Genomic DNA, 134175 nt, shown 5'->3' with positions numbered 1-134175 from the left:
GGAAGGGATGGAAATTTTCAGTTTTATTTATAACTTTTAAATATTAATATGTATGGTGTGTGGCTTCTATTTGGATTCTTACTTCAGGACTTGCTAGGGGTAGGCTTAGAACATTGCGTAGATGGGACAGGCATGGTGGCTCACACCTGTAATCCCAGCACTTTGGGAGGCCAAGGCAGGCAGATCATGAGGTCAAAAGTTCAAGACCAGCCTGGCCAACATAGTGAAACCATATCTTTACTAAAAATACAAAAATTTAGCTGGGTGTGGTGGTGGGTGCCTGTAGTCCTAGCTACTTGGGAGGCAGAGGCAGGAGAATCCCTTGAACCTGGGAAGCGGAGGTTGCAGTGAGCTGAGATTACCCCACTGCACTCTAGCCTGGGTGACACAGTGAGACTCTCTCTCAAAAAAAAAAAAACCATTGCATAGATGTTCTTCTTAAAGAAAAGCAAGTTTGGAAGACTTGTTCCACTAGATGTCAGAGCGTATATCACTTAGCGCAGTGTGGTAATGTTGCAGGGATTTATCTGCTTTATACAAGCAGATAAATGAAGCTGGATGGAAAGCACAGCAGCATGCCCAACATTGACCCTTGATCATAGACCAAGGTGTTATTACAGAGCAATGGGGAAGGGCAGACCTTTCAAAACAATGGTTCTGAGCTGGGTGAGGTGGCTGATGCCTGGCATTCCAGTGTTTTGGGAGGCTGGGGCAGGAGGATTGTTTGAGGCCAGGAGTTCAAGACCAGCCTTGGCAACATGGCGAAATCCTGTCTCTGTAAACAATAAGAAAAGTAGCTGGGTGTGGTGGCAGGTACCTGTAGTCCCAGCTACTCAGGATGCTGAGGTGGGAGGATCACTTGACACCAGTTGTTCAAGGTTATAGTGAGCTATGATTGCATCACTGTACTCCAGCCTGGGTGACAGGGTGAGACCCTGTCTCAAAAACAAAAACAAAAAAAGGTTCTCAGTCCAATTGCATATCTATATGGAAACAAAACAACCTAAAATTGGTTCCCTATTTCACACTATCCACTCACAGGATATTATAGATCTGAACATGAAAGGCAGAACCAGGCCCAGCACGGTGGCTCATGCCTGTAATCCAGCACTTAGGGAGGCTGAGGCAGGGGGATCACTTGAGCTCAGGAGTTCAAGACCAACCAGGGCAACATAGTAAGACCTCGTGTGTACTGAAAATTTAAAAAGTAGCTGGGCCTAGTGGCACGTACCTGTAGTCCCAGGTACTCGGGAGGCTGAGGCACCAGAATCGCTTGAATGTGGGAGGCAGAGGTTGCAGTGAACCATGACTTCACCACTGCACTCCAGCCTGGGTGACAGAATGAGACAGTGTCTCAAAAAAAAAAAAAAAAAAAAAAAAAAGAGAAAGAGAGAAAGAAAGAAAGAAAGGCAGAACTAACTATAAAGCTTTTAGGAAATAACGGAGTTTTTGTAAATCATTATAAAAAGAAGAAATCCAATGGAAAAGGATAAATATCAGCAACTCACAATAGAGAAAGTTCAGATGGCATCTAAACATGCGAAAAAGGGCTCTGTCTCACTAGAAACAAGGAAACTGCACATGAAAACCACAATAAGATTGTCAAACATGTAAAAGTCTGATGGAACTGTCAATGGGTGTATTGGCATTGGAAACAGCTTGGTGTTATTTATTAACTTTAAGGATACGCACTCTCCATCAGCCAGAGAGGCAGACACACGTCCAACCGACCCTAAGGAGGCATCTCTTTCCTATGTGAGTCATGCCAGTGCAGGATTTCTCTAAATGTTTTAGTTGGTGCCAGATCTTAAATCTCAGTTATTTGACCGGTGGGAGCCCATTTCTGAAATCCACAAGCTAATAACAAGCGCTAATGTTGCAAATGAAAAGACATTTAAAATGCTCATTTTACAAATTATCAGAGCCTCCAGTATTGCATGATAGATCAACAACCATTAGTAGCCTTCCACAGTGAGAGCTTCTTTTTCTTGAGACTGAGTCTCCCTCTGTTGCCCAGGCTGGAGTGCAGTGGCATGATCTCGGCTCACTGCAACCTCCGCCTCCCAGGTTCAAGCGATTCTCCTGCCTTGGCCTCCTGACTAGCTGGGATTACAGGCGTGGGCCACCACGCCCGGCTCATTTTTGTATTTTTAGTAGAGACAGGGTTTCACCATGCTGGCCAGGTTGCTCTCGAACTCCTGACCTCAGGTGATCCGCCAGCCTGGGCCTCCATTACAGAAGTGCTTGGATTACAGACGTGAGCCATGGTGCCCAGCCCACAGTGAGACCTTTCTGATCAAATGTTAGCTCACTGTCCTTGGTTAGGAATTCTCAATTAGAATGACTCGTTGTCCTCAGGTGTCAATTAAGACCAACCCACGTGAGGTAGACACTCTGATGTGCCTCCTGGATCCCACTTCAAGCAAAGGCTTGTTTTCCCAGCACTGACAGTGCTGTGAGCAGATAGCTCTCGGTTACCAGCCCCTTCAGGAATGGCCTCAGCTGCAGAAAGCCTCCTTGTGCAAGCCTCCTGGGCGTACGCTTCCCAGGGCAGCCCACATCCATAATTGATCAATGAGGGATACGAAGCCCTGGCCATCTTCAGCCACCTCAAGAAATCTCTGATGAACCAACCTAGCTACAGAGCTTTCCTGCAGGATCATCCAAGACTGTGCTACGGACTGTATCAGAGCTGGATGGTCCCTGTGTCCAATCTTCCCTCTCCCACTTTCCTTCACATGCATTGATAGCAAAAACACTTGCTAGTAAACAGTCTGTGCGCTCAACTCCATCGCAGAACTGGCTGGTTAGAGAAAGCAACCACCCAGCACTTTGGGAGGCCAAGGCGGGCTGATCACCTGAGATCAGGAATTCAAGACCAGCCTGGCCAACAGGGTGAAACCCCATCTCTACTAAAAATACAAAATTTAGCCATGTGTGGTGTCATGCGCCTGTAATCTCAGCTACTTGGGAGGCTGAGGCAGGAGAATCACTTGAACCTGGGAGACAGGTTGCGGTGAGCCGAGATCGCGCCATTGCACTCCAGCCTGGGTAACAAGAGTGAAACTCCATTTCAAAAAAAAAAAAAAAGAGAGAGAAACCAACCTGCAATATCGCCTTTTTATCTTGCTGCCTATGCTGCAAGGTTTTAAAGGAAATAACAAGCATTGTGACTACCTGATTAGATACATGAGTCTTCGGCTTCAAGGTACAAGGTTTCAGAGCTGGGCGTGGTGGCTCATACCTGAAATCCCAGCGCTTGGGGAAGCTGGGGTGGGAGGATCACTTGAGCCCAGGAATTTGAGATCACCCTGAGCAACATAGTGAGACCCCTGTCTATACAGAAAATTAAAAAATTAATTGGGCATGGTGGTGCATGCCTGTAGCCCCAGCTACTCCAGAGGCTGAGTTGGGAGGATCCCTTGAGCCCAGCAGTTTGAGGCTACAGTGAGCCATGATCACACCCCTGTACTCCAGCCTGGGTGACAGAGCAAGACCCTGTCTCAAAAAGAAGTACATGGTTTCAACAAACTTATGTATATAATATAAAGTTAATATTATATATCTAGATAACACCTCAAGTTGCAAAGCTTTGGCCTACTGTGAAATGTGTGCATTTTGAAAGAAGATACAAATGGAAAAAATTATTTAACTCAGCTTGGTTTTCTATTAGTTTGTACAAATACAAAGGCACTCAGACTGTTGGATAAAACATGAAAACCTGCCCATTAGTTGTAAAAAGTGTTAATATGTGGTGCTCTGGAAATTAAGGATTGTATCTGAATTAGAACCTCATATTAAGAGCCAGGCAAAGGCTGACACGGTGGCTCACGCCTGTAATCCCAGCACTTTGGGAGGCCAAGGTGGGTGGATCACCTGAGGTCAGGAGTTCGAGACCAGCGTGGCCAACATGGTAAAACCCCGTTTCTACTAAAAATACAAAAAAAATTAGCCAGGAGTGGTGGCGCACGCCTTTAGTCCCAGCTACTTGGGAGGCTGAGGCAGAGAATTGCTTGAGCCTGGGAGGTGGAGGTTGCAGTGAGCCAAGATCACGCCACTGCACTCCAGCCTGGGTGACAGAGCGAGACTCTGTCTCAAAAAAAAAAAAAAAAAAAAAGCCAGGCATGGTGGCGCGCTCCTGTAATCTCAGCTACATGGGAGACTGAAACAGGAGAATCCCTTGAGTTCTAGAGTTAGGTACCAGTCTGGGCAACATAATGAGACCCTTTTCTCGATTAAAAAAAAGAAAAGAAAAAAACCCAAACCTCATACTGAGGATAAAAATGGTTTTCATCATCTTAGCCTTTCTTGTTCCTTATAGTTTTGTATAACACAAAATTTTAAATTAATCTGAACAGAAACATTCTATATCAGAGTTAAATATTTGCATCTTTTGAAACAGAAAATTTTAGTGCAATATAAATGACTAAATCTCATGGCCGGGTGCGGTGGCTCACACCTGTAATCCCAGCACTTTGGGAGGCCGAGGTGGGTGGATCACTTGAGGTCACGAGTTTGAGACCAGCCTGGCCAACATGGTGAAACTCTGTCTCTACTAAAAATACAAAAATTAGCTGGGTGTGGTGGCAGGCACCTACAGTTCCAGCTACTTAGGAGGCTGAGGCAGGAGAATTGCTTTAACCCGGGAGGTGGAGGTTGCAGTGAGCTGCGATTGTGCTACTTCACTCCAGCCACGGGGAGACAGCGACACTCTATCTCAAAAAAAAAAAAGACTAAATCGCCATTGAGTTTTTTTTTTTTTTTGAGAAGGAGTTTTGTTCTTGTTGCGCAGGCTGGAGTGCAATGGCAAGATCTTGGCTCACTGCAACCTCCACCTCCTGGGTTCAAGTGATTCTCCTGCCTCAGCCTCCCAAATAGCTGGGACTACAGGTCCCTGCCACCACACCCGGCTAATTTATATATATACATATATATATACACACACACACATATATATACACACACACACACACACATATATATATACATGCACACACATATATTTATTTTTTTAGTAGAGACAGGGTTTTACCATGTTGGCCAGGCTGGTCTTGAACTCCTGACCTCAGGTGATCTACCCATCTTGGCCACCCAAAGTGCTGGGATTACAGGCGTGAGCCACTGTGCCAGGCTGAAATATTTTAATAGTGCCACTGGAGGTTGGCACTTTTGGTGGCACTTGGTACCTTCAAGCCTTCCAGGTTTAGCAATTACTGGTTTTCCGAGCCTTACAAATGTTAAGATAGAAAATAACTTGCATCAGGAAAATGAGAAAGTGAAAGAGAAACATAGGGAGGTAGATAATCACAATAAAGTATTAGGTGATGATGGGTTATGACAAGAAGAATCTTAAACGTCCAAGGGCCTAATAGTACCAATATTGCTCTTCAAAAAAAATTAGCAGGGCATGGTGGCACACACCTGTAGTCCCAGCTACTTGGGAGGCTGAGGCAGGAGAATTGCTTGAGCCTGGGAGGCAGAGGTTGCAGTGAGCCGAGATTGTGCCACTGCACTCCAGCCTGGGCGACAGAATGAGACTCTGTCTCATTAAAAAAAAAAAAAAAAAAAAAGAGCCAGGCACGGTGACCTGCTTATTGGCCGGGCATGGTGGCTCACACCTGTAATCTCAACACTTTGGGAAGCCGAGGTGGGTGGATCACCTGAGGTCAGGAGTTTGAGACCATCCTGGCCAACATGGCAAAACCCCGTCTCGACTAAAAATACAAAAATTAGCCGGGAGTGGTGGCAGGTGCCCATAGTCCTAGCTACTCAGGAGGCTGAGGCAGGAGAATCACTTGAACCCAGGAGGTGGAAAAGCACTCCAGCCTGGGCAACAAGAGTGAAACTCCATCTCAAAAAAAAAAATTAGACTTGAAAATTAGACATCATCTATAAAATGTTAAAGGTTATCAGGTGACTGTGCATTTGTGAATATCAAGAACTTGTTGTTTTTTAAGTGATTTCCCAAGGGAACATCAAAGACATTTGAATATTTTCCTTCCATGCCCCTGGCTGACATCATGTTTGATCATGGAGTTATTGAGAATGTGAATCTGAGACAAACATGTTGTGTAATCTAGAGAAAAGAAACATTCCCAGATTCCCCCACCCCCACCTGTTTTTTTGAGACAGGGTCTTGCTCTGTCACCCAGGCTGGGGTGCAATGTCCTGATCATAGTGCAGTGGCCTGATCATAGCTCACTGCAGCCTCAACCTCCCATGCTCAAGCAATCCTCAGGCCTCAGCCGCCCAAGTAGCTAGGACTACAGGTGTGTGCCACCATGCCCAGCTAATTTTTTTATTTCTTGTAGAGATGGGGTTTCATTTTGTTGACCAGGCTGGTCTCGAACTCCCAAGCTCAAGCAGTCCTCCTGCCTCGGCCTCCCACAGTGCTGGGTTTACAGGTGTGAGCCACCTTGAACAAGATCCCATCCTTGAACAAGAAATATGGTGTATTAGTTGCTCGGGCTGCCATGACACACACAGAGACTCAGGGGGCTTAAACAACAGACATTTGTTTTCTCACAGTTCTGGAGGCAGGTGCAGGCAAGGGAGATTTATTCTGAGGCCACTTTTCTGGGTTTGTAGGTGGCCGCCATCTCACTGTGTGCTCAGGTGACTTCTTTGTGCATGAGAGGGGACGAGCTTTTGGTGTCTTATGAGGACACCAGTCCCTCAGATTAGCATCCCACTCTTATGACCTCAATAGATCTTAATTGCTTCTTTAGAGGCTCCACCTCCAAATATAGCCACACTGGGGGTTAGAGTTTCCCACATGAGTTTTTGGAGGACACAAACATTGAAACCATAACATGGGTAAGGTGCTTTCATTCTCTACCATAAATAACAAGCTAAATGTACTAGATGCATCTGTTCCCCATAAATATGTTGGAAACGTTTCGTTAAATATTAAAGCTGAGGACAGTACTTTTTTTCTCCCCCAGAGGGCTCAGAGAATATTCTCTCTATGCCTAAAGATACTTGTTTCGTATAAAAGAGGTGACTGGGACTGGGCGTGGTGGCTCACGCCTATAATCCCAGCACTTTGGGAGGCTGAGGCGGGCGAATCATGAGGTCAGGAGTTCAAGACCAGCCTGACCACCATGATGAAACCCTGTCTCTACTAAAAATACAAAAATTCATTGGTCGGCTATCTCAGTTGGTTAGAGCGTGGTGCTAATGTAAAAATACAAAAATTAGCCAGGCGTGGTGGTGCATGCCTGTAATCCCAGCTACACTTGAACCCAGGAGGCAGAGGTTGCAGTAAGCCGAGACCACGCCACTGCACTCCAGCCTGGGCGACAGAGCGAGACTCTGTCTCAAAAGAAAAAAAAAAAAGGTGACCAACACAAGTATTGTGCAGAAGTATATCATGTATCTAGACTTTCTTATCAGGCAGTCTTCCAACCAGAATAGGTTCAGAGAACCTCCCTCTAGACTATTTCCATACCAAGCATTTAACTGCTAGCCTAGAATTAATTAAACCCAGGGTTGACAGACAGTCCTTCTCAAGAGAGAAGATGCTCTGTGTAGAAAAACTTCTCTTGCTGGTGTGGAAGAAACCAAAAGTTTTGGGGTAAACGGCAGTTTTTAAAGAGACTTTGGGGCCAGACGTGGTGGCTCACACCTGTAATCCCGGCACTTGGGGAGGCCGAGGCAGGCAGATCACGAGTTCATGAGTTCGAGACCAGCCTAGCCAACATAGTGAAACCCCATCTCTATTAAAAATACAAAAGAATTAGCTGGGCATGGTGGGAGCCTATAATCCCAGGTACTTGGGAGTCTGAGGCAAGGAGAACTGCTTGAACCTGGGAAGCAGAGGTTGCAGTGAGCTGAGATCGTGCCATTGCACTCCAGCCCGGGTGACAGTGCGACTCCGTCTCAAATAAATAAATAAACAAATAAAATAAAGAGACTTTGGGACCATGCATGGTGGCTTCTGCCTGTAATCCCAGCACTTTAGGAGGCTGAGGCGGGTGGATTATTTGAGGTCAGGAGTTTGAGAACAGCCTGGCCAACATGGTAAAACTCCGTCTCTACTAAAAATACAAAAATTAGCTGGGCATGGTAGTGTGCACCTGTAGTCCCAGCTACTCAGGAGGCAGAGGTTGCAGTGAACCAAGATCGCGCCACTGAACTCCAGCCTGGGTGACAGAGCGAGACTCCATCTCAAAAAAAAAAAAAGAGAGAGCGAGAGAGACTTTGGGGCCAGATGCAATGGCACATGCCTATAATCCCAACACTTTTGGGGAGGCTGAGGTAGGAGGATCACTTGAGCCCAGGAGTTTGAGATCAGCCTAGGAAACATAGGGAAACGCTGTCTCTACCAAAAAAAAAAAAAAAAAAAAAAAAAAAAAAAAAAAATCGGGTGGGGTGGCATGTGCCTTGTAATCCCAGCTACTCAGGAGGCTGAGGTGGGAGGATCCCTTGAACCCAGTAGTTTGAGTCTGCAGCGAGCCATGATCGCACCACTGCACTCCAGTCTGGGTGACCAGAGTGAGACCCTGTCTCAAGAAAGAAAGAAACTTTGGCCAGCGTTATATCATTACTTTGAGAAAGGCACCCAAGGTACTGGTTTTGGGGATTGTGTGGAGTCATTAAAAAGAGGAACAGGCACTTCTGCTTCTCGCCAAGATCAAGTAACAGGGACCAAATGTAACTTCCCGTCTGAAATAGCCAAAAATGAAACAAAAGTTTTAAAGACACTAGATATCAGGCAATGAAGGACAGTGGTCCCTGAGAAATGGGAAATAAACAAGGTGAGCCCTATGACTGTCCCAGCTTTACTGCCTTGATAAGGAATAGAGTTTCCAGGCCATAGCACAGGGAGGAGAAATTGAGGTGAAACCTGGTAGACTCCTTGAATCAAAGAAATCTCTTTGTCGTTAATATTGTGCTATAGTTTTGCAATATGTTATCATGGGGGGAATTTGGCAAAAGGGTACACTAATCTTTCTGTGTTCTTTTCTCTTTTTTTCCTCAATGGGAAGGTGGGGGTGGGGACAGGGTCTTGCTGTTGCCCAGGCTGGAGTGCAGTGGTGTGATCACACTCACTCCAACCTTGACCTCCTGGGCTCAATCGATCCTCCCACCTCAGGCTCCTGAGTAGCTGGGACTACAGGTGTGTGCCACTGAGAAAAATACACTGTATTAACACTAGTGAAAAGAAAGCTGGGGTGGCTACATAAATATCTAAATTTAGTTTTCAGAGCAAAAAAATATGTCATGGAAAAGAAGGCCATTCCATAATGATAAAGCAGTCTATTAATCAAGAGAACATAACAATGCTAAACACTTGTGTACTTGGCCGGGCACCATGGCTCACGCCTGTAATCTCAGCACTTTGGGAGGCCAAGGTGGGCAGATCACTGATGTCAGGAGTTTGAGACCAGCTTGGCCAACATGGTGAAACCCTATCTCTACTAAAAATACAAAAATGAGCTCAGTGTGGTGGCACATACCTGTAGTCCCAGCTACTCGGGAGACTGAGGCAGGAGAATTGCTTGAATCCAGGAGGCAGAGGTTGCAGTGAGCCAAGACTGCACCACTGGGCAACACAGCAAGACTCCATCTCAAAAAATAAAAATAAAAAAACAAAAACATGTACCTAGTAACAGAGATTCAAATTACATGAAGCAAAGCCAACAGAATTGCAGGGAGAAATAGATTTTATTTCCTCTCTTTTAAAAGCTGATAGAGCAAGTAATCGTTAAAAAAATCAACAAGGATTTAGTTGATGTGAACAACATTGTATTAGTTTGCTAGGGCTACCATAACTAAATACCACAGACTGAATTGCTTAAACAACACAAATTTATTTTCTTCTAATTCTGGAAGCTGGAAGTTCAAGATCAAGGTGTCAGCATCTTTTGTTCCTCTTGAGGCCTTGCTCCTTGGCTTACAGACAGCCTGTGTCCTCTCGTGGCATTTGTTTCTGTGCACTCATGCCCCTGCTGTCTCTTTCTTTTCTTCTTTTTTTTTTTTTTGGTGGAGGGGGGACAAGTTCTCACTCTCTCACCCAGGCTGGAGTGCAGTAGTGCGATCATAGCTCACTGTAACCTTAAAGTCCTAGGCTCAAGTGATCCTCCCACCTCAGCCTCCTGGGAAGCAGGGACTAGAGGTGCATATCGCAATGTCTAGCTAATTCAAAAAATTTTTTGTAGAGATGGGACCTCACTGTGTTGCCCAGGTTGGTCTTCAACTCCTGGCCTCAAGTGATTCTCCCACCTCGCTGCCCAAAGTGCTGGGATTATAGGTGTGAGTCACTCCACCCCACCTCTTCCTCTTCTTTTGTTTTTTTGAAATGGACTTTTGCTCTTGTTGCCCAGGCTGGAGTGCAATCGTGTGGTCTCACTGCAACCTCTGCCTCCTGGATTCAAGTGATTCTCCTGCCTCAGCCTCCCAAGTAGCTGAGATTACAGGCATGTACCACCACACCCATCTAATTTTTGTATTTTCAGTAGAGACAGGGTTTCATCATGTTAGACAGGCTGGTCTTGATTGAACTCCTGACCTCAGATGATCCACCTGCCTCAGCCTCCCCAAAGTGCTGGGATTACAGGTGTGAGTCGCCACGCCCAGCCTTCCTCTTCTTATAAGAACATCAATCCTATTAGACTAGGACCCCACAATTATGAATTCATTTAACCTTAATTTCCTCTTTTAAAGGCCCTATCTCCAAATATAGTCACATCGGGGGTTAAGGCTTCAACATATACTTTTTGAGGAAACACAATCTAGTCCATAACAAACACTACTGACCAGCACTGGCTGACCTGGGTACCTGCAGGCCACCAGGATTGCTAAAACATCTGTCAATGCTGGAACTGAACCTTCTGAAATGAAATTAGCCTTCATTTTGGATTCTTGGGGTGTTTATTCTTGTGTAATCTTATCAGTGCCCCTGAACTTGGATCATTCAACGAGTACTGCCCAGGGACCTAGATATTTGCTTTGATACTTTACTAATTTCCTAGGTCAGGTGTGGTGGCTCACGCCTGTAATCCCAGCACTTTGGGAGGCCAAGGTGCGTAGATCACTGGAGGTCAGGAGTTCGAGACCAGTCTGACCAACATGGTGAAACCCTGTCTCTACTAAAAATACAAAAATTAGCCAGGCGTGGTGATGGGTGCCTGTAATCCCAGCTACTTGGGAGGCTGAGGCAGGAGAATCACTTGAACCTGGGAGGCAGAGGTTGCAGTGAGCTGAGATCGCACCACTGCACTCCAGCCTGGGTGACAGAGCGAGACTCCATCTCAAAAAATAATAATAATTTCAATGGTGATGACAGTGATAACAGGAATAGCTAATAAATACTACACAGTCACTATGCATCAGGCGGATTAGTTTGATCCAAATTAGTTCACAGAATTTTACAAGAACCCCATGGTGAAAATACTTTTAGAAAATATCAAAGATGTTAATGCCTATAATCAGTTGACTCAAAGTAAAAAAAAATGTTAAAGATGAAACTGAGACACCAAGAAGAGAAACAGCTTTTCCAGGGTCGCACAGTTATTAATACGTAGCAGGAGCTGAGGATATTAATCCACTCTTAACTAGATGTGTGGTCAAGTATTAAGGCATTCTGGGTAACTTCAGAATTGATTTTCTCATACCACATGATGGTAGGCAACATTTACATGAGTGACAAAACTATTACAAGTTATTTTATACTATATACAGAGAGGACTACATATGCATATCACATTAATAATGATGTAGCAAAGACAACATGTGGTTCACTTATCCAGAAAAATGAAAATTATTTGGAGTATATCTGAAATTTCATTTACAATCATTTTATAAATTGAATAGAAATGTATTAAATATGGATGATGTAAACCAACAGATATTAAACATTTTTTTCACCTATGGTAGGTGGTGAGACCCACTGTGGGTCAGCAATGTATGTGTTTGGAATAAATGTGTAACCTTGAGAAAATTTTTACAAAGTGTATTTCTGATTGAAACCAAAAGTAGACATTTCAGAATTATTTGCTTGGTGGAAATTGCTTTTTGTTTCTTTGTTTAATTAATTACACTTTAAAAATCATTGCTGACCATACTGAATTGCAATCCCTACCAAGGGAGCTACCAAGGAGAGACAGAGGTGTCTGTTACTGTCCATGGCATCTTAAAGGTGGCCTCTGCTCAGTTGTTTGTTTCTGGGTCCATATTGATCCCTTTGCTTAACTATTAAATATTTTCCTATTTGAGAAATAACCATACTTAACACAGGATGTCCTCATTAGACTAAGTCTTTAATAATAAAATTATAGGACTGTTATTTGGTTTAATCATGTTTTTCCTGTCATCTGATCCTTTGGTTTGGAAATGGAAACTATATCAGCCTGCACTTTTGTTTAATTTTATCAAAATATGGAGGTACCCTATATAACATATAATGAACTTTAAAAAATAATTAAAAGAACTCTATCGTTTAAATGGTGTGTTTTTCATCAGTTTGGAACATTGGGACAGCAAATTTGAATTACTGCTCAATGATTGCTAAGAAGGACTTTTAAATAAGAACAGTTAAAGTTAAAAGTCACGGTTAAATTCACTTACTTGTAAATTTCCTACACCTCTCACCCCAGGGTTGTATGTTAAAAATCCCTTCCAGGAACATCCATAAGTGGAAACTTCCACATTCTACTTTTACTAAGGATTTAGATAGAACAATTATTGTTGCCTCATCACTAATTTAAAAGTAACATTAACTTGCTAGGCCCACACACCTCTCATTGGTTGGGATGGCCAAAAGCCCACCTCCTATGCATTGGTATTGGCTTGTCAGTGGTTCCAGGATGAAGTAGAGCCTATCAATGCCTGGGGAATCCCAAGGCCCGCCTTCCACTACACTGCCGTTGGCAGATCTCACTGCTTGTTGGGGAGCCTGAAGTGGAGAGACGCTCCCAGGGTTGGCAGAGAGGAGCTGGTGGTTGAGGGCCCTGAGTCAAACCAGCGTTTAAGAAATGTGAAATGTTTGGAAATGTAAAATATATCAGCCTGCACCTGGCCTCAGAAAAATATGCACGCGCGCTCATCTCCCCCGAAATGAGCAGTTGAGAGGGCGGCGGTGGGATAGGGTCCCAGAGATGGCGCTCTCCAGGCAGCAGCAGGGGCCAGAGAGGTCGGTGGCTTCGGGAAATGAGACTGGCATGTTTTAGAGGAGGTCCCCAGGAACGCAGAACTGCTGGGTGGATCTAGGATTCCTTAAGGAGGTGCCCGTGGCCCGCACCCTTGTTAAACACTTTTTATCAAACGAAGTCCTGCAGCACTCTATCCTTTGTCCCTCCTCTTAGGGCGGCCTGAACCTTAATGTCCTCAGCTATAAAATGGGTAGTATTACAATGGTAGTCGGTGAACACTTTAGATTTTAAAAAATGTTCAGACATGTTTCTGAGAATTTAAAATGAACAACAATAAAAACCAACGAGGACTCTGATATCTTTAAATTTTTTCCAGATGAATAATTACAAAGGGGTTGTCAGAAAACTATTATCAGCTAGTTTGGGTTTTAATTTTTGTTTTGATACATGGTGCTTCTAATGGTTTAAATATGGTAGTGATGATAATGATAAAAATTCAAGAAGGCCAGGTGCTGTGATGTGTCTGTGATCCTAGCTTTCTGGGAGGATCGCTTGAGTCCCAGAGTTCAAGGCTGCAGTGAGCTGTGATTGCAACACTGCACTCCAGCCTGGGTGACAGAGCGGGACCCTGTAGCAAAACAAAACAAAACCTAAATCACTTTAAAGGACATCATGCCTTTTCAGGTACCTGTAAGGCACTTGGCTGAAGTTGTGCCAGTTGAGATGGGTGTGAAGTGAGTCTATGAGTCCTTGGAGGAGAAAGGATTGCTTTTGAGTGGGCTGTGTCCCCTACCCTTTCCCTCATTCCCCCATCGTGCAAAAGCAATGAACTTTTGCTGGCATTTTTTTCTCATCTTTTTGTAAATGTTGAACAACAGAGCCAGAAGTCTGTCTTCAAATACTGCCTAGAAATTAAAGTTTTTAAACAAATTAAATATTTAAGTGAATTGAAATGTAAAATGCACTTCCCTATTCCCCTCCCTGAAGCATTCTGGAGCTCACTGAGTTCCAAATAGGAGTTGTTCTTGACTCCACTGGCACTAAGGTAGTTGCCAGGGCTCCTGCAGTGGGAGATGGGGATTCAGGGTCTAGGGATTTAATTTCAGAAAAAAGAGTTTTTTTCAAAATAATTTCTCTAACCAATAAGAATTTGTAAGAACATAAATGTTTAGAATTATGTTTGAGGCCTTTTTTTTCTTTGCCATGCAGTTCTTATTCTGGTATATTTCACATAAAGCAAAATATATCCATTTTCAGTATAGAGTTCAATGAGGCTGGGCAATTACAGGCTCACGACTGTAATCCCAGCACTTTGGGAGGCCAAGGTGGGAGGATCATTTGAGCCCAGGAGTTCAAGACCAGCCTGGGCGACAAAGTGAGACTCTATCTCTACAATAAATTTAAAGAAATAGTTGAGCATGGTGGTGCATGTCTGTAATCCCAGCTACTTGGGAGGCTGAGGTGAGAGGATTACTTAAGCCCAGGAGGTCAAAACTGCAGTGAGCCATGATCGTGCCACTGCACTCCAGTCTGGAGTCTATTTTATAAAATAAAATTTTATAAAATAAAAATAGAGTTCAATGAGTTCAGACAAATGCATACAGAACTCCAATCACTTGCAAAAGTTCTTTAATGCACTTCCCAGTCATTCTCGCCCAAAATAACATCTAATGTGATTTCTTTTTTTTTTTTTTTTTTTTTTTTTGAGACAGGGTTTTGCTCTTGTTGCTCAGGCTGGAGTGCAATGGCGCGATCTCGGCTCACCGCAACCTCCACCTCCTGGGTTCAGGCAATTCTCTTGCCTCAGCCTCCTGAGTAGCTGGGATTACAGGCACGCGTCAACATGCCCAGCTAATTTTTTGTATTTTTAGTAGAGACGGGGTTTCACCATGTTGACCAGGATGGTCTTGATCTCTTGACCTCGTGATCCACCCGCCTTGGCCTCCCAAAGTGCTGGGATTACAGGCGTGAGCCACCGCGACCGGCATGTGATTTCTTTCACTGTAGATGAGTTTTGCTTGGTTTAGATTTCATACAGGTGGAACACAGTATTTCTCTTTTGTGTCTGGCTTTTTTCATTTGGCCCGATGTCTACGAGATTCATCTGTGTTCTTCCCGTGTTAGTAATTTGTTCCCTTTCATTGCTGAGTAGTATTCCATAACCCCGTTGTTGTATTTCTTATTTTACTTATTTGTTTATTTATTTTTTGAGATGGAGTCTCACTCTGTGGCCCAGGCTGGAGTGCACTGGCGTGATCTCGGCTCACTGCAACCTCTGCCTCCTAGGTTCAAGAAATTCCCCTGCCTCAGATTCCTGAGTAGCTGTGATTACAGGCACATACCACCATGCCCGACTAATTTTTTTGTATTTTTAGTAGAGATGGGGTTTCACCATGTTGGCCAGGATGGTCTCGATCTCCTGACCTCATGATCCGTCCACCGTGGCCTCCCAAAGTATTGGGATTACAGGCGTGAGCCACCGCGCCTGGCCTTGTTGTTGTATTTCTTTGTCAGTTCTGTTTCTGGACACCTGGGCTGTTCCAGTTTTTTGTTATGAAAATAATCTGAATATTTGCATTCAAGTTTTTGTGCAGACAAATTGTAGTAGTAGCATGCCGCGGCTGGCTCACCAGAGCGGATATTGTGCATCTCTTTTAAATGTGGTTCAGCGACTGTCATATCGGTAGCTTGAAATAAGCCATGGGGACAGTACAAATTAGAGCTATTTTCTTCCTGGAGAGTTGGTTGTTAAACATTTACCAGCACACCATTGGACATGTGTTTTCATTTCTCTGGAGTAAATACCTAGGAGTGAGATTGCTGGATTGCATGGCAGGTCTATGTTTAATTTTATATGAAACTGCCAAACTGTTTCTAAAGTGTTTGTGCCACTTTACATTCCTAATAGACATGTATGAAAGTTCCAACTGCTCTGCATTCTCATCAACATGTATTATTATCAGTCTTTTTAATTTTAGCCATTGGAGTTGGGCATGGTGGCTCACACCTGTAATCCCAGAGTGTTGGGAGAATGAGGCCAGGAGCTGGACACTAGCCTGGGCAAAATAGTGAGACCCTGTCTCTAAAAAAATTTTTTTTCAGCCATTAAATGGTGAAGATCTGAATAGAAAAGGGGAGTTGGGGCTGGGTGCGGTGGCTCAAGCCTGTAATCCCAGTACTTTGGGAGCCTGAGGTGGGTGGATCACTTGAGGTCAGGAGTTTGACACCAGCCTGGCCAACATGGTAAAACTCCATCTCTACTAAAAATACAAAAATTAGCCAGGCGTGGTGGCAGGCACCTGTAGTCCTAGCTACTCAGGAGGCTGAGACAGGAGATCGCCTGAACCCAGGCAGCAGAGGTTGCCACTGCACTCCAGCCTGGGTGACAGAGCAAGACTCCATCTCAAAAAAAAAAAAGAAAAGAAAAGAAAAGAAAAGAGGAGTTGGGAAATGGACGTTATATGGGAGGCCAGTAGGCAGAACTTCTATCTTCCATCTTATAGGCAGAGAAAGCATGTGATAAATACAGATTGAAATATGTTGAGGTCCCTTCACCTATGACCCTCCTCTGATCTTTCCCATTTCATCGCCGAGGGATGCTAAATCTCCAAACAGGAGAATGCAGTCACTTCAAACATAACAGGCCATTCATAGTGTTGGGGAAATGATTAAAAAGAGGGTCTTGTGCCAACCCAATGAATCCTCTCCACAAAGTAGACAAGAACGAAAAGGTTTTGTTTGTTTTGAGACAGGGTCTCACTCTGTCACCCAGGCGCAGTGGCAGGACCTCAGCTCATTGCAACCTCCTCCTCCTGGGTTCAAGCAATTCTCATGCCTCAGTATTCTAAGTAGCTGGGATTACAGGTCTTTTTTTTTTTTTTTTTTTTTTTTGTATTTTTAGTAGAGATGGGGTTTCCCCATGTTGGCCAGGCTAGTCTCGAACTCCTGGACTCAAGTGATCCACCTGCCTCGGCCTCCCAAAGTGCTGGGATTATAGGTGTGAGTCACCGCGCCCAGCAAAAATGAAAAGTTTTATTACTGAATAAGCTTTACACCAGACTGTGATGCACATCACAAGCAATCTACTAAAGAGGTTTCAAAGACAGAAAGAAATCTCATTCGTTTACGTAGCAGGCAGACACAGCCCATTACAAACATGTTCTCAAAATGAACAATAACTTGTGCTCAGGTTAGAAACTTGACAGCACCATTTGGTACACATAGTTCATCCCAAATTCACCTGGTAATTGGGGTGGCTATCTGTGTCAGGAAAACTAAAACTCGTATCTCTATGACAAGCAGGTAATAACTTGAAGCCAGGTGGGCAGATCAAATTCCCATGAAGACAGGGAAAGGCAGCGATGCTATTTTCATTGATGTTTACATTTCGAAGAGATGGCGCCAAGGCTCTTAAGATAAACATTCTGGGGTTGTAAAATTGGCAAGAGACCTGGCTTTTTAAAAGATTTACATACATCTAAAAGGGACAGAGAAAATTTTACAGTTAAAAGTTTTCTAAAGGAAATGCTCTAAGAAAAGAGAAGAGAGACGTCTCTCTCTCCTTTGAAACCAGGGGAAATTCGATTTTTAAAAATTCGTGTTTACCCTACAATACCTCCACATATTGACTGGCGTCCTGCTCCGTTTCAGGTCCGCACTTCTCTCTTCACCTGGCCACTTGTGACTAGTCTTTCAAAATCCTAATCAACCCCATTCCTAAAGGAAGTCTCCCAGACAGCAGGCCGCCTCTCCTAGGGCCAGTTCCCCAGCCCCCACCACATCAGAGACCCGCTGTCCTCAAAGGCTATGAACTAGTCTCCCAGAGCTGGTGAACATCGCAGATCATTTGGTCTGATTCCAACCCATTTCAAAGATGGTAAAACTGAGACACAGGAAAATCATAAAAGGGTGCTTAGGGCACTGGCCCAAAAAGGGTACTTAAGATTTCTCTGCCCAGATGCCAAAGCCCTAAGGTTAGCCCCAAATGACCTTAAAAAGTCCTGCTTTATTCGTCTATGACACACATTGGGGTTAAAACCCTAGGCACGCAGGTCTTACCACAACTGCGCCTGCGCGAGTCAGGACGTGCGCTTGCCCCAGATCTTGACGTTTCAGGCAGCCCCTCCTAATCCGGAACAGGACTCACATTCCGTTGGTCTTACCTTGACAGACGTGACCTTGATCCAATAAAGATGAAGGACTGAGTCCCGCAGAGCCAATAGCGAGAGTCCTAGGGGTGGAGGAGGCGGACTCTGTGAGGAAACAAGAAGACAGGCCCAAGATGGAGGCGGCGGCGGCTGTAGCGGCGTGACAGGTGAGGGCGGGCCCGGGAGGGCTCGGTTTCAGGAGCGGCTGCCGGGCACGGGCAGGGAGCCTGGACCGAAAGCTCAGCTCCAGGATGGCTGCGCCTGGGCCCCGGCGTCCCCTGCCCGGAACCGGAGGAGTGGTTTGACCCGGGGCGAGACCATCGTCGACAGCGGGGGTGGGGTGGATAACAGGAATCGGCGGGCAGCGGGTGATGGTTTCGCCCGCTGTTTGTGGTGGTGCGCCTGCGCAGAGCCGGAAGCCCTTTGGTAGGAGGGACCCGGTAGATTGGTGCCGGAATACCCTCTTAATTCCCCTAAGGCGTCCGATGACCTTTCCTTTCCAACTACGGGTAGTGCGTCTCGTAGATGCGGTTCACTTCCCGGTTTCCTTATTCTGGAACAGTGTCTGACCCCCCTGGGAGAAAGTCAGTATTCTCGCCTTGGTCCAACCTTCCGTAACCGCCTTCCATGAGCCCCCATTCAGTTTACGCCCATAATGTGCCTGTGACCCCTCACTGGTTGTCAAGGAAGATTTTGGAGCTCCCTCTTTACCTCCTTTTTTCTCCCCTCAACACCATACCTTCCATTTCCTTTTCCTATGACAATGTCTGGTGATCCACCAGTCCCAGTTCGGCTCCTTGTCTGCCATGTCTGGTCATCTCCATTTCCGCCCTTCTCATTACAGTCCCTAGTGACCCCTGTTACATTTCCCTTCCGCCTAGTGTATGGTGACCTCTCCCGCCCCCATGAACTCCTCATCATAGAGTCTTAGGACTTCCATCAGCCACCTAACACGGTGTCTGTGGTCCTAACATCAACATTACACTGCAGGGCGTAGGGATGCCCACAGTGCCCTTTAAGGACATGTTTGGTGCAACCTCCATCTTCCCCAAACTAAGAGTAATCAATATCTGATGATCCTCTCTTTCCCATCACACTGCCTGTGACTCCTCCCTCACCACAGTATCTGGTACTTCCCCCGTTCTCTGTTAAAAAGCCAGGACACTTTGGGAGGCCGAGGCGGGTGGATCACCTGAGCTCAGGAGTTCGAGACCAGCCTGGCCAACATGGTGAAACCCCTTCTCTACTAAAAATGCAAAAATTAGCCAGGTGTGGTGGTGGGCGCCTGTAATCCCAGCTACTCGGTAGGCTAAGACAGGAGAATCGCTTGAACCTGGGAGGCAGAGGTTGCAGTGAGCCAAGACTGCACCACTGAACTCCAGCCTGGGCAACAAAGAGGGAAACTCCGTCTCAAAAAAAAAAACACCACCACACAGGACATTCTGTTCTTGCTGCTTATGTACCTGACAGCTCTGTGCAGTGTGTACTGACTTCCCCATTGGTCCCAAGCACAGAGTCTTATGTGCTTCTGTACCCTCCAGGACAGTATGCGCTGCCCCTCCATCCCTATCCTCCCCCTCCCCACCCTGTGCAGTGAACCTGAGACCTTGTCACTCAAGAGTGAGATGAGCAACAGGAGGGTCTGAGCAGAGGAACTGGAAGGACTTCAGATGTGAGCAGGATCTCTTGGGCTGTCGTGTGAAAATTAGGCTGCAGGGGGCGACAGGAGCCTGGACTTAGAATTTTCTTTTGTCCCCTGCCACTTTGCTTCCAGAGGATCATTATTGGACATCTGAATTCTTCTGTCTGCCTTCTCGTAGGAGCCCCATGGCACCTGCCCAGCCCCACCTCAGCCCATCTTGACAAAGTCTAAGGCTCCATGGAGCCACCACGGGGCCCCCCTGCCAATGGGGCCGAGCCGTCCCGGGCAGTGGGCACCGTCAAAGTGTACCTGCCCAACAAGCAACGCACGGTGGTGAGTCATGGAAGCAAAATGGCAGGGGCTGTGGATGGACCCCGTTGTAACTCTGGGATCAAAAGGGTGACAGTGGTTGGGGGAGGCCTTTGCAGAAGGATGGGAACATCAGCTGCAGCCTCTATTGGGCACTGAGGACCCCTACATCTGCACATACACACAGGTAACTGTCCGGGATGGCATGAGTGTCTACGACTCTCTAGACAAGGCCCTGAAGGTGCGGGGTCTAAATCAGGACTGCTGTGTAGTCTACCGACTCATCAAGGGGTGAGTGTGGCAGCCCCATGCCCACCCACTGGGTGTCCCACCTCCTCTCCCTTCCTCAGTCATCTGATTCCTTTTGTACTTTATCACAGAGTCTTCCATTAGTCTTCCCTTAATCTTTAGTCCCCCCTTATCTGCTGGGTATATGTTCCAAGACCCCCAGTGGATGAAACCACACATAGTACTGAACCCAATTGCTATCAGTAAGAACTTTTTCCATTCTTGTCTTCTACCCATAAATGTAATAATGCCTTTTCCATCTTAACTAAGCATGTGTCACACTCTGGCCATCACTTTTGCAATCTGAGCTATGACATCAAAACTGGCATAAATTTATTTTTCCTTCTTCAGAATTCCAAAGATAAAAGACTTTTTCTTACAGTAGATCTCAACAACCTCAGCATATGATTTTCTTTTAAGTCAAGAACTTTTACCTTTTTGCTTAAAGGAAGCACTTTACAGCTTCTCTTTGGCATTCCCGAATTGCCGCCAACACTACTCTTGTGGCTTGGGGCCATTGTTAAGTAAAATGGCGGTCACTTGAAGACAAGCACTATGATATTGAGTCAGTTGTTTGATAACTGAGCAGGCTTTTAAGAGATGGGTGGTAACGCAGACAGTGTGGATCTATCTGCTAGATAAAGGGATGATTCACATCCCGGGTGAGATGATGCAGGATTTCATCACGCTACTCAGAATGCACGCAATTTAAAACTTATGAATTGTTTATTTCTGCAATTTTCAATTTAACACTTTCCTACCCGGTTGACCACAGGTAACTGAAACCGTGGAGAGTGAAACCACAGATAAGGGAGGACTGTGGTAGTTCAACAAATCTATGAGTTCATCCAACTTTTGTTTTGTTACTTCATTGGTTCATTGGCCTGTAAGGTCAGCAACTCATTGTCCCCTGGCCCCTAAGTCCTCACCCTGCTCCATCACTTCCTCCCAGATTTCATCTATTTTGTCTTTTGACAATTTCATGAATTCATCAGCTCTCTTCTTCCTCATTTTCCCCATTCTCTGTCTGCTGAGTTGGGTCTTGCTGACCTTATTTATTCCTCTCTCGTGAGGTTCCTTAATTCTGTATGCAGTTCACACACTGCACTTTGTTGTTTCAGTGCCTCCTCAGCCCCCTTTTCAGGGGCTGGCTTGGCGCTCTTGAGATGTAGTTGTTTAGTTTCATTTGCTTCTCCGCTTCCGTTTAAGAGCATGGACTCTTCACACCGTCCTGCCTCTCATGACACTTGTGGCCTTGGGCCAGTCACTTTATCCCTCTGAGCCTGTTTCCCCATCTGTAAAGTGGGGGCAAGGATAGTGAATAATTCCTAGAGTTGCTATGATGAGAATTAAACATGCCAGACATGACACCGTGGGTAGCAGGCTTGGAGGGACTTTTGGGGGTTCCCTGCCCCCCCATAGCCCCTGCCCACCCTCCCACTCATTCCCTTCCATGCCCCTTGCAGACGAAAGACGGTTACTGCCTGGGACACAGCCATCGCTCCCCTGGATGGCGAGGAGCTCATTGTCGAGGTCCTTGAAGATGTTCCACTGACCATGCACAATTTTGTGAGTGCAGGGTGGACATTGCGGGCAGACTATGGTTGGAGGGTGTCCTTGATCAGGTCTTAAACTTCCCTGCTCTGTGGCATCAGGTACGGAAGACCTTCTTCAGCCTGGCGTTCTGCGACTTCTGCCTTAAGTTTCTGTTCCATGGCTTCCGTTGCCAAACCTGTGGCTACAAGTTCCACCAGCATTGTTCCTCCAAGGTCCCCACAGTCTGTGTTGACATGAGTACCACCTGCCAACAGTGAGCCCAACCTGGGGTGGGTGGGGGGATGGGGAGCACAGAGGCCCAGCCACAAGGCCCTTACAGACAGCTGATCCGTGTCCCCTTGCTTTATACCCTTCATGCCGTCAAGGTTCTACCACAGTGTCCAGGATTTGTCCAGAGGCTCCAAACAGCATGAGGCTCCCTCAAACCGCCCCCTGAATGAGTCGCTAACCCCCCAGGGTCCCAGGTAGGGATGCCTTAGCTGAAGGGGGAGAAAAAGATCTGGGGCTCTTGTCGACCACAAGCCATACTTTATTCATTTGTTTACTTGACAAACATTTATTGAGCACCTACAAGTGTGAATAAGGGCATGAAACTGGGACCTTGGACAAGTCACCTGATTTCTCTGGGCCTCAGTTTTCTCATCTGTAAAGTGGATAATGATACTTTCTACCATATAAGGTTCTGGTGAGGATTAAATGAGTTAAGACATGTTCATTGCCTAGAACAGGATCTGGTACAGTGTAAATAATCAATTCTTTTTATTATTAATTATACATATATTTATAAGCATCTAACTACTTTGCTAATTCTTCTAGAACCATGTTCAAGCCTTTCCATTTTGAAATGTTTTATAAATTACTTCCCTTTTATTGCTTTTTATGTTAAATATTATAATAATACAATACTATAGCTATATTAAAATATATTACTGCTCTAATATATATTTTATAATGTGTATATTTTATGGTATATTTATATTATTGTTTCATGTTGTATTACATAATTTTACGTCACGTAGAACATCATACATGTTTATATAATACATAAAATAAGGTTAGGGTATTATTATTTTAATGTGTGTATGTGGATTAATTACCATTGAGTTTCATTTCAGGAGAGTGAAGGGAACATTAACATATTTTTGTAACTTTATGTTTAGCATATATCATATGTATAACATGCATGTATAACATAGAACATGGTAATATGTATACTTTAAAACATTGGCATTTTAATATAGATAATGCATATTATATAACATTTGAAGAATACATGTAATTATAATATATAATTATAAAATATTATACATTCCCCTTTCCCCACTATCTGTGTGGCTTGCTATCCTGCCTTTAGGCGTTTACTCCAATGTCACCTCCTCAGAGAAGTCTTTTCTAACACTTTCTAGGAACACCGTGTTTCCTTATTTTGCTTTACTATTTTTCTTTATTGCACCTGTCACCATCAGGCGTATTATATATTTGTTTTTTTATTTCAGCCCCATGAGGGCAAGAACTGTTATTTTGTTTTACAGTTTTATCTCCACCACCTAGAATGGTATCTGGCACACAGCAGGCACTCAATAAATGTTTCTTGAAGCAATGAATAATAGTACTGCCAGTGGACATTCGCTCTGTGTGAGCTAAATGCATGTTTATGGCCGGGGGTGGGGTGGGGGGCTTTCTTGGTTCTCTGATTCCTGACAGTGATTTCACAGCCTTTCCCCTGGCAGCCCCTGCACCCAGCACTGTGACCCGGAGCACTTCCCCTTCCCCGCCCCAACCAATGCTCCCCTGCAGCGCATCCGCTCCACGTCCACTCCCAACGTCCATATGGTCAGCTCCACGGCCCCCGTGGACTCCAACCTCATCCAGGTTGGTGCTGTGGGGGACAATGGCGGGGACCGCTGGACAGAGGGGAGAGTCATTTCTGTTGGCCTCCGTGCCCTCTTTTTGACTCCTGTCCCTCTTCTTCTAGCTCACTGGCCAGAGTTTCAGCACTGATGGTGAGTCCCCCGTGCCTGCACTCTGACCCTTGCCGCCCCACTTGCCTCCACTCACATCCTCTCTGTAACTGCAGCTGCTGGTAGTAGAGGAGGTGGAGATGGAGCCCCCCGGGGGAGCCCCAGCCCAGTCAGCGTGTCCTCGGGGAGGAAGTCCCCACATTCCAAGTCACCAGCAGAGCAACGTGAGCGGAAGTCCTTGGCTGATGACAAGAAAAAAGTGGTATGCTCGAGGGGGGACCTTTTGGGGGAACCAAGGCTGAGTGACGTGGGATGAGGGATGTGGGCAGGCCTCTTAGATGCCACCCATCTGGCCCACAGAAGAACCTGGGATACCGGGACTCAGGCTATTACTGGGAGGTACCACCCAGTGAGGTGCAGCTGCTGAAGAGGATCGGGACAGGCTCGTTTGGCACCGTGTTTCGAGGGCGGTGGCATGGCGATGTGGCTGTGAAGGTGCTGAAGGTGTCCCAGCCCACAGCTGAGCAGGCCCAAGCCTTCAAGAACGAGATGCAGGTGCTCAGGTGAGGTTGAACGTGTGCGTGGATGGGGGTGGCAGGCCTGGCCTTGGCCCCTCCGTGGGAAAAGGCCATGTTTGGAGTGCTTCCTGGACATCACTTGCATTTGTGTTGTTAAACCATCATCAGAAGTTGTTTCTCTCTGAAGAACATCCCTTTCCCCTTTGGGAAATGGGTATGTTTACAGGACCTCTGATCATGCAGTTGTTTGTGTTTGGGTTATTATTAATTAATGGCTCTGCCTCCAAAGTGTGGATCTTCTCAGTTGCCTGCTGTGAACTGGGTCTGGGTGTGGGCCATCACTGCAGTAACCCCATTGCCTGGAAAGCTTGCATCTTTCCTTCCCCTCTGCTTGAACTACATCAGTAATGTTCTGTTTATAGTGTTGGTTCTCATTATTCACTAATTCTAATGCCTTGATTTAAACAATATTATCATCACAAGAATCTAATCATTGCTTTATTATTATAATTGCTATTAGTATGTAATCAATACAGTATTCATCTAGCCATGCTAAGAAAGCCAGGTGTCCCTTTTTTGCTGCTATAGTTACTATGTAGCACATAGTAACTATAATAGTACTGCCAGTGGACATTTGCTCTGTGTGAGCTAAATGCATGTTTATGGCTGGGGGCCTGTATACCTATATACTACAGGTAGTACTGGATAGCTTCTACCAGTTCTGGGGATGTCAGCATGGGCTTTTCCTTTCTGTCAAATGGGCACAATTATGTTACAGAGAATAAGGTAGCTAATATAATGATCAGTTTTACAGTTGAGGAGCCTGAGACCCAGAGAGGTTAAATGACCTCCCCAAGGTTGCACAGTGAGTAACTGGTGAAGCCTAGATTTGAACGTGAGTCCAGACTCCAAGCTCTTTACCTCTAAGCTTCTCATGCTGCTGAACAGGCTCTAATCACACATCACCAATGTTTTTACCCTACATTTATCCATATTATGTTGATACATCAGTGAGGAAGGTTGGCATTCCACCTTCTCATCTGTGAGATGGTCACAGACCCAGGTAATGGTCAGAGTCAGAGGGGTGGGGGATGTTCTTGATTAGAAATGCTACTGTAGGCAGGAGGGGGCAGCAATTACTCCCTCCTGCTTTTGTTGGGAGGCTCAGATGGGGAGGCTCCGCATATAAGCCCACAGCAGAGAGTCATAGCCCAGTAAATATATCTCACAAATTCATGGAATCTGGCAATGCTCTGGTCCTGAGTGCCCCAAAAGACAGGGTGAAAATGAATGACCGAAGAAGGTGAAGAAGAGTGCCACTCCTGATGCTCAGTAAGTGACAGTCGCTATGTTTCCTCCCCACCTCTGACAATGCCCTCCCTGCCTGCAGGAAGACGCGACATGTCAACATCTTGCTGTTTATGGGCTTCATGACCCGGCCGGGATTTGCCATCATCACACAGTGGTGTGAGGGCTCCAGCCTCTACCACCACCTGCATGTGGCCGACACACGCTTCGACATGGTCCAGCTCATCGATGTGGCCCGGCAGACTGCCCAGGGCATGGAGTGAGCCTCCTGGCCTGGGGAGGGGTGGGGGAAAGGGTGGGGGAGATGAGGTAACCCCCAGCCAATCCGCCACCTGCCTCCACCCCCACAGCTACCTCCATGCCAAGAACATCATCCACCGAGATCTCAAGTCTAACAGTATCTATCTGTCCCTGGGCTGGGATTGGGGTGGGAGCGTCAAGGGCTTAGAGGGTGCCTCTTGTGGGGGTTCTGGGGATTACAAGGGAGGGCCATGTGTATGTGTCCCATAGCTCCTTGCCAGGTAGCAGAGCTGTGTCTGATGAGGGGGCTTTAATGGCAGTCTCTTGGTCAGAAGTCAGAGGTGTGGCTGGTTCAGGTGCTGTTCTTGGGGACTCTGGTGAAGGTCTGATGTGTGACAGTTGTGGAGGGCTTTATGGTCGGCATCAGAGGCATGGTGGGTTCAGGTGCCCTCCGAGGGGCTTCCTGGTCAGGAGTCACAGCAGCACTGAGTATGGGAGGCATTAGTAGGCGTTCCCTGCCCACGTCAAGGTTGTGGGTAGTTTGTGTGATATTAGGGGGCTCCTGGTCAGGATCAGAGGGATGAGTGGTATGGGGGCACCAATGGGAACCTCACAGGCAGGGTGAGAGGCATGGCTATTAGGAGGCCCTGTAGTGGTCCTTGACTCTGGCGGACATCTTCCTACACGAGGGGCTCACGGTGAAGATTGGTGACTTTGGCTTGGCCACGGTGAAGACTCGATGGAGCGGGGCCCAGCCCTTGGAGCAACCCTCAGGCTCTGTGCTGTGGATGGTGAGTTGGGCCAGGCTTGATGGGGGCCACGTGGGGACGCAGGCTCCTGGATTGGGGTGTGTGGGGCTGAGTAGGAATGGGGATGCCTGTGCCAGGTGTGGGTGTCTGGACTCCTCATGTCCTACCTCGTGTGGGTGGCTCTGGATTGTACCCTGTGTGGCCAGTGGGATCTGGGACTGCGGGCTAGCCATTTGCTGACCTGGTCTGGTGTTGTAGGCAGCTGAGGTGATCCGTATGCAGGACCCGAACCCCTACAGCTTCCAGTCAGATGTCTATGCCTACGGGGTTGTGCTCTACGAGCTCATGACTGGCTCACTGCCTTACAGCCACATTGGCTGCCGTGACCAGGTGAGCCCCACACCGTACCCACAGTTCCCTGAGCTGAGGGATCCCCTCAGGCATCCATACCCCATATCCCCTCCTTTGCACAGATGAATGCCGCACTTTCCCCAGAAACCTAAAATTTTACTGGATAAGGACTCCCAGAATCCCCTGGGCTCCAGACACCTATAATCAATTCTCTGGGTCTTCCCTACTCCAACTTCCCTCTTCTCACATCCACAGTCCTCTGGGACAAAAATCCTCGAAGTCCAGAATGCCCCAGATCTCTATACCTAGAATCCCCCGAGGTCCCCAAATACCCCAAAGCCGTCTGTACCCCTAGATGCCTATAGTCCTCTGCTCTGGGTACTCAAAATGCCGCAGGTCCTCAAAGCCCAGATCTAATTTCTCCCAAGATCCCATTTCTCCCCAAAAACAGAACCCCTTTGTGCTTCTGGAATAGTCACAGGTACCCACAGTCACCTAGGCCTTGAGTATCTAGCAGGCCCCAGGGCCAGGATACCTGGAATCCTCTAGACCCCAGACCCCCACAGAAGTACAAACTCCCCAGACCCAGAACTCCATGTTTCCCTGAGACTCAGTACTTTTCAGGTCCCTAGGGCCCCTAGAAACCTGTGGACCCATAATCCTCTGGGCCCCAGATACCTACAATCCTTGACAACCTCAAATTTAAATTCCTCTGTTCTACAAGCAGAGAGTCCTCCCAAGTCCTCAGGGACAGAGAATCCTCTGGACCCTAATACTGACAGTACCCCAGTTTGCCAAAAATGAACCTCCCAAGTCCCTCAATACAGAGTTCCTTGGGCCTTCCAGCCCCTGACCCCAGATCACCCTTTTCCTGGTCTCCTCTCCCCACAGATTATCTTTATGGTGGGCCGAGGCTATCTGTCCCCAGACCTCAGCAAAATCTCCAGCAACTGCCCCAAGGCCATGCGGCGCCTGCTGTCTGACTGCCTCAAGTTCCAGCGGGAGGAGCGGCCCCTCTTCCCCCAGGTGGGCTGGGTAGGAGGGCTAGACATCTTGGGTGGGGGACTCTGGGATGGAGGAAGACTGAGATGGAGGCAGATGTGAATGTGAACTGTGTTGAAAGCTCAGAGGTACAGAGAGAGAGAGAGACAGAGAGAGAGAGAGTGTGTGTGTGTGTGTGTGTGTGTTTCCCCATGAGACTGGGGTCTGGGGCTGTTGGGATGCCCATAGGGCCCTGGACACCCCTGCTCACCCCCACCTGCCCTCAGATTTTGGCCACAATTGAGCTGCTGCAACGGTCACTCCCCAAGATTGAGCGGAGTGCCTCGGAACCCTCCTTGCACCGCACCCAGGCTGATGAGTTGCCTGCCTGCCTACTCAGCGCAGCCCGCCTTGTGCCTTAGGCCCCACCCAAGCCACCGGGGAGCCAGTCTCAGCCCGCCACACCAAGGAGCCTTGCCCACCAGCCACTTAATGTTCGTCTCTGCCCTCATGCTGCCTCAGGATCCCCCATCCCCTACCCTGGGAGATGAGGGAGTCCCCATGTGCCTTTCTGGTTCTTCTGGAATTAGGGGACCCCCCAAAATCTGAGCCCCCTGCCTCCTCCATCATTTGGTTTCCTCTAGGCTTTGGGGATACTTGTAAATTTGGGGAGCTCTTCCATCTCCAAAGGCTGGGATTTGTGGCAGGGATTCCATTCAGAACCTCTCTGGAATTTATGCCTGATGTGCCTTCCACTGGATTTTGGGGTTCCCAGCACCCCATGTGGATTTTGGGGGGTCCCCTTTGTGTCTCCCCTGCTATTCAAGGACTCCCCTCTTCACCAAGAAGCACAGAATTCTGCTGGGCCTTTGTTTGTTTATTTTGTTTCCCGACTCTTCTCTTGGGGTTCAGAGCCGCTGAGGGGTGGGATGAGTCCAGGCAAGGAGTGGAGGTCAGGCGGAGGTGCGGACCACATAAACAGCGTCACTGCACGCATCACCACAGGCGGCACGATGAACGAGGACCACATATGCCAAGCACGGCACAAGAGGAGGCCACGTCAGTCACAGACACAGACATCACGGCAAAAGTGGGGAAGCGGGAGACCACTGGCCTTCCGTGTGCAAAGGATTCTGGGAAGATGGGTGGAGTTTGCATATTTAAAGACAGCTGTCAGAGGCAGGAAACGGGAGGGGGGTCCCTGGGGGAACCGAGGGGTCCTGGAAGTGAGAGGAGCTCCCAAGGTATTGAATGGGGTTTGAGGGGAGCTGGTGAGGGGAAATCCTTGTGGGGCTAGGTGTTGGGTGGCGTTTGAGGATGCGGATCTTCAGAGAGATGGAAGATCCATGGGAAGGGGCTCAACAGTAGGGGTTTCTTGAGGATTTGGAAAATTGTGATGGGAAATAGGTGTGCTGGAGAGATCTGGGACCAAAAATGGGGTTTTCCAGGAACTTCAGGGCTCCAGGAAGGGATTCTGCAATGGATTGCCTGGTATTTGGGCATTTCCAGGAAGGAGTATGCCCTCTGGGGAAACCAGGGGCGGAGGTCTTCAGGAATCTGGAGGTCCTAAAACAGAAGTGGATCTTGAAGTGACCAGGAGTGGGGTTTCTAAAAGGACTTGGGGATTCCACATGTGAGAACTAGATTTAGGGCCAGGAGTCAGGTTTCTCAAGGTACTGGGGGATCTTGAGGAATGAGAGGTGGAATCTTGGAGAACCGGGAGATGGGTTCTCAAGGGATTTGGAGACTCCAAAAGTGAGAAATGGATTCAGGGCCCAGAGAAGGGTTGCCCAGGGATTTTGGGGTTCTCAGTGGGGTATCAGTCGGAGAAGAGGCTGGCGAAAGACTTCCTCAGGCTGCGGATGGTCTCAGCTTTCACCTCGTCCTGGCTAAGGCTGGGCCTGGGCGGGGCTGGCTCTGGAAGGTTGAAGGCATTGGTCAGAGACTGGGATTTGCTAGAGAGAGACAAGGTGGAGGCGTGGGAGGAAGGGGGGAAGAGGAAGGGGAGGAAGGGGAGAGAAACACAATGTTACCCCAGGCCCGGCCCCAGCCCTGCCCCTCTGATCCTGGGGCTGTGCCTGTGACCTCCCCACCCGCCACCATGGGCCTGGACCCTAACAGGTTCTCAAGGCTGGGAGGACTCAGGTGGAGTGGGTGGAGTCCTGGGCCAGGGAGGTGGGATCTGGGACAGGCTGGGAGGACTTGGATCCAGGGTAAAGTGTGGAATTCATGGGAATAGTCCTGGGCAGAACCTTCTCTGTGAATTCTTGGCTAGTTTGATACAAAGGGGAAGATGAGCCAGGGAGGTTTCCAGTCTAAGGGTGGGGTGTCTAGGAGGGCATCGGAAAGGCTTGGACCAAGGACAGGCTGTTGGGCAAGTCAGCCTAAGACAGAGCAGCTGGGTAGGGCAGGGAGGACGTCTGAGCTGGGGTGGGGGTTGGAATAGACTGGAAGAGGCAGATGGGTGATGATTCAGGGGGAGACTGTGATGGGCCAGAAGGATGTGAAGGAAGAGAAAAAGTATGAGGATGGAGTGGGAAGAGCGGGATGATGGAGGACTAGGACTCAGGCCAGGAGTTTTGGGGATGGGTTGGGAGGGAGAGGGCCAGTTTGGCAGGGAAAGCTCTGGGCTGGGCAGGGAGGTGCCGACGGTAGGTCACCAAGGTGCCTGGGAGGCCCTGGAGGAGGAGACTTTCCAAGGGCCTATGAGGAGGAATTCGAACTGAGTGCAGTTTCTCTGGCATTCTGGCACCAAATTCCTGGGGTGAGGGGGCGGAGCCTCTGGTGGGCCCGGAGGCTCGAAAGCTTCGGGGAAGGGCTTGGCCCAGGCTAGAGAGAGTTCTTGGGGATCCCTGCATAGGACCTGGGTCTGAGGAGCATGGGAGCTAGGACTGCTCTACTGGGGTACGGGCCCGCTTTGTGAACAGCAAGGCAAGGTCTGCTGTAGGGGTCCCCTTACTTGAGCTGGGGGTGCGGCGGTCCCCCGGCAGTGGCGGTGGCGGGTGGCGGCACGTCCTGGCTGGGTTTCTGGGCCAGCTGTGGCTTGGTGGGACGTCCAGCGGGCCCCGGGCCGCTGGGCCGAGGCTGCTGCGTGGTGGGTGGCCCAGTGCGGGGCACAGGACCCGCCTGGCTGGCCTGGCGTGTGGGGCCAGCTGGGCCTGGGGGTTTCTGGGGCGGGCCCTGGCGCTGCTGCCCGCCCGGTGGGGCCCCAGGGGCCTTTGGCGGAGCCGGGCCGGAGACGGATGTCTGACGGGTAGCCTGTGGGGGGCCAGCCTGGCGCTGGGGAGACGGAGAGGCGGGCGGGCGGGCTGCTGGAGGCGCCCCGGGGCCTCCCGCCACTGGCCGGGACTGGCGGCCTTGACCCTGGGTCAGCGGCGCGGCCTGGGACGCGGGCTGCTGGGGCGCTGAGGTCGGACTTGGAAGACGCTGGGGCAGGGGACTGCCAGCTGGGGGTCCAAGGCCTGAAAGGTGCTGCTGGCCTTGCGGGGGCGGGCGCTGCTGCAATGGGGGTCCCTGGCGCTGGGGGCCTGGGACCGGCTGTGGAGGGCCGCCTGGCGGACAGAGAGAGAGAGAGCACGTGAGAGTGAGCGGGTGAGACACGGCGGGCTGCGGTAGGGGACTGAGGCCGCCTGCGTCTCGCTTACCCTGTGGTGGGGGTCGCTGCTGAGCCGGGGGCCCTGCAGGCTGCTGGGAGGTCTGGCGGCCCAAGGGCAGGGCCCCTGGGGACGGAGTCTGCGGCAGAGGAATGGAGCAGGAGAGGTTAAAAATAGTTACCAGCCCCTGGAGCATCAGCCAATGATGACAGGTTCCCTGTGCGCTGGGTGTTGCCCCATTTGTGGCCAGCTGAGTGTACGCTAGGTGGTGGGGTGGGGGACCGTTTCCCAGGGGTGGGGTAGGGAGGTGCTAAGGGAAGTCAGGGCAGCAGCTGCTTGTCAATGTTTTAAACAATTGGCAATTGCAGCCAGATGTATGCAGAGGTGCTGCTGTAAGCCTACACATCATCCACTCCATGGCACAGCCATGGCTTACCTCCCCACACTAGCTCAAGCCACTAGCTCAGCACCAGGGGCCTGACCTGGCTGTGGGAGCCCCTGCCAGGGGAGGCATCCCGTTGTCGCTGCCGGGGCAGGGCCTGAGCCATCTTGTTGACCACGAGCTCTACGATGAGCTGCTTGTCTTCATCCTGGTGGTCACCAATGAGCGGCATGGAGGAGCCCACCACCTGGGGGAGGAAAGAATCCATGAGGGGAGAGGCAGGCCACGTGCCTGAGGCAGCAGTAACACCACGCTTTCAGTGAGCCAAGGGCATGGCCACTGCCAAGCCCCAGTGTCTGAGGCACTGATTGTGCACAGTGAGGAAGGCTTGTCTGTTTCAAGGTACCTTACAGCTTAGAAGGTGCTTCAGAGCAAGGCTCAGCAAATTAGGGCCTGTGGGCCCAACCTGGGCAGGGAGGTGCCCATGGTGGGTCAGGGAGGTGCTCATGGTGGGTCAGCAAGCTGCCTGGGAGGCCCTGGAGGAGGAGACTTTCCCAGGGCCTATGAGAAGGAATTCGAACTGAGTGCAGTTTCTATATGACCCATGAGCTAAGGATGGGTTTTTAAATTTTCTAACAGTTGAAAACAATCAAAAGATTTTATAACATATGAAAATGGCATGAAATTTACATTTCTATGTCCATAAACAAAGTTTTATTGGAACACAGCCACACTTAATTTTTTTTTTAACATATCATCTATGGCTGCTTTTGCAGAGTTGAGTAGTTACAGCAGAGGCTGTATGGCCCATATGTACCATCTGCTCCTTTACAGAAAATGTTTGCCAATCCCTGCTTTAGGGTTTTCTAGATGCCTTGTCCTTTCCAAAATGCTTTGCTGTTCCCAGAATACTTTAAGGATACTAAGTGCCTTGCCATTTGCCAGGATGTCTCGATTCACAGAGCACTTAACAGTCTAATAAGGGTTTTGCTATTCACCAAGGATATGCAAGTTCAGTCTAGAGTCTACTAGGTGTTCTGCCATTGCAAGGGATGGTCCCTTCAAAAGCTCGCCCAGCACCTTACAGTGTACTAAGCGCATTGCTGTTGGCTGAGGACCTCGGCGCCACGGAGCGCTTCAGTCTGCACTGCTGCTGCCCAACACCTGTTCCTCACTCTACCCCACTGACCCCTGGGTGCTCCCACCTCAATGATGTGATCCCTTCCGTCCTTGCCATGTAGTGCTTCCACTGCGCAGATGTCCAGTCCCCCAAAAATCTCTGAGCACGTGTCCACCCACAGCTTGTATCTGTCAAGACAAGGGGCAGGGAAGCCTGTCAGTCTCTCACCTGAGCTGCTGCACTCCCACCCACCCTTCCCCTCACACCCTGAGTTCCGGCTGCACACCTGTCAGACATGGCGATCTGCTCCAGCATTGCAGAGCCAGTGTTGGTCTTCCAGTTCCCTGACACTGACGTCCTCCTGGGGGACAAGGGGACAGAGGCTCAGCGGCGCCGGGGCTGCATGGGGCAAGGCAGGGGACCCCTCCCAGACCCTCGGTCTCTCCACTCACATGTAGGCCTTGTAGTTCTGCCCAATTTTCTGGACACGCACATCATATTTGGCATCGATGAAGGGCTCGGCAGTGGCATATGTCTTGGTCAGTGCCACGACACTTGCGATGTCCTGGAAGTCATGCTGGTTGTCAACCTTGACCTGTGGGTGTTAGGGCAAGGATCAGGGCCTGGTCAGGAGGGGGCAGCTGTGGGGAGTGGGGGTTCCTGGGGGAGCATGTACACATGACACACAGGTGAAGCGAGTACACAAAAATTAGGTGGATGTGCCAAGGCGCTCAAGCAGGCACAGTTGTGGGTCTCCTGTTTTGTACATGTACACACAGACACAAAGCTGGGTGTGTAGAACGCTGAGCATATCAACAAGTATTGAATTGTCCACTTTAAATGGGTGAGTTTAGGGTATGTAAATTCTTTCTCACTAAAGCTGTGAAAAACCTGTGTATATACAATATATGAATATAGGCATCCAGACACAAAATCAGTTATACACACAACACGCAAAGATACAGAAACTCGGACACAAGTTACAAGTCTGCTTTCTACGTACACACAGACAAAATCAGATGGATGTAAAGCATACAGGACCTCAAGACTTTGGAACGTGAACGATCACACCACATCGTGTGTGTTTGGCACAGGCATGCATGTACACACAGACACAGTGCTGGAGACAGAAGCAAAATAACAGGACACACAAAATTGGCTGAATGTGGGAGGAAAAGTGGGTTTATGAGATCAGCTGAATGTGAGAAAATAAAAATCTGTTTGGTGCAAAAGTAATTATAGTTTTTACCATAAGAACTGGCAAAAACCAGTCGGGCGCGGTGGCTCATGCCTGTAATCCCAGCACTTTGGGAGGCTGAGGCGGGTGGATCACAAGGTCAGGAGTTCGAGATCAGCCTGGCCAATATGGTGAAAGCCTGTCTCTACTAAAAATACAAAAATTAGCCAGGCGTGGTACTGGGCACCTGTAATCCCAGCTACTCGGGAGGCTGAGGCAGAAGAATCACTTGAATCTGGGAGGCAGAGGTTGCGGTGAGCCAAGATTGCAGCACTGCACTCCAGCCTGAGCGACAGAGCAAGACTCAGTCTCAAAAAAAAAAAAAAAAAAAAAAAACTGGAAAAAACCCACCATTACTTTTGCACCAACTTGATAGACAATGATACCCCAGGACACATGATCACATAGAATGACTGGTGTGCACTGCATACATCTACCTATGCACAGTCCAGCCAGAGACTCACCTTGCCCATCCCAGAGTGGGCATGCCCCATCTTCACAACCACAGGGTATGTCGTGCTGCTGAGCTGGTGGGGAAAGGCAGAGGAGGCATGGTCAGGGCAGAAAGGGCGACCTCCAGGGGTGGCGTGGTACTGAGGGGACCCTAGCCAGTGGGAACCGCATTATGAGCCACTTCCCAGGACACATGGGTCAGAGACAGGCAGGCAGCAGCTGGGGGTCACACAGTCCCTCCGCCTCCAAGCCCAGAATTGAACCCAGAGCCCTGTCTGTCTGTCCCTCCCTCCACCCCACCACCAAGTTCCAGACTTCCCGCCCCTGCTTTCCCGGGCAGAGGCAGGGGATGAGCGTGGGGTACTTTTCCAGTAAAAAGAAAGTTTGTTTTTACAGTGGATGGATGATAGTGAGGTGAGTGTGTGCTAGTGCGTGTGTGTGTGGGGGTGTGGTGGTGAGCATGTAGCGACTGGACCCCTCAGCCAAACCTTGTACGTAAGCCTCACCCCGCACACATAAACTCAGACGTATATCGCCAGACCCAGAGATGCCAGTGCACATTGAGACTGACGGCCAAAACAGGCTCAAAGCAGCAGGCTCCCGGCAGCACAGACACTCACACAGTCAGGTGCCCAGAGCATGGGTCAGCAGCCAGCACTCCTGGGTAGTACACACTTGACACCCTTAGGCACAAGATCAATAGTTTTGGGCACACACCCACCCAGGCTCCCTCCCCTCCCCCAAACCCACATAACCATCAGTGGAACACACACAACACAAAAGATTAGACATGCAATCAAGAAGCACACAAACTCCAGAGGTACACTCCACAGAACCGGGCACATACTCAACACACAAACACACACACAGCACCCCTAGGCAAATGCACAACAAACAAGGCCCTACACAACATACAGAGGTGTATGTACTTCTGGGCATTCACATCACTAGTGAGAACCATAACAGACCCACGCCACAATCCTCGGCACAGAAAAAGTATATCTAGACACACACACACAACATGCCTTGCCACATATACAATACAGAGAGGCTACATACGACCAGAGACACCCACAACTCAGTTTGCAGAAAACATTCCTGGGCACCCCCACCCGAACACACACACACACTCACACATTCAGGCGAGAGGGATACCTCAAGTCTCCCCCAATCCCAGATGGGGTAAAGGAAACCAGGTTCCTGGTCCCAGGTGGAGTAGAGGAAACAGGTTGAAAGGCCCTAGGCTGCCCCTCCCCCGCACCCCACAGCACAGCTGCACAGCGCCCCTCTGGTGGCCCTCCCTCTTGCTGACAAGGTAGAGAGATGGCATTCCCGGAGGGGCTGCTGGGGCGGTGGTGGTTCCCAGTTCCCGACAGGCACAGGAAGCCCGCAGACTCAGGGTGACCGATTGACCTTCAGGCCTCCCTCTGCACCCCTCCTTCCTCATTTCCCAAATGACTGGCGTCATGATGAGGTGGGCTGAGAGGCATGATGTCGGGGCGGGGGTTTGGGGCATCTCTGGGCAGCAGGCCAGGGAAATGATGCCAAGGCGGGTGCATACAGTACCACCCAGGCACAGCACACAGAAGTGCACAAGGCACTCACGGTTACATGTGCAACCCAGACCAGACCTGCTTTATCGAGGCAGGTAGACAACTCCCAGAAGCAACACACAAAACACACAGGCACACGCCTGACTCTCAGGAATGGAAACACAACACACCAGAGGGCTGTGCGTACACACCCATACCTCCCCCGACAACCCCGAGGTTTCCAGGTGCCTCTTTTCGTTAACTGTCCTTGTATTCTCTGGACTTGAGCCTGAACGTAATGCTCTGTGTATGTGTGTGTGCCTGTACGTGTGTGCATGCAGGGCACTTTGAACTCTGACTCTGAGAAGTCCTGGAAAGCCCTAGGTCTGAAGCTTGGCCTTTCCTCTTCCTAAGGCCATGAAGGACCCCAGGCAGGTCACAACCCCTCTCTCAGCCCCAGTTTCCCCATCTGTACAAAGGGCACAATGAGGCCCAAGCACCTGGTGTGACACCCCTCCCACTCTCCATTTCAAAACTGCACAATAACCGAGATCCACAGGACTCCAAATGTAAACAGTCGGCAAAACTCTGTGCTGACTCAACGTTTCAGAGTCAAAGAGCTGGCGTCAGAACCAGAGTCAGCGAGGAACCAGGCAGGACTTTCCCTGCCCTCACTTTTCCCTCGGAGGCACCAGGTTACTCAGCCCCGGTCTCATTCACTCTCACTGTCCCACTTTCACAATCACCTCCTACAGATTTTTTTTTGGTTTACTTCCCTTCCTCCCTGTTTTTGTCCCCCACCACCCCCCCAACAGAACCATTTCTTCATTCTCATTCCTGGGCAGGTCACTCAGTCCTTTTGTGTCTAAGTTTCCTCATCTGTATAATGAGAACATGAGCTATATCTAACAGGAATATTGTGAGAAATAAGTTAGTTATTTCAGGAAAAATGCTCAACATGCTATCGAGCATACAGTAAGCCTCGATCCTCAAGAAGTGTTGAGCACTGTTGTTATTATTGGCTTAACATCTCTTCCTTAACTAACATTAATGAACAAAGAGGCAATCGGGATTGACTAAATGAGATAATGTCTGTAAAAAGACTTTACAACAGTGCTTTGGGCTGGAGTGCAGAGGCATGATCTTGGCTCACTATAACCTGTGTCTCCTGGGTTCAAGTGATTCTCCTGCCTCAGCCTCCTGAGTAGCTGGAATTACAGGTGCATGCCACCATGGCCAGCTAATTTTTGTATTTTTAGTAGAGATGGGGTTTCACCATGTTGGCCAGGATGGCCTCCATCTCTTGAACTCGTGATCCACCTACCCTGGCCTCCCAAAGTGCTGTGATTACAGGCGTGAGCCACCACACCTGGCCTTTTTAAAATAGGGACAGGGTTTCACCATGTTGCCCAGACTGGTCTCAAACTCCTGAGCTCAAGCAATCTGCCTGCCTCAGCCTCCCAAAGTGCTGGGATTATAGGCATGAGCCACTGTGGCCGGCCAAGTGCTTTCTTAATAGATTTAGAAGGCTGGGCGCAGTGGCTCACGCCTGTAATCTCAGCACCTTGGGAGGCCAAGGAGGGCGAATCACCTGAGGTCAGGAGTTCGAGATCAGCCTGACCAATAAGGTAAAACCCTGTCTCTACTAAAAATAGAAAAATTAGTCAGGCGTGGTGGCATGTGCCTGTAATGCCAGCTACTTGGGAGGCTGAGACAGGAGAATCTCTTGAACCCCGGAGGTGGAGGTTGCAGTGAGCTGAGATTGCACCACTGCACTCCAGCCTGGGCGAAAGAGCAAGACTCCATCTCAAAAAAGAAAAAGGGAAAAAAAAAAGAAAAGAAAAAAGATTTAGGGGATACAGCTGCAGTTTTGTGACATGGATATATTGCATAGTGGTGGAGTCTGGGCTTTTAGTGTCACCATCACCCAAATAGTGTACATTGTACCCATTAGGTAATTTCTCATCCCTCACCCCCCTCCTACTCAGAACAGCGCTGGATACTCAGTAAGCACTCCGTGAGGGCCGCTGGTAGTTTTGGTTGTGTTCTTATTGGGATAACATACCTGAGTTAATCAAACTTAATTAGCAAGGGAGTATGGTGAGTGAATGAGATAATTTATACAAACACTTCAGCACATAGTACACAGAAAGTGCTCAATAAGCGGCTGCCATCATCAATACCATTATTATTATGGATCTATCCTCCTCGAATTAAGGATGGTCATCAGAACCCCAGGGAAGATTCCTGCATTGTCAAAAAGCTGGTGGGCAAGGATTGCCCCACCCCACCCCCAACTTAGGGCATAGGTCCATGGGGAAGGCGCAGGGCAGCATGGGGTGGGGATTGGTTTTCTACTGACGCACTCACTTGCTTCTTCCACTATCATTCACAGCCACCCCCTTCCCAATGCTTATTCATTCACTCGCACCATTCCCTGCCTGCTAGGACGGTGCCACTCCTGAGTTACAACCCTGGCGCCAGGTAGCCTCAGTTAGAATCCTGGCCATACCCTGTGATCTTGGGAAAGGTCTTCAGTCCCTCTATGTCCCATATTTCCTCATCTGTAAAATGGGAATAGTAACTGGTACCCACCTCGGAGATTTGTTATGATCTTTGAGTGAGATAAACTATACTGAGTGCCTAGTATACAGTCGGTGCTATATAAATGCCGGCTATTTGTCAGTGTTTTTTGAGACCCTGGCTTTGGCTCCAGGCCACCTGAGTTCCAGTCTCAGTTCTGCCACGTATTGACTCTGTGATCCTGGATAAGTCACTTAACCGCTCCGTGCCTTAGTTTCCCCACTTTATATTCCTCCCCATTCACCTGCTTTATCTCCCTCCACTGCTGCTACTTAATTTGTTTCCTCTCTGCCACCCCTCACCAGCATATCAGACATACCAAACAAGGGATTTTTGTGTGCTTGGCACACAGTAGATGCACAGTAAATGTTGAAGGGCTGAACTAATTTGGGTTTGAGCCACAGGGAGCTTGGGGGATGTGGGTGATTGGATAGATTCTGGAGACTCTAGGGGACTGGGCTGGGGTGAATGCTGCTTCCAAGCTCTCCGCTGAGGCGGCTTGGAAGGAATAGTGATTGACGTGGAGGTGGGGGAGGGGGCTGGCACGGGCAAGGCCCAGGGGGAGGGAGAGAAGGAGGGTGGGAGAGGAGGAGGGTGTATCTCCTTTCTTCGGCCCGCCCCTTGGCTTCTGCACTGATGGTGGGTGGATGAGTAATGCATCCAGGAAGCCTGGAGGCCTGTGGTTTCCGCACCCGCTGCCACCCCCGCCCCTAGCGTGGACATTTATCCTCTAGCGCTCAGGCCCTGCCGCCATCGCTGCAGATCCAGCGCCCAGAGAGACACCAGAGGTAAGCAGGGCCCCGGGGAGGCCCAGCAGGGACTGGGGCTGGGTTGCAGCTTGGGTGCTGGCCACCAGGCCTGTGCACTCCAGTGCCAAATGCCTGTCTGCTCAGCTTGGCCTGCCGGTACCAGGACCCTGGGCTAGTTAAGGGGGAAGAGGGTCGGAGGCTGAAGCCGCTTTCCCAACCCCTAGGCTCCGAACTCCCTAGAACACCTGACATCCATCCCCAACTCCCACAAACCGTGAGTCCCCCAAATATCACAAATGCTTTCCAAATCCCCCCACAAACTCCTTCATCCCGCAACGTCCTTCGTCGTCCCGTAAATCCCCATCGCAAATCCCTGCAGCTCCCTAAACTCCCCCAGCTCCCAAACTCCCAACCTTTTTTTTTTTTTTTTTTTTTTTTTTTAACACGGAGTGTCGCTCTGTCACTAGGCTGGAGTGCAGCGGCGCAATCTCGGCTCACTGCAACCTCCTCCACCTCTTGGGTTCAAGCGATTCTCCTGCCTCAGTCTCCTGAGTAGCTGGGACTACAGGCGCCTGCCACCATGCCCGGCTAATTTGTTGTATTTTTAGTAGCGACCGGGTTTCACCGTTTTAGCCAGGATGGTCTCGATCTCCTAACCTCATAATTTGCCCACCTCGGCCTCCCAAAGTGCTGGGATTACAGGCTTGAGCCACCGCGCCCGGCCCCAAACTTTTCTTTTGCCCTCAAATTCCTCAAGTATCCCCATTGCTTTAAGCCCCCAAATTCCCCCAACCCCTTCAACCTCCAAACTCCCCCAGCTCCCTAAACCCTTAACCTCCTCCAAATTCTTAACCTCCCTAAATCCCCAACCCCCATATCTCTTAATATACACAACCCCTAAGCTCTCCACCTCCTCCAAACTCCTTCAGCCCCCCAATCCCAAATTCCTCACTCCCAAACTCCTCAACCTCCACACTTCCTCAATCTCCTCATTCCTCAAACTTCCTGAGCCCCCTCCTCCCCCAAGTGCCACAACTCCATAATGCCGCAACTCACTCAGTCCCTCAATAATTTAAACTCTCCCAACTCTCTAAATCCTAAATTCCTCTGGGCTCCCCAATCCCCTTAAAATCCCCAAATTCCCCAACCCTTCAAGACCAAATCCAGTCCCCTAATCCCCTCCATAGGCTGCCCCAGAGCAGGATGGGGTGGATGACCTGCCCAGGTCCGCAGATCAGCTGGCCTGGGGCCCGCCTGACATCCCCCTTTCCCGCAGAACCCACCATGGCCCCCTTTGCGCCCCTGGCTTCCGGCATCTTGTTGTTGCTGTGGCTGATAGCCCCCAGCAGGGCCTGCACCTGTGTCCAACCCCACCCACAGACGGCCTTCTGCAATTCTGACCTCGGTGAGTTCTCACCCCATTCAGCCCACACACTCTGCCTTGGTTTCCCCTCTCAGTCCCATGGGGCTCACAATGGCACTTACCTCTGGATCGATTCCACTCGCCTCTGCACTTCCTCTGCTTTAGCCACACTGGCATCCTCACACTTCCTTATGTACTCCGGGCCCAAGCCTACCACAGGACCTTCTTGCTGGCTGCTCCCTCTGCCTGGTACACTTTCCCCCCAGGTATCCACATGGGCGGCTGCCTCAAACGTCACCTTCTCAGGATAGCCTTCCCTGGCCATTCTGTTTAAAATTTTAACCCCTGCCCCTTAGTACTCCTGATCTCCTGTTAAAGAGAAAAATATTCAGTGATACTTGTTATAGCACACAGTAAGGAAGACCATATTCAGGACCATGGTGATGGATATAGGAACCACCGCCATGGGATCTTGCAGTCAGCGGGGAGAGATTGGGCTCAACACTGAATATAGCATGGGCCAGTGGGAATGTACAGCCAAGGACCAGTGTGAGGGTCTGTGGGTGGAAATCACTAAGAGGAAACATCAGGGGTAACGGATTCTGGCAAAACCGACCTAACAGGATTCTTGCTGAAGGCAGGCCAGGAGAATCACACATCACCTGGGGGATGGTGGAAGATGAAGAACCTGATCGGATAGCAAGGATGATCAGACGTTGAGGATGATCAGATAGAAGGATGACCAGAGACTGATGATGATCAGATACTGAGGAGGGATATCGAGGACAGGGGTTCTTGCTAAACTAACTTAGCAGGGCTGTTTGCTAAAATTGGATTTTACAAGGAAGTGCACAGATGGGTCTAGGAGAAGGTTCAGGAGCCTGAGAAAAGTTTGGTCAAGCAAAGAATCTTTGTCATCCCCTTACCCAGGTCTGTAATTCCCCATTATACTTACTATCTTCTGACATTCCCATATACTTCTTTTGTTTGTTCTTAGCCTGTCTCCTCCTGGCTAGAATGTGAACTCCACAAAGGAAGGGATCTCTGTGTTTTGTTCACTGCTGTGTCCCTAACACCCAGAACAATATCTGGGACACAGTGGGCACTCCGAAATATTTGTGGAGTAAATGAACAAATGAATATATGAAAACGGCTTAAGCAGTTCCTGGCAAAGAGAGACATTCAACATACAGACGAAACAATCAACAAATGTGTAAATCACTTAGTGTGCTGTCTGGCATCCAATAACCCCTATTTATGTACGCACTTTGCTGGTATTATGAGACGATGATCTTATTTTTATTGGCTCATGCAGTCCATTTGACTCATATTTCCCTCCTCTCCTGCAGTCATCAAGGCCAAGTTCGTGGGGGCACCAGAAGTCAACCAGACCACCTTATACCAGCGTTATGAGATCAAGATGACCAAGGTACTCCCCCTGCCCCTTTCCCAGCATTTTCTAACATCTTCCTCCTGGTCAAAACAGAAGCTTCTGGCCACTGGTTGGTGCGAGAAAGTTGGCTGTGATCTCGGGATGCTATATGACTTCAGGGAAGAACCTGGAATGGGAGGATTATGTCAGTAAAAGAGACACTTCCCCTCATCCCTCAACAGATGTATAAAGGGTTCCAGGCCTTAGGGGATACCGCTGACATCCGGTTCGTCTACACCCCCGCCATGGAGAGTGTCTGCGGATACTTCCACAGGTCCCACAACCGCAGCGAGGAGTTTCTCATCGCTGGTGAGGCACCGTTCCCGCGCCCTGTGCCACGCCAACCAGTCCCTGGGGGCGCGGCCTAGCAACCGCGAGGGGGCGAGGCTCTGATGGGAATGGCCTCACTGGAAATGGGGACCACCCCAATTTCAGCCTATCAGAAGGCCGGGCCTTTGCCCGCCCGGCGGCTCACCCAATCACAAGCTGCTTGTCGGTTTCCCCCCTTTTCCTCCTAGGAAAACTGCAGGACGGACTCTTGCACATCACCACCTGCAGTTTCGTGGCTCCCTGGAACAGTCTGAGCTTAGCTCAGCGCCGGGGCTTCACCAAGACCTACACTGTTGGCTGTGAGGAATGCACAGTGAGTGCCTGGACCCTGACCTCCAGCGGGAGATCCTTCCTGGGGCCCTTCTCTAAACCGTGGCCTTGTTTCTTGCTCCCTCTGACTATTCCGTGTCCCTGTGGCTGCTCCCCAACCCTAGGGGCTGTCCCTGATCTCTCTTGCTGTTTCCCTAAGCCCAAGACTGCTCCCTTACAAATTCTGGCTGCTCCCTTGCCCTGTGTCCAATACCGTGTGATCGCCTGTCCCTGGTCCCTCTAACTCTCCCTTGTGACTATTCTGTAATCCCACTGTCTGTTCCTGAGCCCCTGGGATTGTTTCTTGGTTCCCCAGAATGTTCTCCAAGAACCCAAATTGCTGTTCCTTAATCCCACTGACCCTTCCTCAGCACATCTGCATCTCTGCAGCTCTGACTGTTCCAGACACCAGAGGGTGTTACATTGACCTCCTGGCTAGTCCAAGCCTGTTCTCTGAAGGCCCCTGATGTCCTCTGAGCCCAGTGACTATCTTGGAGTCCCACTGGTTATTCCTGTGCTTAAACTCCTCAGCTGCCAACCGGGTGGGGCTCCTTACTACTGCCAGTTTTCCCCTGGCCTTTGGGACAATTCCCCAGGCAACCTGCCTGACTGACCCCCAGGGCCTATTCCTCAGCCACCATTTCAGGACACTGATTTACTGGCTTACTGTTACCTTGCAGAACCCAGTGACAGTTCCCCCAGTGGGAGGGGCTATCCTGGGGTATGTAATCTGGTGGGGTGAGCAAGTCTCCCCAGGAGCTCAGTGTTGAAAGTTGAGGAGAGGAAGTTCTGCTCTACGGGGGAGGCAGGGAGAAGCCCTCAGAGACGTCTCCCTCTTCCCTTCCAGGTGTTTCCCTGTTTATCCATCCCCTGCAAACTGCAGAGTGGTACTCATTGCTTGTGGACGGACCAGCTCCTCCAAGGCTCTGAAAGGGGCTTCCAGTCCCGTCACCTTGCCTGCCTGCCTCGGGAGCCAGGGATGTGCACCTGGCAGTCCCTGCGGTCCCGGATAGCCTGAATCCTGCCTGGAGTGGAAGCTGAAGCCTGCGCAGTGTCCACCCCATTCCCACTCCCATCTTTCTTCCAAACAATGAAATAAAGAGTTACCACCCAGCAGACACTGTTTCTGTGTAGTGCCTGGGAACAAACCCATGTTGCTGATGACCTGGTGTGAGCACCCTGGACCAGTGGGGATGAGGGATGCCGAATGTCAGGTTTTCATATTTACTTAAATTCTGACGTCCTGGTAGTAATTCTCAACATTGGCATTAGCACTGAAGATTGGCAACAGCAGTAATGGTCACTGACCCTGCATTATCAACCGTAACCTTTGACTAATCTCTCCAGTCAATACTTTAAAATATTTTCCTATACTGATTTCTGATTGCTATTTGCCCAGGGCTTTCTAGTTATAAACGATCCCACAGCTGACAAATCACTGCCTTATTGGAAATTCCCTATTCACACATCTTGCCAGACAAAGTCACTGACAAATGCCCTACCAATTGGCAAGTGGCTCTCGTTGCCTCAAGCACAGTCCTGATATTGTCCAGTGAGGATGCCCCATCCAAACGTGTGTTACTGTCCCTGCTCTCAGGTTTTGTACCATGAGTTTGACTTAAGTGAAAGGGGACCCAGGGCACCCAGAGTCCCACAGTAACCAGCTGGGTACTTGGGAAGAAGGGGTGGCCCTGGCTTCCCAGCCACCGCTGCAGGGCATTCCTTGGAAGGGGCTGTTTGGGGCAGAGGAGAGGTGGGATGGATAGAAGGTATGAGCTCAAAATCCCCAAGCTCTGCCCTCCTCTTGCCTCCCCTACTTCTCCCCTCACCCCTCTGACCAACTTGGAAGGAAATACTGACAGCAATGAAATGCAGGTAGGGTTCAAAATCAAGGCCAGTCAGAAATGCTAGCCCATACCCTCCACACACCTCCCTCAACCCAGCTGTCCCCTCGCCCAAACTAAGGTCTCTAGACTCGACCCTCACTTTCTGGATCATCCTTCCCCTAGAAAATCTGAATGACAGACCCTCCAAATACTCCACTCTGAGGCGTTCCTGCTCCCACAGCTGGGTCCAGTCCCTGGCTCCTGCCCCTCATACTCCAAAGGTCTTGACTCAAGTGAGGCCCTTGGAAATTAGAAATTCAGACTGCTGCAAACATTCAATGGAGCACCTGTGTCCTGCTGACCTGAACCTGCTTGAAAAGGGCCGCAATATATCTCCTTTGGTAAAGAAAATGACCCCTAAATTCCCTCTCATCAGAGTACCCACTGCTCTTACCAATAAGAACCCAGGTAAGAGCAGTGGGTACTCTGATGAGAGGGAATTTGGGGGTCCTCCAGGGCATCTAGGTCACCAAGCACAGTCCTCTGAATCCTCTGTGGTCCTGTCCCAGAGCCTTTTACACTCCTGGTAGATTACCCCATGGCCCAAATTATGTCCCAATGGGAATGGGCAGATTTCGAACACACAGTACTTGAGCAGGGAATGTGCACGCAGCTACAATTTCTACATCAACATCTACACGTTGGTTATGCCCCTGGAGGGTCTGAATCTTGTCCGCTGAAGGGGACCAACCGCAGCGTTTGCTGATGGGCACAACTGTAACGGAAGGGCCTGGGCCCTGGTTTGGCCTGGTGACCTTATCAATGTTCTCTCAGCTGCCTGCAAGAGCTTGACCGCTCCTGGCAATTCACCAAACCTTAGCATCCACTATCTGCACTCTTAAGGTGCTCCTAGCCTCAGGGCCCATTTCCTAAGTCCTCAGCTCTTCCAACCCCTGGGGGGAACAGTGAAGTAGCAGGGGAAGGATGGAAGCCAGTGTGCAGGTCAGCCCTTTGCCAAGTGCAAGCATGGACAGGGAGGACCGGTGCCTCAGGGGACACAGAGTCCAGAACAGCAGATGAGGCTACCTCCCACTGAGACCTGTCATGAGCTCCTGGCAGGATCCATAGCCCTGGGCTCATCACATTCCCCACTGCTCTTGTAGAACATCCATTAAAATGAGTCAAATGAGCACCCTCCATCCCCAGCATTCAGGGTGTCTATGGGTGAATCTCTGTTTGGGAGAGACTCTGTGACAGCTGAGAGGAAGCTTGTAGGGGTCACAGTCAAGTGCGGTATGCAGCATGGGACCCACCTCAGTGGGAAGCCTGGGGGCCAGTTCTTCTCTTACCCGAGGCTCAGTCCTTCTTCCTAAAACATGGGTGTCACAGTCCCAGCCCAGAATCTTTCAGTGGTCTGTGCTGGGGTTGGAGGATGTTTATGGGGTGTCTTTGCCCCTTGGATATTTTTGAGGGGGTCAAAACACAGGAAATGGGCCAGGTGCAGTGGCTCACGCCTGTAATCCCAGCACTTTGGGAAGCTGAGGCAGGTGGATCACTTGAGGTCAGGAGGTCGAGATCAGCCTGGCCAACATGGTGAAACCCCCGTCTCTACTAAAAATACAAAAATTAGCCAGACATGATGGCACATGCGTGTGGTCCCGGTTACTTGGGAGGCTGAGGCACAAGAATCGCTTGAACCGGGGAGGTGGAGGTTGCAGAGATCATGCCACTGCACTCCAGACTAGGGTATAGAGCAAGACTCTGTCTCAGAAAAAAATAAAAAAAGGCAGGAACTCTGGAGCCAGATTGTCTGCCTTCAAATCCTGCCTCTGCCATGTCTTAGCTCTGTGTCCTTGAAGAAATCATATTACCTCTCTGAGCCTCACTTCCTGTATCTGTAAAATAGGGATAAAAAGAAGGCCTAACTCACAGGGACAATGTCCATATTAAATGAGGTTGTATATGTCAAGTACTTGGAACAGTGCTACACATATAGCACTTATAAGCGTTAGTTATTAAGAGTAGTTATGAAAACTATAATTGAACTTATAACTTTAGTAGTGATTTATAATATTGCAAACAATGTTTGATATTAGGCATGATAATATACAATACTGGAAATAATGTGTATGATTAGTAGCAATAATTTAATGTCCATCTCTCCCCCACACCAGTCTCCTCACCAAAATACAAGCCCCTGACCCTGCTTTGCCTGAAGGAATGGGGTAGGTCTCTGAGACCCAAAAGCTACTGATGTGATACTAAGATTCCAGCTCTTCACCCCATAAATGTTCCTCAGTCCCAGTGTCCCTCTCTCTTCCTCCCCCACAGATAATCCAGGTTCCTAGTGGAGTCCTGAACCTGTAACTCATAGAAGCACCTGAAAAAAAAGAGCAATGTGGTTAGATCCATCTACACGCCCACCCACAACTGTGGCAACACCATGAGGAAAGGTTCCCCTTTAGAGATTCCAGATGGCAGGTCAGCCAACCTGTCCCCACCATGTGTGGACTCCTCACCCTCAGGTCTCCCTCTGCACCACCCTAGAACCAAAAGTCCCCATCCCTGGAGCATTCTCCCCACGAAGAACCCCTGGCCCCACAATACTATGTTCCCAACTTCAGCCTGCCACAGCAAATTCTGTCCCCAGTCCAGAGTGCTCTGAGTCTTTGAGACCTGCGGATCATAGTATGTCCTATCTAAGGGACATATGATCGTGCTACACTGGTCCTCAGGGCATGGCCACTGTCCCTCCAGGCCCTTTGAGGGATAGAAGTCTGTGCTCTGTGAGATGGAGGGGTGCATTGTTGGAAGGGGCTCAGGGAGGAACCCAGAAAGGGCTTCTTGACTTATAAGAAAGGATGCGACAGGGCCTTGAGTGGGTCCCTCAGGGACTCCCGCAGCCACAGGTGTCCCCTGTGTGTTCCGGCTCGCCCATGTTCTTCCTGCTTTTTGCTCTCCCACTTCTTCCTATCCCTGCTCCTTGTTCCTGTTGCCTACTTCCTATTCCTTGCTCCTTCTACATATTCCCTACTCTTTTGTAAAACAGTTTTATTTATTTATTTTTATCTATTTATTTGGAGACAGTCTCACTTTGTTGCCCAGGCTGGAGTGCAGTGGTGCAATCATGGCTCACTGCAACCTCAACCTCCTGGGCTCAAGCGATCCTCCCACCTCAGCCTCCCAAGTAGCTGGGACTACAGGCACATGGCACTATGCCCAGCTAATTTTTTGTAGAGGCAAGGTTTCATCATGTTGCCCAGGCTGGTCTGGAACTCCTAGGCTCAAGCGATCCTCCCACCTCAGCCTCCCAAAGTGCTGGATTACAGGTGTGGGCCACCAGGCTCCACCTGCATCTTCCCTACTATCAAGCCCTAGGAGTGGAAGCTATGAGAAGCATGTGAAGCAGTGCAGTGACTAAGCCACCTCCAGGGGCTTCCCTGTCTCCCGCTCTCTGGCAAAGCTGCATACCTGAACACCAACCTTGCACAATCTCTGTGGGAACATGTGCTTCTCTGAGCACTGGCAAGAAGAACATGAAGCACAAACTTGACTGCTTTCTCCGGTGTGACCCGAGCTCTGCTATTGAATCTTTATATGTGACAGATTCCTGCACTGGACTCACACTTCTACTCAGCCACAGTGAGCTGGTGACTCTCTACCTTCCTCAAACGTATAAACCTCCCTAAGCCCATCAACCTCCCCCATCTACTGCCCCAACCCTCTTGAAGACCACCAACTTTTTTTTTTGAGACAGATTCTCCCTCTGTTGCCCAGGCTGAGTGCAATAGTGTGATCATGGCTCACTGCAGCCTCAACCTCCCTGGCTCAAGTGATCCTCCCAGCCAAGCCTCCCAAGTAGCTGGAACTGCTGGTACGTACCACCATACCTGGCTAATTTTTCAATTTTTAGTAAAGATGGGGTTTTGCCATGTTGCCCAGGCTGGTCTTGAACTCCTGGGCTCAAGCGATCTTCCTGCCTTGGCCTCCCAAAGAGCTGGGATTACAGGCATGAGCCACTGTGCCCCATCAACAACCACCAACTTCTAACTGTGCCGGAGTTCTGGTCATGTTCTGTTTCTTGATCTGGGTGCAGGTGACAAGAGTATGCTCACTTTGTGAACATCAAAGGGCTGTACACTTAGGATATGTCCCCATTTGCTGAACTTGATATATCTCAATAAAATTGGCCCTCAAGGCCAGGTGCGGGGGCTCATGCCTATAATCCCAACACTTTGGGAGGCCGAGGCGGGCGGATCACAAGATCAAGAGATTGAGACCATCCTGGACAACATAGTGAAACCCGGTCTCTACTAAAATACAAAAAATCAGCTGGGCGTTGCGGTGCATGCCTGTAGTCCTGGCTACTCGGGAGGCTGAGGCAGGAGAATTGCTTGAACCCGGGAGGTGGAGGTTGCAGTGAATTCAGATCGCGCCACTGTACTCCAGCCTGGTGCCTGGAGACAGAGCGAGACTCTGTCTCAAAAAAAAAATTGGCCCCCAAAAGACACCCCCCACCCTAGTGACATATCCCTGCTGCACCCTCCTTCAGTTCCTTGCTCACTCCTGCCCTCTCTCCTTCACACAACTCCCAAATCCCTGACCCTGGTGATTCATACCTCAGAGCCCCCTTTTCTTTCTTTACCCCACAGGGACTGTGAATCCTGGGCCCAGAGAAGGCCTTGGGGTTGGACTCCACCTGTCACATCATGAGCCTTCCATAAATACTGCTGCACCTGAGTGGCAGCGGCAAGGGAGGGCCATTCCCCATTGGGACAGCAGCTCTTCCCCAAGTCTGCATTACCAGGTAGCCATGACCAGGAGAGGGAAGGTGGGGTGAAGAGAAGTTAAACTGCTTAACAGGTCTTCTCATGTCTCCCCTGCCCCAGTGGTGACTATTTAGACAGAGTGGAGCTGAGCAGCCTTCAGAGTGTTCCTGGCAGCCTGTGACCTGGATGGGAAGACGGGGTATCGGTCCCAGAGTCCCCAGCACATGTCTCCCACCACATGATGGAGGCTGGGCAACTTTCCCACCAAGCCTTCTAAGTACCATTCCTACAAATTCCCTCCATGCTACACAGCGAGCTGGGAAACAAAGGGGAAAACCCGGTGGCAAGCTGGCCTGCGGGGACTCTAATGCCTCTGCTGCCCGCCCTCTGTTACCCATCCTTGACTCTGTCTTCTTCCTGGCTTCTCAAGTCCTGTTCTCTCTGTCCCTGACAACAGTACCTCTACATAGTTACAAAACAGCCAGGAGGTGCTGCTGCCCTACCAGGCACCAGGAATTAATGAGAAAAAGGTAGCTTATTAAGGTAGTGTGGCTTTGGTACAGGCATACAGAAAGTAGCCAATGGAATAGAAGAGAGTTCTGAAACTGCAGGACAAATATATAAAATGTTAGTATAGGCCGGGGGCGGTGGCTCATGCCTGTAATCCCAGCAATTTGGGAGGCCAAGGCGGGTGATCATCTGAGGTCAGGAGTTTGAGAACAGCTTAGCCAACATGGTAAAACCCTGTCTCTACTAAAAATGCAAAAGTTAACTGGGTGTGGTGGTACACCCCTGTAATCCCAGCTACTTGGGAGGTTGAGGTGAGAGAATCGCTTGAACCTGGGAGGCGGAGGCTGCAGTGAGCTGAGATCGTGCTACTGCACTCCAGCCTGGGCAACAGAGCAAGAACCCATCTCAAAAAAAAAAAAAAAGTTAGTATATATACGACAGAGGTGGCATACAAGCTCAGTGGGTGACAAAGGCTTACCTATAAGGAAAAAGATGAACTCAATCCCTACCTCTTTCACACTGTATATGAAAATCAATTTCAGATGAATGAAGAATTTAGATGGCAAAAATGAAACTTCACTAAAAAGTCCCTCTTTGCTCTAGTGACTTGAGTCACTACTTTGATCATACACTAAACTTCCATATGTACATGGATCTATACCTGGACTTTTGCTTTTCTTCCTTCAATCTGTCAGCCTGTCTATTCACAGGTCAGCATCACAGTATTTAAATTATAAAAGCTTCAGGCTGGGCATGGTGGCTCACGCCTGTAATCCCAGAGTTTTGGGAGGCCAAGTCAGGAGGACTGCTTGAGGCCAGGAGTTTGAGATCAACCTAGGCAACATAGCAAGACTCTGCCTCTGCAAAATAAACAATAAAAAAATTAGCTATACATGCACCTGTAATCATAGCTACTCAGGAGGCTGAGGTGAAAGGAATCTAGGAGGTCGAGGCTGCAGTGAGCTATGATGGTGCCACTGCACTCTGGCCTGGGCAACAGAGCAAGATTTTGTTTCAAATAAATAAATAAGATAAAATCTTTGTAATATGTCTGGTGGCAGAGGCATCAGACTCCCTGTGGGCTGGGAGTATGAGTCCCTATTGTCACTTTTCTTTTTCAGGGTTTTCCTAGTTTTTCTTGCATGTTTGCTTTTTCATACGAACTTTCCTATCAACTCATCTAGCTCTAGATATAAGTTTGTAGGTCTATTTTTGGGAATCATATTAAATGTATAAATTAAATAAGGACCTGAGAAGGTGAACTGCCATCTTCACGATGTTAATTCATTTTATCTAAGAACAAGGAATGTCTTTCCATCTGCCTAAGACTACCTCTGTGTCTTTCAGGAGTGTTTCAAACTTTTCCTCATATCACTTTGTACATCCCTTGTTGATCTTATCCCAAAATATTTTATGGTTTTTTTGGTTGTTATTGTAAATGTTTTCTCTTCTATTTTATCTTCTATCTGGTTACTTGTGTATATAAAAACTACTGATTTCTGCATGTTGATTTCATGTTCTGCTGTTACTGCATTCTTTTTTATTTTTATTTTTTGAGACAAGGTCTCTGTCACCCAGGCTGGAGTGCAGTGGCGGGATCATGGCTCACTGCAGCCTCAAACTCCTGGACTTAAGTGATCCTCCCGCCTCAGCTTCCCTGAGTAGCTGGTGCTACAAAGGCACGCTAGCTACCATGTCTGGCTAATTTTTTGTGGGTTTTTTTTTTTTTTTTTTTGTAGCGATGGGGTTTCACCATGTTGACCAGGTTGTTCTTGAACTCCTGGGCTCAAGTGATCCTCCTGCCTTGGCCTTCCAAAGTGTTGAAATTACGACGTGAGCCACCATGCTCACCCTTAATGTGGTTTTGAATTTGTTTGCTAATATTTTATTTGGGGTTTTTGCATTGATATTTATAGTAAAAATGATCTATGCTTTTTTTTTTGAGACTAAGTCTCACTCTATCACCCAGGCTGGAGTGCAGTGGTGCAATCTCCCGTCACTCAACCTCTGCCTCCTGCGTTCAAGTTATTCTCCTGCCTCAGCCTCCAGAGTAGCTGGGACTACAGGCGTGCACCACCACACCCAGCTAATTTTTATATTTTTAGTAGAGATGAGGTTTGACCATGTTGGTCAGGCTGGTCTCAAACTCCTGATCTCAAGTGATCCAATCACCTTGGCCTCGCAAAATGCTGGGATTATAGGTGTGAGCCACTGGACCCAGTCTCTGCTTTTCTTTGTGCTATTAATGTTATAATTGCTTTAGAAAGATAATATGGAAGTTTGTCTTCATTGTCCATTCTGTGGAACAATTCATGTGGCCATTGGCATTAACTGGTCTCTAGCACTTCAGTGGAATTCCCCTGTGAAATCATCTTGGCCTGATACTTTTTTATGGGGCAGTTCCTTAATAACTTTCTCTACTTCTTTGATGGAAATTGGTTTGTTAACCTCTAATGGGGTCAATTTTGGTAAACTGTGTTTCCCCAGAAAATTATTTATTTTCATCTAGGTTTCTCTATTTTATATGTGGATGCCTTTTTTATATTTTGGCTTTTAGAACCATGCTAATGTCTTACATTTAAAAATATAAAATTAAATCAACATTACCAGGCATAGTGGCTCATGCCTGTAACCCTAGCACTTTGGGAGGCCAAGGCAGGTAGATCGCTTGAGCTCAGGAGTTTGAGAGCAGCCTGGGCAACATGGTGAAACTCCATCTCTATCAAAAATACAAAAAATTAGCTAGGTGTGGTGGCACACACCTGTAGTCCCAGCTACTCAGGAGGCTGAGGTGGGAGGGTTGCTTGAGCCCAGGAGGCAGAGGTTGCAGTGAGCCGAGATCACGCCACTTCACTTCAGCCTGGGCAACAGAGTCAGATTCCATCTCAAAAAAAAAAAAAAAAGGAAGAAAAAAGAAAAAAGGCTGGGTGCAGTGGCTCACGCCTGTAATCCCAGCACTTTGGGAGGCCGAGGTGGGTGGATCACCTGAGGCCAGGAGTTTGAAGCAGCCTGGCCAACATGGTGAAACCCCTTCTTTAACAAGAATACAAAAAATTTAGCCAGGTGTGGTGACGGACACCTGTAGTCCCAGCTACTTGGGAGGCTGAGGCAAGAGAATCTCTTGAACTCGGGAAGTGGAGGTTGCAGTGAGCCGAGATCACACCACTACACTCCAGCCTGGGCAACAGAGTAACAGAGTAAGACTCTGTCTCGGGAAAAAGAAATAGACCTCCCTTTCAGAAAGGGTCCTGCCCAATACCCAGGAGGAAGGGATGTTGCAGAGAGAGTCTAAGACTCTGAACAGACAGGCCTGGCTGGGTTTCCCCATTCAATCTGTTAGTACAAGATCAGACTCTGTTTTTCCCATCACATTTCTACACAGTTACAAATCGTGCCTATGCAATGAAGTCTCCATGGAGGGCTGAAGAGGATGAAGAGCTTCTGGATAGCCAAACATGTGGGGTTCCTGGAGGGTGGCTACCTGGGGGTGGTGCATGGAAGCTCTGTGCTCTTTCCCACATGCTTCATCCTCTGCATCTCTTTATCTGTATCCTTTGTAATGTAATACTCTTTATAATAAACCAATCATGTTCATATAAACCAATCATGGCTGGACTGGTCTTGAACTCCTGGACTCAAACATGTAAATAATTTCCTGAGTTCTGTGAGCCACACTAGCAAACTAATTGAATCTGAGGAGAGGGTCGTGGACCCCGATTTATAGCTAGTTGGTCAGAACCACAGGTAAAATAACCAGGGGCTTGCCATCAGCATTGGAAGTAGAGCTTAGTCTTATGGGACTGCATCCTTGACCTGTGTGATCTGATGCTATCCTCCAGGTAGATCATGTCAGAAGTGAATTGCAGGACATGCAGCTGGTATATTAATTTGCTGCAGAATTAATTGCTTGCTTGGTGTGTGTGTGTGTGTGTGTAGAAACCTCCACACATTGTGTTGTGAGAGCAGAAGAAAAAAGTTTGATTCTTCTACTCACACACATATATAAAATTTTATATATACACATATATATGAAATTATATATACATAAATGAAATGTCTTAGCTCTGTACAATAAGAGGGCAAAACAAATCCTGAGGAGGGGAGAGAATCTGATTTCCAGAGTTGAAGCAAGAACATTCTAGTAGCAATGAGTAAATCTAGCTCCCAGATCTTGGCTTTGAAATTCTATTACCTTAGTGCTACGGCTGGGAAAGAACAAGATATGCCTGGAGGTGATGTCAGCAGAAATGTAAAAGCCTATGAAAATCCTCTCCTACTTAAAAGCAGTGAGAAACACTGGCAAAAATTGTCAAAACAAACTTATCAGAACTTTGGAAATTGACCAAGGTTTACAATTCAGAAAGCGTTTTTTTTTTGTTTTGTTTTTGTTTTCAAGAAAATGGCTGAATCTTGGTAACAACAGGAAACTTTGTGGCGTTTGAACTTCTCCTGTACACATCCTCTTCTCCCTACTTCCACAAGAGCCTTGAAAACCAACAGTCCTGCAATCCCAGTGAAAACTAGCAGACTAGCAACCATTGGAGGAGGCCGAACAGGGTTGGACTTCCTCCAAAGCCTCATTTTCGGAGAACTCTCTTTATTTGATCTGTCTGGGACTTTCCTGGAATACTCCACTCATGGGGCTCATCTGGTATAAACAGCTTTCTCTGAGGGTGCTTTTCAGAAGCAATTAGCAGCAACTGTTTAACACAGCAGTGATAACATTTAGGACAAACAACAAGCTTATCAAGAAAACTTAAAAGGAAAGTCTGTAATAATCATTATCAGTCCATTATCAGGCTTTAAAAAACTCTGACATATGCCTGGGAATCTAGAAAACCACAAATATACATAAGGCTGTACGTATGCCTAGGATCTCCTGACTTCAAAACTCTGCACAAGCAGGAAATGAATGATAAGGCAAAGTTGTAAACAGACTGCCTTTGGATTAAAGGCACACTCCGACATGCCATGCACACAGAGTCCACCAGCAAAGTCTGGGAGACTTACTGGTTTCAGGTGATTTAAATAAATATCTGTCCAATCATTAGCTGACCACTAAGCTAATGGAGCAGAGACTTAGGTGGCCACACATGACAAAGAACACAGGCTTTACAGAATTAGTTCAGGAAAGTCACTAAAAACAAAACAAAACAAAGCAACAAAAACAAACCCTGAAGAGGAGGGAGAATCTGATTTCCAGAATTGCCACATTATATTATTTAAATGTCCAGTTTTGGACAAAAATTACGAGAGATGCAGAGACAAAAAAGTGTGGCCCAAACACAGGGAAAAAAAGCAAACACTGTTCCTGAGGAAACCCAGATGTTAGACTTAATAGGCAAAAACTGTAAGTCAGTGATTTTTAACATTTTCAAAGAACTAAAGGAAACTATGTTTAAAGAACTTTAAAAAAGGATAAAATGGTATCCTAATAAGTAGAGAGTATATAAAGAGAAATTATATGAAAAGAAATTCTGGGCCGGGTGCGGTGGCTCACTCCTGTAATCCCAACACTTTGGGAGGCCAAGGTGGGATCACTTGAGGTCAGGAGTTCGAGACCAGCCTGGCCAAGATGGTGAAACCTCCTCCCTACTAAAAATACAAAAATTAGCCAGGTGTGGTGGTGTGTGCCTGTAATCCCAGCTATTCTGGAGGCTGAAGCGGGAGAATCACTTGAACCTGGGAGGTGGAGGTTGCAGTGAGCCGAAATTGCACCAGTGCACTCTAGCCTGGGTGACAAGAGTGAAACTCCATCTTAAAAAAAGAGAGAGAGAGAGAGAGAAATTCTGGAGATAAAAAGCATAATAAATGAAATGAAAAATTCACTAGAGGGGATCAACAGTAGCTTTGAGCTGGCAGAGTAAAGAATAAGTGAATTTGAGGACAGGTCAGGTGAGATAATCCAATCTGAGGAAGAGAAAGAAGAAAAGCAAACAAAATAAACACAGTCCTAGAGGTCTGTGGAACACCATCAAGCATATAAACACCCATATAATGCAAGTCCCAAAGGGAGAGGGGAAAGAGAGAAAAAAAGGTGCAAGAATGACTATTTGAAGGAATAATGGCTAAAAATCCCCCAAATTTGATTTAAAGCATTAATCTATGCATTCAAGAAGTGCACTAAACTCCAACTAAGATAAATTCAAAGAGATATGCACCCAGACACATTATAAACAAATTTATAAAAGCTAAAGTTAGAGAGAATCTTGAAAGTAGTAAGAGAAAAGTAACTGTAACTCATCATATGCAAGGAATCCTCAGTAGGATTAGCAGCTAATTTCTCATTAGAAATCTTGAAGTCAGAAGGTAGTAGGGCAACATATTCAAAGTACTGAAAGAAAAACACTGCCAAACAAGAATACTACATCCAGCAAAATTATCTTTCAAAAATGAAGGCAAAATTAAGACATTCACAGATAAACAAAAGCTGAGATAATTCAACACTAGCACATTTCTACAAGAAATGCTAAAGGGAGTCCTTCAGGGTGAAATAAAATGATACTAGATAATAATGCAAATCTACATAAAGAAATAAATAGCACCTGTAAAGTTAACTACATAGGTAAATATAAAAGACAGTATAAATGCATTTTTTTTGCTTGTAACACTTTTTTCCTCCTATTTGATTTAAAAGACAAGGCATAAAGCAATAACTATAACTCTATGTTCATGGGCACACAATGTGTAAAGATGTAATTTGTTTGATAATAATAGCACAAAGGAGGGATGAGGGAATAAAGTTATATCGAGGCAATTTCTTTGTATTACTGAGCTTAATTTGGTATTAATTCTAACAGGAGTAATATATAAAGATGTTAATTGTAATACTCAGGGAAATGACTAAAAAATAAGAAAAAAAAATAAGCTAAGTGTAGTGGCTCATGCCTATAGTCACAACACTTGGGGAGGCCAAGGCGGGTGGATAACTTGAGCTCAGGAGTCTGAGACCAGCATGGACAAAATGGCAAGATCCTGTCTCTATAAAAAAAATAAAAAACTGGCCAGGTGTGGTGGCTCAAATCTATAATCCCAGCACTTTGGGAGGCCGGAGCGGGTGGATCACAAGGTCAGGAGTTCGAGACCAGCCTGGCCAACATGGTGAAACCCTGCCTCTACTAAAAATACAAAAAAATTAGCTGGGTGTGGTGGTGGGCACCTGTAATCCCAGCTACTTGGGAGGCTGAGGCAGGAGAATTGCTTGAAACCAGGAGGCAGAGGTTGCAGTGTGCTGAGAGCACGCCACTGTACTCCAGCCTGGGTGACAGAGCAAGACTCTGTCTCAAAAAAAAAAAAATTTAAATTAGCTGGGCATAGTGGCTTATGCCTGTGGTCCCAGCTATTCAGGAGGCTGAGGCAAGAGGGTAGCTTGAGCCCAGGAGGTTGAGGCTACAGTGAGCCATGTTCCTACCACAGCACTCTGGCCTGGGTGACAGAGCAAGACCCTGTCTCAAAAAATATATATAAAAATTTTAAAAATTAAAAAAATAAATAAAAGACATAGGAAACAAACAACAGAAAAATAAAAAGTGATACACTAGAAAATACCTGTTTAACATAAAAGAAGGCATTAATAGAGGAATGCGGAAACAAAAAATAAGATATAGAAAACAAATAGCAAAATTGCAAACATAAAGTCTACCTATCAGTAATTACAATAATGTAAGTTAATTAAACACTGCAATTAACCTTTTTCCTGCTTAGAAAAAAAAGTGCAGCTCACTGCCAGTGCTTACTTGATTTTTCATAAACATGCTCTTTGAGGCTGAAGCAAAGCTGACTGATTTTCAATGTCAAAATAAAATATAAAAATTCTTCTTGGAGTTATTTCTAAGCAGAAATAACATCAGAATCATCTGAATCATCAGAATTGTCTATTTTGGAAAAGTCAGATTCATCAAATGAATCTTCAGCCAACAACTGTTCAAGAACAATGTTAACATCATTTGTAGGAATACTACATTTTCTAGGATTTGACGTTTTCAGCAATTGAGAATTGCTATATTTTGTAAATGGAAATGCCACTCCTAAAAACAGAATGCTATAAATAGAATGTTGTATTTTGTTTCCAAAGTCGATATACTTGAGTGATGTGAAAATAATAATAAAAATGAGATAGTTTGTGGCAAAATTATCTTGGGGTAAACACTGCAGCTGCAAGTGCCACCAGAGAGTATTCTCATGGCAAATGGTAAAGGGTTAAAAGGCACAGAGGATGAAAAACACTATATAATCATAAAATGGTCAGTCCATCAAGAAGATTTAACAATGATAAACATATATGCACCTAACAGCACAGCACAAAATATGTGAAATAAAAACAGGCAGAATTGGAGACAGAAATAGACAATTCAACAATTATAGATTGAGACTTCAATATCCCACTTAAAGAAATGGATAAAACAACTAGACAGGGAATTAACAAGGAAGTTATTTTTTTGGAGATGTGGTCTCACTCTGTCACCCAGGCTGGAGTGCAGTAGCACAATCTCAGCTCACTGCAACCTCTGCTTTCTGGGCTCAAGTGATCCTCCCACCTCAGCCTCTTGAATAGCCAGGACTATAGGCATGTGCCACCATGTGGCTATTTTTTTTAAATTATTTATTTATTTTTATTTTTTGTAGAGATGGGGTTTCGCCATGTAGCCCAGGCTGGTCTCGAACTTCTACACTTAAGAGATCCATCTGCCTGAGACTTCCAAGGTGCTGGAATTACAGGCATGAGCTACTGTGCCTGGCCAATAAGGAAGATTTGAATAATGCTATAAACCAATTAGACCTAATAGACATCTATAGAACACTTCCCCCTACAATGGCAGAACACACATTCTTCTTCGGCGCACATGGAACATTCTCCAGGACAGACTCTATGTTAAGCCAGAAAATAAATCTCAGTAAATTGAAATGGACTGAAATCATACAAAATATGTTCTCTGACCACAATGGAATGAAATTAGATATCAAAAACAGAAGAAAACTTGAAAAATTTACAAATATGTGGAAAGCGATACACCATAAATAACCAATAGGTCAAAGAAGAAATCACAAGGGAAATTAGAAGATACTCTGAGATGAATGAAAAGGAACACACAACATATCAAAATGTAAGGGATGCAGCTAAAGTGGTGCTTAAAGGAAAAATCATAGTTGTAACTGCCTATATCTAAAAACAAGAAAGATATCAAAATCAATAACCTGGCCAGGCATGGTGGCTCATGCTTGTAATTCCAGTACTTTGGGAGGCCAAAGTGGGCAGATCATGAGGTCAGGAATTCAATAGTGGCCTGGCCAACATGGTGAAACCCCATCTCTACTAAAAATACAAGAATTAGCCATCTGTAATCCCAGCTACTTGGGAGGCCGAGGTAGGTGAATTGCTCAAACCAGGGAGGTGCAGGTTGCAGTGAGCCAAGATCACGCCACTGTACTCCAGCCTGGGCAACAGAGTGAGACTCCAATTAAAAAAAAAAAAAAATCAGTAACCTAATCCTCTATTTTTTCTAGGAAATTAGAAAAAGAAAAGCAAACTAAGTCTAAAGCAAGCAGAAGGAAAAAAGCAATAAAGATAAGAGTGGAAATAAATGACATAAAGAATTTTAAAAATAGGCCAGGCACGGTGGCTCACACCTATAATCCCAGAACTTTGGGAGGCCAAGGTGGGCAGATCACAAGGTCAAGGGATCAAGACAATTCTGGCCAACATGGTGAAACCCCGTCTCTACTAAAAACACAAAAATTAGCTGGGTGTGGTGGCACGCGCCTGTAATCTCAGCTACTTGAGAGGCTGAGGCAGGAGAATTGCTTGAACCCAGAAGGCAGAGGTTGCAGTGAGCCAAGATCCAGCCTGGCAAGACAGTGAGACTCTGCAAAAAAAGAAAAAAGAAAAAAAAACCACACACACAGAGAAAACAAAAAAAGAATTTTAAAAATAGAAAAACTAATGCAACAAAAATTTGGTTCTTTGAAAAGATCAATAAAATTGACAAACCTTTAGACTAAGAAACAAAAAGGCAGAAAACTCTAATTACTAAAATCAGGAATGAAAGAGTGGACATAGTACTGACCTTACAGAAACAAAAAGTATTATAAGAGAATACTGTGAACAATTATGTGCCAACAAGTTAGAAAACCTAGACGAAATGGACAAATCCCTAGAAAGACACAAACTACCAAAACTGACTCAAGAAGAAATAGAAAATCTGAATAGACCTATAACAAGTGAAGAGATTGAATTAGGAATAAGAAAAACTTCCTATGAAGAAATACTCAGGAACAGACGTCTTCACTGTTGAATTCTACCAAACATTTAAAAAGAATTAATGCCAGCCAGGCATGGTGGCTCATGCCTGTAATTCTAGCCGTTTGGAAGGCCAAAGCAGGAGGATCGCTTGAGCCCAGGAGTTCAAGACCAGCCTGAGTAACATGGCAAGACCCTGTCTCAAAAAAAGAAAAAAAAAATTAATGCCAATCTTCAGAAGACCTTTCCAAAAATAGAAGAAAAGGGAACACTGTCCAACTCATTCTATGGGGACTTTATTATCCTGATACCAAAACCAGACAAAGACATCATAAGAAAACCACAGAGCAATGTCTCTTATGACTATAGATACAATAATCCTTAACAAAATAATCACAAACTGAATCTCACAACGTACAAAAAGGATTTATACCAAGGCCAAGTGAGGTTTAGCCTAGGAATGCAAATGTCTACACCTAGACACATCACAAACAAACTTATGAATGCATCAACTTGCATGAAAATCAATCTACTACACTGTATTCACAGAATAAAGGACAAAATCCACACAATCATGTCAATAAACAAAGAAGCATTTGACAATATCCAACATCCTTTCACAACAAAAGTACTCAACCAACTAAGAACAGAAGGAGAAATTTGTCAACACTTAAGTAGCAGTTAATATACGCCAGATGCATTGTTATAGACACTTTACATTTACTAAGTAATTTAATTCTCACACCAACTATACAAGGCAGGAACTATTATTATCTACATTTTGCAGATGAATAAGTTGGAGTACAGAGCGTTTAAGTAACTTTTCCTGTGTTAAGCAGTTAATAAGTTGTGGAGGTAAGATTCTCATACAGAAATTCTGTTTACAGAGTTCATGCTCTTAAGCACATTCTGCTCTACTGTCTCTCAAAGAATGTAGAATAATAATAATAATAAACAAATTGGGTTTCTTTAATGATTCAGGCCAGGCATGGTGGCTCATGCCTGTAATCCCAGCACTTTGGGAGGACGAGGCAGGCGGATCACGAGGTCAAGAGATCGAGACCATCCTGACCAATATGTTAAAACCCTGTCTCTACTAAAAATAGAAAAATTAGCTGGGCATGGTGGTGTGTGCCTGTAGTCCCAGCTACTTGGGAGGTTGAGGCAGAAGAATCGCTTGAACCCAGGAGGTGGAGGTTTGCAGTGAGCTGACATTGTGCCATTGTACTCCAGCCCGGCGACAGAGAGAGACTCCATCTCAAAAACAAACAAAAAAACACCCCAAAAAACCTAAAGATTCAATCTTTATCTGTAAATAAACTAAATTTATAACACTGTTGACGTTTATCAGTGACCATGATTTGTAATACTGATAAGAACTGCTAATATTAGTAGCAATGTTTATTTAATCAAGTTGATAATGTTGGGTTAATATTGATATTTAATTGTAATTTTAGTCGTAAATTTGGTGATGATCATTTACATGAGTAAACATAATTTTGTAATATTTGTAAAAATTGACAAAATTACTTACACAATTTGATGGCATTGGTAACAATTATTTAATTTCTCTTTGTAACTAAAATTTGATTCATAACTATGGTACTCATAATTTATATCAGTAATCAAAATTTTAATATTAGTGATTTTTTTATAATAGCAGTTAGAATGTTAACCATATTAGTAATTTTTTCTATTAGGAACTATAAGATAATTCAAAACACAGGTACTCATCGTCTATATTAGTGATCTTAACACTGGCAATAATTATATCTGTAACAATTTTTACACTGTTTGTAGTAATGGTTTAATTTTATTTACTTATTTATTTAATGTTTCGAGACAGGGTCTCACTCTGTTGCCCAGAATGGGGTGCAGTGGTGCAATCATGGCTCACTGCAGCCTCAACCTCCAGGGCTCAGGCAATCCTCCCACCTCAGCCTCCCAAGTAGCTGGGACTACAGGTACATGTCACCATGCTAATTTTTGAATTTTTTGTAGAGATGGGGTCTCACTATGCCCAGGCTGCTCTCAAACTCCTGGGCTCGAGAGATCCTCCTATTTTGGGTTTAAATTTTTTAAAAAATAATTATAACAATTTACAACATAGGTACTAATCATTTATACTAATGAACTTAATTTGTAACACTATAATACATTGTAATATTAGTTGTTATATTTGATGAAATTAGCAATGATAATTCAATTTCTATTATTTAAATATTCGGCATATTTTATTATGGCATATTGTAGCCCAATGACCAAACTGTGGTAGTCTCCATTGCATGCCATGCTAATATAATTCAAAACAGGTACTTATAATTTACATCAGAGCATAATTTGTAATATCAATAATCATTGGTAATAACAGCAATAATCTTTGATGATATTAGTAATGATTATTCAATTTTTACTAGGAACTATGATTTAATTCATAACATAGGTACTCATAATTTACAATAGTAACAATAACATAGCATTAGTGATAATTTGTAATATTAGTGATTATATTGTATAATAGTAACCAACAGTTCAATTTCTATTTGTAAACAATTTAATTTATTTATTATTTATTATTTATTATTTTTTGAGATGGAATCTCACTCTATCACCCAGGCTGGAGTGCAGTGGCACGATCTCAGCTTACTGCAACCTTCGCCTCCCGGGTTCAAGTGATTCTTCTGCCCCAGCCTCCTGAGTAGCTGGGATTACAAGTGTATGCCACCACACCCAGCTAATTTTTGTATTTTTTGTAGAGGCGGGGTTTCACCATCTTGGCCAGGCTGGTCTTGAACTCCTGACCTCGTGATCCACCAGCCTTGGCCTCCCAAAGTGCTGGGATTATAGGCATAAGCCACCGCGCCCGGCCGAATTTATAACATTACTATTGATAAATGTTATTGGCAATCCTAATTTGAATATAAGTAAAATTTCAGGAGGAATATTTGACAATGTTAGTCATAATGACTTGATTTCTATATGTAATATATTCTGATTCATTACATTAATTCTATCAATTCACATTAGAAATAGGTTTTTAATAATGGCAAAAATAGATAACATGAACAACAGGATCTGATAGATATTGGAATGGATCATGATTTAGTTTTCCTTGTAAACGTTAGAAAATTTATGGTAGACCCTATCACAAAGCAACTTCTGCCTCCACCTGCACACAGCAGCCACGCTCTTGATATCACACTGCTGATAACATACCAATATTTAATATTATTGCAGTAGTTATGACTCTTCCCTCCTACCCACTATATTTTCCCCAAACTCACCATTTCTTTGTGATTGGGGTAGAAGGTCTGATCAATTAGAGGGAATTCTTCTGTCCCCAGTTTCTTGTGCAGTCGAACCATCTGGGCAAACTATGAGAACCAACAGAGCTGATGTCAGTGAGTCCTTCACCGGGAACCTCTAAGCTTCTGAACATCCTCACTTCCCCCAAATCGCAGAGTGGTTTCAAGCTCCCACATGCATGCATGAGCTATTCACTCTGCCAGTGGCATCCTTCCTGTTACTTACCACCCAGGGCTTGTCACAGAAGTTGTAGACAGAATGCAAGGAATTAACACTGGGGATTCCAGCATATTGCAGCCCAATGACCAAACTGCGGTAGTCTCCGTTGCGTGCCATGCTGAAGGCGTGCTGGCGGATCAGCACAAAATCTGGCTTCAGAGACCTAGTGAGGCAGGGGTAGGAGTGTTGAGAGTTCCCCCAGAAGCTCCATATCACTCTCAAAACAAAGACCAAGTTTCTAAATCTCCATAGCTCCCAGAAATTGCAAAGTGGTTTTTCACCTCTGCACACATGTGCAAAGCTGTTCCCTCTGCCTAGTGCACCCTTTCTACCCTCTGCCCACCTGGTGACCCCCTTTAAGCCTTTCCTACCTGTTCCCTTCGCAGCAAGGTCAGCTTGCACCTTACCCACACAGCTCTGACAACTCCCTGGTCACAATCTCTCAGACTGCCAGCTGTCTTCAGTGTTCTGCCCAGAATGAATTCTAACCTCAGGACCTTTATAAAGGCTGTTCTGTCTGTCTAAAGCACTTTCCCGCTAGATCTCTGCATGGATCACTCCTTCATGAAGGAGGCTTCAGGTCTTTCCTGAAATGTCTCTCCTGCAACCAGGCCATCCTATCCCAACTACAGACCCCACCATCATCCAACGATTGCTACATCATTTGCTTTAGTGCTATATATATATATATATTTTTTTTTTCCTTTTCTTTTCTTTTTTGAGACAGAGTGTTGCTCTGTCATCTAGGCTGGAGCGATTATAGCTCACTGCAACCTCCATCTCTTGGGTTCAAGTGATTTCCCTGCCTCAGCATCCCGAGTAGCTGGGACTACAGCGCGTGCTACTATGCCTCGCTAATTTTCGTATTTTTAGTAGAGACAGGGTTTCACCATGTTGGCCAGGCTGGTCTTGAACTCCTGGGCTCAAGCGATCCACCCACCTTGGCTTCCCAAAGTGCTGGGATTACAGGTGTGAGTCACCATGTCTGGCCACTGCTATATTTTTTCTTAGCACTTTTACGTTTTCTTATTTATTTATTTGTGTATTGTGTGTATCTCACAGTAGAATGTAAGGTTCATAAGGCCAGGGTTATTGTTTTTTTTTTTGAGACCAAGTTTCGCTCTTGTTGCCCAGGCTGGAGTGCAATGGCATGATCTCGGCTCACTGCAACCTCTGCCTCCTAGGTTCAAGTGATTCTCCTGCCTCAGCCTCCCGAGTAGCTGGGATTAAAGGCATGTGCCACCATACTCAGCTAATTTTGAATTTTGTATTTTTAGTAGAGACGGGGTTCCTCCATGTTGGTCAGGCTGGTCTCGAACTCCCAACCTCAGGTGATCCACCAGCCTTGGCCTCCCAAAGTGCTGGGATTACAACCATGAGCTACCGTACCTGGCCGCTTTTTTTTTTTTTTTTTTTTTTTGTCTTTCTGCATGTAGAATAGCTCCTGGCACACAGTAGGTGCACAATAAATATTTGTTAAATATAAAGTGCTGAGAGCAGCACCTGGCATGCAGCAGATGTCTAACAAATGTTTATTTAATTAGTAATTGAAGGTTAGGTGTGGTGGCTCACACCTGTAATCCCAGTACTTTGAGAGGCCAAGGCAGGTGGATTGTTTGAGCCCAGAAGTTTGAGACAAACCTGGGCAACATAGTGAGACCCCATCTCTACAAAAAAACCACAAAAATTAGCCAGGCATGGTGGTGCACACCTGTAGTCTCAGCTACTTGGGAGGCTGAGGTGGGAGGATCACTTGAGCCTGGGAGGCTGTGGCTACGTAAGCCATGATTGCGCCAGTGCACTCCAGCTTAGGAAACAGAGCTAGACCCTGTTTCAAAAAAAAAAATTGAAAAGTCTGGCTTGCGGCATGCTGGGGTCCCTGGCTCTTTTTCAGAAGAAAAGTTGTCTTCCCACATTCCATGCCTAAATTCTTGCCCACAGAAGGATGGGTGGGAAGGTTGGAACTCTCCCCCAGCTGTAAGGGGGAGAGTTCTTATCCCTCGCTCGTAACACCAAGGTACCCTTTTTATACTCACCGCACGACCTTCACCCCGTTTCGAAGAACTTCCATGTCCACAGAGAATCCACCATTGGCATGGGCCACAAGGTTGAGATCAGAGAATTCGGCCTGGGAAGGAGACAAAAATTGGTGATTCACCTACATCACACAAAAATGATCACTCAAGTTTGCAGTATGGACAACTGACTCCCGGGTCCAACTGCCCCAACTTACCTGTTCTACTTTAATGTCAATTTCTCCATGGATCTTTTTCCCTTTGAAGTATTTTGCCCTGGAGAGGAAAAGCAGAACACATCTGTCAATGATCAAGTCTCAGAAGGGAAGACAAAACACAGGCCCCTGACCCTTTTGCCCCTTCAATGCTATTAAAGAAACCATGGGGAGAAATGCCAGATATAGGTGACAGGGGGATAGAGGCAGCAAACCACCTTGCCACATATGTACCTATGCAACAATCCTGCATGATCTGCACATGCACCCCAGAACCTAAAGTACAATTAAAAAAAAACATAAAGTGCCTTATAATTATTGAAATATTTTGAAAAAATCAAGGGTGCTTTGTGAACAATAAAGTCTGTTGTCATCCTCACGGAGATGCAAAAATGTTAAAGGACACTGCAAGCTATAAAATGTGGCCTTAAACTGCAGAGAGCAGGCATTTGCCAAAATATAGTCTGCTCATCACATTGCCATTGTAAATGTTTTTTAAGAGCTTCACAAAATTAGCAGTACTATGTAAATTAGAACATACTTTGAAACTGCATGGAGGTCGGTAAACGACAAAGAACCTTAGAAAAGACATATCTGGCCAGGTACAGTGGCTCACGCCTGTAATCCTAGCACTTTGGGAGGCTGGAGGTGGGAGGATTGCTTCAGGCCAAGAGTTAGAGACCACCCTTGACAACACAGAGAGACCCCCATCTCTATAGAAAAAAAATTGGAAAACAAAAACAAAAAATGGCTGGGGCCAGTGGCTCAGGCCTGTAATCCCAGCACTTTGGGAGGCCGAGACGGGTGGATCACCTGAGGTCAGGAGTTCGAGACCAGCCTGACTGACATGGTGAAACCCTATCTCTGTTAAAAATACAAAATTGGCCAGGCGTAGTGATGCACACCTGTAATCCCAGCTACTTGGGAGGCTGAGGCAGAAGAATCACTTGAACCCAGGAGGCAGAGGTTGCAGTGAGCTGAAATCGCACCATTGCACTCCAGCCTGGGCAACAAGAGTGAGACTCCATTTCAAAACAAAAAACAAAAAACTAGCTAGGCATAGTGGTGCACACCTGTAGTCCCAGCTACTGGGGAGGCTAAGGCAGGAGAGTGGCTTGAGCCAAGGAGGTTGAGGCTGCAGTGAGCCGTGATTGCACCACTGCACTCCAGCTTGGGCAACAGAGCAAGATCTAGGGCAAAAAAAAGAGAGAGAGAGAAAGAAAGAAAGAAACTACATATCTCTGAGGCGTGCCTGTGTTTGTGTATTTTTAGTGCCTGTGTATAGCTCAGTGCCTGTGTCTGGCTGTGTGGCCTGCAGCATCTCTCCACTCTCAGCCCTTTCGCAAGGAGGAGCACATTCACCGTGTGTGCTTGTGTGCTGTGAGAAACACAATGGCCATGGGTGGGCAGCTGCATCCGACAAGGAGGAGTGGATTGAGTGGTGCGGGCTGGGTAGCTCTAGAGAAGCCAGTGTAACTGGCAATGATGGAGGTAGGGAGGAATGCAGCTGAGGAGGAGAGGGAGCAACAGGAGGGAGGGGGAGTGGGAGCAGCAGGCACATCACGAACTGCTATGTCATTGTCCCTGGGCCCATCCCCAGCTGGGCTTGGTTTCCGGTGGCCTCCTCCCCCAGTCTCAGGATTTCTAGCCAACAGGCTGCTCCAGGGATGGAAGCTCATCCCCAGTCAGATTTCTCATGGAAGGCAGATGAAGGGGAGAGACACTTTCAGGGCTACTGGTCACTGACAGGCACACAATCAGGGTTCAAGACCTGATGACTTGTCACCCTGGTGACTTGACTGACATATGCAACAGACCCCAAGTACAGCTATTTCTTTTTCCTTGCTCTCTCTGACACACACACACACACACACATCCCATCACTGACACCATCCCCTCTGAAAAGCAGGGAAAGAATCTCTCTCAACCCTGCACATTTTTCATCTATAAAGTGATGAGTGGGGATGATGAGGTACATCACTGTTTCTAAAACTTTTCTGACCATAAGTGTAGTTGGATACTGTGGTGGTCTGCTCAGGCCTCCTTTACAGAGACAATGTACCTTGAATGGGAGCTTCTGACAGCTCAGGGCTGTGTCCCCACTGGAAATTGTCTTGCCACAGGGAACTTCCTTGGCCTAGGTTATGCCTATTTCGTGAGGGCATCCCCATGGTCTGGTCCATCCCCATGGTCTGGTCTATGAGGGGAAAGAAAGGCCAGCCTCCTTGCCTCAATCCTGGTTGACTCTGAAGGACCATCCCAGCCCCAGGGCTCCCCATAAGATCAACAGAGGCCCCTGAGGCAACCACATCTTGACCCAGCCTCTCCTTCTGCTCAACCCACCCCTCCTCACAGGTGTTGATCCCAATGGCACACCCCAATAAGCCTCCCGCATGCAAATCTCCACCTCAAAACCTAAAACAGTGGGCTATGGAAGTCAAACTACAAGGATGGTCTAATGCAGTTCTGGAGCTGGGTTACCCAGCAGCCAGATGGCAGTGAGGACCCATCGGTGGTGGGAAGTGGGGCACAGATAGCCTCCGACATGCTGTAGCAATGCAAAGCGCTTTGCAGCAGGTCTGGGCTGTGGTGCAAGCTGGATGTGACTTGGGCCATATGACCCAGCAGCTCCTATGACACTGGAAGTGTCAGTAGTAGGAAAAGATTCTGTGTGGCGTTTATTCTCTCAGGTGGGAGAATACAGTGCAGGCCCCCAGAGTTTTGGAGCAGTGGTGACTTTTCCTGATGGTGGGCTGTAACAGGATTCTGGTGGAAGGGAATATACGGGCTGGTGAAATATCCCTGGAACTTGAGTGATGTCAGGGAAATGGTAACCAGACTTGGGTGACTATTCTCTAAGTGCCATTGAGTAGGTGAAGAAAGATCTGACATGCTCAGGGTGAATTCAAGGCAAAATGTGAAAGCCAGAGGACCTCTGTGACTGCATTTAAGCAAATCCTCATTTCCTGCGTCAGAGGGCAGACAGAGGGGAGGGCCAGGCTCAGAATTTAATTCTCCGTGGTGGTGGAGCTTCAGAAAAAGTCGACTTCTCAGGCCCAGCACATCTCCTAGGCCATGCTCAGGGCCCTAACAGGACGGGAATAGGACTCTAAGATGGGGATATCTGGGTGGATGCAGTTAAACACCTTGAGCTTACATACTCACCTGCATCCACTGAGCCTGCGGAAGTAGACCACTCCCCCAAGTTAGAATATATGCCTTCTGCCTGAAGATAATGCAGAGGCTTCAGATGAAGCAGGCGCCTTGTAAGACAATACCTGCCCCTCTCAGAATCTATCCCCACCTCCCCTCCTGGAAACCAGACCAAAAATTAGAGTCAAATCCTAGTGAAACCTGGCTGGACAGGTTCTAGGCTTGCAAAGGGAGAGAAATGATCTGTAGAAGAAGCTAGAATCTGGCTAGTATGTACTGGCAGGAGCTGGGAAGGGATGCATGGGAATGGATCTTGAGGACAATGGGTGAAGGAGGTAGAACGGGAAGTTGGCGCACACTCCCAGGATACGGAACTTCAAACCCTGGCGAGGACTCTAGGAAGTGTTACTAACACACTGGTATTTGGAAACCTGGAGTAAACAATGGCTCACACTAAGTGAAGCAGAGCTTCCATGGCGGATTGCACAGGGAAGGATCAAAGGGCTCAAAGAAGCAGACATGTTGGAGTAGATACACTACTGAAATCTGGAAAACCCACCTGCTGATTATGTTCTACGAGAAGGTCTAGAGGATACACAACTTAAGAAATCAATAAGAAATATGCTGGTGAGGGTGGTACCAGTCACGCTGAGAAGCACAGTAGTGGTAAGGTGATAAATGAGCCCTGGCCCAGGTCCTGCTTACAGTGGGTCTGGTGGCTCCAGAGACCCACCCAATGGTCACTTCCTCAGTTCACAAATGTTTAACTGCAATGGCATACTTCGCAGTTGTCAGCATGGGCTCCTTGGCCTGTGGGGTAAGAGCTATTTCAGTAGGGAAGTCCAAATTAGAAGCTTCTGAAATGGCACACACCCCCATGGCCTGAACAGTAAATCACAAACAATATTGTGTGCATTCTATGGGTGATGATGGAAATCAATGCCACACTGAAACATCTAAAGGAGCAGAGGTGTTAGTTCCATCTTAGCTCCATCAAATTGAGCAGTCTGGCCTCTGGAGAGGTCGGATGGGTCCTAAAGAATGCTTGCAGGCTACTGCAAACACAACCGAGTAGTGCTCTTGGTTGTACCTGCTGTACTGGACATGCTGTCATTGCCAGAGCAGATTAATAAGACCTCAGGTACAGCAGGTGGCCACTGACTTGGCTAATGTATTCTTTTCTATTCTGATTAGAAAAGAGGATCAGAAATGGTTCACACTCACATGAGACTGATGATAATATTCATGGGTGGTCTTGCCATAGGGCTATGCTCTCTCTCTCACCTGGTGTCATAATATAGTCCAAAGAAACCTAGACCAGCTGGATAACCCAGGAAATAGCACACTGGACCACCACATTGATTGCATCATATTGATTGTGCAAGATGAGCAAGAGAGGGTTAGCATATCACTCTGATAAGACACATCCATTCCAGAGGGTGGGGAATAAACCCTACAGAGACTCAAGGGTCTGCTGCATTAGTAAAATTTTTAGGAATCCAGTGGTCCAGGGCAGTAAACCAGAACAGCCCTTCCAAAGAATAGGGTAAAACATTGAATCATGCACTTTCCACCATGAAGAGGAAAGCACAATACCTCGAGGCCTCTTCCCCTTCTGGAGGCAGCATATCCCCCCTGCAAAAATACTGCTCTGACACGTATTCCAGGTGACATGCAAAGCTACCAGCTTTGCATGAGAGCCAGAGCAGAAAAGCGCTCTGCAGCAGGTCCAGGCTGTGGTACAAGTAGTCCTGCCATTCAGGCCAGATGATCCGGCAGATCGTATGATACTGGAGGTGTCAACAGTGCAGAAACATGCAGTGAGGAGCTTATGGGAAGCCTGAATGGGAGGCCATTGGGGTTCTGGAGCAAGGCCATGCCATCTGCAGCAAAGAATTTTATGCCTTTTGAGGAAGACATCCCACAGAGGTGCTGGGCCCTGACAGAGACAGAATGCTTGACCATGGAGCACCAAATGATAGTGCATCCAGAAGCTTCCATTATGAGCTGGGTACTGCTAGATCCACCAAGTAAAAAAGTCAAGTGGGCCCAGCAGCCAGGATTAAGCCCAAGCAGGACCCTAAGCAAGGTGCAAGAGCAGGTAAGTAACCCTGATCCCGTGTCTTCCACCACTGTTGTGCCAGTGCCTGTCTGTCACTAAGAGGGCTCCTTACAACCAGCTGATGAAAGAGGAAAAGGTCTAAGCTTGGTTCACAAATGGGTTGTCTTGGTATGTGGGTGGAAGCCAAAAATGGGTAGTGGCTGCACTATAACCCAACTGGAATGGCCTTGAAAGACAGTGGCAGAGCTCCCAGTGGGCAGAACTTCAGGCTGTGCACCTGGTCATCTCCTTTGTGCAGAAAGAGAAGTGCCTCCAGATTAGGATACATATATCCACTTATGGGCAGTGGTGAATGGTTTGGCTGGTTGGTCAGGGGCCTGGAAGGAAAAAGATTGGAAGATCCAGACAAAGAGGTCTGGGATACAGAAATGTGGGTGGACACCTAGGAGTGGGCAAGAAGTGAGGAGTGAGACCAGGCACGGTGGCTCACACCTGTAATCCCAGCACTTTGGGAGGCCAAGGCGGGAGGATCACCTGAGGTCAGGAGTTTGAGACCAGCCTGGACAACATGGTGAAACCCTGTCTGTACTCAAATTACAAAAATTAGCCAGGTGTGGTGGCACACACCTGTAATCTCAGCTATTTGGGAAGCTGAGGCAGGAGAATTGCTTCAATCCGGGAGGTGGAGGCTGCAGTGAGCCAAGATCGTGCCACTGCACCAGCCTGGGCAACAGAGTGAGACTCCATCTCAAAAAAAAAAAAGTGAGGAGTGAGGATTTTTGGATCATGTGTTAACACCCACCAGACAGCATCTGCCATGGCACCATGGAAGTGGTACTAGGCAACCAGGTAGACAGCATGAGTCAGCCCAATGATGTCAGCCAGGCTGTAGTCAGCCACCCCAGTGCTAGCAGATGGGCACATGAATAAGTGGCAATAGCAGCAGAGAGAGAAGCTATGTGTGGGGGCAGCAGTGTTACTGCTGAATGTCCAACCTTCCAGCAACAGAGACTAACATTGAATTCCTGACATGCCACCACCCCTCCAGAAGGCCAACCAACCACTCTGTGGCAAGCTGATTACATTGGGCCCCTTCCATCCTGCAAAGAACAGTAATCGATTTTGACTGGAATATTCCATATTTGAGTTTGCCTTTTCTTACAGCAGGACCTCAGCCAGCTCACTGTCTGAGGGCTTACGTAACGTTTGATCCACCAGCACGAGACCCCACATAACACAGCGTCAATCCAAAGGACGTACTTTATAGCAAAGTAAAGGAATGCAAAGCAAAGGAGGTGCAAAAGTGGGCCCAAGACCATGGAAGTAACTGATGGCATTACACGCCACGCCACCCAGGAGCTGCTCCTGATGGAATGGTGGACAATTTGGTGCAGCCACAGCTAAGACCCCAGCCTGGAGGTGAGACCATGGGCACTATCCTCCAAAACACAGTGTCAACCCTAAATCAATGGCCATTGTAGATGCTGTGTTCCTAACAGGTAGAATACATGGGTGTGGGGACACAGAAATTAGGGAGGAGTGGCCCAGCTTACCAGCAATCCCAGTGATCCACTTTTGAAATTGTGCTTCCTGTTCCCTCAGGGCTCTGCAAGGTTAGAGATCCTGGTTCTCCAAGGGGGAACACTGCTACCAGGTGACACAGCAAGAATCCCATTAAACTGTAAGCTATGATGGCCCTCGGGGCACTTTGGGTTTCTCATGACAAGGGACATAAAGAGGAGTCATTGTCTTGGCAGGGGACATGGCCGACCTTGCTTCTCAGGAGGAGGTAGAGCTGCTGGTATGCAGTGGAGGCAGAGAGGAGTATGTTTGGTACCCAGGGGTCCGCTTGAACATCTGCTGGTACCCTTGCTCAACTATGATAGTAAATGGGTAATGTGGCTGTTCGTACTGCAGCTACAGCCTGAGAAGGGCAAGGAGACTAAAGGCTCAGGGATCTCTGCAGGAAGGGGTGAGCCACCCAGACCAACAGAGATGCTAGCTGAGAGTAGGGGGAATCTAAAATGTGTAATAGAAGGAGAAGATGAATATCATTTATGGCGTTGAAATCAACTGCAGCAGCAGAGACTATGGTTCATCTCGCTACTGTGCTCTTTCAAGTGTCCCTGAGAAAACAAGACCAATTAGAATTCTGGAAATGCCGTTCTCCAATGGGGTGAACTTAATATAAGAAGGAAGTAGATCGGAGCAGTGCAATGGGTGGACTATATGCTTCCCCCAGATCCTTACCTCCTTGCTTCAGGCCTTTGCATCTATCCCCCAGCTTCTGGAATATCTGCTGCTGACGGCTCACAGGTGTCCCTCACTGGGCATTGGCCTCTGTAGCAGGTATTTGCCTCACCCAAGATTATGCTTCCTCCCAGCGGGCAGCCTACAGCCAATGACTGACGTAGGAATACAAAGCCTGGCCACCCTGTTTCAACTGGGACAACTCTGAAGGGCCATTCCAGTGCCAGAGGTCCCCAGAGGGGCTGAGGCCTCTGTTGTGGTTGTATCACAGCTCAACTTTTCCCTCTGCACAATCCTGCTTCCCTTACAACCTCCCCCACAGGTGTTATTCCCAAGAGCTCTCCCCAGTAAATCTGCACGCAAATCTCAGAGTCTCAGGGTCTGCTTCCAGGGAAGTCTATATGAGAAAAGAAGCCACAGTAAGAAATAAAGCTTATATAACCTACTACATATGTATTTACATAATAACCCATCCTATATATGTAATATATATTATATAAGACACATATATTGTACAGCAAATATGAGAATATAGAATGTCTTATATATTATGTAACATATAAAATGTTATACATTACATATTATGTGTATATGTATTTAGAATATATATAAATATACATATGTAATTGGAATTAAAGTTTCATTAAATAATTACCTTTACTATGTGTAATGAAGTCTGATTTTCCTATGCTATTTTACTTCATTTCATGAAGAAGAATATATACATATAGATGTATTATGTGCTGTAAAGCCATTATATAACACAGGTATTATATAGCGTATGTCATATATAATATAATATACATTATAGACTGTAGATCTTAATGGAACAACAGTTTTGCTAAACAACTCCACTTACTGTATGCAATATGCTCTTTTATTCTCTATTTTTATCCTACTGCATGAAGAAAGTGAAATGCTGGTCATAAGCCAGTAGGTGACCCATAGTTTGAAAAACACAGGACGAAATTATTCACAAAATGGGGAGATGAATCTCAACTTAGAGTTTTCAACTTTAAACCACAGAGGAATTGAGACCCAGGAAAGAATGAGAGTGGTGAGGTTTGGTGGGAAAGGCATCAGACTGTATTTGGGTGTACATTCCATCACAGAGTTTGCACAATGCCTCCTTTATTCAGGACTGAAATCCCTGAAGCTTGTGTGGTTCCAAGCGTCTGCAAGTTGGTGAAACAGGTCTCTGTTCCCCACACTGAGCCTGGCGTACATACATAGGCTCTCTCCCTTCATCCACCCCATCCCACGTAAAGTAAACACTAAATAAATATTTTGCTAGATTGCCTGGAAGAAAAGACTGGAGGGGATGCTGGGATAAAAGGAGGCTTCTGAGATGCAGAAGGGGAAGGGATGGATTTTTCACTGAATTCAGTAGGTGCTCAGTAAATGATTTCTGGACAAAGAAAAAATGGAAAGCACTGGAGTTGTGATTATGGAAAGGAGAAGGGACTTGTCAGTATTCCATAGATGATAAATGCTGGATGGAATGAAGGAAGCAGCAGCAAAGGACCTGCATGGAGGGCTGGAGTGGAGACAGGAAGTCTAAAGGAGGGTGGTTACCTATATCCAGCAGGGGCCTAATTGATGTTTGCTGACTTCAATGGAGCAAACTTAGCCACGAAGATAACACGTTGGTGAGTGGACGTTGGTGAAGGAATTACAGCACGTGCTCCATAAATGCTTTACAGATTGATAGAGAAAAAAGCAGAGAAGCCTGCTGCAGGGATGAGAATATGGTTGTTTGAAAATAATACAGTAAGAGATTAATAAGTGTTTTCTGGACTAATTCGGGGAGAAAAAGGTAGCCGGGGAGATGGCCACTAAGTGGAGGAAGAGGCCTAGCCAGAATAAATGGAAAACAGTGCACACCGTGAGCTTTCAGGATTGTGTTGTGTAAAAGGCAGGATGGAGATTGTTGAAGGGGGAATTAGGACTACCAGAAGGGGAGAAGAGCTGTTGAACGCCGGGTTCTTAGTAGCATACGATAAGTGCTCATTAAATGATTGTGGGGTTGCATGGAGGAAAAGGTATAGCAAAGCCAGCTGGCAGTTGAGGACTTCAAGCACACCTGCATTTAGAAAAAAAAAAAAAAAAAAGGAGGAAGGGGAGCTGAAGAAGGGTTATTCCTAGTACATAATGGTGCATAATAAATAATAAATGCCTCCCACACTTTCATGGAAAGGATGCAGTAAATATCTGTAGAATGAATAAATTGCTCTGAATAAAGAGAAAAGCTACTGGGTAAAGGCTCCTGTGGGGAGAGATAATCTAACCAGTAAACAGCTGGTACTCAGTACATTTAGGCTGAAGTAGACCCCTGGAGAGAGAACTCTTGAGGCAGGGGCAGTGATTTCCCGAGACTTGGAAGGAGGAAGTTGAAAGTGACTCATACAGTAAGTGCTCAATAAGTGTTTACTGGCTTAAATAGACTAAACGCCCTTTGGGGGTATGGAATTAAAGTTGGTAGAGGGAATCCTGGGAGTACTGAAGGGAGTGGGAAAGGGGTCATCATTATAAACTTAGCTCTGGATTTATCACAGGAAAGGACCTTGGGAGACGCCTTGTGATTGGAGCAGGCTTTCCTAGGGGTAAGGAAGAGGAATGTTCCCCCTACAAACAACAGGTCCTGCATGTGTGCTCACTGGATCTACCATAAGAAAACAATTCTGGGGAGGAGGTGTGAATATACAGAACACACAGAGGGCACTCCATAAATGCTCAGGGGAGCCATTGGAGGAAAAGGTCTTTGGGGGAGGATGATTAGAATGGAGCACATGGCAGACAAGGAATAAATGCTCAGTGGATCCATTAAAAGAAAAGGCCTTTGGGGAGGGGGGCTGGGGATGGACATATAATCACCTGATAAATGTTCACTGCATCCTTGAAGGAAAAGCCCTCTGGGGAGGGGAAATGGGAATGCAGAAACTTGATCTATGGGAGCTTGATTCTTCATCCATAGGAGAAAAGGCTTTTGTGGAGAAGACACAGAATTAGGTACACAGTAGGTGCTCCATTAAATACTCCAAGGAGTGATGAAAAGAAAAGATCTTTGGAAAGAGTGACTGGAATGGTACAGTAAGTGCCAGATATCTGAGCACTGTATTAACTAGAGGCACAGGCCTTTATGGAGAGGTCTAAGGTTGGGTCATGCAGAAAGTGCTCAATACATGCAGACTGAAGCCACTGGAGGAAAGGGTATTGGGGAAAGGGTTTGGGGATGGGGTATACAGCAGGCACCACTCAATACATGCTTGCTGAATACATTGGAGGAAAGAATTTTTAGAGAAGGCTCATGCTGCAGGCAGTTGATAAATGCTAGATGGATCCACCAAAGGAAAGGTCATTGAAGAAGTAGCTTGAGAACGGGGAATACAAGAGGTACTCAATAAATGTTTTCTAGATCTATTGTAGGAGAAGGTATTTGAGAAGACAGTCTGAAGATGAGTCACACACAGAAGGCTCAAAAATGCTCATGGAACTCACTGGAGGAAAATTATTTGTTTGAGAAGGGGTTTGGGGATGGGCACGTATCAGGCACTTAATAAATGCTTCCTAGATCCTTTGGAGAAAAAGGCTCTCAGAGAGAGGGCTTGGAGTTTGGGCATACAGAAGGCATCCAATCAAAGCTCACAGGATCCACGGAAGGCAACGCTTTTGGAGAGAAGCTGGGGTGGGATACCCAGCAGGCACTCAATGTTTACTAAATATTTTAAAAGGGCTTTAAGGACGGGGCTGGGGTGTAATACATGGCATAGCATAGCATAGGCTGAACACATGCTCACAAGACCCATTAGAGAAGGTCTTAGGGCAAGGGTTGAGGAGAACAGGACAGTATTAGGCTCTCAAAAAATGCTCACAAAACTCACTGAAATCAAAGGCCTTGGGGAAGGGCTCCTGGTTGAGGCATAGAGCAGGTACTAGATAAGTGCTCACAAGATCCATTAGAGGACAAGGCCTATGGGGCAAGGGTTGGGGAGGGTAGCCAGGACACCTTAGTTTTTTGAAGGCTCATAGGATATACTGAAGCCAAAGACTTTTGGGGGAGGGGGAGTAAGGAACAGGTACACAGCAGGTGCCCGATAACTGCTCCCTGGATCCATCAAGAAGGTTTAGGGGATGGAGAACGGGGGGCAACAAGGGTGGGATACAGAGGAAGCGTCCAGCTTAATAATTTAAAAGAAAAAGGTTTAGGTGAGATGGCCAGGTGCCAGGCACACAAGTGGCGCTCAATAATTGCTCCTTCGCAGAGGAACGATCTGGGGACCCAGGCCCGCGGGAGACGTCCGCGACAGTGGCTTACCAGTCGGTGTGCGGCTCGTCGATGACCAGCAGCACCCTGGAGGCGGCGCCCCCGCGGCCTGCGCCCCCAGAGCCGCCGCCCACCTGCTCGCTGAAGGTGGCAGCCGCTGCCGCCGTGGTCTGCTTGACCGCGTTGGACAGTGATGAGAAGAAGCCACCGCCCCCCGAGGACCCGGGGCTAGGGGCAGCCGGGGAGGCCGCGGGGGCGACCCCGGAGGACCTCTCGGCAGCGGCGGTCCCGGAACCGGGAGTGGCTCCGGGGCTGTGGGCACCGGGCGGCGGCGGGGGCGGCTGCGGACGCTGCAGGTCTGTCATGTACCCATTCGGCAGATTGGCCATAAAGTTGCTGTCCGACAGGCGGCGCCGCAGGTAGTTCATGGCTGCGGCTTGGGGCAGGGGGTCCTAGGGGTGGTCTGGCCAGGAGCCGCGGGGACGGACTGCGCGGTGCCCAGGAGCACAGCTGCGCTCTCAGGCACGACACGACTCCTCCGCTGCCCACCGCAGACTGAGGCAGCGCTGAGTCGCCGGCTCCGCAGCGCGGATGGTCGCGCCCGTGCCCCCCTATCTCGCGCTTCGCGTGGTGCGGTCCGGCTGGGCCGGCGGCGGCGCGGACGCGACCAAGGTGACCGGGAAGGGGAGTTTGCGGGGGATCGGCGAGTGACGTCAGCGCGCCTTCAGTGCTGAGGCGGTGGTGGCGCGCGCCGCCAGGCGGGGGCGAAGGCGCTGTCCGCGGTGCTGAAGCTGACAGTGCGCACGCGCCTCGCCGCATCCTGTTCCCCTCCCCCTCTCTGATAGGGGATGCGCAATTTGGGGAATGGGGGTTGGGTGCTTGTCCAGAGGGTCGGGATAGTCAGGTAGGCACCCCTACCCCGCCTCATCCTGGTCCTAACACCCATTCGCACTCATACACAGGGCTTTCCGCAGATACTCGGTTTGTACTGTTGATATTCACTGCAGAAGTCACTTTTTTGGGGGAGGGGGACAGTGGAAGCACACTCAAGAGACACGAAAGTAGAGAAATAACCCCCTCACAGAGGGGGGTGAGGTTACACGCAGTGCCCGCGGGGAAATCAGTCTCCCACGTCCACACAGGCTCAGCTAGGCAGAGAGTGGGGGCGTCGTAGACAGTATCAGACAAGCGGAGGCAGACACTTGGGCGGTGTACACACCCTTGCCCAAGGTGGCAAGGGGGGCCTGGAGGCACACAAGAAATGACACACATATAAACACACACAAAAGTGAGGAAAAATACAGGGGCATGTACAGTAAGAGAACACACGCCAATCTAGGTATACATACAGACATACAAGTCCAGGGTAACACACATGGACATGCTGCATACATGCATGCCTACACCCATACACACACACACACACAGAGACAACACACTGACACACAGAGACCCAGGGAAACTCATATGAGCTTGCACTCACAGACAAAACATATTCCCACCAATGATCATGGAGAAACCTAGATCTGCAACACAGACATTCCCTGCAGCCCTAGCCCTGGTGCGTGTCCACCCCCACACCAGAACGCACTTGGTATATACGCCACCATCCCTTTGCTCTGGACACAGCCAAAACTCATGATAACCACCTGATGTCATCAGTGCCCATGGCTGTCTCCCCTAGCACCCAAGAACTTTCCACAGAGGCAGGGCCATCCCATGCTGCACACATAGTAGGTACCAAATAATATTTGCATATGAGCAAATGAGGTAGTCCAAGCAGAGGTGGGATGTGGAAACCTGTCAAATCTTTATGATTCTGACTACAATAAAAGCACTAATTCATAATCATTTGTTCACTGATTACACCCAACTCTTAACTAAGCTGTTTATATGCATCATTTCATCCAACCCTCACAACAATCCTATGGGGTGGATAATATAATTTCTATTTTACAGAAGAGGGAATACAAGAACTCCAATTAATTTTCAAAGAGTCATCTTCTATTTATGATTTATACATTTTTTCCTTTTAAGAATGTGCCAGGAAGAGGAAACATCCAGTGCCAATGTGGCTGGAACAAGCTGAAGGGGGTTGTGGTAGCAGGGGCCAGATTGGGTAGGACCTTGACCATAGTGAGCAGTGATGGTGGACTAGGAGAGGTGGCAGAAGATAGGCAAGAAGTAAGTAGATATGGAATCTCTTTTGTCTGCAGAATTTTCAGGTGAATCATCCACTTATTCATTTGTTCGTCCTTTATTCATTAAATCATTGGCTGGTTTAAACAAGGCAGTAATAGTGTGGGGTCTGGAGACACAGTGCCTGAGTTCAAGTCGGGCCTCCACTATACACTTGGAAAAGTGACATAATCCTTCTGAGATTTTGTTTCCTTATCTGTAAAAAGGGTACATCTCAGCCGAGTGTGGTGGTTCACGCCTGTAATCCCAGCACTTTGGGAGGCTGAGGCAGGCGAATCATGAGGTCAGGAGATCAAGACCATTCTGGCTAACATGGTGAAACTCCATCTCTCCTAAAAATACAAAAAAATGAACCGGGTGTGGTAGCACGCGACTGTAGTCCCAGCTACTCAGGAGGCTGAGGCAGGAGAATCGCTTGAACCCGGGAGGCAGGGGTTGCAGTGAGCTGAGATCACGCCAGTGCACGCCAGTCTGGGTGACAGAGTGAGACTCCGTCACACACACACAAAAAGGGTACATCTCTAACCCACCTCTAAGGAGAGGGTAGGAAAGGGGCAACCTCTGTACCTTTGCATGTGCTGTAACTTCTGCCAGGAATGCTCTCTCCTTACCTCTTTTGAGGGCTGCCTTTGGCCACTGTCTCCAGGAACCCCTCACCCTCAGGTCTCAGATTCCATCCCCTCCTCCCCTAGGCTTCCACAGTACCCAAGTCAAACATTTCTCAAACCATCCTCTACTCCCTCCTCCAACCCAGTCAGCTTCAGTCCCACCTCCAGGCCTTTGATTTGGCCACTCTTTCCTCCTCCCTCCAGGATGCCTTCTCTGGCATTCCAAATCCCAGTGTTCCCCAGATGGGGATCTGTCCGCAAATCAGATATTTTCCAACGTCTTCAAGTATGCGGTCCCTGGTTTTTTGCCCAGTAATGGAAGCAAACAAACTGTGAAGGGCATGGCGCCCTCTTTGGGGACAGGAACAGCTGCAGGTCTACAGATCTTTCTGGCTCCTTTAGGTCTGAATTCGGGTTCCTCAGGAAATCTGTCTACAGGCTGCACCTCTTCCTGGGGTCCCCATTCCTAGGTTCCTAGTACGTGTGGCCCCAGCACCATTTTCTTTTCGAAGGTGGCTAAATTTCCAGAAATTACTTTTTTGTAGATTGTTTTGTAGAGGAATGAGGATTCCCCCCAGGAGTGCCTCAATTTCCTAAGGCAAAGATAAGGCTCCCCTAAACTGTCTCCGTCTTCTTCAGCAGGAATGGGTATACAAAAGGGGCCCCAAGAATGATTTTGCTGTACATTGGTGAGCAACAACTCTCAAACACACACCCCTGACATATGTTCACATTCAGTATTGTACTCATGTTTATAACTCACACATACATATCCATGGCACCTTAATGTGTATGTGCACACATGCATGATTCCTGTATTGTTGTGGCATATACACAGTTGTAACCTCACACACATGCCACATATATTCAATACATCCTTAATTCTTGCACAGCCCCAAAGGTCTGCATCTCTTTCTCTCTCTCTCACACACACACATGAACTCCCACTTTCCTGTAAACGTATACCTCTCTCATACCCCGTAGTATCAACCACAACCTCTCACTTTGGCTCAGTCTTCCCAAGATGTCCAAGTAAGTACTCATCAACTTCATCTTCACTTCAACTCATCGACTGGTCCATTTGAATAAGGGGAAAATGACCCAGAGAAGTCAAGTAAGTGTACTGATACACTCTGGGTGTGCATGTCACAAACCTCCCGCCCAAACCTTCCCACACAGAGGGGTCCCCTTCAACCACAGCACAAAGTCCTGAACTCCACTCTTGACCTTTAAGACCTCACCACAATCCATGATGCTTCAAAAATGTCCAGTCTACTACCTTTCTGTGCGTAGTAGAAAGGTATTATCCCCATTTCTTTGTAAAATGGGGACAATACTGACCCGAATCGGTTTGCTGTGGACGAAATGAGTTCATGCTATGGAAAACCTTAAGACACTAATGGGAACACAGTAAGTACTTTCTAAGTAGTAGCTATTACCATGATTCTTATGATTCTTATGGTGTGTCTCCTCACAAGGGGCCCGGCATTCAATAAGTAGTAAATGAATGAGCAAATGCTAAGGGCACTGGTGTCTGGCTTTGTTCCCTTTACTGCGGAGACATGTAACGCTCTGATTCCTCTTCTCCTCTATATCCCGTCATGTCCAGCACTGTTGTTAATATACAGCAAGCGTTTAGTGTTTAATAGATGTTCACACGAAAGGAATACTTCCTGAGTCCGTTCTCTCGCTTAGATGTCCTCTTTCTACCATCCCTCTTCCACCCTAGATGCCCAGACTTAGCTTTAGTATACAGCAGGCGCTAATAAGTGTTGAATGAATGAACAAATACCAGAGGAAAGTGTCTGGATTTGTCTTGGGGGCTCCTCCGGGCAGATACTGACTCTAGCTTCTTTGCCCCCGCCTCAGCTCAGAGCGCAATAAGGGCACTTCCTCGGCCCGCCTCCCACCTCGCGGAGCTATTTGTCGCTGGTAATTGTGGCATTGGAGCTGTCGGGAGTGGGTGGGTGCAGGTGCTCAGGCGGCAGGGTGCCAGCTTCGGCCACGCCTCTGCCGTTCTCATTCCTCCACTGACGAGGAGTCGGAGTTGGCCGGCAGAGGCTCCTCCGAGGCTCTGGCTGGCGGGAACCTAGGGAGGTCCAGGAGGCAGGGAGACAACGAACAAGCACGCCGGCCAATCAAGAAGTGCCTGCCAGAGCAAGTAGCCAATCAGGAAATCCGTAACGCGGAGCTCTGCAGAGAAACGTGCCAGGCGACCCGGGGGGAATAAGGGGCAAGCTGCGCAGGGCCCAGACTTTGGGGTTACGGCAGCGGTGGGGAGAGGCTGGGGTTGCACACTTGCGTTCACTCCTGCCAACCTGCGACCACAGTGGAAAATGCTGTTTTCCACAACAGGCTATTATGTCTTGGCCGGTGCTGTGCCCTTTGCCCTGTGAGATGCTATCACCCTACTTTTGGGGAAGGGGATAGGTTGTTTTCCTCCTTTAAGGAATCGTAGACAAGCTCGAAGAGGCTGGTTTATTGAGGTATGGAAGGTCGAGGGGTCAGAGTGGAGGAGAGAAGTGTTATTTCTCTTCCTCTGGGTCTTTGCAAGCAGGCACGTGTAGACATGGCCGTTTCTCCTCCACCATCAGCTTCTTCCCCTGTAGCTCCTCACACTGTGGCAGCGGTCTCCCCCAGAAGGTCACGTTCTTCTCACCCTGACCTTCGACTGGGGAAACGGTGGGCCTGAGGCATTAGGGGAGGGGAGGAACGGAAGAGAGAAGCTCAGGGAAGGCAAGAATGCATTCAACTCTTAATGAGTGCCTGCTATATGCCCAACACTACATTTTTTTTTTTTTTTTGAGACAGGGTCTCACTCTGTTGCCTAGGCTGGAGTGCAGTGGCACAATCATAGCTCACTGCAGCCTCGATCTCCTGGGCTCAAGTGATGCTCCTGCCTCAGCCTCCCAGAATGTTGCTGGGATTACAGGCATGAGCCACCGTACCTGGCCTCCCAACACTACTTTTTAGCTATGGGAGATTGGGCAATTTCTTTAGCTTCCCCGTGCCTCAGTTTCCCTCATCTGCAAAATGAGAATGGTATGAATAGTAATATTAATACCCACCTCATGGGGCTGAGTGAGAACAAATGAGTTAATTCAGGTAAAGTGCTCAGAGCAGTGCCCGACATGCAGCAAGTGCTCAATAAATGCCGGAGAATGTTGGCACGAGCTACTTCCTCTTACCTCCATATACCCTTTATGTCTCTTTCCACTGCCTCCAGGAAAAAAACCCAATGCCTTGTCCTGACATTCAAGGCCTTATTGTTGGGCCCAAATCCCTGCCCCAAGCCAATCTCTCTCTCTCCTTTTCTCTTTATCCAAGCTCAGTCCATGTCCAGAAAGGTCTTTGCCTGGGTTATTTCTCCCACTAGACAAGCCCTCCGTTCACTCCCATCCCAGTTCTCTCAATTGCTTCTTCCTCCGCTCAGTCTCTCACTCACTGAAGTCCTTTGTGCCTCCATTCAACACCTCTAATTCATCTTCAGGCTCTACTCTAAACCCTCCAGCCAGGAGATCCCTTCCCAGATGGCAGCCCTTCCACGAGCTGGGGACGGTCCACTTAATCTAGTAGCTTGATGTATGTGGAAGGAAGAAAACAATGAGCATTTTAACCCTCTCTAACACCTGGGCCCCTCTGGCACCTGGGAACACTTACAGTGGCTGATCACCTAGCTCCAGGACTCTGTTCACAGTCTTGATGCCAGGAATGCCTTTCCTAACCTCTACCTGCCCTGGGAGGCCCAATCCACTTCCTGGACCTAGGGTGAGGTGGCAGCCCCTGTTGCATGCACCAGCTGCTCTTCATATGCCTCCTGTCAGGGCCCTGCTTAGCTGGTCCCTTGGAGGATCCACAGGATCTGGGCTGTGTGTGTCTGCAACTGTTGCTGAAAAGACCTTGGAGTGCCTTGAGGCAGTGAGACACCGACAAAGTGGATGGAGGTGTGAGTGACTGTGGGAGCCAGGCAGTGAATGGAGGCCTGAGTGATGGCAGCTCAAAGCATGGGTAACTGAAGGTCGGAGTGAATGATACATGAAGGACTAAGTGAATGGGAGAGTGGCTGAGTGACTGAATGAATGACTGAGGGGCACAGAGGCTATGAATTCTCCCCCAAGAGCTTCTTTCTCATCTTTAGTTTCTCCCCACTTCCTGCAGCTGGGAGGTGGCACTCGGCAAGGCAGATACCTTAGATCCAGCAGTGGAAGCCCTGGTTTCCTGGGGAAGCCGACTCACCCGCCTTTAATCTCATGACCCCCTCCCAGGCATACTTTGCCCTCTCACTCACGAGTACTTGGGGAGCAAAGCTGTGCAGAGGCGCTGGCGGGTGCGAGTGGGATTAGGTCCACAGGGGGGCATGCACAACCCCCAGGTACTCCACTCCGACCATGATCCTTTCACTGCAATGAGGGGTAGAAGTCACAGAGTCAGAAATGGAGGTCTCGGTGGGAAGGTGAGAGGGAGGCTGCAGGGACGTAAGGTCCACAGCGGAGAGTTGGAAACCCCTTGTCCTGCATGGGCTGACCTACCCTCAGAGCACGGTCTGTGGGGCACTCACAGCGGCAGTACTGGATGTTGTAACAGTGACGGATATCCTGCGGTTGCCCGGCACATCGTTGTCCGTCAAACTTGCGGCCCTTGCAGGTCCTCCAGCGTGACTGCTGGCCCGGGATTTCTTCACAGTTGGACTTCAGGTTCCGGCGCATGCAGGTGCTCCACTCCCCCCATGAGTCCCACTCTCCATCCACTTCAAAGACAGGGCAACAGGGAATTGGACCAAAGCAGGGAATCAGCAAGGGGGCTCAGAGGAAGGAATGAGGGCAGCAGAAGGGAGTAGAGGTAATCAGATGTGCGAATGGGGGATCGGGGTGGACCCAAGACATCAGGGCCAGGAAAGGAGGCATCAGAGAGGGGAGCAAGGCCTAAGCAGCAGGAACTGGGCAGCAGAGAAGGGCGGGGGGGCTTAGGCATGCAAATGGTGCATCCTGAGATGCTGACCAGGGCAGGGCACGGCCGTGTTGCAGATGTGGGTCCGGGTGGCATCACCAGCACAGAAGGGGCCCCCATGCTGGGGCACAGGGTGATTGCACGTCCGTTGTTCCATGGTCTGGCCCAGGCCACAGGTCACAGGGCAGGGGCTCACAGCGCCCCACGGCCCCCAGCCCCCAGCCACTGTTGGAGGAGGAAAGGGAATAAGAAGAAAGGCCTCCTCAATCTTACCTCTCAGCCCCTAGATCCTTGAAGCAGGCTGTCCACAAATGAAGGGCTGCATGGGCACATGGTCTAGGAAATCTAGAAATGGCAGAGCATCTATGCTCTCAATCAAGAGCCCTGCCAGCAACATCAGCAGCCTCATCCTGGCTTACCTGGGCAGGGTGGCAGGCCAGTGCACCTCTGCTGCTCGTAGGCCAGCCCCGGGCAGGGCTTCCCAGGAGGCTTCTGGGAGGGCTCAGGTGCAGAACACGTGCGGCTTCGTGTCTCCACAGCTTTGTTGGGTCCACCGTGGCAGGAGCCAGAGCAGGGGCCCCAGGGGCCCCAGGCGGCCCAGGCCCCATGTGCTGTGGTGGGGTGGGAGGAGGGGGGATGCAGGTGTAGTCATGCATGCTAAGGTCCTCTCACCCTGGCAGTTCCCTGCTGTAACCCCGCAGACCCATGCTGGGTGCACCCATCAGCCTCCTGTGGCTTCCCTCACTCACTGGGGCAGATCTGCTTGGTGTCACAGGCCTCTGACTCTAGTGCCTCTCCTGGGCAGTGGCCCCCACACTTGGGGGCAGGGTGATCACAGGCTCGCCTGCGGGTCCGGGTCCCTTTGGAGCAGGTGACAGAGCAAGGCCCCCAGGGCTCCCAGTCAGACCAGCCGCCCATCTCTGTGGGAGAGAAGAGAGGGTGATGGGATGGAGGTGGGGTATCATCCAGGGCTCTTTGCTTCCTCTAGTGCCCCACATCAGCTAATCCTGTTCTTATATCCTCTGCCACCGCACTGGGCCCACTATCCCTACTCACCAGACCTGCAGCAGCAGCCTTCACATGGGTCCCTCCGCTTCCCCTCTCACCCTCACCGTGCATGTGTCTGTTCTCCTAATCCAAGTCAGATCACGTTTCTCCCCTGCCCACAGTCCAAATTACTCAGACAAAAAGCCAATGTCCTCTCCGTGGACCCCAGGCAACAGGCCCTCCTCACCTCTCTGACCTCACCTCCTGCCACTCTCCTCCTTAGGTCCTCACAAACACTGAGGACAGGCCCACTCTAAGGGCCTCTGTACCGATCATTCCCACCAGTGCTGTGTGACAGGGAGTGCTTGCTCATCTCCTCACCAGGACAGCACTGCTGGTCCTCACAGGCCTGGAGCTGCCACTCCAGGGTCCCAGGTGCCACCTTCTCAGAGCACTGCCCGTTCCAGCCCACACAGCGCCGGTGCCGCAGCTGGGAGCCCTCAGAGCACGTCACTGAGCAGGGGGCCCATGTGGACCACAGGGACCATCGTGGGGACCTGTGGAGAAGAGCACACACATCCCATCCTGGCAGGAGCTGACAAGGATGGCATGTGGGACTCCAGACTGTGGGCAGGCTTGAGGAGTTTCTGGGGAAGTGCGTGTGGGATGGATCAATACGTCTCTACCTCTTAGGGATACTGGCATACTAAATGGGAAGCAGTGGACATACCATAAGCCCTTGATAATGTCATTTACCTTCACAGTCAGGCATCTGGAGTTACCGTTGGAAGGCTGGCAAGGCCAACACCAGGCCCACAGTAAACAAAGGTAAGGACTAGGAACCAAGGGCTGCTCTCAGAAACCCACCAGGTCACCACACTACACGGTAGCAGGTAAATAGAAAGTGCTTAATAAAACTGAGTCATCTTCCCTATGACATGAGAGGCCGCCTCAGAAACATTCCAGATCTATTCCCAACCCACTGCGTAGCCCTGGGTATGCTGTTCATGCCAAATAGATGTGAACTGTTGACATGGCTTGGGGCCCAGAGCTGCCCTCAAAAATCCCCAAGCTCCCCATCCCCACAGTATATCTGGGATATATAGTAAGCAAGTAGAAAACAGGTCTGGCATACAGCTGGAAATCATGATCAGGAAACTAGCGCTACCCTCAGAAATCCTCAGGCTCATCCCCCAACCCCGTCATGCAGCTGGTATACAGAAACTGCTCAATGAATGTGAAGTGTCATCATAATGAGGGGCCTAGAGCTGCCCTCAGAATTCCTCAAATTCTGTCACCCCCCCAGTGTGTCAGTATACAGTAAGCACTCAATAAACACAAGCTGTCATCAAAATTAGGAGCCTGGAGTTACCTTTAGAAATATCCCAGCTTCACCCTACCTGCAATGCTTCCAGTGTGCAGGAGGCGCTCAATATGTGTGGACTATGTCAGCGTTCTCAATCAGGGGTGATTTTGACCCCTAGGGGACATTTGGCAACGTCCGCTGACATGTTTGGTTGTCGCAGCTGGTGGAGGGAATTGCTACTGGCATCTAGTGGAAGGCTAGGGATATTACAAAACATCCCACAATACGCAGGTAAGCAATCCCCTCCCCGAACCAAGAATTTCCAGCCCCAAATGTCAGTAGTAACAAGGTTGAGAAACCCTGAGCTAGGGTCACAATTAGGGCCTCAGGGCCACCCTTGGAAGTCTCAGAGAAAGAAAGTGCCCAGTTTTGGGTGATCCCCGCAGACAGTCCTTCTTCCTGCTCTCCCACTCCCCACCCCAGGCTCCCCCTAACCTGCAAGGCTGACAGAGCCCGCCGCTACGTTCCTGGTAGGCATAGGCACTGTTGAGACAGCAGTCTTTTAAGCTGACACCACCCCCCAGGAGGCCCTTGCATTTGCCGGAGGATTCTTCATACTGGCTGAAGCAGAACACGGGGTCTGAGCCTGTAAGAGGGCCAGGGGATGAGTGGGTGGGGCTTGGTCAGGGATGTGGTGGGCCTGGACACCCCTGGTGCCAGCTGGGCCCTCACCCCCTCACCTGTGGCCTGCAGGGCGAGCAGGAGCAGCAGTGGCGGCAGCAGCAAGCGAGGGGCCTGCGGTCCCCCTGCGATCATGTTGAGTATGGCTCCCTGTACCCCTACCAGAGAGGAGGTCCCGCTTTATCTGGGTTGACCTGCTCCTGGAGTCAGCACAGAAAGAGGAACCTAGAGGCAGGAGGAACTGGGAAGGCACCCTGTTTTGACCCCACCCTGTCCCCTCTGCCTCCTCCTCTACTCTCCCCTCCCCATTTCCTGTATTACTCTCAGTCCTGTTTTGTTTGTCACTGTATCCCCAGCACCTCACGCTCCACCCAGCCACCTCTCAGTGTTCAATCGAAGCTCCTAGGACAAATTGTCACCGATGGGAAACGGAGCATAAGAGCTTGCAGCAACTTTCTAGTCGTGTGACCTTGGACGAGTCACTTAACACCCCTGAGCCTCAGTTTCCCTATGTGAAAAATGTATCATCTACCATAATAATGGGGTCAACCTTGTGGTTGAACCAGGATGAAGTGAGTATGCCATGCTCAGTGTGTCCCTGCTTGTGGGGTGGAGGGGGCATCGAGGCAGTTGCTCCATCTTCCACCCTGCCTTAACCTTGGCCCTCCTTTCCTGAAAGGTTCCCTGCGGTCAGCTTGTGGTGGGGGAGGTCAGCACAAGGGAAGTGAGAAAGGGAAGTGGCAGGAGCCTGGGGAGGGATTCAGTAGGGAATGAGGGCTGTCCATTGCTCCATGGGCCCATCTGGGGACAACACCATGGCCTGGGGTGGTTAGGAGGGAACAAGGTGGGCCATGTTCCATCAAAGAACCCTTGGGCAGATAAAACCCCACTCCTGGAGCCTGTTTCCCCTCTGTAAAATGTGCCCACAGACAGCATCTGCAACATAGGTAGGGTGTGTTGCAGAGATTGGTACTTAAGCTTTTGTTTGTTTTTTCGAGATGGAGTCTCGCTCTGTGGCCCAGAGTGGAGTGCAATGGTGCGATCTCGGCTCACTACAACCTCGACCTCCTGGGGTTCAAGCGATTCTCCTGCCTTAGCTTCCCGAGTAGCTGGGATTACAGGTGTGCACCACCATGCCAGCTAATTTTTGTAGTTTTAGTGGAGACAGGGTTTCCCCATGTTGGGCAGGCTGATCTCGAACTCCTGACCTCAGGTTATCCACCTGCTTTGGCCTCCCAAAGTGCTAGGACTACAGTTACGAGCCACTGTACCTGGCCAGGAGTTAGGCTTTTGGAAAATCCTTAGAACAGTACCTGGCATATACTAGGTGCTCTGTGCTTGATAAATTTATTCAACATTTATTGAGTACTTACTGGATGCCAGATGCGGTTCTCAGCATTAAAGCAGAGAATAGGACAGACAAAAATCCCGGCCCTCAAGGAGACGGACAATAAATGTTGCCCCTCCTCACACAGGCCTTCCCCATACCCTTGTCTGGTATCCCTGTTTCTCTGGTATCCCTGTTTGAAAGCCCAGTAGCTTTCAAACCTTTTTTTTTTAAAGACAGAGTCTTGCTGTCACCTGGGCTGGAGTGCAGTGCTGATCATAGCTCATTGCAGTTTCAAACTCCTGGGCTCAAGTGATCTTCCCATCTTACCCTTCCCATGTAGCTGGGACTACAGGCACACATCACCACACAACTAATTTCTTTTATTTTCTGGAGAGATCGGGTCTCATTGTGTTGCCCAGGCTGGTCTCAAACTCCTGGCTTCAAGATTTTCTCCCACCTCAGCCTCCCAAAGTGCTGGGAATACAGGTATGAGCCATAGCACCGGCCCTTCTTTTTAATTTCTTTTTTTTAAATAAACCCTAATGAAACTCCAGGGCCCGCTTTAAATTTTTTGCTTTTAATTAACAAAAAGAAGGCTAAGAAAGATAGGAAGGCAATGCCTAATTTCTTCTGCTCTTACGGAGGGAGGCAGAGAGATATCATTCTGCAAATTCAAACGTAATAATTTGGTCAGCAGTTAAAACAGAAGTTCTTCAGGAACACTTGTTTTATGGGCAGTAAGGTCTCTGTTAATAATCTGTTTCCATTACAGATGTACTCTGTTCTCTGATAACATAAGCCTATCCTTGAAAGTGTGCCTTGAACAAAGGAGTCTTGTTAAGATTCTAAGACTTCAGACAATCAGTGCTGTGTTATCCTGTGAAAACAAACTCTTCAAGAAACCTGAAATTGGCTGGGTGCAGTGGCTCATGCCTGTGATCCCACCACTTTGGGAGGCTGAGACAGGTGGATCACCTGACGTCAGGATTTAGAGACCAGCCTGGCCAACATGGTGAAACCCCGTCTCTACTAAAAATACAAAAATTAGCCAGGTGTGGTCGCACACGTCTGTAATCCCAGCTTCTTGGGAGGCTGAGGCAGGAGAATTGCATGAACCCAGGAGGCAGAGGCTGCAGTGAGCCGAGATCGCACCACTGCACTCCAGCCTGGGTGACAGAGTGGGACTCCGTCTCAAAAAAAAAAAAAAAAAAAAAAGAAAGAAACCTGAAATTCTGGCTGGCTGCTTTATTTAACCACCTGTTGCCCTGGTAATATTATAATCAATATTTCCTTTGTTCTTAAACTGTATAAATACTCACAGGATTCCCTGTGGAAGAGGACTGTTGGCACGCTATCCTCCCACACGTTTAGGCAATAAAATGACTGCAGATTCCTTAAACAAAGAGTGAGAGTCTGTCTTATTTAATTATTACATCTCTACCTGCCACTATGTATTTGCCTGCTTCTTGTCATTCTCACTCCCTAAGTATCAGTTCCACAAGCGCAGGGATTTTTGTCTGGCTTGTTAACTGTGGGTCTGCAGGGCATTAGATAGGCACCAGCAAACAGCAGATGCTCAATAAACATGTGCTAAAAGAATCAATCAATGAAATAAACAAAACTTTAGAGCTTGATAAGTGCCAGAAGGAACAGTCTGAGTTGGAGGTAAAAACGTGGGCATCCCATGGAGGAGAAGTAGTATTTCAAGTGTGAAGGCCTGGATATGATGACCTAGAGAGGATGCAGGAGAGAGAAGAGAATCTGGGGGCTTTGTCCTGGGGAACCCCAGCATTTTAAGTTTTAGAGAAGTAGGAGAAGCCAGCCCAGAGGACTGAGCGGAAGGGGCCTGTGGAGAAACAAGAAAAACAGAAGAGGGTTTTTCTCCAGGGCCTTGCACATTCGACCTGTGGCTTCTCCTCAGCCTCCCAAGTAGCTGGGACTACAGGCACACACCACACCTGGCTAATTTTTTAAATTATTTGGAGAGACAGGGGTTTTGCCACATTGCCCAGGCTGGTCTCAAACTCAAATTCCTGGGCTCAAGCGATCCTCCCACCTCAGTGTCCCGAGTAGCTAGGACTACAGGCATGCAGCACTATACCTGGGTAATTTGTGTTTTTTGTTTTGGTAATTTTTTTTGTTAGTGTTGTCCAGGTTCTCAAACTCAAACTCCTGGCCTCAAGTGATCCTCCCACGTCAGCCTCCTATGTAGCTGGGATTACAGGTGCATAACATGTTACGCTAATTTTTAAAATCTTTAGTAGAGGCCGGGCTTGGTGGCTCACGCCTGTAATCCCAGCACTTTGGGAGGCCGAGGCGGGCAGATCACGAGGTCAAGAGATAGAGACCATCCTGGCCAACATGGTGAAACCTCGTCTCTACTAATAATACAAAAAATAGCAGGGCATGGTGGCACGTGCCTGTGGTCCCAGCTACTCGGGAGGCTGAGGCGGAATAATCGCTTGAACCCAGGAGGCAGAGGTTGCAGTGAGCCGAGATTGTGCCACTGCACTCCAGCCTGGTGACAGAGCAAGACTCTGTCTCAAAAAAAAAAAATCTTTAGTAGAGATGGGGTCTCACTATGTGGCCCAGGCTGGTCTCAAGTTCCTGGTCTCAAGTGAGCCTCCCACCTCGGCCTCCCAAAGTGCTGGGATTACAAACATGAGCCACCACACCCAGCCTGAATTTACAGCCTTTACTATATTCTCTTAACCACATAGCCTCTCAGACATTCTGATATTACACAGCCTCTCATTCTGATAAAACATGATTGTATGTGTGAAACCGTTAGCAGGAGACTGTAAGGCTGGAATCATGGATTCCCACATACAATCATGTTTTACAGTCTGCTCATTCAGTCAATATCGCCAATATTTTCTCTCACCAGTCAGTTTCTTACATATGCATGCACAATCACACAATCTCATGAAACGTTTAGCTACTCATTAGGCCTGTTTCTTTCTCACATACACAAATAGTCACTGATTTAGTCACCACTAACTAGTCTCTCATGAAGTTTCTCGCACATGCACAAAAATCACCACCTCTCCTACCCCTTTCTCACTCAAGCCACTTTTTCACACACCCACGATCCCCGACTACAGCCTCTCCTACGAAGACATTCACACGCATACACTATCACACAGTATCTCAGACACCGTCTTCACCTAGTCTCACATTTCTTCTTAATCAGCTTCTAGCACCCCCAGTCCTTGATTTACAGCCTTTCATAAAGTCTCTTGCAAAGGGTTTTACCCATGGACACGCAATCACTTTCTCAGCCACTGTCTCAGCTATCACTGTTTCAGCCTCATCATCACGTCCCTCAGTCAGCTTCTGATATACTCAGTCACCATTCACCATCACCACTAGGTCCTCGATAAGTCATACACGGTCACCCATGCCGTCTCGGTCGTGCACACCGTCATTTTCTTCATATGGTCAGCTCATCATGGACACATGTGCCCAGCCTTGCAAGTTTCTCACACACCCTGGCACGTGGTCACTCGGCATGTCTCATTTGCTCACCTCCCACAGTTGCTGACTTCCAGTTACTGCTACTGCAAGTCTCTCGGAAACAGTTCCTTGTCCCTCTCCCTCGCATGCCCAGTGACGTGGTATCTTACACCATATCAGTCACTCTGGCTCACCGGCATTTTCTCTCCCACTTTCTTGAATAGACTGTGGTAGTAACGGTAAATTGACTTGCCACTAGTCTCAGGTTCTCTCTCACGCACACAGATACAGCCTGTCACACTCTCCCAGTCACAGCCATTTATTTTCTCAGTCTTTGCTAGTCTCTTGCGCGCTGCAGTTCATACACACGGTTGCACCTTCTCGTATCCGTGGTCTCAGTCACTGGTTTGCTCTCACAGCCATTCTCTCCCATACGATCAAGTTCTCACTCATACAGTCTCATGGCTTTAGCTGACAAAACAGCCTCAAGTCAGCAGTTTTGCACATCATCTATTTCTCAAATGGTGAGTCGCCTACAGTGAGGTTTGTCACCTACACAATCTTTGCCACAATCCCTAACAACCTCTACTGCAGTTTCATGCCCACATAGTCTCTCAAATGTGGTTTTGGCCACTCAGTCTGTCTCGCTCACCATCAAACAGGGACAGGGCGTGAGTCCCCATTCCTTCTCGTAAACATCATTTTGTGTATACCATCGCAGGTTCTTACGTGGTACCTTGACTGCTCGTCCAGGCTCAGTGATTTTCTGAAACACAGCCACAATTTCTCACACAGACACACTATCAAAAGTCCGTGGTCACAATTTCTGTACTCTCTCACACACAATCACAGCTTTCCCCATCTCTGACACACACATGGTTACAATATGCAGTCCCTACTCTCTCACACACACCATCACACCATCTCTCACAGTCAACCTCTGCCTCACACCCTCCACACGCTGTCACACTTGTCACACTCAGCTAGTCCTGACAACATCCGACAAAAAGTGCCAGCAGCCTCCAGCATCACCTTGAAAAATATATATTTACAGGAACAATTCCCCATTCTCTGGGACTCTTAGAAAAAAAAAGGTCCATTTAGGGGAAGTAAAACAAACAGTGGAGACGAGTGTAGCACCGTCCCCCAAATCACCAACCCCCAGGTCCCGAGGCCTGGGCTGGGCCAGCACTGACAGGAGGTGAGCCCAGGAGTCTTCTGAACCCACTCTCTCCTGCTAGAATAGAGACAGGACAGGCTTTATGTCCCCCATTCCTCCCTCCCAACTCCAGGGACATTTAAAGGGTCCTTTGTACCCGCCCGCAGGAAATTGGGGGGCTGGGAGGGAGGGAACTGAAAATACACGTTTGGTATCAAAAATAAACACTTGCGGGGGGGAGGTGGCAGGAAGATTCCCCCCTAAATCCCTTCCTTCCCACCCACCCCACCAAATCCATAGGAAGAGATGATCCCCTCTCCCCTATTGAAAAGTCCCATTTAAAAATAGATTATACTATCAAAATGGCAGGGAGGGGAGAGACAGGGAGACCTGGAGTACTGGCTGGAGGGGCCCCCCAGACGGGGACCACCCCCCAAAAAAACCCTCCATTGGGAGGAAACAGGCAGGACCCCAGGGAGTTTGGCAGACAAAGGAATGGCTTCTCAGGGAGGAGAAGAACAAAGAGACATTCCTCCCTGGCCAAAAAGTTGGTTGAAAAAGGATAAGCTGTCTGAGAGAAAGGTTGGGGAGGTGGAAATTTCTATTCCAAGGGTGTGATTCTTCCTTGGCCAAGACTCCCAAACCATTAAATGGTACAAATTCTTCCTGGACCCCTGAGTATGGCCAGGAATAATAAAAACAAAACAAACTAACTCTTCTACCCACATCCCAAAATGGAGACAGGGCTCCCTCATCTCCCCAAGGGCAGGCTGAGAAATAAAGAAAGAAAGGTCCTTCTCAAGCCAGACCCCGATTGTCTTGTCTTAGGGAAAAAAAGTGGGGAGGTGGGGAAGATGTCCTAACCACCCTAAAAGATTAGGTCAGGCTCCTCCCAGTGGCCTTCAAAAAATAAATAAATAAACCGCCCCTACCATTGAAGTAGGAGACGTGTAAGGGCGGCCACTGGGGGACTGACAGAAAAGAGAGAAGTTGTGGAAGCTGTGTGTTTTCTGTGGAAGAGTTAACGACAGTTATTCTTGGGAGTAATTCTTCCCAAGGATCCCCACCCCACCACAGTCAGAGCATGAGTCTTTCAGGTGAACTATGTTTGTCCTTGAGATGGCTGGCTGGAAAGATGTTCAGGGGCATGGATGGAGTGACCCCAGAAGGGGTGGTGATGGTGGTGGTAGTCATGGCTTCTGGGGCCCTGGGGAGAGCACCACGGGGGTCGAGAGGCCATCCACGCTGATGGAAGGGATGTGCACCTGGGCGCTGCCACTGGACGGAAACTGAAGGCAGAAAGAGGGAGAGGTCACAGATGGGGGCCATTCTTGGGTCTCTCACCCTGTCCAAAACAGGGAAAGAGGATCCTACCTGGAAGGAGAGCTTGGCTGGGCTCCGAGGCGCAATGGGACTCAGGGTGCTCCAGAAGTGAATGCTGGGAGGCAGCGAGCTGGGTGTCAGCAGCACCGGGGTCTGTGGAGAAGGGGTGGTCGGAGCTCATGAGTAGAGGGTAGATGGGGGAAGACGGAAGGGACCTGGTCCCAGCCCCACCACAGATTTCCCACTCACACTCCCAAGGGCACTCCCCTAAAGTGCACACACCTGGATGGTAACCACAGAGGCCATGCCTATGATCTCTCAAATTCTGCAGACACCCCCTCCCCACTCCCAAGAGCCCACCCTCAGTTGCTGAGACCTCATTGGTCAAGACCACGCACAAGACTCTATCCACATGCTGCTCTCAAACCTCTCAAGGCACCATCCCAACAGCTCAGGGTCAACTTCCAACTCATGTCCCACCCATGAAACCCAATATGCAAATCCCAGACCAAAAAGTCCTGCTCAGGTTTCTTAAGCCACACCCCAATCCAGAAATAGTCCCACAGAATGCCCCTCGGTCCCACCCACAAAAGTCCCCAGCCCTGCCCTTCATTACTCAAACCCCATCCCTCCAGCCCAGTCCATCACACTCAAAGGGTCCACCCTCTTCAGGGACAACCACATTTGCCCTCCTTTGATTCCTGTCAGTCACCCGCCACATGCCAATCTCATTGGTGCTGGCTGCCCAGCCGCCCCACCCCTCCGCAGGCACTCACCAATGTATGCGTAGGAAGCAGAGACGGGGTCAGCGCTGGCCCCGGCGCCTGGAGGCCGGAGCCAGTTCCCGATCCTGGAGTTCGTTCAGGTCCCGGCCCACCCAGCAGGCTCGGGCTGAGTGGAAGCTCTAGGTCCCGGGGCTTCCGGCCTTTCTGCGGCTGGGAGACCTCCGGGCTGGAAGCCACAGGGCCGCCTGCCTGCCCTGCGGTGTCCATAATGACCGCGGGCAGCCGGGCTGGCACGCCCTCCTGTGGAGGGACTGCTGGCTCTGCCTTCGTGGTTTCCGGCACAAACCCTCTCTCCCCCACAACTTCCAACTCTTCCTTGGGCCCTTCCACTTTCACTTCTGGGGGTAAAGGCCGGCCCAAACCCGGCTCCACATTCAGCTCTTCCGATTTCAGGTTTGGGGCCTCGGGCGGGGTCAGGATGACCTGGTAGAGAAGCGGGCACAGAGGGTGCGTGAGGATTGTTGGGGTAGAGACACTTTCTCCTGTGGACCACCCAGTGATTTCCCAGGGAAGGTGGCACTTGGTACTGGGGACATGACTGCCCATTAGAGCAGGTCCTCCAACAGGACCTAGGACTTTGTCAAGGAAGTACGGCTTCCTCTGGGGCAGGTCCTCCTATGGGACAGGGGACTTGGGGTGAGACAACCTGAAGTGGGTAGGAATCTAAGGGATACCATCCTCATTCATTAAAACAGTGGTTCTAAAAAATTTACCTTCCTCCAGACCAGCAGCATCTCCCTCATTTGGAAACAAAAATGCAAAGTCTTGGGCCCCTCCCCTGCCTCACATATTCAGAAACTCTGGGGGTGTGCCCAGCAATCTGTGGTTTAACAAGCCCTCCAGGTGATTCTGATGAGCGCTAGAGTGAGAACCAGTGCATTTAACAAACATATTCCGGGCACCTATAAGTTCTGCAGCTACTAACTGTAGCACAGTATTCTCCCGCTTCTGTTTCTGGATTTGAGTAGCTCTCTGCCTCATCCCTCCTTCTAAGAGGATGTCTGTGTTCTTCCTTCCACCACTCTCTCCTTTAACAGGACCACTATGTCTCTTCTACCAGCCTCCCTCGACATCTGGGGATTACACATCCCTCCTCTTTACCACTTCCTTTTACTGAATTTCTATATTCCAGTCCTTACCTGCAGAGGCAAGCCGGCCTCCTCAGCCTCCAAGCAGGCCTCCAAGGGGGCTGGACTGGTGCTCCTGCTCCCCGAGGGGGGCGCTGCTGCTCCTGCAGGAGCTGCGTTGGGGAGCACCACAGCAGGCCGAGGATGAGGGGGTGGCTGCGGCTGCAGGGACTGGATGGTGAAGGTGGAATAGAGGCCGGAGCGCATGTACTCGTTCCGGCTGCTGCGTGCCAAACCGCCTGGGCCTGCCATTCCTGCACCCTTGGGAGTGCCTGGCTTTCCCGAGGCAGTGTCCCCTGGGGTGGCATGTATAGCAGCAGGGGCCACATTTGCCATGGCGGAGTTAACAGACACCTCTGGCTGGGGCAGGCAGTCCTCAGTGGAGCACCCTGCGACTTCAGGATAGGACACAAACTTGTAGACGAACTTCTGGCCGCTCACCTTGCGGATGATGTTCTAGGAAGGGAGGAGAGGAACAGAGGGCCTTAGAGGAAAGGGGCAGGCTGGAGGCAGGTGTCAGGGGAGAAGAGGGGCAGAGTGGCGTTTCTCTTCTCCTAGTGGCTTCTTTCTACTTGCCCCTCTCCGGCTTTCCTGTCTCTGTAAGTTCCCCTCCCAGCCCATTTCCTCTACCCCTAGAATCCCCTTGTCTGTATCCCTCCCCAGTTTCTCCACTTTCTCTCTTCTCCCCACAGCAATTTTTTTTTTTTGAGCTGGAATCTTGCTCTGTTGCCCAGGCTGGAGTGCAGTGGTGTGATCTCAGCTCACTGCAACCTCTGCCTCCTGGGTTCAAGCAATTCTCCTGCCTCAGCCTCCCGAGTAGCTGGGACTACAGGCACGTGCCACCACGCCTGGCTAATTTTTGTCATTTTAGTTGAGACAGGGTTTCACCATGTTGGCTAGGATGGTCTTGAACTCCTGACCTCATGATCTGCTTGCCTCAGCCTCCCAAAGTGCTGGATTACAGGCGTGAGCCCCCACACCCAGCCGACAATTCTTTCTTTAAGCCCCTTCCCATCAACCCCTCTCCAAGTCTCCCCTCTGTCACTCTCCAGGTCCGTCTATCTGATTTTCTCTCCCCTACCCACCAGGGACTTCAGTCCTACAACCTCCTCTTCACAGTGGGGCCCATGAAGGGGAATAGGTATGGGAATAGGTCTTCCTCCTGGTTCCAAGAACCAGGGATTCACAGTGCCAGGCCTTGTGGGTGGCTGTCAGGACACAGTTCTGGACACTAGCAAATGCAATAAGATAAGAAAATGAAGTAACTGATATAAATGCTGGAAGAAAGTAAATTAATGTAGATGGATGGGGTGATGAATTATTCATACAGAGGATTATTTGAAGCTAATGACACAGAAGTGGAACAGGGCAAGGTCACTGCAGAGGACAGGGTGAGGAGGCCTCCTTATTAATACCACTGTGGAGGGTGAAGCTAAAGTGGTAAGAAAATGAAGTAACTAATAGCAATTAGACAAGAATATTAAAAATACTAGTATAAATATTCATAGCTATAGCAATTAAAACAAAATAAAATAAATATTTCTCATATTTATATCTATTTATATATTTATGTCAGGGGGTCCCAGCTCTGGTCTAAGAGACTGTACCTTGTCATAGTAGTACCGCAAGGCCCGGCTGAGCTTGTCGTAATTCATGTTGGTCTTGTTCTTGCGTAGCCCCCACAGCCGGGCCACCTCCTCTGCATCCACCAGCTTGAATTCACCACCATCCCGTGAAGTCCAGGAGATGATGTGGCCATTGCCTTGTTCTCTCAGCAGCTGCAGCAGAAACTGCCACAGCGTCACAGATGGGTCCATCGCTGGGGGAGTGCTCACGCCATCCCAGGGGTACCTGGAGAGCAAACAGCTGAGTTGACAGGCAGTGGACATAGGAGGGGCAGGGGTCAGCGGGGGGAGGATTCCTTTTTCTGTCATCTTTTTTCCATCACTGTCCTCAAACCCTACCATCATTCTCTCAACATCCCCAGACTAACTTCTAGCTCCCCAGTCTAGCGTGGGCTGCTCCCTGTGATGGATACAACTCGTGGGTATCTTAGGATGGTGTGAATGTATTTTGCATGTGGGACAAATGTCAATCTGTGAGGGTCAGAGGGCAGACTGTAGTAGGCCAAATGATGCCACCCCTGCTCCATATCCTAATCCCTGGATGTGTTATTTATACTACACAGCAGAAAGGAACTTTGCAGATGAAATTAAGGTTACAAACCTTAAGTTAGAGAGATTATTTGAGTAACTTCAATCTAATCATATGAGCTATGAAAAGCAGATGATGAAGAAAGGTAGCTCAGAGATGTGGTGACAGAAGAGGCAGGGGAGATTCAAAATGTGAGAGGGACTCAACCTGCCACTGTTGGCTCTAAAGATGGAGGAAGGGGGCTCAGAGCCAAGGACTGTGGGCAGCCTCTTAAAGCTGGGAATGGCCACCAGCCGACAGACAGTAAGGAAACAGGGACTTCAGTCCTACAACCTCAAGGAACTGGATTCTGCCAACAACTTGAATGAGCAGGAAACGGGTTTTCCCCTAGAGCCTCCAGAAGGAACACAACTCTGCCAACACCTCAATTCCAGCCCACTGAGACCAGTGTGTGACTTCTGACCTACACAACTATAAGAAAACAAATGCATTGTTTTAAGTGACTAAGTTTGTAATAATTTATTACAGCAAGAATAGAAAACTAGTTCCATCCCCCTCACTTCGGCATTATCTGTATCTTCTACCATATCAATGTCAAGTTTTCAGGTTCTTTTTTTTTTGCCAGACCCTTGCAAAGGCTACTTACTCAATGTGGGGCTTCCTTCTTCCGCCTAGCAGTCTTCCTTACCTCTCAAGTCCCAGCTCAAAGGTCTTTTCCTTTATGAAGCCGTCCTAAAACTGAACACCTGATCTCTCTGTCCTGTTACTGTCTCTGAATGTTCTTTTTTTTGTTGTTGTTGTTTTTTGGGATGGAGTCTCTCTCTGTCGCCCAGGCTGGAGTGCAGTGCAGTGGCACAATCTTGACTCACTGCAACCTCTGCCTCCCAAGTTCAAGCGATTCTCATGCCTCAGCCTCCTGCATAGCTGGGATTACAGGTACCCACCACCATGCCTGCCTAACTTTTGTATTTTTAGTAGAGACAGGGTTTCACCATGTTGGCCAGGCTGGTCTTGAACTCTTGACCTCAAGCGATCCACCCACCTCCCACCTCGGCCTCCCAAAGTGCTGGGATTACAGGCACAAGCCACCGTGCTCGGCCCTGAATGTTCTCTTTCTTGATGACAGTAATAATTAACATCTATGGAGAACTTAATACGCATCAGGCACTGTTCTAAGCTGAGAGGCAACGTGGCCTGCTGGACAACTGCCCAGGCACTAGGGCCAGACTTCCAGTGTTTGAATCCTGGTTCTGCCACTTATTACCCTGTGTGACCCTGGGCATATTCTTTTTCGTTTTTTAGAGATGGGGGTCTCACTACATTGCCCAGACTGTTCTGAAACTCTCAGGCTCAAGCAATCCTCTCTCCCTGGCTTCCTAAAGTGCTGGGATTACAGGCATGAGGCACCATGCTTGGCCGATAATCTTTAACCTCTTTGTACCTCAATTTTCTCATCTGTAAAAGAGGGATATGTCCATTGGTAAAATGGGATAACAATAGTACGTAGTTCACAGGGATATTATATGTATGAAATATCATGTGCCTGAGGTGTATGATGAGCTCTAAATATTAGTTGCTGATTTTATTCACAGTCCCTTATCTGCTATTCCAAAATCCAAAAATGCTCTAAAAACAGAAAGCTTCTTTTAACTCTTTCGGCAGCAAAACCTGATTTGAAATGAAACAAGGCCCTTTCTGGTCTTTATTGATTCTGACTTAGTATGAGTGTTCATATATTTTGCTGCAGAAATATGAATACAGCCGATCACAGAGCTTACTAAGGGGTGTTATGTAACATCGTATATGCATCATGTCACCTTTCTGAATTCTGAAGAAATCGAAATTCTGAAACACAGCTGGCCCCAGGGGTTTTGGATAAGGGCATGTACACTGTACTGTTATTTTTTATGGGCACTGACTCATTTATCCCTCATCATGTCTCCGAGAAGTAGGTAGTCTTACTGTCATTGATTTATAAATGAGGCAGCAGAGGCACAAATATCTATGTACCTTCCACAGGTCACACAGCTGTAAGTGGCAGAGCCGGCTCCTGGAGCCAGGCAGTCAGGTTCCAGCTGGCTAAGTGTTTCACCATTAGGCTAAACGGCCCCTCACACCAACTGCTCCCTCTCTGCATGTCCCTCAAAGAACAGGACCCTCCCTGTCACCCTGTTACTGCTTTCTTTCCTGAGAACAAACTGGAAAAAAACACGAGCTTCCTATTCAATTGTACAAGTCACAAAGCCGTGAAGTGTCCGATTAGAGTCCGGTCACCAGAGGCCTCACTGAATTTGTTTTGCAGGCAGGCTTGTTTCAAGAACCCCGAAGAGTTCAGAGTGACTCCTGGTGGTGAAGACAGGCAATTTTACCAGTTCCTCTTCCAGCTGCAACAGAACCTATCGGCTAAGTGAAAGGTGACGGTGGCCTTCCAGCCTCAATAGCACGCAGGGCTCTGTATTTTGTCACCTCTCCCACTTGACCCCTCGTAAGAGTTCTAGTAATCTGCCTTGCTCGGATGTGTTTACTTCTTTCCATCTTCACTTATCAAGCATTTGGTGAGTGCCTACTGTGGGCCAGGTGCTGCAGATACAGCCGAGAACAAAACAGACAACAATCACTGCTCCACAGGAGCTCATATCTTAGCGGGGAAGACAGATCAGAAACAAGTCAAACATGTACAAAAGTGTGTCGGATGGTGGTAAGGGCTATGGCAAAAAAATCAAGCAGAGGAGAGCTGTTCCTTTCACATGGAGAGTCAGGGCAGAGTAGTCACCAAGGAGAGGACAACTGGGCAGAGACCTAAAGGAGGTGAAGGAACTGGGCTTGTGAGTATCTGAGACCAGTGAGCCAGGTGGAAGCGGCAGCTGGTGTGAAAGGCCTGAGGCTGGAGAGTACCTGGCAGGTGACATGGGGAGAAGAGGCCAGCATGGGTTAGGGGGAGAGCAGGGAAGCGGCAGGAGATGAGAACAGAGCAATAGGGGCCAGACTGAGCCAGGCTTTTTCGGGCACTGTCAGGACTCTAGGTGAGACTGGAGCCACGAGAGGGTTGTGAACAGAGGGGTGACAGACTGACTAGGATTTTAAAAGGATCCCCCTGGCGGTCGTGAGGAGAACAGTCAGGGCTGAAGAGGCCACTGCAGTAGACAATGGTGGTAGCAGTGGGACTGGTGAGACGTGGCTGGGTTCTGGAGAAAGTCTGAACACAGAATAGCCTTGGTGACAGATAGCATGCCTGGGGGAGGTGAGAGAAGGGTCCACGGTGAGTCTAGGTTTGTGCCTAGTCACCCACAAGGACAGCATTGTGGACAGCTGAGATGGGAGCCTTGCAGGAGAGTAAGTTTTTAGGGGGATCATGCCAGTTTTGGAGATGGTCAGTTTCAGAGGCCTGTCAGACACCTATGGGTATGCTATGCATACATTTTAACAATTTAAACATGCAAGCCAGGCATACGATCCTTAACATGTGCTGCACACTGTTGGAATCATTTAACTCATTGAATCCTCAAACCACCGTTAAAGGGTGGGGATTAGCATTTCCCCCATTTTCCACATGAGGCAGTGGAGGTACATAGAAGTAACCTGCCCAAAGTCACACAGCTGGAAGTTGGCAGAGCCGGAATTCAAAACCTAAGTGATTTGGCTATAGAGAGCAATCCTAGCCACCTTACACCACCAGTTCTCCATGAAGAGAAACAGAGAAGGGTAAGATCCTAGAGGGTGACAGGAATGCTGTTTTACACAGGGTGTGCAAGGAGTTCTTCCCCAAGTAGGCGACACCTGGCCTGAAGGATGGGAGGCAGCAAGCCAGACTGACCTCTGTGGGAGAGGGCCTCCAGGTGGAGTGAATGGCGTGTACAGAGGCTCTGAGGCAGCCACCCTAAATTATCTACCGTTCCCAAGACAGTTCCAACCTCTGAGAGTAAGCACGGGCTGTTCTCCCCACAGGGAGAGCTCTTTCCTCACTTGATGGCCTCAATTACACAATCATCACATCACGTTCCAGGAAGAATCCATTCTTCCTCTGCGTGATCCAAGGTGCCAAATGACCTGTCTGCCCTTGCATATCTGTTGTTCTTTCTGGGTCTTCAGCCTTATGTTCCTCTGCCCCTGTTCTGGCTGTGTGACCCTGAGCAAGTTACTCAGCCTCTCTGTGCCTGTTTCCTCATCTGTAAAATGGGAATATTTTACTTTCAAAGTGAAATATTCTCAAGAGTACACCTATCCTCTAAGGCTTCTGTGAGGATGAAATCTGTTAATTCTGTAAAAGACTTAGGAAAGTGCCTCTCGTGTGTGGTAGACACTCCACAGATGTTAGCTATTAGCTAGCATGTCATCCTTCTCCCCCCATCCCTGCAATCCTATCCTATGGATCACCTTGGCCTGCACTATCTGGCTCCCAACACCTGTGTGACCTTACCTTCTACCCCTCCCCGCACTCTGCTCCAGCCACACTGGCCGCCTTGATGTTCCTTGAACATGGCAGGCACCATCCCACCTCGGCCTCTGCACTGGCGCTTCCTTCTGCCTGGTATGCTCTTCCCCTAGACATTATGGCTCTCCCCCTCTCTGCCTTGAGGCCCTAATTCAAGAGTCACCTTCCAGGTGTGGCCTGCCCTGTGCCTAAGATTTTAACCACCCCCACTACTCGATTCCCACCTGCCCTATTTCATTCTTTCCTCTCAGCATTTGTCTATTACACTAATTTTACTGATTTATTTTGTTCATACAGTCTGTCTCTCCAACTTTTTTTTTTTTTGAGTCTGTTGCCAGGGCTGGAGTGCAATGGTTCAATCTCGGCTCACTGCAACCTCCACGTCCCGGGTTCAAGTAATTCTCCTGCCTCAGCCTCCCAAGTAACTGGGATTACAGACTCATGCCTCCACACCCAGCCAATTTCTTTGTATGTTGGTAGAGATGGGGTTTCACTGTGTTGCCCGGGCTGGTCGAGAACTCCTGAGCTCAGGCAATCATCCGCCTTGGCCTCCCAAAGTGCTAAGATTACAGGCGTGAGCCACTGTGCCCAGCCTCCCCAACTTTTAATAAATGTCAGCTCCACAAGCACAGATATTTCTGCCTGTTTCGTTCCTTGCCATATTCCAGCACCTAGAAGAGCGCCTGGTACTCACAAGGGGCTCAGTAAAGGTTGGCTGCAGGAACAGTCCCAACTAACTAGCCCTCGTATCCCTTCTTCCCCATCTAACCCCTACGCTGGTGTCTGAAATGATCCTTTTCCCATTTGTTCATGGGATAAATTCTTATTGAACATCTGCTGTTTACCTGGTACATCTTCAGGTGCTGGAGACGTTGCAGTGAATGAGCAGACAAAAACTGAGTCCTCATGGGACTCACATTCTAATGCGGAGAGACAGACACAAACAAGAAACCCACACAGTGTGTCACAGTGATAAATGGACAAAGCAGGGACCCGGCTTGAGCCCTGCTGGGTGTGCAGCTTCAGATGGTCAGGGAGGGGTTGATTTTTTTTTTTTTTTACAAGTAGCATTGTTAGGAACTGTTTTTTTTTAATACATGTGTCTTTGTATAGTATTTTCCAAGCACCATGGTGTGACAATCAATCTTTACTGAACTAACACTACCCAGGTGCAACAAAATCTAATCACTCTTAGAAACATCTTTTATGCCTGTGCCTTTAAGAGGGTGTATTAGGCACACCACAGTGATTTTGTTTTGCCCAGGCTGGCCTCGAACTCCTGGGCTCCAGTGATCCTTCCACCTCAGCTACAGTCCAAGTAGCTGGAACTACAGGTGCACACCCCCCGTGCCCAGCTACACACCACAGTTTTGTGAACACGTTCTTTCAATGCAACACAGTCCTTATTCACATATGCAACTAGCACTCCTAGAAACAGCTTTTATACCCGTGCCATTACAGAGCGTATTACATACCTCACAGTTTTGTAAACACAGCCTTTGGAAAAGGAGGAAAATTCTTGTTCATATACAAACTAGTATTCTTAGAAACATCTTTGATACATGTATCTTTTTGTATTGCACTCCACATACCACAGTGTGATAAACAACTTTTGGGGGTTGGTATTTGAACAAAGTGCTGAAAGGAATCATGCAGAGATCTGGGAGTGGTATTCAAGGCACAAAGAACAGCCAATGCAAAGGGCCTGAGGCTGGTCCATGGCTGCTATGTTTTGTGCGGTGGAGGCAGTGTGGCTGGAGCACAGTCGGGGGTGGGGAGGTACAGGCAGTAATGCTAGAAAGGTTACTTGTTTTACCATTATTTCACAGGTAATATTTATTTACACTGGAGGGGATTCTAGTTCTGATCCCCTATTTCACAAATGAAGAAAAAGGTGCAGAGAGGAAGTGGTTAAATCACTCATCTAAGGTCACAGAGCTGCTGAGATTGGGGGGTGGGTGGGTGCTGAGACAAGATGGGTAATGGAGACAGCTCTGCAGGCAGAGGGAACAGCAAGAACAAAACCTTGGAGATGGGAACTAATTTGGTTTTTAAGGACTGAGGCCTCACGTGGGGTGGGATGGGGTCTAAGAGGGGAGCCTCAAAAATTATTCTGTGCCCTGAGTACTTACTGGGCCACCTTTGAGTAAGGAATTTAACCTCCCTATGGCCCAGCTCCTTCAGTACCCATCTCATGGGGTTGTGGTGAGGATTAAAGAAACTCGTTCATATGACACACTCTGATACACAGCAGGTGCTTAATAAACGCTAGCTCCTATTGGCATTACAATCATCACCGGCGCTAATATGTTCACTTATTGTACTGAGGCAGAACGTCTTTGTGGTTACAAGTGTGATCAGGCTGACCCACTATATTAAGAGGTCGGGGACAGGAAAGGCCATACATTTCTCCACCACAAGGAAAAGAGGATCAGCACGTTCTCCTCTGGGAAGGGGAAAAAAAGAAGGAAATTCAAAGTACAAGGCAGACCTTCCTCCAATTACAAAGCACTGGACTCAGGGGAGGGTATGCGGGGGACTGTGCAAGCATACTGGGGTGTGGGGGAGGAAGGCCAATGAACAGATCCACTGCAAATGTAGGGGGGATGAGGCTCAACGTTTGAGGGGAAGGGGAGCAGAAAACCTTACAGACTCCTGCACCACACCACAGTGAGGGGAGAGAAAAGTCATCACACAGACTGATTCAAAGCAGAGAGGGACAAAGCTATGGACTGAGCTACTGAAAATAGGGAGATATAAAGCACTTGACTGACTATTAAAAAGAAGAGAAAAGCCCAAGGGCTACAGTGACAATCTACGAAAAAGGGAGGATAGGGCAATGGACTGATAGCTAAGGGGACGTGAATCCAAACATGAAGACTGATCCACTATAAAATGGTGGTGGTGATGGTGTGTGTGTGTGTGTGTGTGTGTGTGTCTGTGTGTGTGTGGTGGGTTTCTGAAAAAAGCCATGGACTGATGCATTGGGGGACTGGAGCAGGCAGGAATACAAACTCAGATAGACTCACTGTTAAAGAGGGATGTGTGTGGAGGGGTGCGGCGCCACGGATTGATTCGCTACAATGAACAGGAGGGGTAGAATAAACAAGGCCACGGACGGGTGTCCCCCTGAAAGTTGAGGCTAGGAGAAATGCAAACACTCAGATGCACCTACTATTAAGGGGGCTGAACACTGCCACAGGCTGGCTCCCTATAAGTGTGGGTGGATGGGGGGTGCGTGGGGGTAGGGGGAAAGCCTATGGACGAGTCCATCCTAAGTTGGCGTGGGGAAAAATATAAGCACGCAGACTGATCCATTATACAACGGGAGGGGGAGGTTAGGCCACCGTCAGATCCACTGCAAGGGGCGAAGGGCGTGGGCAATGCCACAAGCAGGTCCACCAGCCGTGGTGGTGGTGGCGGCGGGGAGTCGAACACCAGCAGGCCACCGGCCAAGCCACATCCTCTGAGCGGGGGCGGGAAGGATACGTGGGGTCACGGACCGGGCCCTCCACCCTCCAAGCCCAGAGCTCACCTGTGTGTAGCGTGGCGGTGGCGTTGGCAATGTTGGTAGCTCCGGGGGGCGGGGGCTCCATACGCGGCCCCACCGCCCCCCAGGCCTGGGTTCCGAGGCGGCGGTGGCGGTGGCGGTGGTGGCGGCGGCGACGGCGGCGGCGGCGGCGACAGCACCTAGAAGCCGCCCCTGCGTTTCCCTACAGCTCACGTGGGCCCGGGGAGGAGGAGCCGAGTGCCCCGCCGCTCGCTGATTGGCCAAAGCGCTATTAATCGGCCGCACGGCCTAGAGGGGCTGGGGGACTGGACCCTCCCCACGGAGCTGTGCTGTGATTGGCCTGAGGGGAAATGATGGAACGCTCACGGCCCCTGGAGTCCCGAGGAGGTTTGTTCCGCCTTCCTGGTGCTCCATGGCGATTGGCTCAAGGACTGACGGACTGTGAGCAACTGATAAAGCTCGGGGTGTGTGGGGGGGGGCGGGGGGGAGCTGCCTCACACTGATTGGCTTACATGGGATTGATGGAAGACAGCCTCCAAGGACGGGGGTGGGTGGCCCTGTTTTCCTCTGATTGGCGGATGAGGGACTCTAGACCCCTGCCAAAACACCAAGGGGGCGGTGCCGCACTCCACGCTGCCCAGCGGAAGCAGGACTTGTATAGAAATGGGCGTAGCAGCCGGCAGGAGTGGGTCGGGCTGGGCTGGGCTGTGCGTAGGCGGACAGTGTACCTCTATGGTTAGAAAAGACCCTAGAGCTGGGTAGAAGACGAATTTAGAACACAGCGGAGGTAGGAGAGCAGGATGGCCGTCAGGCACACGAAGGAGCATTGAGTGGCAGAAACGAAATGTCTTCAGAGGGCAGGGCTGAACTGCGGCCGGACTTAAAAAGGGGAGGAACCTGGCTCTGAGTTGATTGGCGGCGGCTGGACTCAACCTAGAGCAGGGGCCGGACTAGGGAGAGCGGGATCCAGCTCTGTGCCTATTGGAAGCTGGAACCACTTAGAAGCAGGGGCTAGGACAAGGTAGGGCTGAGGTGGGTGTGGGTGTAATTTAGGGTACCTGAGGAACGACTGGGTGTGTGAAAGGGTAAACCTTAGGGCCCTTTGGTTGCTGTGAGAATAAATAAACCACCATAAATTGGCTCATTCTCTATGGCAATTCAAAGGGTGGTGTCTAGGAAAAGGAATGGAAGGGTGAGGTGGGGGCCCAGGTTGCCAAGATGACAGAAGAGAGGGCAGTGCATAAGGTCAACTGGCAAATACTGCCAGGCAACAGGCTGGAGGCAGGACTGCTGGGGCATTTTAGAGGTTCCGCAGAGAGAATGGACCTCAGGGGTCTCTCACTAACTTTGTGCCCTAGTAATAGGCCCCTGTGGCAACCAGCAGAGTTTATGGGAAAAAAGAAGTGCCATGTGACTCAAAGGCATTCAGGCTCTTTAATGTCTGAGGATGGGGGAAGAAGTCAATGGTGAGGCTTCTCTGGGAAATTCTGCAGGCCTTGTAGTTCTCTAAGCCCCTGAAAAAGAGGACAGAAGAGACTGATCAAAGATTGGGTCTGGGTTATGCCCCGAGGCTTGCTCTGACCTCCCTCCCTTGACTCCAGTTTAGAAGGAAAGATGCTCCCTCCCTTCTTCCGCTCTCTCCCTTCTTCAGGTCACCACCCTAAACACAGAGTCTGGTAGTGGGGTGAGTTGCTCTCACCTCTAGCAACATGTGGATATGGGCTTTGATATTCATGGAGTCCTTGGTGAGGCTGTTGCTGAGCCTAGAGAAAAGAAACAGGAAAGGGCAAAATGGGCCCCACTTATGATTATGAGAATGACCCTTCCTTATCATCTCAAGAACTACTTATATCCTGGATGATTTCCACAGGGCTCGCTCCTATGTAGAGATGCCAAGCCACCATCTGGTTTTCACTGATTCAAAGATTATTAAATGCCTACTGTATGCCAGGCAATTTTAGGCACTGGGGAGATAGCAGCAAACACAACAAAACTCCCGGCCTGACGGAGTTCAAATTCTTGTAAAGAGGGACAGACAAAAAAACCGATGAAATGAAAGATATGGTGTGTCAGATGGTTCTAACTTCAATCAAAAAATTTGAAAATGAGAGAAGATTAAGAACTACGAGAATGGAGGGGGCTGCAATTCTAAATAAAGGGCTCAGGGATGGCTTTGCTGAGAAGCATTTGAGTAAAGACTTAAAGACAGTGAAGATGTGAGTAGTGTGGGTATATAGAGGATGTGTTCCACACACAAGGGGTAGCAAACACAAAGGCGCTGAGGTGGGAGTGTGCCTGGCATGTTTGAGGTGCAGCAAAGAGGCCACTGTGGCTGGAGAAGAATAAGTGAAGGGGGAATGTAAGAGGTGAGGTTAGAGGGGTAATGAGGGAGGCAGATTGTGTGAAGCCTACAAGGTCATGGTAAGGACCCTAGCTTTGACCTTAAGTGAGATGGGAACCAGGGGAAGATCATGGCAGAGGAAGGAGGTTGAATTACATGAACTAGTCAGTTGACTCCTTTTCTCTAAGCCAGTTTGGATTAGGTCTCACCCAAAAGAATCCTAATTGATATAAAGGGTCAAGGAAGGCCTTTCTAAACAATGAAGAATGAGAAGGAATGGAAGAATGCCTAATGATTAAGCAGTAGGAAGGCCTTTTCCACAAAAAGGCCAAGAGGCAGCAAAGAGCTGTTTGAGGAGCAGTGAGGTCAGAGTGTTAGAAATTAAATGAATGGTGAAGGAAGGTGGTATAACACAAGGTCCAAGAGGTAGGAAGGGGTTAGATCACGCAGGGTCTTGATACCATCATAAGGAATGTGGATTTTATTGTGCTGTCAATGTAGGAGTCAGTTTGAGGGGTAAATGAAACTAAATACTGTTGGAAAAGTAGACAGCATTAAGACAGGATGCTAAATTGGAAAAAAAAAGTAGTATGAACCCATCTATATACCAATATCTCCCACATTTCTTTTTCTAGCCCAGAACTCTCTTCTGAACTTGACTAGGAGTTTTAATGACATCTTCCAAAAATCCACTTCAGTGTTTAATAAGTACATCATACCTAACAGGTTCCAGACTAAACTCCTGACCTTCCCCTCCAAATCCAGTCCTCCCCTACCTTCTCCATCTCAGATAATGGCAACTCCATCCTTCCAGTTGCTCAGCCAAAAACCTGGACTCCCCTCTCTCACACTTCACATCTAGTCAGCCATTCTACTTAAAATCACAACTGCTCCATTGCAGGTAATGCTTCTGATCTCCACGATATGCTTTCTCCATAGCACTGTCAACATCTGACATATTACATCATTCGTTTATTGTTTGTCTCCCCTGACTAGAATGTCAGCTCTATGAGGGCAGATTTTGGTCTTTTTTGTTTACTGCTGTATCCCCAGGGACCAGAACAACGTGTGGCACACAGCAGGCACCCAACGTATATTGAATGAATAAGTGACTACTCCATTCAAAGGAACCTGAAGTTGGTTGAGTGTATGTTTAGGGACAGGAACAAAATGAAGTATGGGTGTTGTTGCCAGAGAGCAAGAATACTTTCAAGAATATTGTGGGGTAATGCTTAAAAAACAGAAGAATGAACCTGATCAGTTCCTAAGGGACAATTTGAACATAAAAAATAAGAACAAAATTAGTTAATGGTATAAGCTTAGCCTATGAAAACCTGAGTTCAACACTTAAAAAAGAAGAAAAATGCAGAGTTCACCAAATGCTAGCTGTAACACAAAAGGGATATGTTTATTACTACTGATTTATTTTTATTTTTATTTTCTATGTGGAGAAGCAAATTACTACTGATTTAGTATGTAAGGTAGTGTGAGTAGTCATATATTTACGCTGTTTCTTCTATAATTACATGTCTATACATGAGATGTGAATGTGTACTCCTTTCTGCGTCATCAGGAAAGAATATACAGAGATTTCATCCCTTCCACTTCCTGAACAAAGAAATATACTAGGAACAGGAGGAAGACTTTTGATCACATAAAATAACCAGAAAGTTAGTTAAAAGTATATCCCAAGTAACCAAGTGTTTTAAAGAGGACAGCCAGCTACATAGACTCAAATCCTCATCTCTTAGAAAAATTAAACTTCTAGACAGTCCTACTAATTATAATAAAGCAATAAAAGAGTCAACTATATTTTTCATTACACTAATAGACCAGGTCAGTATATCAAAAAGACCAGGCAAGGGGGCAGGCACTGACAATTTAAATATTTCATTTTGGAGAAGTATATGGAGTCTCAAAAAATTAAAATCTATTTGATAGGTTCAGGAATCCTGTGACATAACAAGGAAAGCCTTTTATAAAAACTGGACTTTAGTCAGGCGTCGTAGCTCACGCCTTCAATCCCAGCACTTTGGGAGGCTGAGGTGTGCCAATCACCTTAGGTCGTGAGTTCGAGACCAGCCTGGCCAACATAGTAAAACCCCATTTCTACTAAAAATACAAAAATAGCCAGGAGTGGTGGTGGGCACCTGTAATCCCAGCTACTTGGGAGGCTGAGGCAGGAGAATTCCTTGAACCCAGGAGGCAGAGGTTGCAGTGAGCCAAGATCATGCCATTGTACTCCAGCCTGGGTGACAAAAGCAAAATTCCATCTCAAAACAAACAAACAAACTGGACTTGGTCTAAATGACCACCAGTTCAGAACTGTGTTGACCATGAAAGCAGGTCATTTAATCGAACTATTTGCTAATTGGTCTGAACATCAAGAATCAGAAATCTCAGCAGGTCTGAGGTTCTTTTGGGTCCACTAACACCAAAATCCTGGAAAGGTTTGAAAAGATAAAAATTACTGAAACCCTAAGGGAGGCGACTTTGGAAAAAATGAATGTAGGAACAGACATAAACATAACCAACAAGCAAGTTTCGATTGATGGTATTCACACTTGTGAGATGTTGTTAGTCTAAGTGTATTGCTCAGTGTCCCCATGCTTATGCCATCCAAACCAAGCTCACCTCTCTTGGCAGTTTCTCTAGCATGCCAGGCACAATATTCCTCTTGCCAGGAATGCTCTTCCCCAGATAGCCCCATGGCTTGTTCACTCAGTGAAATGATTCAAATGTCCCTTCCTCTGGGAGGCCTTCCCTAGCTACATTTCACATCCCTCATCTATGCTCCCGACTGCCCTTCCCTGCACAAAATTGTAAATCAAGCTTATCTAACCCACAGCCTGTAGGCCACATGTGGTCCAGGATGGCTTTGAACACAGCCCAACACAAATTCATAAACTTTCTTAAAACATTACGTGATTTTTTTGCTGTTTTAAGCTCATCAGCTATCATTAGCATTAGTGTATTTTATGTGTAGCCCAAGACAATTCTTCTTCCAATGTGGCCCACTGAAGCCAAAAGATTGGACATTCCTGCCTTAAACTCAACTGGAGCCCACACTTTCTCTCCCCATCACCACCAACACAGATCTGCTTCAATAACTTCTAGCATACCCTTTTAAATTATTTCAACAATCATAAAGCCCAGCGCAGCGGTGTGCCTGTAGTCTCAGCTACTTGGTAGGCTGAGGCAAGATGACTGCTTGAGCTCAGGAGTTTGAGGATGTAGTATGCTATGATTGCAGCTGTAAATAGTCACCGCATTCCAGCTTGGACAACACAGCAAGACACCATCTCTTAAAAACAAAAACACAGAGTGTCTACTACATGCTTGTACTACTCTAGTCACCTTGGGTATAAACCAAATCTCACCCTTTGCAAAACTTACATTCTAATTGGAGGAGACAATATGAGAAAGAAAGAAATTACACAGTAAATATTAGGGCGTGTTAAGTGTTATGGAAAAAACAAGTAGAAGGAGGGGACTCAAGTGTGCCAGGGGCTGTGATTTTAAAGTTAGGTTACAGAGCGCCTGGTTGAGGAAGTGACATTTAAGCAAGACAACTGAGTGAGGAGAAAGGAAGCCATGCGGGTACTGGGGAAAAGAGCAGTGCAGGCAGAGAGAACAGTCATGGCAATTGCCCTGGGGTGGGATCATTCTTGGGATGTTGAAAGAAGCATGTGAAGGTCAGTGTGGCAGGAACACGGTGAATGAATAGTAAAATTAGCAGGAAGTAAAATCACAGGTAACTAGTTTTCTTGTTACCAATTTTAACAGGCTGAGACCTCATGGATCTGGTCGTAATTGTATTTATGTATAACAGTGTAGTCCTTCTAGATTGTAAGCCTTCAAGGAACTCTTCTGTCTTGTTCACTGCTGCATTCCCACTGCTAAGCAATGCCTGGCATACAGAAGATGCCCAATAAATGTTTACACGAATAAACGATATGAAGATCATTTTTTGAATGCTTATTATGTGCTACACATGGGCTTTGCATCCCCATTTCTTCAGTCCCAGTTCTGAGAAGGAGGGGAGATGAGTCCTTAAATATCATTCCAGGCAGCCAAGGGGTAAGGGAGGAGAGTGTTGGAAATGGTGGTGTTTTTACACACTATCCTCATGGAATGGACTTACTCTGTGAGGAGAGAGCTCTTACGATCAATGAACTTGAGAGCTTCTGCCAGTGTCAACTCCAGGAAAAAACCATATCCCAGGGCCACATAGATGCGTGAAGTATCTGGGCTGAGGAGAGAGAGGTTAGAGGAAGTGGAGGGAAATCCTCATCACTGTTTAGCATAGTTTATGTTTTGCTTCCCACCCTTCCCCAAATTGAGCCTCTGGGAAGGCAGGGATTTTGTACAATTTTAATCACTGTCACATCCCCAGCACCTAGCTTATATCCTATTAGGATATAAAATCTCGTATAGTGCCTGGTATATAGAAGATACTCAAAAAAATAAATGTTGCATGAGGGAAGGGGGAAGCTGAACCCTGTGGGCTCAGAGGGGCGGGTAGACACTCACACCACTGTGTCAACGAAGAAGTTACAGCCCAAATCCACCTGCATATATAACTCGGAGTGCTTAGCTTCCTGTGGGGCCAGGGAAAAAGAGGTAGGGGTCAGTGGTGAACTCTTAGATCAGGCGACAGGTTTGGGTTTGGGGTCTCTCTTCCCGTCTCCCTCCCTTACCCACATACCAAAAAAAATGGTACCCAACCCCATAGTCTTTACCTGGAGTCGCTCAATGACATTTCTCAGTTGAAGGTATTTGGCCAGCTGCTCATATACCTTGTCTCGATGGTCCAGCACCTTTCTGATGAGACGAAAGTACAATGGTGACCAATAGACAGCCCCATTCCTCCTGGTATACCTCATTTCATGACCCTCTGAGACTCTCACGTCACCATACACTGAAAAGCCTTTTCAAGTGCATAAGTTAAAATTTTGGGCTCTGGGTCGGTCTGCCTGGGTTTGGATCTGGGCTCTACCCTTTACTAGATGTATGACTTTGGCAAGTAAGTAACCTGTTTGGGACTCAGTTTCCTCACTTATAAAATGCAGATGACTGTATTACCTTGTAGAGTCATTAGGATTAAATGAGCATTTACTGCAAAGCATCTAGAATAATGACTACCAAATGGTAAACTCTCTACATATGTGTTAGCTATTATTACTATTATTACACTCTACTCCCAGTGCTGAACTCCAATCATAATGTCCCATTCTCACCCTAGAAAAATCCTCCATCCCTTTTAGGATGCTCATAGTCCTAGTTCTGAACACCTTACTTCCTGCTTAAATTAAAAAAGACTGTAATAATATTTCTTCATACTCATTGAACCTCTACTATGTTTCAGGCATCCATGCTAAATTCTTTACAAAGATGGGGCACATCAAATACTCGAAATCACTGCATGGGGAAGGTTCCACAAAACTCCCTATTTCACAGAGGAGGAAAGTTTATAGGGCACAGAAAGGCGAGGTAGGACGTATTCACAAAGATGAAGAATGGCCGAGCCAGGATTCGAACCCGAGAACTGGGGCTCCAGAAAACCAGCTTTAATCCGTTAAACATCGGAGGCCACGCATGCGCGGACACGCCCCCTACTAGGAACGCCAGGTCTCAGCCAAACTGCACCCCGGATGTCGCCCCCACTGCACGCTCCAGGGAGCGCGGGGCCGGATTCTGAACGCCTCGCCCACCAATCCAAATGCTCTGTCCTAACTCTGAACGCCCCACCCACCACGTGGAATGTTCCAAACACCCCGCCCCCCGCACTGTCACTCACCGCAAGTCCCGCTGCAGCACATCACTGATGAAGGACTCGTAGCGCAGCACTTTCTCCCCTGTGGCCTCCACAGCCCGCCGCTTAGGGGGCGTCGCCATGATGGGCTCCTGGGGAGTCGGGAGGGGGAAGACCACGTTGACCGCTCCAGTTTGGCCTCACACACAGTTTATCTCCACCCTCTAAACGCTAGGCATCGGCTTCTCTGGCTCAAGCTGGGCGTTCAGCCTTCCGCCCCTCCCAATTCGGGGACCTGGCCACCCAGGGACACCCAAGCGCGGCCTTTACCTCTGCGCCGCCAGCAACAAGAACGTCGGTAGAAACCGCGGATTCCGGGTGGCGCGGGTGAATGACGTAAGTGGCAAGCGCGCTGGCCAACCAAATAGCCAGGTGGGGAGGGGCGGGCCTAAGTGGAAGAAGATGTGCCAAAGGGGAGAATAGAAGGGCGGGGCTTCACGGAATCCGAGGAGATCACAGAAGACTAGGGCGTGGGAGCGAGGGCGGGGGCGGTCTGGCAATAAACCGGCCAATGGGGGACTGCAAAAGCGGCGCGTGGAGCCTATGGAGACTGCGTGGCTGGTGGAGTTGGGATTTAATGGGATTTGGCGGGTTCTAAGGTAGGCGCGATGCACAGGTGGAGGTAGAGAGAGGGAGCGGAGAGTTTAGTATTTAAAAGGACCTAAGAATTGACTGTGGTTTTGGTCTGTAAGGAAAATCCCGTGTGATCTGTCAGCCTGGATATTGATTTTTCACACGGGAGGTTTGGGTTTCACTCCTGGCAGTGGGACTGAGTATGAGCATTTAAAAGATTTTAAACAGAGATTTTCTAAAATTCATCTTTGATGACTCCACCTCTGCACCCGCAATCCATAACTGGGGCTCAAGCAGACATTGACAACGCTCTTTGTCTAATCACCTTGTTTGATAGTCAAATGGAGAGGGGTCGCTGAAGTCCTCTGCCGGATTGGCCATCTTGTAGTTAGGCATAGTTCCTATGTTTTTATTTAAACGGTAAGGTTTTCGTGAATTTATTCTTATGCACTAAAGTGAATCTATTTTTCAGGTTATATTTTCAAACAAGAACTTCTAATCCAACAAGAATGGGCCTTTGCCTGGAGAAGAACCCAAACAGTGAGATGAATTCCCAAATGATATTTCCAGGAGCCTAGAGCACCCACCCCTACCAAGGAAGTCTTCCCAGATAATGTGTGTTTCATATGTAAAAGCAAGATTTTTATTCAACTGCTCAAAACCCAAGCAAGTTAAGCCTTTTTTTTTTTTTTTTTTTTTGAGACAGGGTCTTTGTCCCCTGGCAGTGATGTGATTATGGCTCACTGCAGCCTTAACTTCCCAGGTTCAAGCAATCCTCCCACCTCAGCCTCCTGAGTGTTAGGACTACAGGTGCATACCACCAGGCCTGGCTAACGTTTTTTATTTTTCATAGAGATGGGGTCTAATTATGTCATCCAGTCTGGTCTCAAACTCCTAGGTTTAAGTGATTTGCCCACCTCAGCCTCCCAAAGGGCCGGGATTACAGGCATGAGCCAGCACACCTGGCCAAGTTAAGCTTTTCTTTGCCCTTAGAACAAGATAATTGTAAAAAGAGAACATCGAGATTATTTTTTTCTGTCTGTAAATATCATGTTACATATAGTTTAAATTACATTGAGTGTGATTGGAATAGATACTAGGTAGATAAATATTACCTAGTTAATCTATACTACTTTCTATGAAAAGAGAGAAGATACTTATATTTATTTAACAGAGAATAACTTATATTTATTTATTTATATTTATTTAACATCTGATGGGCTGGAGATGAGTCTGTAAGTCTATTAACTTACATTTCACAAAAAAGCATTTTTTACTTACAAATATATTTCCAACTTTATTTTTACATTTCAAACCTACAGAAAAGTTGACAGTGAACACTCATATATCTTGCACTTAGATTCGCCAATTGTTATTTTTAATTTTTAAATTTTTTTTGAGATAGGGTCTTGCTCTCTTGCTTAGACTGGAATGCAGTGGTGTGATCTCGGCTAACTGCAACCTCTGCCACCCGGGCTCAAGCAATCCTCCCACCTAAGCCTCCTGAGTAGCTGGGACTACAGACATGAGCCACCACTCCCAACTAATTTTGTACCTTTTGTAGAAACAGGGTTTCACCATGTTGCCCAGGCTGGTCTTAAACTCCTGAGCTCAATCAATTCGCCCAACTCGGCTTCCCAAAGTGTTGGGATTACAGGTGTGAGCCACCACACCTGGCCTAGATTCACTCATTGTTAATATTTGACCACATTTGCTTTCTTTCCAGATCACAGGATGATTGTTGACATGGCCGCATAGCAGCCATTCTTTGGATGGCCTCAGATTTTTGAGCCACTCCTCTGTCACTGGATATTTAAATGTGTCCAGATTTTTTTGTTGTTATAACTAGGATGGGATAACAGTCTTTGCTGTCAAATTTTTGTGTGCAGCCATGATTATTTCCTTTTGATAAATTCCTAGAAGTAGAATTTATAGATTTGTTTGTTTGTTTTTGAGATGGAGTCTCACTCTGTCACCCAGGCTGAAGTGCAATGGTGTGATCTCGGCTTACAGCAACCTCCGCCTCCCGGGTTCAAGCAATTCTCCTGCCTCAGCCTCTGAAGTAGCTGGGACTACAGGTGCACACCACCACACCACCCAGCTAATTTTTTTATTTTTAATAGAGACAGGGTTTCACCACTTTAGTGAGGCTGGTCTCGAACTTGTGGCCTCAAGTGATCTGCCCACCTTGGCCTCCCAGAGTGCTGGGATTACAGGCATGAGCCACTGAGCCTGGCCAAATTTATGGATTTAAGGGACGTCACTGCATTGTAAATCAAGTGTTGAATGACAATGGTATGCATAACAGTGAACCTCCTCATCTAAGCTCATCAGGGGTCAGCAAATTATGGCCCCTGGTTTACTGACCCTTTATGGTTTCCTATGGCCTGCAAACTAAAAATACTATTTACATCTTTAAAGTGCTTGAGAAAAGTAAAAAGAATATTTTGTGACACATCAAAATTATATGAAATTTACATTTTGGTGTCCATAAAGTTTCCTTGGAACATGGTCTCACTCATTCATTTATATATTGTCTGTTACTGCTTTAATGGCAGAGCTGAGTAGTTGCCAAAGAGACCACATGGCCTGGACATCCTAAAGTATTTACTATGTGGCCTTTTACAGAAAAGGTTTGCCAACCCTTGCTCTGTACAATGTCAGTCACCAATGCAGAGATTGGGACTCTAACCAGGTGAGTCTCCCTGGCTTCCACTGGCAACCTCTTGCTTGGCTTATGGGTGCGCATTTTCAGGGTAGTGCTTCTGGGAGATATGAGAGACACAGTGAACCTGTTTCCAGCTCCAAGATGTGAGATGGACTGTGTCTCTTATGACTCCATTAGCATCTTCTCTCCCTTCCATCCAACTTCCTGCTCCCAGCTCTGACTCATAGGTCTCTGTCTTTTGCCTTTTCCCAAGAAGAGCAAGAAATGACTAAGGCCCAGGGGAGGCTGCATTTCCCTGATAGCTAATGATCTTGTCATGTGCTTATTTGTCATGTACGTGTCCTTTATGGTGAAATGTCTCTTCACATTCTTTGCTCATTTTCCAAATGGATTGCTTTTTTAAAAAACTTAAGTTTTGAGAGTTCCTTACATACTCTAGGTATGAGTTCTTTGTCAGATATGTGGTTTGCAAATATTTCCTCCCAGGTTGTAGTTTGTCCTTTTGTCCTCTTAAGGTCTTTGTTAGAGCCAACATGTTTAATTTTGAAGTCTAGTTTATCGATTTAAAAACATTTTTTGGATCATGCTTTTGGTGCCGTGTCTAAGAACTCTTCACAAGCCCTCCTCCCAAAGACGTTCTCCTGTGTTTTATTTTTAAAGTTTTTAAATTTTATGTTTGACATTTAAATCTGTGATCTGTTTTTAAAAAACAGCTTTATTCAGATGTAATTCACATACAATAAAACCCACACACTTGAAGTATACAGTTCAGCAGTTTTTAGTATATTCACAGAGTTGTATGAACATCGCCACAATCTAACTTTATCTTTTTATTTAATAATTTTTTTTTGAGACAGGGTCTCGCTCTGTCACCCAGGCTGGAGTGCAGTGGTAGGATCTTGGCTTACTACAGCCTCAACCTCTCGAGCTCAAATGGTCTTCCCTGCCTCACCCCCTCAAGTAGCTGGGACTACAGGCATGTGCCACCATGCCCGACTGATTTTTGTATTTTTTGTAGAGATGGGGCTTTCGCTGTGTTACCCAGGCTGGTCTTGAACTCCAGAGCTCAATAGATCTGCTCACCTTGGCCTCCCAAAGTGCTGGGATTACAGACGGGAGCCACCGCGCCCAGCAATCTAACTAGAGTATTTTCATCACCCCAAAAAGAACTCCTTTGCCCACTCCTCAGTCTACTCTCCCCACCCCAGCCCTAAGCAACCACAAATTTAATTTCATCTGTATAAATTTGTGTCTTCTGTATATTTCAATAAATAGAATCATATACACTATGTGGCCTGGCCTTTTATGCCTGGCTTCTTTCACTTAGCATAATGTTTTTAAGGTTCATTTGTCCATGTTATAACACTTATTAGCACTTTATTCCTTTCTATGGCTGAATAATGGTCACTTGTGCCCATGTTCCACATTTTGTTTATTTCTCTTACCAATTTCAGTAAAATGTAAAGTCCTTACCTCCTTTTAATCCCTTTATTCTCCCCACATATAACATTAAATGTTAAATAAATATTTCCTCTCTATATAGGGAATCACCTCAATGTTATAATTTATGCTTCAGCCATCAAGCACCATTTAGTAAACTTGAGAGGAAAAATAAAGTCTATTTACTGGTATTTTTGCTCCTTTTATTGTTGTCTTCCTTTCTGAGGTTCCAAGATTCCTTCTTGTATCTTGCCCTTCTGTTGTAAGGATTTTCTTTAGCCATTCTTTCGAGGTAAGTCTGCTGGTAACACATTCTCTTAGTTTTCCTTCATCTGATGATATCTTGATCTCACTTTCATTCCTAAGGACATTTCTGTGGGCTAAAGAATTCTTGGTTGGTATTTCTTTTATGTCATCTCTTGAAAACTGTTGTGCCACTTCCTTCTGGCCTCCATGTTTTCCGATGAGAAATTTCACTGTCATTAAAATTATTTTTCTTATGTGGATAAGATGTCGTTTCTTCCCGCTTTCAAGAATTTTTGTCTTTAGGCTGGGCACAATGGCTCATGTAATCCCAGTATTTTGGGAGGCCGAGGTGGGCAGAGCACTTGAGGTGAGGAGCTCGAGACCATCCTGGCCAACATGGTGAAACCCCCACCTCTACTAAAAATACAAAAATTAGCTAGGCGTAGAGGCACATGCTGTTCAACAGGTTTATATTTTTAGCCAGATATGGCAAAATTTCATTGTTTCTTTGAATACTTTTTCAACTCTTTATTCTTTCCTGTCTGTTTCCTGGACTTTGATGACACAAATGATTGAATTTTTGGTTCCACTGGTCCCTGAGGCTCTATTCATTGGTTTTCAGTCTACTTTTCTCCGTTGTTTGGAGTAATTTCTATTGTTCTGTCTTCATGTTTTGTGATTCTTTCTTGTGTCTTCTTCATTCTGCCTTTGAACCCATTCATTGAGCTTTAGATTCAGTTATTGTGAGACAAAGTACCATATGTAAGAAACTATGTTTGCTCATTCGGCTCAACAGCAGATTTTCACAAAATCCCTTATCAGTAGAATTTTACAACCCAAATACCCATCAATGATAGACTGGACAAGGAAAATGTGGCACATATACACCATGGAATATGATGTAGCTGTAAAAAACAATGAGTTATGTCCTTGTAGGGAAATGGATAAACCTGGAAACCACCATTCTCAGCAAACTGACACAAGAACAGAAAATCAAACACCACATTTTCTCACTCATAGGTGGGTGTTGAACAATGAGAACACATGGACTCAGGGAGAGGATCGTCACACACTGAGGTCTGTTGTGGGGGGACGGCTAGGGGAGGGACAGCGGGGGGGCGGGGAGGTTGGGGAGGGATAACATGGGGATAAATGCCAGATACAGGTGACGGGGGGATGGAGGTAGCAAATCACCTTGCCATGTGTGTACCTATGCAACAATCCTGCATGATCTGCACATGTACCCCAGAACCTAAAGTACAATTAAAAAAAAAAAAAGAATTTTACAAGGCCCCTGACTCAGTGACTCAGCACTGCCCTCCAGAAGAATGCCCTGAAGATGATCAGCAGGATGCAGCACCAGCTGCTGTGTCTCTTGCGTGAATCACTGCAGTTTTACACAAAAGTTCAGCGCTCCTAATCGTTGCCTCTTCCTGTACAGAAGATGACGCCTGACAGGATTAATAATTAGGCCTCTGTAATCTGTAACCAGATGCGCCCTCATAACCAAGCCTTGATGTGATTTTGCTCTAATGTAACTTCTGAGCACATTTGATGTAACTTCTAAGCTACATGCAGAGCTGCCACCACCTGTGTATAAGCTGTGGGCCGAAACACTACTTTGGAGCAGTTTAACAGAAACTCTCTGAAAGACTCTCCCAGGTTGCAATCTTCAGTGAGAGTTCTGAATAAAATTAACTTAGGTCAGGCACGTTGGCTCACGCCTGTAATCCCAGCACTGTGGGAGGCTGAGGCGGGCGGATCGCTTGAACTCAGAAGTTTGAGACAAGCCTGGGCAACATGGTTAAACCCCGTCTCCACAAAAATACAAAAATTAGCCGGGTGCAGTGGTGCATGCCTCTAGTCCCAGCTACTCAGAAGGCTGAGGTGGGAGGATCGCTTGAGCCCAGGAGATGGAGTCTGCAGTGAGCTGAGATTTCGCCACTGCACTCCAGCCTGGGCAACAGAGACCTTGTGTCAAATAATAATAATAATAATAATGATAATAATAATAATTCTTTAAAAGCCCGATTTTTTTCTTTAGTTGACAGTGTTTTTCAGTTCTAAAATTTTTATTTGAAAATTTTATGATGGCAGAGCCCTCATCAACTAATCACCTCCCAAAGGCCACTCCTCTTAATACTGTTACATTAGGGATTAAGTTCCAACATACGAATGTTGGGAGATGCATTCAGACCATAGCAGGCCCTCTCCATTTTCTCCTGAACATGCGTGCAGGTTTGCTCTTGTGCAGTCTTCCAAACCACTAGGGATAAGTAGGATCTTATCAAGGCCTTTTTTGTCTGTCTCATTCCTTGGATATCCCTGTTAAATTTATTTCTGAACTATTGGTTTATTACTTACCCCAATCAGTATTAAGACCTCAAAATGTCTCTGATATTGACCTTTCCTGGTTTTTAGCCACTGAGATCACTGTCATCTCTTGAAAACTGTTGTGCCACTTCCTTCTGGCCTCCATGTTTTCCGATGAGAAATTTCACTGTTATTAAAATTATTTTTCTTATGTAGATAAGATGTCATTTCTTCCTGCTTTCAAGAATTTTTGTCTTTAGGCTGGGCACAATGGTTCACATAATCCCAACACTTTGGGAGGCCGAGGGGTGACATGAGCTGCTGTCTCCCTAGGTCACACGCACCTCAAGTCCACTGGCTCTAAGCTCAGCACAGCACCAGGACTTGCCTAGGAATTGCAGTGCTTGTGGCTTAGACTGCCTTTCAAGTTTATTTAGAACCCTGGAGTTTTTTAAAATTATTATTATTATACTTTAAGTTCTGGGGTACAAGTGCAAAGTGTGCAGGTTTGTTACATAGGTATACACGTGCCATGGTGGTTTGCTGCACTTATCAACCCATCATCTACATTAGGTATTTCTCCTAATGCTATCCTTCCCCTAGCCCTCCAACCCCCGACAGGTCCTGGTGTTTGATGTTCCCCTCCCTGTGTCCATGTGTTCTCATTGTTTAACTCCCACTTATGAGTGAGAACATGCAGTGTTTGGTTTTCTGTTCCTGTGTTAGTTTGCTGAGAATGATGGCTTTCAGCTTCATCCATATCCCTGCAAAGGACATGAACTCATCCTTTTTTATGGCTGCATAGTATTCCATGGTGTATATGTGCCACATTTCCTTTATCCAGTCTATCATTGATGGGCATTTGGGTTGGTTCCACGACTTGGCTATTGTAAATAGTGCTGCAATAAACATATGCATGCATGTGTGTCTATAGTAGAATGATTTATATCCCTTTAGGTATATTCCCAGTAATGGGATTGCTGGGTCAAATGGTATTTCTGGTTCTAGATCCTTGAGGAATTACCACATACTGTCTTCCACAATGGTTGAACTACTTTACATAGCCATCAACAGTGTAAAATAACACCACATCTACAACCCATCTGATCTTTGACAAACCTGACAAAAACAAGCAATGGTGAAAGGATCTCCTATTTGATAAATGGTACTGGGAAAACTGGCTAGCCATATGTAGAAAACTGAAACTATACCCCTTCCTTACACCTTATACAAAAATTAACTAAAGACGGATTAAAGACTTAAATGTAAAACCCCTAACCATAAAAGCCCTAGAAGAAAACCTAGGCACCGCTGCACTCCAGCCTGGGAGACAGAGTGAGACACCGTCTTAAAAAAAAAATAAGATGGGAGAAATAAATCTAAATATGTTAAGAATCAGAGAGCGAGACTCCATCTGAAGAAAATAAAAGAGGAGAGAGATCCAAGATGGCTGATGATTAGCAGCCCGGGCACGTACCTCCCAGTGAAAGCGCAAAGAACGAGAGGACGCCACACTTTCAGACGAATATTAGTTGCTCACGGACCAGGAGATTCCCAGTGGAGGAGCTCCACGGGTCGCCAGGGCGACTCTTGTGGCCGGGGGTGGCGGTTTTGCTGGTGCCTTAGCACGCCAGTTCTTGGTGCAGAGTCCGGAGATTCCGGGCAGAAAAGCACCATCAATCTTAACACCGCTGTTTTGGCCGGCTCAGTGGATTGCTCAGATTTCAGCGCAGGGAATCAACAAGTTGGACGTCAGAGACCCAGTTAGAAAGTCAGTAATTATAAAGACGACAGACGGACAAATATATAATGAAGGGAAGAAACCAGCGTAAAAAGGTAGAGAACACTCAAAATCAGAATGCCTCTCCCTCTACAGGGGATTGCAATTCCTCATCAGTAACGGAACAAGGCTTAATAGATTACACGTGTGTTTCAATAACAGAAGCAGGTTTCAAAACGTGGGTGATAAGAAACTTCTGTGAATTAAAAGAACTTGTTCTAACCCAATGCAAAGAAACTAAGAACCTTGAAAAAAGGTTTGATGAAATGTTAACGAGAATGGACAATTTAGAGAAGAATATAAGTGAATTGATGGAGCTGAAAAACACAACACGAGAACTTCACGAAGCATGCACAAGTTTAAACAGTCGAATTGATCAAGCAGAAGGAAGGATATCAGAAGTCGAGGACCAGCTCAGTGAAATGAAACGAGAAGACAAGAATGCAGAAAAAAGGATGAAAAGGAATGAGCAAAGTCTCCAGGAAATATGGGACTATGTGAAAAGACCTAATTTACGTTTGATAGGTGTACCTGAATGTGATGAAGAGAATGAATCCAAGTTGGAAAATACTCTTCAGGATATCATTCAGGAAAATTTCCCCAACCTGGCAAGGCAGGGTAATATTCAACTCCAGGTAATACAGAGAACACCACAAAGATATTCTTCAAGAAGACCAACCCCAAGGCACATAATCGCCAGATTTATTAGGGTTGAAATGAAGGAGAAAATACTAAGGGCAGCCAGAGAGAAAGGTCAGGTTACCCATAAAGGGAAACCTATCAGACTTACAGCAGATCTCTCAGCAGAAACCCTACAAGCCAGAAAAGAGTGGGGACCAATATTTAACATCCTTAAAGAAAAGAACTTTCAACCCAGAATTTCCTATCCAGCCAAACTAAGCTTTATGAGCGAGGGAAAAATTAAATCTTTTGCGAACAAACAAGTACTTAGAGAGTTCACCACCACCAGGCCTGCTTTACAAGAGCTTCTGAAAGAAGCACTATACATATAAAAGAACAACCAATATCAGCCTTTCCAAAAATATATCAAAAAGCAAAGAACTTTAACACAATAAAAAATTTCCATCAACTAATGGGCAAAACAGCCAGCTAGCATCAAACGCCGGTATTAAACTTATATATATTTTAATTGGATAAAAAGCCAAAACCCATCGGTATGCTGCATCCGGGCCCATCTTACATGCAACAATACACAAAGACTCAGAGAGAAGGAGGAAGATTTACCAATCAAACAGAGAGTAAAAATAAACTAATAAACAAAAAGGAGGAGATGCAATTCTCGCCTCTGATAAAGTAGACTTTAAAGCAACAAAGATCAAAAGAGGCGAGGAATGACATTACATAATGGCAAAAGGATCAATGCAACAAGAAGAGCTAACGATTCTATAGATCAACGAGATAGAAAATTAACAAGGATATTCAGAACTTGAACTCAGACCCGGAACAAGTAAACTTAATAAACATTTATAGAACTCTCCACTTCAAATACACAAAACATACATTACCACCTCACACCTATTCCAAAGGTGACTATATAATTGGAAGTAAATCACTCCTCAGTAATCGCATAGCATTTCATAGGTTTAAATTAAATATTGGTTGGCTGTTTGTTTGTTATCTTCTTCCCTTATTCCTTCCTGACTACATCATTAAGTATAATTATCAGTATAAAAGAGGTTTTCAATACCCATTACTAAATTGCATTCTAGCCTGGGCAAGAAAGCAATACTCCCATTCTCTCTCCCTCTTTCTTTTCCTTCTCCCTCCTCCCCATTCTCTCTCTCTCTTTCTCTTCCTTTTTCCTCCTTCCTATTCTCTCTCTCTTTCTCTTTAAAAAAAAAAAAAAGAATCATAATAAATGCAATAGATTAAGCTCCTCAGCTAAAAGATAAATATTGTCACTGGATTAAAAAATGCAAGTTATAGCGCCACTGCACTCCAGCCTGGAGACAGAGCAAGACTCCATCTCAAAAAAAAAAAAATGCAAGTTATAGTCTGTTTACAGGAGGCATCTAAAGGATGAAGTCAGAAAGGTTGAAAGTCAAAGGATGCCGTAGTTATATTGATAGCAGACAAAAACAGCTCTTAAGGCCAAAATTACTAAAAACAAGGAGAATAACTGCATAATGATAAAAGTTCAATTCACTAACAAGTTTTAATGCCCAAATCATATGCACTTAATATATAGTGATCTCAAAACATACAAGACAAAAGTTGATAGAACTTCTAGAATTAAAAATGAAAAATCTATCATGACACCACAGAGCACTTGTACTTGTTGGGATGTAGGAGGACAACTCAGATTTTATGTTGCTGGTGAGTGCCTTCAGGTATCACTGCACCACTTACAGGTATCATTTTCCAATCAAGGACAAAAGAGTTGGGGCCAAAAAATCTGGGTTGTAAACTTGGTATAAACTCTACCACAGACTTTACACAAACTCAGGCATGTTAACCTAAACTCTCTAAGCCATAGTTTTCTAATCAGTAAAATGGCAATAAAAATCCCTACCTCTTTGAGATGTGATGGGGAATAAATTATATAGTGCATGTGGTAGAAAGATCCTCCCCCCCGCCCCACCGCATTGTTTCCCTAGCTGGCTCTGTCTGGACCAGATGACAAGGTTCAGGGTGATTTTGCCTCCAAAGTGTCATTCCCTTCTAGGTGCCCAGAAGGTCACTGTTCTTCTATGAGGGATTTATAAAAGTGCTCTAGGCCATTGAAAACAGGGTTTTTACATGAAGTTTTTACAATATGTGCAGCTGAAAGGGGAGACCCACTCGCCTCCTTCTGTTTCACCTCCTCCTTCCCCGCCTTCCAGATGAGAAGGAGGGTGAAGAAGGAAAAAATAAAATACCAAAGAGCTGGGAAAATGACTCCCTCTTTAGTTCCCAGCATCTCTGCTATCTGTTAACCTTGAAAAAGCTGCAAATGAATGTTATCCCTGCTGGCTGGAGCCCTGCAGTGGTTCACGCCCCCAGTTCTCCACGGACCAGGCGCCCTCCTGGAAACCCCTCTGCCAACAAACAGATTGTTGCTTTTGTCTTGTCTCTGTAAGCACCCTCCCCTGCTGGTCCCGGCTCAAGCTGCATATGAATTAGCAAATCAATGAAGCCAAAAGATTGTAAGGTTGGACGTCCAGCAAATGGACAATGACATAGTTCCGCCTCAGTTTCCCCTTTAGCGTTGTAAGCCTGTGAAAGGGGAAAGAAGCTTCAGCTCCGGGAGCTCGGTGAATGAGGCTGTAGCCCCCCCGCAGCTCCTGGCTGAATAAAAAGCCACTTCCTTCCTCAGTTCAGTGTTTGAGAGGTTTGTTCCCCGCCACTCCTGCTTCACAGCAGGAATGACATATTTGTTTTAGCAGAATTTTAACACGAACTTCATTTGTGACCAACTATGTAGGATAAGATGCTCCAAATGTCTCCTCATTGTCACCTCCATGAAATATGCCCCATAAACCCTGGGAAAGACTGGACATGAATGTGTCCTCCTCATTGGGACCTCAGCCCTCACACCTAGGTTCTCAGCCCCTTTGCCATTTCTTCCTCTTCCTCCTCCTCCTCTTCTCCTTTCTTTTTTTCTTCCTCTTCCTTCCTCTTTCTTTTCTTTCTTTCTTTTTCTTTTCTTCTCCTTTCCTCTTCTTCCTCCTTCTTGTCTTCTCTCTCTACTTTCTTCTACTCCTCCTTTTCATCCTCCTCCTTCCTTTCTTTCTTTCCTTCTTTTTGTTTTTCTTTTTCTTCTTCTTTTCTTCTCCTTTTCCCTTCTTCCTTATACCCCCTCCTTCTGCCTCCTCCTCCTTCCTTCCTTTCTTCCTTCCTTCCTTTCTTTTTTTGACGGGGTCTTGCTATTGCTGCTCAGGCTAGTCACAAAGCCATTTCTAAACATTGTCTATGCTCATCAGCTGAACAAGAATCTGGACCTAATGTTTCTCCCTGCCCAACCCAACCATAATGTATCACCTACCTAAAAGCTGTTTTTTTTTTTTTTCTGATTTGGTCTTGAGGTCTCTCTCCTGAGATTGGCCATAAACTCTAACTCCATCCTGTTGGGGCTCCAGGGAATGTGGTTGTAAGTGTTTACAATGTGCCTTCCAGAGAATTCTTTATGCTGGTGGGTGGCTTAGTGCCTGTGTGTGACCCATGACCAGGTGTCCCTCTCCCAGAGAACCTGTTTATTCTGGCAGGCACCCTTGTGACTCTTGTCTGACCTGGGTCCAGCTTATTCCTACCAAGATAGCCCCTTTCTAGGAGAGCTCTGACCAGGGAGAAGTTAGGTTGGGGTGTGTGGGGCAGGTGAGACGCAGAGGAGGCAACTCAGCAGAACACGGGAAGTCACTGAGGCAGCGCATTCCTTACAGGTCCAAGTGGAAGAGGGCAGCACACCTCACAGGGCCAACGGGATGCAGGGAGCTGTCCACAACACACACACTCAGCCAGCCAGTGGGGACAGAGAGGGGAATGGGGGGACAGACCTGTAGGGTGAAGCCTTTTTGGGGGTCCACGGCATTACCCAAGGAGCTTTCCATGGAGAGTTAACTGGTGGGTTTAGAGCAAGCAGGCGCAAGTTCCATGGAGTCACACTGTCACTGGGAGGTGGTCACTGCAGCATAGCTGTGCAGTCCATGCAGGGTGTGGGGATCAGAGGGGCAAGTCAAATATGTTGTGTCTAGCTATCCCCTAGAGAGGTGGTCACCAGTAGGTGATTGTATAAGGTAGATATCTGGGTAAACCACACTGAGGAACAGGTGGAGAACTGGAGCCTGTGTCAGGGATGACTAAGCCCTGCTTCTTTCTTGTATGAGAAAGTTGAACTTATATTCAGACTGGATGTCATAAAATTCTAGGAATTCACTACAGCCTTGCTCTGTGGGATGTAGAAATCCCTTCACTTTGGCACTTGGTTTGCGGGAGCCTGTTCTGGAGCCTCTGTTCTCCTGAGGCTGGTAAAATAAACCGTTAAGCCATGTTGTTTGTTTGTTTGTTTTGCTAGCTCCACTGTGTTGGCCACGAGGACCACAGCCAGCTTCACAACTGTAAAGCCGGTTGCCTTGCCGGGAGCTCGGACGCACACCCCTGACCTTTTATCCGAAAGCTCGGACATGCTCGGGCATGTTCCCTTCTCCCCTTCTCGCACAGCCTGGCTTTCCCTTAAAGAACCCAGTATGGAAGCAGGGTCTTGTGATTCTAGCCAATAGCAGCCAAGTCTTTCTAGCCAATAGCAGCCAAGTAATTCTAACCAATAGCAGCCAAGTCCTGTATGCAAACAAAGGCTTGTAACCTTACCCAATAGTAGTCCTGCTCTCCCACAACCAATCGAGCTCCTTCACTCCCTATAAAACCCCACGTCTGAAAGGAGTCCGCGTGACTTCTCCGGCCCCTCCTGTCAGACTGCAGAACCTCGCCAGGGAGCCTGAATAAACCCTTCATATTGGATCTTCTTGTGTTGGCCTCAGTTTCTTCCTTTTAAACTCAGCAAGAACAAACCTTACAACAAATATACCCCTTTCCAAGTTGCAGTTTTCTTTCTCTTTCAGTGACTTTGGGGCTTCCTGTTTTCCCTTCTTGACCATCTGTAATATAAGAAAGAAGTTGGAAATGGGATTGTAATGTGTCTGGTAAATTTTTTTTTTTTTTTTGAGATGGAGTTTCACTCTGTTGCCCAGGCTGGAGTGCAGTGGCATGATCTGGGCTCACTGTAACCTCCGCCTCCCAGGTTCATGTGATTCTCCTGCCTCAGCCTCCTGAGTAGCTGGGATTACAGGTGCATGCCACCACACTCAGTTAATTTTTGTATTTTTAGTAGTGACGGGGTTTCACCATGTTGGTCAGGCTGGTCTTGAACTCCTGACCTCGTGATCCACCTGCCTCGGCCTCCCAAAGTGCTGGGATTACGGGCGTGAACCACCATGCTTGGGGTGTCTGGTAAATCTTATAATTCATTCATAATTGGGAAAACCAGGAAACAATCCAAATATCTCTCAACTTGTGAATGGGTCAGCACATTGTGATTCATCCATACAATGGACTATTACACAGCCATAAAAAGAAACAAAATTACTGACTAATACAATATAGATGAATTTCAAAAGTATTATGATGAATGAAAGAAGCCAGACACAATATACTCCATTTTGTGTGATTATGTGACTCCATATGCATAGCTCTGTATTGTATGATTATCCAAAGCCCTAGAACAGGCAAATCTAGTCTCTAGGGACAGAAAGAAGCTCATTGGTTACCTGTGGTGGGAGACAGTATATAGACTGAGAAGGGACACAAGAGAGCCTTCTGGGGGAGTATTCTACATGCGGATTAAAATGAGTTGTCAAAAACTAGGCAGTACACTTACAATTTTTGAGCACACTGTATACTTTACTGTGTATTCTATCCCCCAATAAGAGAAAAGTTAAAATAAAAAGGGTACATATATACCATGGAAAACTATGCAACCATATAAAGGAATGGGATAATGTCCTTTGCAGGGACATGGGTGGAGCTGGAAGCCATTATCCTCAGCAAAGTACTGCAGGAACAGAAAATCTAACTCTGCATGTTCTCATTTATAAGTGGGACCTGAACAATGAAGACACAAGACATGGGGAGGAGAACAACATACATTGGGGCCTGTTGGGGAGGCAGGGGGAGGAGATAATCAGGATAAATAGCTAATGCATGTGGGGCTTAATACCTAGGTGATGGGTTGATAGGTACAGCAAACCATCATGGTGCATGTTTACCTATGTAACAAACCTGTATGTGTTGCACATGTATCCCAGAACTTAAAATAAAATTAAATTAAAAAAGAAAATATTGGGCTCCACTTCAGACAGGCTGAATCAGAAACTCTAGGGGTTGGACTCAGTAATCTGTGTTTTACCAAACCCATCAGGTTATTCTGATACACACTAAAGTTTGAGAATGGTGGCACTAAAAAAACCCACAAAAAACAAAAACCATAAAACGTAGAACATAGGATTTACCTCAGAATAATACCAGCCTGTGCCTTTGCAAAGAAACATAGGTGTGTTTTTCCTGAACTTACCAATGTTTTCACAGATTCTTTCTACTTTTCTAACCTTAGTACCTGCAGAGATCCTCCCTTGTGGCCCTCTCCCTGCCTGAAGTCCCACCCAAAAGGCTTGGGGACATAGCCTCGGCACAGAGGATAGATGAATTTTGTTTGATGCTCTCTCTCCGTCACTACAGTGCCTGGACCGAGGTTAGTGCCATAAATATGTGCCAAATGTATGAAGGTAGGTCTCTCTCAGCTTCTAAGAGGTCATTTCATCTCTTGGACTTTTTAAGGTGCATGGCTCTTTATGACTTACTTGGTTTATGTGCAAGAAAAATTCTTTCTCAGGGAGGCAGGGCTACAATAGGGTGGAGCAGTAGGGGCTGTTTGTTGCTCTCCTCCCTTTATTTCCATCTTTATCTGGTTCCCAGTGGACCTTTGCCAAGAGTCAGTGTCCTTGTGCATTTCACATAGACAAGCATGCAAGTAACTATCTTGCTGGTACAAACTGATCTGAAATGCACATTCCCACGGTATTTTTGAGTTCTTTCTTTATTGGACTATACTTCATATGGAACAAAATGCTTCCATCTTGGATATATAGCACATTGAGTTTTTACAAATGTATAGACCCATGCAAATAACCTTCATCTCTACCAAGATACTTCTATTACCTCAGAAAGTTCCATTATAGTCTCTTCCCAGTCAGTCCTCTTCACCAGTCCTAGAACTTCATGTAAATGGAATCCATATAGTATGTACTATTTTCTTTCTGGTTTCTGGTTTCTTTTATTCAATACACACACACACACACACACACACACACACACATACTGAATAAATTATATATGTTAGAGAGACGGTTTCACTCCCTTATCCAGGCTGGAGTGCAGTGGTGCCATCATAGCTCGCTGCAGCCTCGACCTCCTGGGCTGAAGCCATCCTCCCACCTCAACCTCCCAAGTAGCTAGGGTTACAGGTGTGCACCACCACACCCTGCTAATTTTTGTATTTTTATTTTTGTAGAGACAGGGTGCTGTGTTGCCTAGGCTGGTCTCAAACTCCAGGGCTCAAGTGGTCCACCTGCCTCAGCCTTCCAAAGTGCTGGGATTACAGGTGTAGGCTACCATACCCGACCTTATTGGGCATGTTGCTTTTGAGATTCCTCCATGCTGTTGCATGTATCAATTTTTTGTTCCTTTTTATTGCTGAATACTATTCCATTGCATGGATGTTCCTCAGGTTCTTTGTCCAGTCACCTGCTGATGGATAGTTTGGGGTTATTATGAATAAGGTTGCTATGAACATTCATGAGGGCCACTGGGTTGATTCCTGGAATGGGAGCCATAACTTGCCTCAGAGTGGTCAGTGTTTTGCCTCTCCATGAGTCAGTTTCAGACACTATATGGATTAGTAATTGGCAATCTGAAAGATCAGTGGTTGAAGACTTGCTGCAGGCATGGCATTGGGGTGCCTGTTGGACATTATTCAAGGTTCTCATGGAAGGCTGCTAATGACCCTCTCTGGGAAATAGTAATTGGTTATTAGTGTGGATAAATGATAGGAGGAAGCTGGGCCATGCCAGTGATTGGGGGACTTTAAAATTTCCACTGCAGTCTCTAGTTCAGCCATGGGTGGCTTCTGCTGGTCAGCGATTGGCAGCCAGAGGAATCAGGGTTATGGTTTCAGAGATTTGGGACCTGAGGTTACCAAAGATCAAGAGTCCTAAGTTGGTCAGCTATTGGTGGACCTGATGCTCATCAGATTTTTGGTGTCCATTACCAAAAGAAGGGGATGGGGAAGGTAAGTTTGAGCTTTTCATCTTTGTCGGAGAGGTCTGTGTAAGTTGCCCTGAATGTGCACTGAAATATGCAAAATATCAGTTTGTGTGCACCAGATATCGCCAT

At 47.4% G+C, this 134175-nt stretch overlaps 6 protein-coding genes across 10 annotated transcripts; 2 read left to right on the top strand and 4 right to left on the bottom strand.

Annotated features, from left to right (window-relative positions):
- The first annotated feature begins 18316 nt into the window (after positions 1-18316).
- ARAF (A-Raf proto-oncogene, serine/threonine kinase) lies at positions 18317-29333 on the top strand. Of its 3 annotated transcripts, none has more exons than XM_012477384.2 (16): positions 18317-18408; positions 20016-20216; positions 20380-20483; positions 21947-22049; positions 22136-22290; positions 22403-22501; positions 23753-23909; positions 24013-24040; positions 24115-24260; positions 24359-24561; positions 25907-26083; positions 26175-26221; positions 26737-26855; positions 27072-27203; positions 28056-28190; positions 28433-29333. In XM_012477384.2, the coding sequence occupies exons 2-16, from the start codon at positions 20121-20123 to the stop codon at positions 28565-28567; spliced, it is 1836 nt and encodes a 611-aa protein (XP_012332807.2). In that variant the 5' UTR covers positions 18317-18408; positions 20016-20120; the 3' UTR covers positions 28568-29333. The 3 variants fall into 3 exon arrangements, with proteins under 3 accessions (XP_012332807.2, XP_012332808.2, XP_012332806.2); XM_012477385.2 differs by having other exon boundaries at positions 18320-18408; positions 20062-20216; positions 23768-23909; XM_012477383.2 differs by having other exon boundaries at positions 18320-18408; positions 20062-20216.
- Positions 29002-78569, bottom strand: SYN1 (synapsin I). 2 transcript variants are annotated; one of them, XM_012477381.3, is made up of 13 exons: positions 78106-78569; positions 66329-66386; positions 66132-66223; positions 64102-64258; positions 63855-63944; positions 34942-35004; positions 33693-33835; positions 33527-33601; positions 33326-33428; positions 32221-32367; positions 31790-31877; positions 31105-31696; positions 29002-30100 (listed from the first exon to the last, which is right to left on the bottom strand). In XM_012477381.3, the coding sequence occupies exons 1-13, from the start codon at positions 78480-78482 to the stop codon at positions 29965-29967; spliced, it is 2121 nt and encodes a 706-aa protein (XP_012332804.1). In that variant the 5' UTR covers positions 78483-78569; the 3' UTR covers positions 29002-29964. The 2 variants fall into 2 exon arrangements, with proteins under 2 accessions (XP_012332804.1, XP_012332805.1); XM_012477382.3 differs by having other exon boundaries at positions 29951-30062.
- TIMP1 (TIMP metallopeptidase inhibitor 1) lies at positions 39635-44344 on the top strand. Its single transcript, XM_012477387.3, has 6 exons — positions 39635-39833; positions 41071-41199; positions 42507-42586; positions 42772-42898; positions 43108-43232; positions 44076-44344. The coding sequence occupies exons 2-6, from the start codon at positions 41079-41081 to the stop codon at positions 44244-44246; spliced, it is 624 nt and encodes a 207-aa protein (XP_012332810.1). The 5' UTR covers positions 39635-39833; positions 41071-41078; the 3' UTR covers positions 44247-44344.
- Positions 78570-83325: 4756 nt separating the features above from the next.
- CFP (complement factor properdin) lies at positions 83326-89061 on the bottom strand. Its single transcript, XM_012477399.3, has 9 exons — positions 88842-89061; positions 88597-88747; positions 87177-87352; positions 86558-86728; positions 86228-86419; positions 85860-86033; positions 85420-85608; positions 85150-85261; positions 83326-83549 (listed from the first exon to the last, which is right to left on the bottom strand). The coding sequence occupies exons 1-9, from the start codon at positions 88915-88917 to the stop codon at positions 83387-83389; spliced, it is 1404 nt and encodes a 467-aa protein (XP_012332822.1). The 5' UTR covers positions 88918-89061; the 3' UTR covers positions 83326-83386.
- Positions 89062-94596: 5535 nt separating this feature from the next.
- Positions 94597-108281, bottom strand: ELK1 (ETS transcription factor ELK1). Of its 2 annotated transcripts, XM_012477398.2 has the most exons (6): positions 108084-108281; positions 99570-99813; positions 97975-98418; positions 96827-97258; positions 96102-96203; positions 94597-96016 (listed from the first exon to the last, which is right to left on the bottom strand). In XM_012477398.2, the coding sequence occupies exons 2-6, from the start codon at positions 99777-99779 to the stop codon at positions 95918-95920; spliced, it is 1287 nt and encodes a 428-aa protein (XP_012332821.1). In that variant the 5' UTR covers positions 99780-99813; positions 108084-108281; the 3' UTR covers positions 94597-95917. The 2 variants fall into 2 exon arrangements, with proteins under 2 accessions (XP_012332821.1, XP_012332820.1); XM_012477397.3 differs by lacking the exon at positions 108084-108281 and having other exon boundaries at positions 99570-107697.
- Positions 108282-109474: 1193 nt separating this feature from the next.
- On the bottom strand, positions 109475-116562 carry UXT (ubiquitously expressed prefoldin like chaperone). Its single transcript, XM_012477396.2, has 7 exons — positions 116486-116562; positions 116201-116307; positions 115143-115224; positions 114934-115001; positions 114545-114652; positions 109759-109822; positions 109475-109573 (listed from the first exon to the last, which is right to left on the bottom strand). The coding sequence occupies exons 2-7, from the start codon at positions 116296-116298 to the stop codon at positions 109520-109522; spliced, it is 474 nt and encodes a 157-aa protein (XP_012332819.1). The 5' UTR covers positions 116299-116307; positions 116486-116562; the 3' UTR covers positions 109475-109519.
- Between the last annotated feature and the right edge of the window lie 17613 nt (positions 116563-134175).

Source organism: Aotus nancymaae, unplaced genomic scaffold (assembly GCF_030222135.1).
Source record: "Aotus nancymaae isolate 86718 unplaced genomic scaffold, 86718_ANA_hifiasm-v0.15.2.pri h1tg000058l, whole genome shotgun sequence".
NCBI classification, from domain to species: domain Eukaryota; kingdom Metazoa; phylum Chordata; class Mammalia; order Primates; family Aotidae; genus Aotus; species Aotus nancymaae.
The sequence above is the reverse complement of the archived record's forward strand: the minus strand, read 5'-3'. Positions and strand labels throughout refer to the sequence as shown.

What these genes read in the sequence shown, in the direction of transcription:
- ARAF (XM_012477384.2), top strand. Translation starts at nt 20,121, where the DNA reads ATGGAGCCACCACGGGGCCCCCCTGCCAATGGGGCCGAGCCGTCCCGG. An exon ending in CAGACTGCCCAGGGCATGGA is followed by an intron (nt 26,084 to 26,174) that starts GTGAGCCTCCTG and finishes CCACCCCCACAG; the next exon opens with CTACCTCCATGCCAAGAACA. An exon ending in ACATTGGCTGCCGTGACCAG is followed by an intron (nt 27,204 to 28,055) that starts GTGAGCCCCACA and finishes CTCTCCCCACAG; the next exon opens with ATTATCTTTATGGTGGGCCG.
- TIMP1 (XM_012477387.3), top strand. Translation starts at nt 41,079, where the DNA reads ATGGCCCCCTTTGCGCCCCTGGCTTCCGGCATCTTGTTGTTGCTGTGG. An exon ending in ATGAGATCAAGATGACCAAG is followed by an intron (nt 42,587 to 42,771) that starts GTACTCCCCCTG and finishes ATCCCTCAACAG; the next exon opens with ATGTATAAAGGGTTCCAGGC. An exon ending in CGAGGAGTTTCTCATCGCTG is followed by an intron (nt 42,899 to 43,107) that starts GTGAGGCACCGT and finishes TTTTCCTCCTAG; the next exon opens with GAAAACTGCAGGACGGACTC.
- SYN1 (XM_012477381.3), bottom strand. Translation starts at nt 78,482, where the DNA reads ATGAACTACCTGCGGCGCCGCCTGTCGGACAGCAACTTTATGGCCAAT. An exon ending in CAGATCGCCATGTCTGACAG is followed by an intron (nt 33,429 to 33,526) that starts GTGTGCAGCCGG and finishes TTGTCTTGACAG; the next exon opens with ATACAAGCTGTGGGTGGACA. An exon ending in GCAGCGACCCCCACCACAGG is followed by an intron (nt 31,697 to 31,789) that starts GTAAGCGAGACG and finishes TCTGTCCGCCAG; the next exon opens with GCGGCCCTCCACAGCCGGTC.
- CFP (XM_012477399.3), bottom strand. Translation starts at nt 88,917, where the DNA reads ATGATCGCAGGGGGACCGCAGGCCCCTCGCTTGCTGCTGCCGCCACTG. An exon ending in TGGCCTGCCACCCTGCCCAG is followed by an intron (nt 86,034 to 86,227) that starts GTAAGCCAGGAT and finishes CTCCTCCAACAG; the next exon opens with TGGCTGGGGGCTGGGGGCCG. An exon ending in CAACATCCAGTACTGCCGCT is followed by an intron (nt 85,262 to 85,419) that starts GTGAGTGCCCCA and finishes CCCTCATTGCAG; the next exon opens with TGAAAGGATCATGGTCGGAG.
- ELK1 (XM_012477397.3), bottom strand. Translation starts at nt 99,932, where the DNA reads ATGATGGTAGGGTTTGAGGACAGTGATGGAAAAAAGATGACAGAAAAA. An exon ending in TGCTTCCTACGCATACATTG is followed by an intron (nt 96,204 to 96,826) that starts GTGAGTGCCTGC and finishes CCTTCTCCACAG; the next exon opens with ACCCCGGTGCTGCTGACACC. An exon ending in CAGCCAAGCTCTCCTTCCAG is followed by an intron (nt 96,017 to 96,101) that starts GTAGGATCCTCT and finishes TTCTGCCTTCAG; the next exon opens with TTTCCGTCCAGTGGCAGCGC.
- UXT (XM_012477396.2), bottom strand. Translation starts at nt 116,298, where the DNA reads ATGGCGACGCCCCCTAAGCGGCGGGCTGTGGAGGCCACAGGGGAGAAA. An exon ending in TTCTTCGTTGACACAGTGGT is followed by an intron (nt 114,653 to 114,933) that starts GTGAGTGTCTAC and finishes CTCTCTCCTCAG; the next exon opens with CCCAGATACTTCACGCATCT. An exon ending in AAGAGCTCTCTCCTCACAGA is followed by an intron (nt 109,823 to 114,544) that starts GTAAGTCCATTC and finishes TCTTTTCTCTAG; the next exon opens with GCTCAGCAACAGCCTCACCA.